At 42.3% G+C, this 141,157-nt stretch overlaps 6 protein-coding genes, 1 long non-coding RNA gene and 1 other non-coding gene across 16 annotated transcripts; 5 read left to right on the top strand and 3 right to left on the bottom strand.

The window, feature by feature from the left end:
- Positions 1–4,184: 4,184 nt before the first annotated feature.
- On the bottom strand, positions 4,185–16,824 carry PNLDC1 (PARN like ribonuclease domain containing exonuclease 1). Of its 4 annotated transcripts, none has more exons than XM_068676985.1 (19): positions 16,390–16,582; positions 16,112–16,169; positions 15,907–15,980; positions 14,977–15,010; positions 14,706–14,829; positions 13,939–14,027; positions 13,361–13,461; positions 12,237–12,316; positions 11,125–11,262; positions 10,131–10,200; positions 9,810–9,895; positions 9,555–9,610; positions 8,293–8,360; positions 7,474–7,527; positions 7,218–7,260; positions 6,598–6,670; positions 5,234–5,409; positions 4,963–5,061; positions 4,185–4,388 (listed from the first exon to the last, which is right to left on the bottom strand). In XM_068676985.1, exons 1-19 carry the CDS (start codon positions 16,487–16,489, stop codon positions 4,316–4,318), a joined length of 1,596 nt encoding a protein of 531 aa, XP_068533086.1. In that variant the 5' UTR covers positions 16,490–16,582; the 3' UTR covers positions 4,185–4,315. The 4 variants fall into 4 exon arrangements, 3 of the variants coding, with proteins under 3 accessions (XP_068533086.1, XP_068533084.1, XP_068533085.1); XM_068676983.1 differs by having other exon boundaries at positions 4,190–4,388; positions 6,565–6,670; positions 16,390–16,574; XM_068676984.1 differs by lacking the exon at positions 16,390–16,582 and adding an exon at positions 16,674–16,824 and having other exon boundaries at positions 4,193–4,388; positions 6,565–6,670.
- A 477-nt stretch (positions 16,825–17,301) lies between these two features.
- On the bottom strand, positions 17,302–19,112 carry MRPL18 (mitochondrial ribosomal protein L18). Its single transcript, XM_068676988.1, has 4 exons — positions 18,932–19,112; positions 18,531–18,711; positions 17,753–17,987; positions 17,302–17,503 (listed from the first exon to the last, which is right to left on the bottom strand). Exons 1-4 carry the CDS (start codon positions 18,993–18,995, stop codon positions 17,432–17,434), a joined length of 552 nt encoding a protein of 183 aa, XP_068533089.1. The 5' UTR covers positions 18,996–19,112; the 3' UTR covers positions 17,302–17,431.
- A 298-nt stretch (positions 19,113–19,410) lies between these two features.
- Positions 19,411–26,576, top strand: TCP1 (t-complex 1). Its single transcript, XM_068676989.1, has 12 exons — positions 19,411–19,582; positions 20,370–20,455; positions 21,060–21,188; positions 21,556–21,653; positions 21,962–22,072; positions 22,556–22,737; positions 22,937–23,063; positions 23,263–23,438; positions 24,144–24,267; positions 25,389–25,581; positions 25,880–26,043; positions 26,278–26,576. The coding sequence occupies exons 1-12, from the start codon at positions 19,510–19,512 to the stop codon at positions 26,489–26,491; spliced, it is 1,677 nt and encodes a 558-aa protein (XP_068533090.1). The 5' UTR covers positions 19,411–19,509; the 3' UTR covers positions 26,492–26,576.
- On the top strand, positions 19,870–20,005 carry LOC137855111 (small nucleolar RNA SNORA29). The gene has a single exon (XR_011095538.1). It is a non-coding gene; the product is annotated as a small nucleolar RNA SNORA29 (small nucleolar RNA).
- Positions 26,577–26,718: 142 nt separating the features above from the next.
- On the bottom strand, positions 26,719–34,020 carry ACAT2 (acetyl-CoA acetyltransferase 2). Of its 2 annotated transcripts, XM_068676986.1 has the most exons (9): positions 33,848–34,017; positions 33,604–33,738; positions 32,606–32,787; positions 31,518–31,635; positions 30,556–30,699; positions 29,782–29,904; positions 29,395–29,549; positions 27,523–27,633; positions 26,719–26,991 (listed from the first exon to the last, which is right to left on the bottom strand). In XM_068676986.1, the coding sequence occupies exons 1-9, from the start codon at positions 33,894–33,896 to the stop codon at positions 26,824–26,826; spliced, it is 1,185 nt and encodes a 394-aa protein (XP_068533087.1). In that variant the 5' UTR covers positions 33,897–34,017; the 3' UTR covers positions 26,719–26,823. The 2 variants fall into 2 exon arrangements, with proteins under 2 accessions (XP_068533087.1, XP_068533088.1); XM_068676987.1 differs by lacking the exons at positions 26,719–26,991; positions 27,523–27,633 and adding an exon at positions 27,963–28,869 and having other exon boundaries at positions 33,848–34,020.
- A 5,918-nt stretch (positions 34,021–39,938) lies between these two features.
- WTAP (WT1 associated protein) lies at positions 39,939–63,770 on the top strand. Of its 3 annotated transcripts, XM_068676990.1 has the most exons (9): positions 39,939–40,251; positions 43,720–43,757; positions 43,851–43,906; positions 48,628–48,686; positions 50,435–50,562; positions 51,796–51,846; positions 55,713–55,891; positions 60,565–60,719; positions 62,546–63,770. In XM_068676990.1, exons 2-9 carry the CDS (start codon positions 43,728–43,730, stop codon positions 63,127–63,129), a joined length of 1,242 nt encoding a protein of 413 aa, XP_068533091.1. In that variant the 5' UTR covers positions 39,939–40,251; positions 43,720–43,727; the 3' UTR covers positions 63,130–63,770. The 3 variants fall into 3 exon arrangements, with proteins under 3 accessions (XP_068533091.1, XP_068533093.1, XP_068533092.1); XM_068676991.1 differs by lacking the exon at positions 51,796–51,846 and having other exon boundaries at positions 39,942–40,251; XM_068676992.1 differs by lacking the exons at positions 51,796–51,846; positions 60,565–60,719; positions 62,546–63,770 and adding an exon at positions 56,079–56,627.
- A 3,808-nt stretch (positions 63,771–67,578) lies between these two features.
- Positions 67,579–75,451, top strand: SOD2 (superoxide dismutase 2). The gene is made up of 5 exons (XM_068676993.1): positions 67,579–67,718; positions 68,244–68,446; positions 72,750–72,866; positions 73,763–73,942; positions 74,936–75,451. The coding sequence occupies exons 1-5, from the start codon at positions 67,690–67,692 to the stop codon at positions 75,079–75,081; spliced, it is 675 nt and encodes a 224-aa protein (XP_068533094.1). The 5' UTR covers positions 67,579–67,689; the 3' UTR covers positions 75,082–75,451.
- A 4,112-nt stretch (positions 75,452–79,563) lies between these two features.
- LOC137854046 (uncharacterized) lies at positions 79,564–88,931 on the top strand. 3 transcript variants are annotated; one of them, XR_011094932.1, is made up of 4 exons: positions 79,564–79,620; positions 81,447–81,503; positions 84,053–84,145; positions 86,066–88,931. It is a non-coding gene; the product is annotated as an uncharacterized lncRNA (long non-coding RNA). The 3 variants fall into 3 exon arrangements; XR_011094933.1 differs by having other exon boundaries at positions 79,571–79,620; positions 81,447–81,549; XR_011094931.1 differs by lacking the exons at positions 79,564–79,620; positions 81,447–81,503 and adding an exon at positions 81,696–82,278.
- The last annotated feature ends 52,226 nt before the right edge of the window (positions 88,932–141,157 follow it).

The raw sequence follows: 141,157 nt of genomic DNA on the forward strand, positions 1-141,157 counted from the left end.
TGGGGTTGGGACTGCTCCACGCTCTGTACCCGAAGGTGAGCCTGAAAGTGCTCACACAGCACTTGGAGTACTGGTTTTGTTAAAACCAGTTTAAACCACAAATCAGAGCAAGGCAGGTTTTGCAGCAAGAGAAAACATGCACGAGCTCTGCGAGACACTCAGCATAAGCTCTCCCTCCTCCCCCAGGCATCTCTGCAGTATGATTCTTCACCGCTTTTCATGGCCTCCTGCCTTGAAACAAAGTCACAGCCCCCACAGAAGAAAATCTTTCTTTCTGTCACCCCTGCCTGCCTGTGCTCTCTCTCCTTCCAGGCTTCATCCTTGCTGAGGCCCCTTTCTGCCTGCCTTGGCCTGTGTCCCACAGCCACCCTCATTCACCTTCTGCCCCACTGATCCCAATGTCTCTGGGGCAGCAGGCAGCAGCCTCCCTCCCTCCTCACTGCTCACTCACAGGCATTTTGACTGAATACATAGGGCTCAGACACCCTCACCAGGACAACTCTCTGCCAGCACTCACTGGGTATGCGTGGCCTAGCCCCGGTTATGGCTCTGACGGCAGCCACATCTGCTGCCAGACACTGCAACCCACCTCAGGACACCTCCAGCTGGCTCAGCGTGACTCAGGAGTAATTATTGTTATTGCAGGGCAAACCAAGAGATACAGAGAGTCGTGCTCTTCCCAGAGTGGCTGGTCTGCTTTCTCCTTCAGACACTTGCCTTACAGGGGACCTGACCTACACATTTCCCTTCCAAGAAGGGAGCGCTCCCTTCTGTCATGCCCTTTAGTTAAGCAGAACTGATGTTGGAACAAGGATGTCCACAGCATTTGATCCACTGCCCCCTCAATGAGTCTTCTGGAGAATGGAGACTACAGGAGATGGTGGACTATCAGGAAAAAGGAGGATCAAATGAGAAAATCAGAGTCAGACCTAGCACTCCACATGGAGAACACAAACATGCTAACAGAGCAGTTGCACAGAATGGTTTTCTCATGTTGTCTGACAAGCCCAAAGGCATACAGAAATTTCCTCAGTTGTTTGATCAGCATACAAAGTTCAGACTCAGCTATGATGCTGCAGCACAGCCAGAGCACCCCTGACTTGTTGGGCTACGTAGCATCAAGAGGGTGAGTGACACTGGCACTTAGTATGGTGCTGTTCCTCTTGATTCTTTCAGTAAGGTATCTGTAACCTTGCTCTTCCAATATGCAGCAAGGTTTTCAGCTACAGCATATTTTGATTGAATGCATAACATTACTAAGAAATATTAATTCACACCCCTATGAAACAGAGGGATATATAAAGCTTTCTTCTATACAAAAACTATACATTGACTTTAACCAAGAAGTAAATTCTGCTCTCCTCCAATGCCAGTAACTGGAGTATTGCCACTGAAGCCATGAGCAGATTGCTGTTTAAAAAAAAAAAATAGTGATAATTTGGACTCTTACATTTATGGCACCATAGACTTTTTACATAATTGAACAGTGTTTTGGTGTTTGTTTCTTTTTTTTCAAAGCTAATGGCAATGATAAAATTCCTCAACAAAGGTCTGGCAGGATGGTATTTCTTTTAATGTGAGGCAGTGCTGAGCTCCTCTGCTGCAAGACTTCTGTTGTTGGTGTTCTGCGGCAGGAGATGCCCTGAGAGGTTACCTGCCAGGGGCAGAGAGGTTAACTCAGAAAATAGGCATCTAATCATGAAGATTTAAAAAAAATATATATATATATATATACATATATATATATATCAGAAATCAAATTGTTCTTAGAAGTAGATACATTCTGACCTGCAATTCTATGCTGTAGGGTAAGATATTTAAGAGGGACCTTTACCATATTTTCAGTGATGGTTGGAATTATTCTTTCCAACCTTACAGGCTGAATTCAGTGCAACTTCCTAACAGTGTTGAGAAGCAGGTGTACAACTGCCGCTGGGGACTTAGCCGTGGTTTTGTCACTGACTTCGGGAGGCAGGTTTGACTTCTGAGCTGCCAACCCTCAGAGCCACCCAGCAACTTTGGCGCGCACCTCTTCAGAGCTGGAGTTACAAGGCAGGTTGCACCACCTTGAGCTGGTTTCACAAGACTCTGAAGTTCCTCCCCCTCCTTGCAGAAGGCTTGTAGGAGTGGGTGTAACCAGAACTACTTTTGATACTTCCAACTTGGATTAGTAACAGTTCCCTAGTCTGGAGCAAAATCAACAGCTGAGGTCAGAATGGCCGTATTGGCATGTTCAGGGAGATGTCGTCTTGATCTAAAGCTGCTGAGAACTTGTAAACCTGTTCCCACAGATAAGAGCTGCTCTGATTTGTCAGACTAGCCCCCAGCTAACCCATTTCACGAGAGCACACGATTGTTATCTTTAAAATGCTCTCAGAAGCGAGTGACCCTAGGTTATTACACACTGGCAACTTGTGATTGCAAATTCTCCCGAGGAAATCAGAAACCTGCTCATATTTCTTCTTGTATACAATCTGAATGAAAACTTAACTGACTTAAAGGAATATCTAGTAGATCTAGAGCAATTTTACTTATAAGTTCTTTCTCCCAGCATTAATGCAGGAAACCCAAGTCTTGGTTCAGCACAGTATTTGGCTTTGTGAAGTGTGTCTGTGCCTTGGACAAGGAGAAGGCATAGTCAGAGCTACGGGCTGTTCCTGAAAAAGGGGTGAAAGGACCTCTGCTTTCTTCCAAAGAGAAGCATATTTCTTTAAAGGATAAACTACTACCATAGTACTGCCATGAGCCAATTCAGTATTTGTCTGTTTGTCATTTGGAAAAGAAAATAGCAGAAAGGGAGCAAAAGTTTAAAGGCAGAACAATTCATTTCTTTTTTCCTGAAATCAAAGTGCATGCTCCCTTAAAAACAGCAGTGTTCCTCAGAGGTAACAGCACCTATAATCTCGTGATCCCTAGTTTGTAAAGATTAGATGCAAGGGAGGCTGCATCTCCCCATATTTAGATAGCTAGCCAAATAGGGGGCCCATAGACCAAGGGTATTGTTTCCTAGCTCACATCCCAAAATGTGTTTTTATAGGAAAATTAATAGCACTGCATGTAATTCTTAGTGTAAACTTTCCCCAATCTACACAACACAGACTGCCTGCATGTGAGGTCTATAGGGATGAAGACAAGAAGAACCTTGCTTACACTGGCGTTTAAAGGAACATAGTGACAGAAAACAAAACCCCATCACTGAAGGGGTTACAAAAAAAAAAAAAAAAACTCTGCTCCTACACAGACAAATAACTGACTTATCTTATGAAACAAGAGGCACAAACCACAAGCTGTGCAGAACTCACAAACCACATCTGAAGACACAGTGCCCTACAGAGCAGCAACACAGCTAACTGTTAGCAGCAGGGAGCACGTGATCTTCACGCACACTGCAATCCTGTGCTGTTGCTTTAAGGTCCTCTGCAGCAATTCCCATTTTAGAGTAAAATAAAGGCAGATTCTACATATTATATGACCATGAGCTCCTTTAAATCATATGGTGACTGATGAAATCTACGGCCCATGATTTCCAAATCATGGATGGGCAGATTGCTTTTAAGAAGGACATTTGTAAGAAAGATTGCTGAAGACGGTAGTCCCTGGACTGACAAATACCCTAGCTATATTGTAGAAACTGATCTCAGTTTCTCAGAGTGCACGGCTCATCATATTTTCAGATAAAGGAGCCCTCACGTGCTGTGCACTAGAAGCAAACAAATAACATGCCAACTCACCTGACCTGTGCGTATTCTACAAACTGCAAGCTGACAAATTCCACTTATCTGCGACTATCTTCAGCTCCACTACCACTGAACTGCACAACACTCACAGCACTGCAAATTATTTTCCATTCCCCACAATCCTTCATGAGCTTCAAGAGTGGTTTCTCCATCAGCTCTGCCCATTTTTGTTTGGTAAATAGTGACATTTCCCCTGCTTTACAATTGAAGTTAAAAATAGTCTCTTTCATTTCATAACTTCCAGAACTTCAGCACAAATGTGTTTTATGCAGCAAGACAAGCACTGAGAACAAACCGAGGTTATGAATAGCTGTGAAGAACCACTAGAATATCAAAGTAAATTAGTCATCAAAAGAACCACCTCTACCTCTTCAGGAGGGGGCTATGCTTTGAACAGATTACAAAATAATACAAACCAGAAACCAACATATCCTCTTCAAAAGCTCATTTCCAAGAAATAAATTTAAAACACTTTTTTTATATATACTTTATTGAATGAAAGGAAAATGAAACAAAACAGAACAAGCATTCAAAAAAAAAAATCGGTGTTCCTCATGTCTCATCTGAAAGAGAGTCGTTTACGATGAACAGCAAGGACGTCCTCCGAGTACAAAGGCCAAGAGAGACCACAGTGCCACAATACCAGACACTCTAAAGGACAAGAATGATAAAACATTGTTAAGGCTACTTATGTTCAGGTCTGAATTTTGTTCTTATTAAAAACTGAGATTCTTTTTCTAACTGTGTCAGGCCAGAAATTCACTATTCATTAGCACTACTGCCTCTCCTTCCAGAGGGATGCATTTTGAATCTGGAATTCTCCCCTGCTACTGAGCTTTCAACTCTGCTCCAGAAAAACCCACAGTGCTCCCACACATGGGAGACTCTGCCTCTCTCTCCTCGAGCTTATTGGAGCTAGCACTGCAGCTCATTAAGGTAATCCTCTGTCTGTTATGATAGCACGTGGTTTTGTGCTCTCTGTGGGGAAATGTTCTTGGGTTAACTTAGATCTGGTTAATCGAGATCTCATTTGAAGTCCTGCTGCCCAGGGATGAAAGATCACAAGCAGCAATCCAGCAGTCAGCATGGGAACCTCCTTCTCAACTCCCTGATCTCTAGAAGGACACAGAAAGAGCAGCACACTGCTTCTGTGACAGGGCTCCGGCACTATGAACAGGATGCCCTTCCCTCCCTCCTCCCCATTCATATGATTTTCGTAACTCACTGCAACAAGCAGTTCACACGTGGAGAGTGCCTCCAGTGGCGATAGACAGAGATCTGCAGATGAGGGTGGTGTTTATAATTGCGGAGAACACGCCTGACACTGTAATGAAAGCAGATGTCATTAACCATGACTTGCAGGCTGCTTACAGCATCCTACAGATCAGGACAGAAATCTCTTTATCTAAGAGCTGTCAAAACAGAGAGAGAGGAGGATGAAAACTTGGATCAAAGAGGATCAAGGGACAGAAAGGTAGGATTTTCCAGTCACTTACTGCTTAAATTTATTGGAGAGCAAAATGAACTGGTTCTCTGATAGCCTTCTGACATCAAAGCGACAAAGAGCTTTTAACTCCTGGTAAATCTGCCTTTCATTCATCTGTGGCCAGCCTCGGACACGGACAACCAAGGGAGGGGGATGTTGGCTGGGAACATCTTCCCCAGAAAAATTCTAAAAAATATGCAATGTTGAGACATATCTGAGTTCAGGAATAGTACAGAACTATAGAACTACAACAGAATCAGAAAACATGACAAAAATAGGACAGCATACTGCACAACTGTTGGTGCAAAGTTACTTTTCTTTTGTCCCAGTATTTTTCTAAACTGGAGTCATAAAGGCAAACTATTGCCACATAGAAAAACAGAGAAACAGCAAGCTCTTCTACAGAGCACAGTGTTAGGACAGTGTAAAGTTACTAATGCCATCCTGTAAGGTAACAATATTAATACACTAAGGCAGCAAAACTGCTTGTCGGGAAGGGACCTGGGGGTATTGGTTGACAGCCATCTGAACACGAGCCAGCAGTGTGCTCAGGTAGCCAAGAAAGCCAACAGCATCCTGGCTTGTAGCTAGTGTGGGCAGCAGGACTAGGAAAGTGATTGTCCCCCTGTACTCGGCTCTGGTGAAGCCACACCTTGAGTACTGTGTTCGGTTTTGGGCCCCTCGCTACAAGAAGGACATCGAGGAGCACATCCAAAGAAGCACAACAAAGCTGATGTAGGATCCAGAGAACAAAGCTCACAAGGAGCAGCTGATGGAGTTGGGCTTATTTAGCCTACAGAAAAGGAGGCTCAGGGAAACATCACACTCTACAGCTACCTCAAAGTAGCTGTAGCAACGTGGGGGTTAGTCTCTTCTCCCAGGCAACAAGTGATAGGATGAGAGGAAGTGGCCTCAAGTTGCACCAGGGAAGATTTAGGTTTGATATTAGGAAAAATTTCTTCACTGAAAGCATTGTGAGGCACTGGGACAGGCTGCTCAGGGAAGCGGTTGAGTCAGCATCCCTGGAAGTATTTAAAAGACATATAGATGTGGTGCTTAGGGACATGGTCTAGTGGCAGACTTGGCAATGCTAGGTTAATGGTTGGACTTGATGATCTTGGAAGTCTTTTCCAACCTAAACGGTTCTATGGTTCTATTTCATGAGGCAGAATTTCAACTCATTTGCCATTTTGAAAGGTCATTTGTGTCACTTGCACGGAGACAACTTCTGCCAAGGTGGGCCCAGGCACTGGTGGATTTTTGTCCTCTAATGAAGCCATCAGCTAGGCTACGGACCTACGTACCCCACAGAGTGGTTACAGACCTGCAATTCATACGCACAATGCTTGAGGCACCACCTCGGATGAAATTCACCTTGTTCAGGTACTCAGCTAACGCAGTGAGATACTGAGAGAAAGAAGGATCAGCCTCCACTGTATCACTACATCTGAAAACAAAAAGGAACAATGTTTTGTCTCTCCAGCACTGCAGCGCCACACAAGGTTTCTGGAACACAGAGCCCCCAGACTAGTGAGGGAATAGGTATTCCACGGCTTGACTTCTGCAGAAGATACCAAAAAGCTGCAAGCAGGGGAAAGGGATTTGAACAGGAACTTAGCTGGCTGAAGTCACTGAATCACACAGTTTTCAAAAATGGAAAGTAATGGAAAATGATTTGACCCTTACCCAAGTGAACTGAACTTGAGAGAGCTTGTTCGAGGATAAAGGATTCACTATGCCATTTCCCAACCTCTGAGCCATCTCATGGCCCCTGATTACATTTTCAAAATGTCAGCTTTGACATAAATCTACTACTTTCAGATTTATAAAATAACAATCTAATTAGAACAATGACATTTTCAATAACACTTTCTCTTATCCAAAAGGAAGGTCAGACTGAAAAACAAGAAGTCAGCCAGAGCAAACTCAGGACTGTTTTCTGTAAGACTCTTCTGTGTAACAAGATTTTTGATAAACATGTAAACACCACTCACTTTGTCACTCTGCGTAGTAGCAAATGAGCTGACTTCAGAAGAACTAGAAGGAGAAACAACCATACTTTAGAACAAAGATATAGAAACATAACTAAATAAATGAAACTATGGAAAGTAAAAAACTCAAAGTGCAGGTAAGGTACTAAGAACAAGACTGTGTATAAACAAATATTACTTAGCATGCAGTAAACAGAGCAGGAAATGAATTGTGAAGCCCCGGTAAAATAGTTCAAGAAGCGTTTGAGAAACATTTTACCTGAACCACAGAGAAATGCATCATAGCCTGCCTCATGAGGGGATTTCTTCTCAGCTGTAAGTGTCCAACAAAATTAAAAAGCAGTAAAAGCCTCCAGCATACTGTGGAAACTGCTTGGCCACAGAATCCTAATTTTCCCCCCTTACCCCCCCACCATCCCTCAGCAGTTTCTCTCCTTCCCTTAAAGCCTTTACACCCAATAGCAGGTCTACAATTCTACAAAGCATTTTAAAACAGCCAACAAAAAGGCAGCAGTTATACCAACAGCTGAAGAGCTCAGTAAGATGCACATAAAAAAATAAAATGAACATTCACGAAAACCTAAAAGGAATTGTGTTTTATGCTACTGATGGCATGGGAATTGCTTCAAAACACAGAAGGCCATGGGCTGCAGGACAGCAGGAGAGGCAGGAAAGGTCTGTGAGCTACCTAGCTCAGCTGTTTTCTGGGACCTACCCGCCACTAGCTCCCTCTTCTAGGATTGCTACTTCCCACCTCCCCTTGCCCAAGGGCTGCTGACTCTTCACTGCACCAAGTTGGGCTCAGTTCAGCCCATCTGAGTGCAAATGCCATTTATGCCAGCAGCGTGGTGTAAACCTTTGTGTCCTGCCCTGCCTTACCCCCAGCAGCTACCAGGGAGGAGAGAAACATGCAACTTTCTGGAAGCCCAGGGCCTTGCGCCAGGACAGACACACATCAGAAGCCCTGTGTGAATTCAGCAGTCCTACCAACATTCACTCACACTTTCCATGTGGACATCCACACAATAAAACAAACCCCTTTAGCTACCCAACTTTGAAGATGTGCTTAAAAACATACCGTATCGTGAACAGTCACTTGCGAGAGTAATCACTGGGCCCGTTGGATCTGTGGGGTTTAGGTTGTTGCTGAAGACAAATGGATGTGTGAGATTTTTGTCCTTCCTCGGTATGTTAGAGACAAGACAAGTTATATGGCAGGCTTTCCTGTTCTCTAGTGACCTGTGGCTTCATTTCAGAAAAAACTATTGAACAGTTTAAAAGAAACTTTGGTAGTATCCTATTAAAGGGTGAGACTCTTTGCTGAACGCTAACAGTTTTCCTGAAAACTAACTCCTAAAAACTACCTCAATCTCCTCCCACAGCCAAAATTTCTAAGCAGCAACCTGCTCTGGTTGCAAATAAAAATGTGAATTAAACTAAAAATAAAAATAAAAAAAAATCAATGGACAACTTCAAGGAGAGAGGTGGTTTAGATGACTCTGTTTGAGTGCTATTTGAATGGGGGACAGATTAAATAGATACCTATGGAGTGACTGAAATAAAAGAAAAAAAAGTACCAAAACTCTGAGAATCTGCAGTCTGAAAATGCTACAAAACAAGGAACAGTACTGTTTTTATAAGCTCTAATTTGGCATCTACTTCTTGGGAGTAGGGGTGAGGAAAGAGGAAATTTTGTGCGTGTGTATCAAACAGTAGGAAAAGCAAACAATTTATCCAAAGAACAAGTGTAGAAAACCACATCATGGTTAAGCTCGTGAAACAGGGTATCTACTGAGGCTCCACTTGATCACTGTGTTTAATTAGAGCTTTGAGCTCAGTGCTAACAGCTCTTTCCTGGGAGCTTGCATTTGAAATTAGGGTATGTTTTCACTGAGAATTTAAACTTATTCATTTCATAGCATGCCATAAGCAACACACAAATGTAAAATTGCGTGTAAGGCTACTGCAAGCTAACCCTGAGACCAATAAAATGAAGGTGGAAAGCTCCTACAAAGCTCTAAAGCCCTGCTTGGTATTCAGGAACGTAGGGGTCACTATAACCACATAACGAACAGGAAACATTTCAGTTATACAGTATAGACTAGAATACATTTTATGGACTCTAGGCCCATAAAGCTCTGATGTGAGCAGTGACTTTTAGAACAAATACTTCACTCGACAATAATTTTATAAGAAATATGAGAAAATATTTTGCTCTTAAATTTAGAAAGACAAGTAACCAGCTGGAAAATATCTGAGAGAAGGGAAATAATGAATATAAAAAGTATCTTTCCCAAGAAAATGAAGTGATAGCAGAAGCTTCTATAGCCCACCACTGACCTGCACAGAACCTCATACACCTCCAAAAGAGTAGATACTCGAGGAAACCGATGATTCTGTAAAAGAAGAACATGATAGAAAACCACATGAGCTCCTGTGCTGGTACTGCTGATTCATTAAATGAGACCTCAGGTCAGAGTGTCTCTTGGCAACACTTAAGACTAGTCACAGCTCTGTAACCACTCAGGAAAGGTCTTTCACCCAGCAGAGAAAATACAAGCTCTAATGCCACACAGAAGCACCATCACATCTTACCCTCCAGATGGATTTTGTTACAGTCTTGGTGTCTATGAGGACAGGGAACAGGTTGTGAATATTCCTTTTAAACTCCTCATAGCTTTCTGAAAGCAAAACGCATGGATAAAAACGTTATGGAACTGAGGAAAAGCCAACGGTATTTCACCTGAGGAATCATGCCCTGCTCCAGCAGTCGGAGTGCAGAAGAGGTGACTGGCACCAAGCACTGCAGGGCTACCTGCTGGGGTGCCGAATGCCCACTGTGCTCAGCCCCCCATCCCTGCTGCAAAGGCAGCTGCCTGGGGCACAGACAGAGACAGCCGACACGTACAGCATTACCTGGAAGGGGTTTGTAGAACTTGTCATGAAGATGACAGAGGTCCATGAACATGTTATGTCCCACCAGTGGCTGTTGGAAGAACATAACAGCCTGTTGGAGCAGCTTTCTGCACAAGGACTCGGATGTAACCCACCGCAGACCTGCTCAACAGCTGTAATTCTTTCCCCCCATGGACAGCATCCACACGCACTCACACAGAAGTCATTCAGGTTGCAAAGGTCACTGCAGGACTAGTGCTTTCAGGAAATCAGACTTGTGGACTTTCTGAAGAGGGTATTTTTGAATAGTATCCTATTTTGTATAGATCTAAGAAACTATGAGCTAGATTCTCAGTTCAGGTGAACAATGCTAGCATCTTTCAGCGATCACATTTATAGGCCTAACCAGAAGGGGAAGGACAGCTTTCAGGCCTAAACTCTTCTGAAGCTGAAATTCATTCAATGACCTGCATACAGAACATGAGAATTGCCACATACAATCACATTGACAGCCTACATGGCCCAGTAAACAGGTCTGCCACATGCTGAAAAGCACGGTATCTTGCCCCAGAGGCAAGAATCTGCTCAGCTTTCTTAGACGGTGACTCATGCTGTGTAACGCAAGGATTTTCAGCGTTGCAGACTCTGCTTTTTCTCAAATAGTTTAAAAAACACATTGCAGAATGGCTTCTGACTCACTCTCCTCAGCCTCATTTGGTCTGCAGGATTAACAGACGCGTAACACAGGGAAATCCAGCATTTGGATCAATAATGCTGAGCATGCTTTGGGAGAGGAACCTGGTCAGTAAGATCACATTGTGTTTAACGTGCATTTTTTCTAACCATGACTGCAATTTAAGAATTCATCTCAGTTTTCCTGACAGCTAAACAGGGCGATCACACTGAATGAGCTGAGTCACTCAACACTAACTACTTCTTTATCTTTTATCTCTACACCCAGTGTAGTAAATTAAAAAAAAGATGAAAAATTAGAGTAGAGACAAGGGGGTTTTACCTTTTTAGCTTCAACAAGTATCTGGAAAAGGTTGGTGAAGCCCCGGGCAGACGTGAGAATCAGCTCCTTCCGGCAGTAGTCATAAGAAGAGTTTTCCAGAAGCCGGCGTTGTTGCGGACTCACTTTTTTCACCACTACCTGAAAAGAACAGATGTTGGATATCTCAGCCTCCCACTCCACCTGTATGTGCATTGCTTACTGGGGTTCAGTAACACTAAGGACTCGTGTTCAGCTTCCAGGCTATGAAGAACAGAGAAAAAGCACATTCCTGGGACCTCAAAACAGCCTCACTTCTCTTCCCTACTGAGATCAGTGCTCCAGTAATAATAATAAAAAAAAAAAAAAGAATCCTGTTCTAATGGTGTCTCATTAATGCTTCTCTTCTTAACGGGATGGTTCCTACCATAGATATCTTGGACCACAAATAAACATAATTCAATTTAACTTTATGCTAATACTGTAAGCTTGTGGCACTGAAAAACAGAAAAAAAAAGAGCAATCACACAAACTGAATCCTCAAAGGCTGTGCTGCAGGTGAGTGGGATGAGTAAATCTGTCACTCTGCTGACACTTGTTATCAAGCCAAAAGAGTAGTAGTATAAAAAAAATAAAAATGACTTTTGTAATCTATGCCTAACCAACTGACTGTTAAGACTCGTGCCATGTTTTGAGAAGTCCACAGCCTTAAGTTTAATTCAGAAAATACTGCACTAAATATTAAAAAAAAAAAAAAAAAAAAGATGAAGAACACCACTAAAAAAGGCTAAAAACTGCACATTCTTGTGAAAGCATTGAAAGAGCAACCTATTAAAGTCTAAGGACAGGAAGAAAGTCCCTGCAGAACCCCTCCAAGGACAAGCACTTCCACAGCTCAATGTATTTTGTGGCTACAGGTGAAACAGAAACCAAAGTTATTCAATTTTGTAATATGCCATGGAAAGGGATACAAAATCAGCGCTGCCCAGTACATTTTTTTTGTTGTTGTTTTGTTTTCTCCTACTGGACTCCTATTATGAGAAGTACAAGCAACATTTTGGTGCCTCTGTGAGAACACCAGTTCTATCTATCTAGATGGAAATTCCCTCTTCAAAAGGTCCAAGTTTCCAGCTCACCTCACCATCTTCAAGAGGCTGTGTCCAAACATTCTGGAGAGCTTGTCTCAGAACCAGCTGAACTTCAAGCATGTGAGAGCCTAAGGCAGAAAAGAAATAGTGACAATTTCAGAGGGGCAGAGAAGCCTATTTGGAAAACACTTTTTCTAGACAGAAGGACTGACCAGATTTTTCTTCTCCACTGTACAAAAAATAGGCCTGAATGTATGATTTTGGTACATTCCTATTCACATCATGACAGCAAAAAAAGTCACAGTGAGAATTTCAGTCAAATAAGCCTTTGTGAGGACATAGAGGAAAGCAAAAGACCAACTGAAAACAAGAAGAGGGAGAAAGCTAACTATGAGCACTCTGAGAAAGACTGGCTGTGTTTGTGAAAGGTGTCAGAGCAACACACTCAGAAGCCGAGCACAGATGAGAGGTGGCTGATAACAAATTAACCTGTTGTTTTATGAACAGCATGCTAAAGGACACTTTAATCAGTCTCATTGCTTAAATAAATTAAGTTTCATTATCATATCTACTACAGCAGGTGTAGTAAATAGGAAACTGAGCACACTCTCTACCCTCCGTATTTCACACTCTTGGACTGGACTGAGGGGAAGAAAAAAAAAGTATCAATAGAGTCCTTCCTAACCTTTTCCTGTGTTTCACCCCGACCTGGAGGATTAAGGTTTGGTCTCCACGAACAAACCTACAAATTAGCCCCTGCTATGATTCCATGTACTTCTTCTGCCCCAAAATAGCACAGAGACTTCTCAGCTTGCAAACAAGCCCAAAGTTCTCCTGGTTCAGATCACCTACAAATTCTCCACTTACTATTCTGAAGAAGCACAAAATAGAAGCCAATTACTACAAAACAAGCTCTCCTCATCCCAGCACCTCCACCACAGGAAAACCCAACGCCACAATAGCACAGAAAAGCAGAGCTCAGAGATGAATTCCTGACAAGAATGGAGGCACAGGCAGAGGGCTTTAAAGGCAAGATGGGCACGTGTGCTTTCATTCTTAAGAGACTTGTTTAAGAGAACAGGCAGCAAAGGACACCAGCAGCCCCAGATGTTCAGCAGTGATGAAGCCACTCAGAGCCTGTCGGTACCCAAGGGAGGCGCCCTGTTCCGTACCACTCAGATCCTTCAGAGTCATGGTCTCCCCTTCCTCTGCTGCTACTATCCACCTGGTCACTTCATCAATAGCCTTCTTCATCACATTCCTGCCCACAGCACTAAAGCAGGATCAGGGAAAAAAGAGGAAGAGAAATTATATTTGTTTGTTCATTTTATAGCTGAGACTCATGCCTTGCTGTAGGAATGCAGAAGTATTTCCCAAATATGCAGCCAACTCTCCAGATTGTACCCTGTGATATTTTGCATCTAAACATCAAGAAGCGTGTTTCTGTACTGCGTAGGTGACTTCCCTTGGAGATCCTCCAAAGCCACCTGGATGTGAGCCTGAGCAAGCAGCTCTGGGTGGCCCTGCTTGAGGAGGGGGTTGGACCAGGTGGCCTCCAGAAGCCCCTGCCGACCTCAGTGAGCCTGCGGTTCTGTGATCTCAGTCCCCCTCTGGGCAGACCACAGCATGCAGGAAGAACTGGCAGCAAGGCATCCAGAACAACATTTTACTGATTTACAAAACGTGATCTGGGTGAAGGAGAACTGTTAACAGCATCAGTACAGGAGCCACCCCTCTGAATAACACTCACCTGCAGACTCTCCAGCTGCCCTCTGAGAGACGCTGGCTCAGGCTCTCCTCCTGTACCTCGTTCATGTACGGGATTCCATCTTTCAGGAACTGAAGGGAAAAAAATGGTTAGTTACTCTCCCCTGGACTTTCTTGCACCAAATTAAAGAATAGCAGGTTAGTCAGTTCCAAAACTGACATGTATTTAGGAAGTGCTGGTGATTCTCGTTCTCAAAATATCTTCTCCAAAAACACTAACACTAGGTAATCCAAGATGTATTTGTACATAAAGGAAGACACTTTCTTTTTTTTTTTTTTTTTGCTCTGCTTTTACCTTTCCTTTACTGAGATACTTCAAATGTCAAGATACCAACATAAGATGCGACCTATCCAAAATTGCTAAACAGTGCTCTTATTTAACAACAGCCTCAGTTTATGGGAAGCATGGAAATACATAAGGTACAGGTACACTGAGACTCCCCCACCTTCATGACAAGTTAAAAACGCCCACTGGGCTCTGTTTAGCAACTTCTAAGCTCAAAAGAGTTGTGTTTTCATCTTCAGGGATAGGGGAATTTGTCTTAGGCTGACAAAGATGTGGATATTGCCTCTCAGGCCCTTCAGAAAACCAGTGCTCACTCTCCCTGCTAATGAAGCACACAATGGATTCATACATCAGGAAGAAGCTGCCTACCCCAAGAATGTATCATTTAGAGATATTAATCATAGTTTCTCCTAGAATTGCACAGACCTCCTCTGCTCTAGTTTCCTGGCATAGAGACTACATACCTTATTAAAGTCAAAGCCATAATGAGACAGGAATTGAATGCTAGATGCAGAGAGGGTGAATTCAACATCCGTAACTCCCAACGTTGACGGAAAGAGAAAAAAGTTGTATGAATGTACCACATACCTAAAATGAAAAGAAAAAATCTCTAGAAGATGACTACAAGAAATGACACAACCCTTCCCAAGAGATTCCTGAATAAAAGCTCAACCACGCTGCCTTCGTTTTAACAGAAAAGCACAAGTCTACGTGGAAAGGATGCTTTTTACTTACTTGTTTGAATTTTCTTTTGTGAATATTGCCAGCCCTGCAAGAAAGAAAGACCTGAACTGAAATAGTGATGTTGGGCTGATGTCTACAATACCATGAAAATTAAATCAGTGATGTGAGATCCCTGAAGGAGTGTGTTTCTCATTTACTAACACCACACTGCAACCTTTACACAAACTGCCAGGCCACTCCTCAGCTCCCTGACAGCCCTAAAAGCTCTTCAGTGCTCAGTTAAGCAAGAAGTCAGGTCTGGTTAAGCAGTAAATACTGAGCAAGGGGTGAGAAGAGGGGAGTCAGTGACAAAAGTCTCCAACTACACACACGTAGGCCAGTGGGTCCAACTACACTACAAAAGCACGTGTAAGGAGCTGGGTATTTAGGTCCTCATTTTCCTATTAATCCTTAAAAAGCACATTAAGATCTTACGTAGATTAAGTGTTTGAAGAATATTTAAAACACTTCCAGAGTTTCACTCCTAACCTTTAACTGGTTCTTAAGAAAATTTTCAGTAGCCCTCCACCAGTGCTCCCTTCTCTTCTTTTTTTTTTCCTCCATTTTAGAAACATCAGAAATACCACCCTTTGTTTTTCTCTCTCACAGTCCCCTTACACATACATCGCATAAACAGTCGACAGCCTTGAATTGGAGCTGCTATCACTTAGTTCTTGCTTGCACCCTTGTTTTTTATAGCTCTGTATTTGTACCTGGGATATTTAAATATGAATAGCTTTAGACCAGTAAGAAATATATGGCCCACCTGACTTTAAATTATCTACAGTATTAAAGAGCTGCTAGCGGAAACATTAGAGAACACAAACCAACCAACCTACCATTGCCAACAAATGGCTCTGTGAACAGACTCCAAAGGTAGGGCTTGAAGGGCTCAGCAGCCAGCAAGGGGCCCTGGTGGGACTGCTCCCCCGGAGCACTTACCCAGCTGGGTGACTGTGAAGCGCTGCACGCTCTGCCTGACCTTCAGGTACCGCTCGGCGGGGGAATCAAACAGGCTGCCAAAACAAAACCCAAAGCTCGGGGTGAGGGAAGGGGAAGGAAAGTGAGAACTGTGGCAATGCACAGGTTGGCTTTCACAGAGCCTGAACAGCAATTCTTCCTCATGATTCAAGTCCTGCAGCTTTACCTGGGCTGGTTATTTTGTGGGACAGCCGAGTGTAAGCCAGTGAACTCCATATCGAGGCCTGTTAGAAAGAATACCAAAACAAAGCAAAATAAACAAAATACGAGGCGTGCATTTCACCAGCACCCGGCCAAGGATCTCTGAAGGATCTCTCTTCACCACAACCTCTTTGTTAAACCCAACAGCAGGTCCAGAAGAAAAAAAGGGATGATCTGCTGCAAGAGCAAACCCTCTCACTCCCTGGCCGGTTTCTCAAGGTGAGCGAAGGGCAGCACCCTCACCGCCTGCTCGTAACACAGCGAGTGGAGCAGCATCCCGCTTTCTCCCCTTCCCTCGGGGGTCATTCCAAAGCAAGGGCTGTTTAAGTGCCTCCCTCTGCATGTCCCTGCTTTCCTTCCAACAGCCTCCAAGGCTCTCATTCCGAAAGCACAAAACCACCCCCACATGCCCGGGGGGCTCGCTCTCAGCCAGCACCAGCAGCTTGCTGCCCCGAGCAGCCTACAGCTGCGACAGGGGGGCCCCACGGGGGCCCCATGGGGGCACCCAGCCGGGCCCCGGCGCTCACCCAGGAAGGCGGCGCTGCGGACCCGGTCCCGCAGGCCGGGCAGGAGCCGCCCGAAGCCCGCAGCCCCCACGTCCATCGCCCCCAGGACCCCAAGACACGGCCCCGCTCCGCCCCCAGCGCCTGCGCGCCTGCCCCGGGGCTGAACGGGAAAGGGGAAATGGGCTGCGATATAAGGGGCGGGTCGCGACACCCGACACAGCTGGGGGACGGGGAGGGGCGAGGGGCAGCGGGAATCTTGCACCTACATCGTGCACCTCCGCACCGAGACCTGGTAAGGGTTGCAAGAAGGCTAAAAAGATGAGTTAAGGGAATGCAAACTTCTGTGGTTTTTTGTTTTTGTGTGTTTACTGAGTTTATTGTGTAACTGTGACCACCGTAAATGCTCACCTGATGGCCATCTGCTAAATTAGACTGCCAGCATACAAGGGTCAAATACCTAACAAATACCTTTCCAGTGTTCAGGTTGAAACGACACAAATGAAATACTGAAAACTTGTTAAAAGTTACTGAATTCCAAAATAAAATCTGGTATTTGAGTGACCAGCAGTAAGGCTGAACCATGAGAACAGGTTAGCCTACCCTTAGAAGAAAGGTGTTGATAGTTTTGGAATCAAGAATACGACACAAATCCATTTAAAAATGTTTTATTAGTAGATACTACAGTCCAGCTTTTTCCATTCCTGGACCTTCACTGTGCCTGTACACACCAAAAGAAGTGATTTTTTTTTCCTTGGAAAGTTTTCCAGATGATCTCCATCTTACACATAAATTCTTCGTGGCTCTTGCAGAACAACACCGCCCTCTTTCATAGCTTTTTCAAACTCTTGAATCTTGTTGAAAAGAGAGAGAGACATGAATAAATACAGAGAAAAGCAGTCAGCATCAAATACCTGTGGTGGGTCAGAGGCTAACAGCCTCACTGAAGCACAATGCCATGAATTAGAGCTCGTCAGGGTTACCATTTTGACTGTTACAAGACGGGACAGTCAAGCCACAAAAGAAAATTAATAGTGAGGAGAGTAAATCAATGCTTAAAAAGGTAAAAAAGGCAAAACAAGTATAAGGAGATGGGTACTTGCCGAGTCACAATGACGTTCCCAGGGAATAACAGCTTTAAAGTTCACAAAGTTGATTCCTGCTTCCAAGCAGCGCTGTGCCATTACACGGCCGAGGTTCTTGCACGCTGTTACCCCCTTGGGGCTGTACAGGTGTCTCTTTATAGCCCACTCTTGAGTAGAGGCAGACACTACAACATCTCCGTTACAGCGCTCAACGAAGGCCTCTACGTAATGCTGCGTCCGCTCCAGCCGTAATCTGGGTGAAGGAAAGAAGCGACATGGGAGGTGACGTCCTTTCCAGGTCTACAAAGAGAACACACTGAAATTCTTAAATTACTTGCTTTGTGAAATAAAATTGGATGCAGTGGAACTACTAATATAATAATAATTTCTTAATATCGCTTTTTTATCTATTTTTTTCTTACTTCATTAAGACATAAACCAGGAATCATGTTACCAGCTGAACTGAGGGAAATTCCAAGAGTGACTCTTGAGCAATTACGTGCACAGCCTGACACTCCTTCACACCACCGGCACTCACACTGAAACCAAGCACTGTGTGCCTGTGCAGGGTGGCATTGGTGCAGGCAAACTGCTCCAGTCAAAAAATAACGTTAGGTTTGTCATATAGTCTCTTAAAGTCTAATGCTCTGATTTTGAATCCCCAGCTGGAAGCGTAGGTATTTTCAACTGATTCAATAACCCAAAAAGTGCATTTAATAGGGATTTCACATGGTCCTTTTTTAAAATTGTTATTTCTTTTGGAGTCTTTGTTCCTGCTAGCGATCTCCGGCCTCACCTGTGCCAGAACTCCCGCCGGGGCCAGGTCGTCTTCCAGCCCCGCTCCTTCCTGGCGAGGGCCAGCTGCTCCAGGTTGCGGGGGTTCCTGTTGGTGAAGGCCGGGGCGACAACATCATTGTCGCTCGTGTCCGCCGCGGGCTCTGTTTTGAGACTCGCTGTAGTCGCTGCAGAACGAAAACCTTGGGGAAAATTAAAAAAATAATAATAAATAAATAGGTATAGCACAAATAGTAGAACAAATATGATACAAAATGATCAGAGCTCAGCCTCATTCTCTGACTTGTGAGCTGGATTGTAAACTAAAAACTACAGGTCCGTGACGTTTCAGCCGTGTTTTAAGACCCACGCATGACACAAACCCGAGCACACCCACAAGGGGCGCAGAAGGGCCGAGCTTACCCGCCCCGCGTGCCGGGAGCCTGCCGGCGGCCAGCAGCAAGCAGCAGCGGCCGCTCAGCGCCATGGGGCCGCGCTCCGCTCCTTTCCTTTCCTTTCCCTTCCCCTCCGCTCAGCGGCGCCTGGGTGCCGCCATCTTGGGTGAGGCCGGCACCTGCCCCGGAAGCCCACCGGGAGCACTTCCGCCCGCGCTTGGTGACGTCACGCGGGGCTGCACCTCCCCCCCCCCGGCGGCTGTAACCCTGCCCCTGAGGGAAGGCGCTGCGAGCAGCCAGCGCGCATGCGCCAGCGCCGCGCCCCGCCCCTCACCTTCTAGAAGGTCCTGGAAGCCCCCCCCGCCCCGCCCGCCTCCCGCCGCCTTTGTTCCACCGCGCGGCCCAATCGCGGCTCGAGGCTGCGCCGCGCCGCGCCCTGCGATTGGCCAGGCCGGGATTGGCCCCGCCCCCCTGCCTGGAGTGCCCGCCGCGGGGGGGGGGGTCCCGTGGTGCCCCGCGGCCCGGCGGCCATTCCGCGGCTGGGCGCGCCCGGTGCAGGCTGTGCCCGCTGCAGGCGGCACCGCACGGCGCGGCGCGGGGGGGGACATGGCGGCCATGGACGGGCCCCTGGCGGTCTTCGGAGAGCGCACCAGCGGCGACAGCATCCGCACGCAGAACGGTAACGGCCGCCGCACGCCCGGTGTGGGGAGCGCAGCCGCGGGGAGCCGCGGGGGGGCGGCCTGGCGCGGCCGCCATGTGCTCCGGCCGGCCCGCAGGGCCTCCATCATCGCCATAGTCATTAAACTCTAATGCCGTGCTCAGAACACTTAAAATCACGCTAATCTATAACTGGTAATGGCGATTTTGGCGATACAAGGGTGGTTCCTTTCCAAAGCCGCTGCTGCCCTAAAAGGAAAGAAATGCCTGCATCGCCTGAAGTTCAGAGTGAGGGTCTGCGTGCGAGCTCTTCCCATTATACTACCGCTTTGTCAATTTCCAGATGAAGTGGCTATGCTTGTGGGATAGAGAAAAAAATGCCACGGTCTGAAGGAAAAGGTTGATTGTATCTTTTTCCTATATGAAGTTGGCAGAACATCGTTTAAACAAGGCGCTGTCTTAGCAGGTCATACTTCGGCCACTAAAGATCGCTCATTTTTAATGTAAAATATTTAGTTAAAGAGTAACGATTTTGTTTTAGGCACGGACCTAACTGAGGCTAAAAGACTTGTTATTAGTTGTTACATGGCGGTACCATTCGTCTGTGTCTGCCTTGATGCACGCTCCTCTATTTGCATTTAGTACTTCTAACGGCAGGAAGCCATTTTGCAGCTTAGCCAGGCCAAAACAATTCTAAATAAGGTCACTTTAGTTTCAATAAAAAAAAAAGTCTCAGAAACATAGGTTCTTGGCACATCTGTAAACGTGAATCATCAGAAAGATTTTTTTGTTTTCTTTCCCTTGCACAGTTACTGCTGCATCTGCTATCGCCAACATTGTGAAAAGTTCTCTTGGGCCAGTTGGTCTGGATAAGATGCTGGTGGATGATATTGGGGTAAGCGAGCTTTCTTGAACTGTGAAGTGCCAGAATGATTTGTATTGTTAAGTGCTTCTAGCTAGTGCGTTTTACCCATCTGATTGATAATGCACATACCTGTTCAGATTTTGTGCAATGCTGAGAGGGAGTGAGAGCAGAATTTGGGGAGGATTGAGCATGCTTGCTCAGGTGTTTCATACTGTGTTGCTTTTGTCATAGCACAATTGTCTCCTTTCTCCATGTAAATTTTTGTCACCACTTAAGCATTGGTTGGAATAAGGGAAGGAATAGCACCACTAGTCAGGCCTCACGGTGGTCTTGACTTGTTTATCCTGATCTCTACATTGTAAGAAACAACATAAAAACAAATTCAAATAACTGTAGCAATTTTAAAATAATAATCCATTTTTTGCATTTACACTTACAACAGATCAAGGAAATTTTAACTACAGACTGCAGTAATCAACTATGATATTAGAAGCTATTCAGTACTGTACTATTTTTTTATAAATTATTTTATGGATGGTTGCAAAGAATAATTACTCTTCATATTTACAATGAAAGACATCAGTAAAAGCCATAGACGTGTACCTTGTATTAACGTTTGCTTTCTGAAAACTAGGATGTGACCATTACTAATGATGGTGCAACCATTCTGAAACTGCTGGAAGTGGAACATCCTGCTGCAAAAGTGCTTTGTGAGCTGGCTGACCTACAGGACAAAGAAGTTGGTGATGGGACAACCTCAGTGGTATGTAAAGAGTTTTACAGACAGATACACCAAAAGGTGACAGTGCAGCTTTTGATTTATCTGTTATGAATCTTGATGCAATGTGGATTAAGTATGCAGAATGAAGAAATCTGCAGATGTCTGAATAGTCTGAATAAGAGTTTTCTTGCAGTAGGTTACATAGTAGATAAGGTGGGGGTTGTAGATAAGGTGGAGACATACAGGTGTCCATACACGTCTGGGGCTCTGGAGTGGAAGTCACTGCAGTTTTTTCATCTTTTTTTTTTTTTTCCATTTCTTGAAAGCCAGTGATTCTGCTTTCAAATACAATGAGTAGTTGTTTTGTTAATATGGGATATCCATGTTTGATATTTGTATTTTGAAACAGGTAATCATTGCTGCAGAACTTCTAAAAAATGCAGATGAACTAGTCAAACAGAAAATTCATCCTACCTCCATTATTGGTGGATACAGACTTGCTTGCAAGTAAGAAACTGATACAATTGAAGTATTTTGCCTTTTCAAGGTATAATAACTGCATGCTTTTTGTTTATTTCTGTATTTATGAGTGCATTAATACAGATTTCTTAGGTGCCGAGTAGATATATTTATTGTTTTTGTTGTAGTTTTAATTTGGAACTCATATAGCATTACATAAAATTGTCATCTTTAATGTCCTAGAAGGTGAATTTACTTAGTTCCTATCTTCACATTTGGAAGGCTGAGAAATGTGAGACTTTTCTGTTTTGTGGGAGTGGCATTCTTTCTTCACCAGTGTTTGTCTTATTCTACAGGGAAGCAGTTCGCTACATCAATGAAAACCTTACTATTAACACGGACGAACTGGGCAGAGAATGCCTACTTAATGCTGCTAAAACATCAATGTCCTCTAAGATTATAGGAATGTATCCTTTTAACTTGATTAAGTTACTTAAGTGAGAGTGTTTTTTTCTAGATCTTGGGCAGCTAGGATGGTTTCCTTTTGCAGCAGCTCTGACAAAATGACAGATCGAATACTGTTCTCCCTTTCATAATGAGGGCGTGAAAAGCATTTCACTGGTGTTGTTACCTGGCATGTTTAGACCTTCACAAATTATCTGGACCTGGATAGGAACACCGTAACAGGTTTATCAGCATACTAGTTGATTTCTTACTGCTAATGCATGCTAGTGATACAGGTGAAGGAATGCATTACAGACTAGTACCCAGGGGAGTGAAGCTATAGGAAAGAAGGTTGCATTTTGGTAGCCAGAGGAAAAAAAAAAAAAACTTGTTCTTTTGTGCTTGTAGCACTTCTGTAGTGTGTTGTGGTTTGTTTTTTCTCCCTCCTTTCCTTAAGCATAATATTAGTTTTCATCTTCAGTTTTAACCTTAACTTAGCACTACAGTGATGGTGATTTCTTTGCCAATATGGTGGTGGATGCTGCAATGGCAGTTAAATACACAGACCAGAAGGGTCAGGCTCGGTATCCAATCAACTCAGTTAACGTGTTGAAGGCACACGGCCGCAGCCAAAAAGAGAGCATTCTCGTGAACGGCTATGCTCTGAACTGCGTGGTGGGCTCACAGGGTAAGAACGTAGTGTGTTTTATAAAGCTTTTGTGTGAACTCTCGCCTCTTAGTCTTTTTGCATGGATCCTGAGTGAGTGTGTAAGATCTAAAACTTGGGGTTGCAAAAACGAAAGCATTAAATTTTGTTCTCTAATGCTAACTTGAGGATCTGCTAACCTGGTTTGACATCCTTTTTGTTGTGTACTCCCTCTCCTCAGGTATGACCAAGAGAATAGTTAATGCAAAGATCGCGTGCCTTGACTTCAGCCTGCAGAAAGCAAAAATGAAGCTCGGTGTGCAGGTTGTTATCTCAGACCCTGAGAAGCTGGACCAGATCAGACAGAGGTTTGTGGAAGCTTGACTGACTGAGCCAGTGGGGTTTTGTAGACTTGTTTGGTCTCTTCAGTTGGGGTGGCTTGATGTAATTTTCACTGAAGGCAAGAGGCAAAAACGTTGTAAATGTTAGCATCTCCCAAATATACTGAATAGTAATTGTAAAAGTCTTTTCTAACTTCGATAACTTCTATAACTTCTCTCCTTGCAGAGAATCAGATATTACAAAAGAAAGAATCCAGAAGATTTTGGCCACTGGTGCCAATGTTATTCTCACCACTGGAGGTATTGATGACATGTGTCTGAAATACTTCGTTGATGCTGGTGCTATGGCGGTACGAAGAGTTGTAAAAAAAGATCTTAAGCGGATTGCTAAGGCATCAGGGGGTATGTGTATATGGATTTATTTTTACATAAAAACTGCTGTTAAGGTATTAGGAACTGATTTTGAAAATACAGCTTGTTAACATGCAGGTCATGCAAGTAGAGGATAAGTAGAGCTGAGGCACTCTTGTTAGTTTTTAACTTTACTGTTGCTTTTAAGTGAGCACTCTGTCAGAGTATTTGAGTACTGTAGGAGTTGATTGCTGAGAATTTACAGTGGGTGGAAAAAATGTTGCCTGACACTGAAAAAATTTTCTTCTGCAAGTGGAAACCAGAATCAGTTATTATTTGGAGGTCTTTGTTAAGCATACCTGCAAAAGTAAACTCACTGTTTAGAGTTATTTTTGTGTTACGTACTTAGCATGGGTAGGAATTCTTCATTTGTCTTAAACATTTTAAATACATACTGAAAATCTGTTCCCGCGCAGATGTTATCTGTCAAGCCTGAAATTTGCAAGAAAGCATTTTCATTGTGGTAAAGCACAGGAAATTGTACTAGTTGTGGAAAAGTGGTATGAAAATGGAGTAAAACCAGTAATATTGATTATAAGCTGGAGAATATTGAATTTGCTAACTGAGAATTAATGAATCTGCATATTCTGCTTTTTTGTTTGATTTTTTTTTTTTCTTACTGTATGTCATTTCTGGGAAGCTTGCAAAGAATGTGTTGGAACTGAATGCTAATTTCAGTTTTTTGTTTTGTTAAAGCAACTGTATGTTCAACCCTTGCAAACCTTGAAGGCGAGGAGAGTTTTGAGGCATTAATGCTGGGACAGGCGGAAGAGGTGATTCAAGAGCGAATCTGTGATGATGAGCTGATCTTAATCAAGAAGTAAGGACCCCTTTTAAAATAGTTCTGTGTATGTTTGAGATAAAAATCTCCTTTATTTGCTTCCATGCTATGTCAGTGGTATGAGTAGTTATACGCATAGGAAAGAGCATACAAGTCCACTGCAAATTGGAGGTGAAAGTACGAGTATTTGAACACGGCTGCTAGGGCTGGACAACTGTCTCATCAACCACAATGTATCAGACAGATTGCTAGATAGGCTTTACTGAAAATTCTGCTGGTAAACAAAAAAAAAACTAAAATGTGTGCTAAAATCTAATGAAATTACCGGGGACATTACAGCATTCACATTGTGTTCCTTTAGCTAACTGTTAGCAGCATAGTCACACTGGGTTCCCTTTACAGGCAGCAAAGGGCAGTAGGTACTGGCTGAGTCATTTAATCTAATTAAAGAGGTACAAGCTGAATCTCCTCCTTCATAATGGAAAGCAGTGTTTGTTTATACTGGTTTCATTGATTCAGTCATCCAGGTGGTAGTAGCAAATGGAGCACAGTTAAAAGGCTGTTAGTTAAGTTCTATTGGTAGGAGGAGCAAAAGCCGTTAAAAACCTGAGCAAAATCCTGGTCCATGGGGTATTCTCCCTGCAAGTTTTAGCACGCTGCTGCTGTCAGCTACCAGAAGACTTGAGAATTGTAGTTCCTTTCAGAAGAACATACTTGTGTAATAACTTCTCCACTGCTTCTCGTATCCCTTACGTGACTTCTCATGCTGTATCACTCCTGTGCTTTTCCTCCCATTCCACACCTGTCCTGAGACTGAACACACTAAATTGATGAAGTTTTATATTTTTCCTGGTATTTAAATATATTCTCCCCCAATATGATGTAAAAACATCTTCTCTGTCATACTTTTCTCAAGTATCTTTCTCTGAAAGGCTAAAACTCTAATTAGGCTCTTACATTTTAGAATTTAAAATAAATACTGACTTCCTCTGTCACGATGTTTGTATCCTCTGAGGAAGTGTAACATCCTTAAGATACTTCTTTCCAATGTTAGAAATTTGTGGCTCCACTGAACTTTTCTTAAAAGAGTTCTTAGCAAGAAAAGTTTTAATTCATGTTCTGTTCAACAGAACTGACTTCTGACTCCTTTTTTTCCATAGTACAAAGGCTCGTACTTCAGCATCAATTATTTTACGAGGTGCTAACGACTTCATGTGTGATGAAATGGAACGGTCTATACATGATGCTCTCTGCGTGGTTAAGAGGGTGTTGGAGTCCAAGTCTGTAGTTCCAGGTGGGGGTGCTGTAGAGGCAGCCCTTTCCATATACCTTGAAAATTACGCAACCAGTATGGTAAGTCTTGCACAGAGAAGGAACAATTTCACTGGGACAGTGTGGATTCTCAAGTGTTTTCCTTCTACCAGAAGTCAGTTTCATGATTTGTGGAAATATAATTATCTTACAGAATTGTAAGATGCTCTTTTTAAGGGGGGGAGGGGTATGAATTACTCTCTCTGATAATTAAACTATATCTTTTTTTTTTTTTGGCCTAAATATGTTTTGCTTCTGAAACCTCGTACATACTATTGAAACCAGCTTTTCTTCATCTAGTGGTGCAGCAGTTGGTTTTTAAACTTCTTTCTCTTTGTAGGGATCACGTGAACAACTTGCAATAGCAGAATTTGCAAGATCCCTCTTAATAATTCCAAATACATTGGCAGTAAATGCTGCTCAAGATGCAACAGATCTTGTGGCGAAGTTAAGAGCATTCCATAATGAGGCTCAAGTTAACCCTGATCGCAAAAACCTGAAATGGCAAGTATCAATCAGAAGGTTTCACAGTGAAATGTGTTGGTGACTTGGGTGTCAAAGTGTTGTGCTAGCTTACCGAGGCCGGATTTGCATCTGAAAAAGGTGTGGGTTAACTCTGAAACCTTCCCCCTCTGTCCTTCAGTACTATGTGTCATTAACACCTAGAATTAAACAAGATGCTCCAAACTTATTTTTACCTGTACTACCTCTCCTTCTAACAATAACTTTTCTTTCTAGGATCGGTCTTGACTTGGTCAATGGAAAACCTCGCGATAACAAACAAGCTGGTGTCTTCGAGCCAACCATGGTTAAAACTAAGAGCCTGAAGTTTGCAACAGAAGCTGCAATTACTATTCTTAGAATTGATGATCTTATCAAACTGCACCCTGAAACCAAAGAAGACAGAGGGTGCTATGAGGATGCAGTTCATTCTGGAGCACTTGAAGAATAACTTAGGTTTTATTTATGTTTGTCTAAATTACACTTCCCACTCTTGTACGTACAATGTTAATAAAACAAGTGGTTGAATGCTGCTATTTTTTTGTGAACAAATTAATTTCCAGCAATAAGAGGGATATTGGTCCTTTTGGGCTCTGTGTTTAAAAAAAACAAGAGCACCTGTAGTTGCCATTAATACTAAGTGTCAAGGCTATGACATTAATGAGCAGCAGAAAGCAGTTGAGTTAAGTTTCTTTAATTTTTCAGGAAAATTAAAAAAGTGAGCTGCAGGACACATTTATTAGTAAATTCTTTGAAAGCCAGTCAGCACACTACAGCTTATATTCATCTCTCAATGCACATAGCTATTCCCATTCCTCCTCCTATACAGAGAGCAGCAATACCACGCTTTCCACCTGTTCTTTCCAGTGCATGTAGAAGAGTAACAAGGATGCGACAACCCGAGGCACCAAGAGGGTGGCCAAGAGCAATGGCTCCACCTTGGATGTTGACCTGAGGGGGTAAGAAAAGACAATACAGAAGATCAAGTCATTTAACTTTGCTGAAATCCAGCTACTGGGTATAGTTTCTGCATGTGAATAAGCCTGAATCCTTTACAAGCATTTCAAGGAAAACTAGATCAGGGTCTGTAAAAGCTGTTAAAAGTAACAGTCTTTCCCAAAGGGGCCCATCTCATCATCCACCTTTACTCTCTAGAGCAGTTAAAAGTAAGGGCTGAGGTGAATTTAGGAACTGGAGAGTAATGTCTTTTTTTTTTTTTTGCCATCTATAGAAGAAAAGGGCAAATTCCCTTCCAGGAACAAGTTCAAATAGGCTAATAACTACGCTCAAGCAGTAACCTACATTTGCATAAAAATCTGCTGTAGTAAAGCTATGGCTTGTTCTGTTAAGAAACAATTTGCCTGCTAGCAAAGCTAGCCCACAGCTGAGTAGCTTAAGGAAATGTCTGTTGTGGTTCCCATCATTTCTGCCTACTCTGAATGCACTCCAGCTGCACAGAACTACCTTAAATACAGTCATTACCTTTTCTGGGTTCACTTTCAATTCTTTTGCTATTGCAACAGACAGTGATGCAAAGGCTTCATTGATTTCAAACAAGTCAACTTGGTCCAGAGTCCATCCAGCTTTGTCAATCTAGTAGAACAAAACAGAGGCTTTTACTACCTTTTAGGTTTTCCTCAGCACCCAAGGCAGCTGTTCACAAGACACGTCACATGATACAAACCCACCATTTCTAAGAAGTTAATGGAAAAAAGGATTTTTTCCCATAGCCATGGCTGGTAACTTCTGACAACAAACAATTTTGTGGTGTCTGCAAAAGTACAACATGCTAAAATGTGCTGGCTGCTTTTATAATATCATGGTTAATTTTTTACACCTATTGGTACTGCTAAAATTCCAGGGAGTCAAACTGCACGTGGTGCCCTTAACAAGTAAAGTTTTCAAAACTAGGTTTTAACTGATTAAAAGCAAGTACAGGAAGTAGTGAAGTGACCAGTAGTCATAGGTGGAGTGGAATTGCTCCAGCCCCTCCTGCATTCATTTGGAAGCTGTCTTCCGTAGTGTTATTTTAGAAGACAATGTGGCTAATGTTTTCACATGAGAAACTTCCACAATTGCCTGCTTAGGTACAGGCTTCAGCATGTTTGAATTCCACTTAGTTTCTGACAACAATATGAAAAAGTATCTAAGATTTATTATGTCGCAACAGTAAAATGCATGGTCTAGTCAATCTCTCTAGAAACTGTTATGAAATTCTGAAGCAATTGACTGAGGAGGGTGTGAAGTATGTGATAACACGCATACAGAGTTTGTATTAAGTGAACTTTTTCAGAGTACCTATAAAATTTTAGGTAGTGCTAGTTACTGCGTGTTTATTCCACAATTTAAACTACAAGTGTGTGTTTTATGTACAAAAATGAACGTTTATGGTACTGATTTAGAAGAGCAGTTTGAGGTTAGATTAGGAAAAGCTTCAGCTTTATGATTCCAGTTTTCACATTAAAAGCCACAGGTTGGGTGACCACGTTTGGTTTCTACATTGCCGAGACATTTCAGAGATGAACAAAGGATACAAACAAAGTCTACATGGTACAAATTAAACTATGAAGGAATACTAAAGCAAATCGATCCCTGTCATAAAAGATTTCTTTTCACACAGCTTCATAGCAGTTTCAGCAAATCACCTGGAGCTGCCATGGGCTACTTCTGTATTAGCAAGCAATGTGGCACCATAGGAGCTGCTCAAAATAGTTCCACTCCAGGTATTTTAGTTGGAAATCTTGTCATGTGGACTGGATGCAGTAGATCAGTGCATGCAGTAACAGTATGAGCACAGTGGTTGTGGTTCTGGAGTGCTCCTTGTTTCATCTGAAAGGAATTGAGCTTGTATGCGCCAACTGTTTTGCAGGGCAAACCAAAACACACAGGGCACTGCCACAGATGCTCATGCTGACCCTTCTCACTCTTACATTGCAAATACAATTAGGCAATGATATTAAACTTAACCTCGCCAGACACAGAACTGGAATCAGATGGTGGCAGGACCAAATCATCTCCAAATTTGGTTAGTACGCACTTCCACTAAGCTTGATCTTTAGGCCCCTATGTTATTTGAGGCCTTCTATAGATTTGACCAGTGTATTTTCTGAACTCTATTCTTACATCTATAAAATGTTTTTCAAAGAGTAGGTACTGGCCTGGTAGCACAAGAAATCTAATATACTCTCCATTACTTTAAGTCTTGTTTTCACTTACTTCCTTTTTTTCTACTAAGTTTTCCCTATAATCTAGAAAAAAAAAAAAAGATATGTCCAGAAAACAAAGAAAGACTACAAAAGTTTTTTTTTGTTTTTTTTTTTTAAATAATGGATACATAGAAAAACAATTACTTACAGCTTTCCTTATTGCTGAAATGGGCCCTACTCCCATTATGGATGGATCTATGCCTGTCTGAGCCCAGGACACGATCCGAGCCAAAGGCATAAGACCTCTCCTAGCAGCTTCTGATTTCTTCATTAGAATTACAACTGCAGCTCCATCATTTATACCTGTGGAATGACAAACAACTGCTATACATTTGCTGGGTAACAGCCATCAAATATTACTGTTATTGTCCAAATACTTGTATTGCTTCACAGAAAGCAAGCAAAGACAAGCAAGCTCCTCCACAGCTATATTTTGAGTTACACCTGTGTAGTCAGACATGCTGTTCCTTCCTTTAAGGTGTACTCAGTGGAAACATCCAGCTTTTCCATTCTGGTTTTAGCCTGACTGACCCACCTGAAGCATTAGCAGCTGTTACCGTCCCAGTTCCATCTGTCAGAAAACAGGGCTTTAACTTTGCCATTGTTTCCAGGTTGCTCCCATGCCGAGGGTGTTCGTCTGTTTTCACTTCTATGGGACCTGCAAAATGGAGCGTTAAACTCACCAAGTGTCTAACCACACGCTTGTCTAGAACAGAAAGCTGCCACAACCAACCAGCTGATAAGGAATTTATGCCACATTCCTTTTACCAACAAACCATTCTGACTGAGCCCAATCAGTGTGAATTAACACTCCCTCCAGCAGCTTCTAGCAGAACAGACAGCGGGGTTTTTGAAACACTAACAAATACAATACTGTCTAGTTGTACTAAAGCAGATCTTGTTCTTGCTCTCCATAAGAAAACAGCTTCTCGTCTAAGCTGAATGCTATCTTCCAAGTGGTAGTTGTAGGAATATCGTTGGAATTGGTAGTCAAGTGACATGAAACCTAAACGGGTTTTCAGGAAAGCCCTCCACTAGTTCAAAGGCCTAATGCCAGAACTTTTCCCACAGGATCTATTCAATGCGAGCACAGAACAACTGATGCGTGACTTCTTGAAAAATTCAGGTTTTGCATCCATGAGGGCTATTTAAAGAAGAACCACTGGAAACTGAAAAAGAGAGCAACAGGCTACAGACTTACAGAACAGCTTACACAACAGGCTGCATAACTGGGAAAGCACTGATTATAGGAGTCGTAGTAGCAAACAAATTTCTATTTAAAATTGGTGCATTATCCATTCACACCTACCTTTTTTAGAAGGTACAAGAACAGGAACAATTTCTTTTGTAAAATAGCCAGCTTTCTGTGCTGCCTCTGCCCTGTTTTGTGACTGTACAGCAAACTGGTCCTGTTCCCCTCTGCTAATTTGCCACTGATTGGCCACATTTTCAGCTGAAAAGAGAACACAACGCAAGTTAACATAAAAATAACTGCTAAAATTGTAAGTACAAAGGTAGTCATCATGCTGTAGCAAGCAGCTAAGCTCACTGAATAGTTTTCACTCTGATTTCTTGTTTTGTTTGCTCATGATCCTCCAGTAGATTTTGGTTTAAGGGTGAACATTTCTGTGTACGATTTCCTTCCAGATGATATATCAAATTCAATACAAACGTCAACAAGCTTTTCTATTTGCTTTTCTGAATTACGATGCTCAGACCTCCCAACATCTATTTCAGAGGAGAGAACAATTCTGAAATTACTGTTTCATAAGCAGGAACTGAAAATGCAGTTGGGTGCCTGTGTCACTGAGGATGCAATAACCTGAGGTCATGGAACCATGTGCATCCACACTACACTTTATGTAACTCCTTCCCATCATAAATCTGTGAGGCTGAATGCTTCAGTTACAGATGGAATTATTTTGGTTACTTTTCCTGAAATTAATTTAAATTGCTTAGATGCAAGAGATGCAGTGAGACGAGGTACAAAGAGGCCCAGGCCAGGGAGTTCAAAAAACTATTTTTCCAGGACAACACTTTGTTAGCTCAGTTAGAGGAAGAGGGGAAAAAAAAAAAAAGTAGTTTTACACACAAAGCAGAAAATGCTTTCCACACCTTTCAATATTAGGGTTTACTCTCTTTTTCATGACTACAACTTAAGGATGGCTTGAAACACCTTATTTAACAATTCAGATTTCTGAAATTTACTCACAGTGAGTTCTTCCTCCCTTCATAGTTAACCATATAATTTTCAGGACTGCCATCACTTACCTGTTATACCCATGTGATACTGATAAAATGCATCTGTGAGGCCATCGCGGATTATACTGTCTTGCAATGAAGCCTCTCCCATTTTCACCCCAGCTCGCATATGAATTACATGAGGAGCCTGCAAGAAGTATTTCACAAGGAGTTAAGTCTTTCATATCCGTGGTACACAATACAGCCAAGACAGCTGCACAGCTAGAGACAGGTCCCCACCCTGGGGCTGCAGGTAGCAACCCCAGATCCCAGCTCAGCTTTCTTTCTTGCAGCCCCGCTCACACACATACCCCTCCTGCCCCAAACACCCTAATTCCTTTTTTTTTTACACTGCAGTATAGAATGATCATGGTAAGGGGAAAATTAGGGTCCTCGGCCAGTCAAAACATGAGTTTCTCCATCTGCCTGATCTGTCTTTCCCTCCAGGGTCTGACAGCTGGCATGCCCTTTGGCCTCCGCATTTCCCAGGCAGCAGATCACCAAGCAGCAAACGTTTTCTCTGCACGGATCGAATCAAATGGTTCTGTGGGGCGATGCAGCCTGTGGGTCCCTCCAAACAGTTCCCACTGCACTACCAGGGAATGCCACCATCACCCTCGGCACTGACAGACAATAAGCCTTGGCAGAAGACCCCACCCTTGCCAGGCATCAGACCATTTGCTCAGTACCAACCCATGACACAGCCTTGGGCTGAAAACCCTGAAATGGAAGCGCTCTGCTTCATTTCCAAGATCTAATTACTGAACAATTAGTCTGCAAGAGAATAACATTTCCAGTTATTCATTCTTTGGGCCTCTTGCAGCACAAAAGCAACCCTCGCTATTGCCAGCTGTCTCAAGCAAATAATTCATCACTAGAGGGCTAGATGGGAATTAAAATGGAATTTTTGATGTGCGTTTGCAATGGCACCTTTTAAGTAGCTACAGTAGCATTAAAAAAAAAAAAGCTACAAAAGACTATTTTTGGATGTGTAAATTAATTTCCAAGGGCAGAAACTGCCTCCAAAGCATTAGCCTTGAAACACATGGTTTCAACATAACTTGATTGCTGTTTATTCCCTGTAAGCCAGAAAGTGAGAGTGCAATCTTTTGCTTTACCTTGCTCATACTTTCCATGCCTCCTGCGACCACAATGCTGGACTCCTCCGTCATTATGGACTGCGCACCCAGACATACCGCTTTCAGGCCGGACCCACAGATCATCTGGCAGCTCCATGCAGGCACGGAGTAAGGGATTCCTGCACCAACACTCGCCTGCCGAACAGGGTTCTGCCCAGCACCTGCAAGAACACACAACAGTTTTCCTTGTCCACTCTCCAAAAGCAAACGCAGGCCTTGTCACTTTCTGTGACAGGTACCCCAATTCCACCAACATTTAGGGCTTGTTCCTGTTTTCAGTTGGTAGGCAAGGAAGTTCCCAGCAGCTCAGTTACCTCTCTCGTTTATACAGATGGTAAGACCAGTGACTTCAGCCACTCGCTACTCGTAATTTTTTTTATTTGTAACTCTGCTTTTGACTGCTGGTGAGATGAAACGGCATTTATTCAATTTCGGATTGGCACTAACCTGTTGCACATGTATAAGATTTGAGTTCATTTAAACTGCTGCTAGCTGAAGGGTTTATTTTTGATGTCTTCTGCGCACAGTGAATAGACATCTTTCCCCTTTGGTTCCCCTGGAAACCAAAAGCACATCTGTGCAAGTGAAAGCTTCCATTCATTCTCGCTCGCAATCTGCTGCAGAGAGAGAATGGGCGCACTATATTCAAAGGCAAAGTTCTTCATCTACACCTCCCCAGGCCAGAGCCAGGCCAGCTCTTTTGTATGTAAAGGCAGAGATAAGGAGAGCACAGAGCCAGATTCACATAAATCCGAATCAGCTTTAAATATGACAGCGCTTCCTTTACTTTCTTCCTCACTGCTTAGCAGAGGGTCTGCCCTGTGGCTCTGATCAAACATGACCCTGGACGAAGCACACGGCGGTGTCAGAGCAAACAATTCCCTGCACCCACATTTCCACGAAATCCCTCCATCTGCGTGTAGCGAGCAGCGGGCAGCCCCCACAGAGCCCCCCCCCCGCCCTGCCCCCGGCCCTACCTGCGGCCAGCACCTGGCCCAGGACCACCTCCGACACCTCCTCGGGGGCCAGCCCTGCCCGCCGCAGCGCCTCGCGGATGGCGGCGGCGCCCAGCTCGTGTGCGGGCAGCGCGGACAGGGCGCCGTTGAAGGAGCCTGGAGGAGACACAGAGAGGGACGGGGGGGAGGAAGAAGGGGAGCGGTCACCGCCCGCACGCAGCCCCGGGCACACCGCGCGGGGGGCTGGGCGCTGGGGGCCGCTCACCCACGGCGGTCCTGACGGCCGACACGAACACCACGGGGTCCGCGCTCATGGCTGAGCCGAGCCGGGCTGAGCTGAGCCGAGCGAGGCCGGGAGAGGAGCCGGAGCCGGAGCCGGAGCCTGCACAGCAGCGCGGCCGGGAGAGGGACCGGGAGCGGGGCCGGGTCCGCCCCTCGCGTGGTGCCGGCGCCGCCCCTCGCGTGGTGCAGGCGGGGCCGGGCCGCGGGCGGGGCGGGAGGCGCTGAGGGGAGAAAGGGCCCCGAGGGACCCTCCCCAGCCCCGTGCGGCCCTACTTTTAGGGCTTTTAGGAAGAAGCGAGGGCGAATTGCGGCCTCGCATGGCAAGTGCTGTGTGCTGATGGGTGTGCGCCACGGGGAAACACCGAGTGTAAAACCAAGGCAGCGCCCAGGCTGGACCCGCGTCAGCCTCCAATCTTCCCTTGTAATGTAAAAACCTACGTAGGAAAGGAACACAGCTTTGGAAAGCAAGAGCATTAACCTAGGTTTCACCATTACAACAACATCACTGGCATAAGTGAAACAGAAAAAAAGACATCTCAGATGTCTTCAGGAGCAGAAATCTCTGGTTAATCCTGTGGGCAGCCAAATCCTTAGGCGGACTAATCTGGCGGTCGCCTCAGGATGCACTGAACAGCAACAGGCGTGCGCCACAGCTTGTCTTTAACAAGGCTGTGCGGCCAGGGCAGCTGGTAATGCCAACAGGGACCTCACATTAAACCTGGGTGACAAAACCACGTCTGGAGTCTTTCCACAAAACTCATCAGTAAGCAATTAGTAGATCTACCGTACAAGCAAAACCAACAGATACATGATTTTAAGCCATAAAAAGCAGTTGTTTTAGAGGAACATCATACAGTTCCTGGGCAACCCTCTGCGACTGGAAGTGCTCTGCACCACCTCAAAACTCAGCAGAGCCTGACTCACGCAGATGTACGGAGGCAGCACCAAGTAACCTGGTTTATCAGCTGTCCCGTATACCAACACGTCATTCTTAATGCAATATTTGACCGATTACAATTTGAAGTCATCAATGCAAATACAAAATCAATAATGTAAGAAGAGCCCAGAATAACATTAAATGTCAGCAGGTGCGCAAAGTCCAAAAATGATAATACCTCTAAAGAAGCTCTTACACACAGGCTTCCCTTTTATTTAAAGCTTTACAAATATCAGCATTAATCTGAGGATTCAGTCCCTTTTCTCTCCACACTTGATCTTTAATCTGCTAACAGATGGAAAGAGTTTGAATTTGAAGAGGGCCTTGTGAATTCATGACAGCTCAGGCCAATGGGCTGACTTGCTGCTATTTTGTTCTCAACCACAAGCAGCTCAACTGTTCTCCAGCTCAAGAGGAGTGAGAGACCAGGCTGTAACGTTGGGCCAGCCCGAAATGACAGAATCAAACAAGTTTTATCCAGGTACTTTTGTCTGACTTTTGTTATACTGTTTAACTCTGCTTGGACAGTGTCCAGGAGGAGATCCAAATGCATAGCAGGAACGTGTAAAGGAACAAAACAACAGCAATTGCACAAGACAAATAATGAGGAAACTTGTATGGTACAGATCAAAGTTAAGTTATTTAAACATACCAGAAAATGACTAAACATTAGTAGGCAGCTGTGCTTTGAATTCAGTGCAGTTAATGAGCAGCATAATAACCAATAGCAAACTACTGCCCAATGCTGGTACATTTTTCACATTTCTTGGAAATCTCGGCTCTGGGAAATTCAGTCAGTAAAAATTAGGACATCAGTTTGGAACAATGAACTTCACCCACTATCATTCAAAAAGTAAGGCTATGTTGCACAAAGTTTATGCGTTATCTTCCCATGATCACAATGAAATAGGCTTGTGCCTTCTGTGAAATATTCAAAGATTTGTGCATTTTCATTTGGTAATGGTAGCTCGGTTTTATTAGGAATAGCCTAAAACTTAGAGCAGTCCAGTGTTCACTGATTTACTCTTCTGCTAAAAAATGTTTTCTAACTTCAGCCTGTCCAGATATCAGTGTTGTCACCAACATATGAAACCTTTGCTCTTTCTACCATAAATCTGACATTTGGTTGGTGAATATTTATAGCAATACTTTTGTTGGGTATGTGAGTTAAAAAAAAAAAAAAAAAAGCCAGATCTTTGACAAAAAAAATAAATAAATAAATTCATAAATCTTGACAAGAAGATAGGAAAATCTCATCATACTTCGTAATTTTGGGGTCCATAGTTCTCACCTGAATGCTTTTCAGAGACATTTGCCCTTCGGATGCGTGTTTTCCATGCTTAGTCTGTATTTGAAATTACTTTTATTCTTGCTAGGGAATATGAATTGTTCTTTGGTTGATTTAAGCAAAAAGCAAGGGTTTTGTTCGTTGACAAAAGATGAAGTCATATTTTTTACTCCTTAAAAAGTTAACTCAGGTACCAAAACAAATTAGCTTGATAATTAGCATCATTTCAAGAAAATTAGAACCTTTTTCATTTGGGGGAGATCTGAGGAAGCTTTTTCTTCTCTCCACATTCTTTAACATTGCGCCAGGATAATACAGGGCATTCAGGCTTGCTGAACCCTTCAAGTCTTTCTCAGGTCTAGGAAGAGCATTCATTTTTTTCCCAGGTTTTCTCACTAGGCTACTGATGCTCAGTTGTCTACAGATAGGTTCACCAGACAAAATACACCTCAAAGAACAGGCTGTTTTCCTAATGAAGATGAGTTTTATGTTATCTAACATTCCTAAACCTCAAATTCCCCCCGGAAAAATCGGGTCCTTGGAAATCACATTCCTGATAAGTAAAAAAAAAATGTTTTTGGCTGTGTTAAGAGCCATCTGTGTTTTCCTTACAACTGTGTTTGTCAGGGAAAGCTCGTAATCTAATCAATACTTAATAATAATAACGTTCCCTTCCTCTGAGACAGAAAAAAACTTTGTGATATTAAAACCATTGTGACTTTTATATGGCTTAAACATAGGTATAGTAGATACCTAGCTTTATATCCTTAGTATCTACATAAAAATAGTGCTCTAAATGCAAGCGTGCAGTATTTACCGAGCATCACAAACCCAAATTTAATTTGAGTCACCATTTGGTTGTAATCGTAGCTTAATTGATTCATTGCCTTTTAGGGGATGTCTTCAGAAAACCATCTGCAATTTACTTACCAGTGTGGTCAGCCCTCCCCCAAATTCTGCCCCAAATCCCTGCATTGTATTTAGGATCTCACAGGTGTGCAGTGGCATCACAAGTGCTGCAGTCCTGGAGATTGTTGCTGTAAAATTGGCTCCATGGACAGTAGAGTTTTAAAATCAGCTGTATAATAATGTACATGCTTTCATGAGATCTTATATGTAAATCATAAAAAAATTAAAAAATTAATTAAAAGGGAAGGCTCTCTAAAGAAATTCTTCTTACCTCTTGCTATAGAAATGGAAGAAAAATACATTGCAATTCCAGTAAGATCCTTAGAAATCTCTTATCAGGGGACATAAAGGAAGTATTAAGGCTGCATTTTAGGATGCAGAAAGTTTTTGCAAAGGAGGGAGAGTTTGTGGAATTCAAATTTGGGGTTTTTAGCATCTAAATCTCTACCTGCTAATTACCTGAAGTACCTCTCCATATCACTTTTTTTTTTTTTTTTTTTTCACAGTGCAGCAATCCATGCGTTTTATTTTTCCACCATATCTGTAGGCTTCTGCAACATTTTCCAATGCCCCTTAAGAGCTCATACTCTGCTCCTGCAGCAGACATACCACTGTTTTGCCTTCCTCCATCTTATGTCCTTACAAGTCAAGGACAAACCCTTGAGGAGCTGATTAGCATTCCTTTCATTTGTTATTTTAAGGTTGCTTAAAATGCTAAGAAATGTGTGTAACAGCATTCCAAACTATTTTATTTCTTCCTTTTTTCCCCATCTTTTTTACCCTCCTATTTCTTAGCTTTGTTGACCTGCAGACTATCACTGCCATCTCTTGCAGTTTATTTAATGAGTCTTTTATACTCAGTGGTGCGATGCAGGAATACTGAAGTGCTCTGCCTTGGTCTCAGATGGGCCAGAGTTGCCCTGCATCTATCTATCTGTCATCCATCCATCAGTCTATCCATGCAGGGTGCAGCACTGAAGAGACACAAGCATGGGAGAGGGTGAGGAAGCCCAGATAAAGGCATGCAGAGAACAGATGGAAAACTTAGCCATGAATATGCAACAAATAGCTTCCTTCTAAGTTTAGAAGTGTCTTAATTGTTGCTTTGTTCCACCTGGTGCCATTGTCAAAGCAAAAGGTGAAAAATTCAGACCTGAGCAGGTAAAAACAATGACAAGCCTCAAGCTTTCTAGCAGGAAAATAATTAAGTGAATGAACTACATGCTGGCATTCAAGGAACCCAGAATGAAACCAGAGGAGCCAATATGAACAGATTTAAAACAAAAATGGGTTCTGCTTTTATTAATATCCACTGAGCAGGCCTGGTAGGTAAGAATGGGCCAGAAAGAAGGCAGCATGTTATGTGTCAATACAAGGGGGTCAGTTTAATGCCAAATGATGTTCTTGTGCAGTCATTTTTCCTCTTATTTCAACCAACTTTTCCACCAAAGCCAAATGTCAGCATTAATTTAAAACACAGTTCAGGTGTGTCATAGACCACAGGAAATGGTCTATTCATGTTTATGTCTATTCAAATTAACCATTCATGAAATGGTTAATTTCACCTTAAACATTTCCTGCATTTAGTTACAGAAAGCTGTACTGTACACATTGATATTGGTTCCTATTTAATCTTAACATTATCTATATTGTGCTGCTTTATGAGTTTTGCTTTCTCATTGGTGTTTTCATCTGAGGACATACAATGCTGCTAGGAGTTATCTTGGTACCATAAAAAAAAATTACTCCAGTTACCACACCGTAAATGCAAGCCAGTGCAGGTGTTAGTATGTTTATTCCAGCAGCACTGAACAAAGTCCCAATATGCTTTACATGCATTTTTAGCATTGCAGTGTTTAGATTTGTGTATGAGGACAAGTCAATTCGCTATGTTAATGTTCACGTTAAGGACTATTATAGAACTGTAAGACCTCTCCCAGGCTGCCACATCCTGTGATTGCTTTATCTGTGAATCAGTATCTTAAATGTTTAAAGCAAACACCTGCAAGGGATTTGTGGAGGAAACCGGGGGCAGAAGCAGAAAACCCCAAAGAGCAATCACGGTTTATATTTCCTCAGTTTAAACAATGAAATAAGGCTTTGAAAGAATTAACTCAAGCCTTCTGTTCTTGTGGTCACTATTCACATGATCCGTACTTTTTTTTTTTGAGTAGCTATAACAAATCTCTTTATGTGTGCCTTGGTTTTCAAGATGTTTTGGTTGTTCACTGAGAAAAATGTTTCTATAGATGTAAATGTGGGGGATATGAATGCTGGAATCTTTCTGTGGTGATTATATTGCTTTTGCTACCAGTAGCCCAGCCAAGAGGGCAGATTCTGAGAGCATTTTCACAGAAAATCAGTGAGTTATAACCAGCCACACCTGTGTGACCCAGCTGGCAGCCTCACTTCAGAGTACAGCAGCCGTGATACTTTGCTGGCAGCGAGGGAACGTGTTTACTTGGTGTAAGGGCACTGCGGATCAGAAACATGAATTCCGCTTTAAAGCAGTGGCTCCGTGCTACTAAGGGGAACAAGGTGCCTTTACTATCCCCCTGTAACCCTACAGTTTTATTTCTGTGGAGGCAGGGCCGCTCAGTTTGCTGTTTTTTGCGGCACACCGAGGACAGCAGCGAGCTGTGCGAGCAGCGCGGCGCCTCGCCTCCCGCGGCTCCCTCATCCCAGAGGGCGCCGCTCCCGCCGCCCGTATCCTTCCGCCCGGCCCATGCTGCCGGGCGGCCGTTTAACCGTCAGTTTTCAAACCAACGCCCCAACGGGCGAAGAAACGGCAGCAGCGGCCGGGGGTGCGGGGGGGCTCCCCGGTGACCGCCCCACAGCACCGAGGCCGCGGGGCCCTGGCCGTGTGGTGCGGTGCCGGGTGCGCGCGCAGCCGCCGCGCGGGGCGGTGTGGGGCGGGGCGGGGCGGGGCGGGCGGGCGCTCATTTCCTCCGCGGCCGCCATTTTGTAGCGCAGAGCCCCCGCGAAGAAAGAGCGGGCGGGAGCGGCGCGCGGGGCCGCGCGGCCGGCAGCAGCACGGGCAGGGGGGCGCGGGGCGGCGGCGACCACCACAGCCACCGGCGGCACCACCACCACCAGTACCGGCAGCAGCAGCAACGGCGGCGGCCACCCCCGGCCTCCGGAGCCCCGCTGGAGCCGGCAGCGCGGCGCGGCGGCGTTTCGCCCTCGATGTGACGGGCGCGGCCCGTGCAGCTGCCGTGCCGGGAGAGCGGCGCCTCCGCACCGCGGGCCGCAGGTGAGTGCCCGGCCCCGCCGCTCTGCTCCCCCCCCCTCCCCCCGGGGTGGGCTCCGAGCCCTACGGCTCCGTCCCTCGCCTGGCCGGGGGGAGGAGCGGCAGGGCCGTAGAGCCATCTTGTGCCAGGCCCCGCCGCCTCGCCGCGGCCTCCTCCCGCCGGACCCGGCCGCGGCCTTCCCCGGGGAGAGGGGAGCGGGGGCGGCCCGCGAGGGACCGGGACCGGGAGTGGGGCTGGGGGCGGCGGGGCCCGGCCGAGGCCTGCGGCTGCGCCTGGCGCGGGGCCGGGGCGCAGAAGGCGAAGGCGGGGCCGGGCCGGGCCGCAGCGCGGCTGCTGGGGGTGCAGTCAGCACGGGCCGGGGGGTCGGGGCGGGGTGGGGCCGCCGTGTGCGTGTGTTTTTATTTTTTTGGGAGCAGTTGGTTCAGGTGTAACTAGTAAACCAACACTTCGCATACACCTAATATTTAAATAAATTCTTACCTCTTCCTATTTGTATCCTGTGTTTCCCAAACACCCCACCGAAAGGCATACCCGCTACCAGAGCTTACAAAACTACAATGCGCTTTCTCTATTTAGTCTCCGTATTTGAATTGCAATAAAAACCCACGACTTGATGAAATTCTGCAAAAGATCTGTTAGTACCCATGACAACGTCAGGCACGGCATATAGTTTCATGTTGTTCGTTGCTAGGAGCAGATGTAGGAGTGGTGTGTAACAGCTTACATTTCTCAAAAATCAGGTGCTTAATGAGGGTAGTACGGTTAAGCTGTTCATTATATAAATCATGGAAAAGCAGGCTGTGTGGGAACAGTGTTTTCATCGGTTCCTGTTACTGTAGAAAAGAGCACTTTGTCATGTTCTTGCAAAATCTGAACTGCATAGCAGACGGATCATCTCTCTTTCAGGGGGCAGATGAATGATGAAAAGCATCTCGCTGCACAGCACTTGAAAAGTTACGATATTAAATTCAAAGAGCGAACACTTTAGTTGTCATGTTATTGTCTGTAGTTTCTAAATGTATCTGCTAAAGAACAGAAAGAGCTAAGGCAAATCACTGACGACTGAGTGATATAATCCGCCTGATGCTCGTAATGCTGCCAGAGAACACTGAGCTCAATGGTGGAAACAACCTAGAGCAATAATAAATCCCAAAGCTTTTTGTAAGTTTCTGTATGTCCTCAAACTGTTGCACAGGAGTAGGGACGTGAAATTCACACATACGGAAAGAATACTATTATTTATCCATACATGTGATCAGCCTAAATTTTCTAAAGTAACTTGTTGAATACACGTACTTACAGTAAGCTTTTTAGTGGTGGTATTTTTTTTTCTAGTTCTATTGCTACAAGGGAAAAGAAATGACAGTAAGACTAACTTCTGTAATACTGTGGCCTGTAACTTCTGTCTTCATCACTTCTGTTAAAGGATCTTATCTGAAAGCAAGAGAGAGCGTTTGTAAAGAGGTTTGTGTAGCCTGGTCTGATGCTGTTGTGGAGGATTAAGTGCTGGAGTTGTGTGCTGGGTATGGAGATGCAAGGTAGCCCAGCCTTAGATGGAGCATCAGACTTAATTTTTTTTTAGTCACAATTGTGGCAATGCTCAAGTGTTCACAGTTATATGCTGCAGCAGGGTTCATGAGCCAAGCGATTGGGCAAACTCACCTTTTTTGGTATTTGTGTGCTTCTGTTCCTTTTTGAAGGAACATGCAAATAATGACATCAGCTATGCATGATTTAATTGATGCTAACTGTAGTTCTGGGAAACATACAAAAATAATGTTTGTTGCCCTGAAGGACCTGATTCCAACTGAAGTCTTCAAGGCTGCTTCCAAACACTTAAAAAATTTTAGAATCTTTACTCCTTAAGAAAAGTATAATGGGTGAGGTAGGCAACCTAAATATAGGGGACTCCAGCATTCTCCTTCTTGAGCTATTCTGTCTTAGTGTGAATGACTGAGTTCAGCACAAGCAAGTTTGTGTTAGTAGCCTCTTGTGCGTACAGGAGGTGAAACAGGAGCTGCAGCCAGAAGTTAAAGCAAAATGACTGAGCAACTACTGTGGGAGGAGAGGACTTTTTACACTGGGGAAGCAATTCAGTGTCTGTGCTGAAGTACAGGAACAGGAAGCTGCCACTCATCAGCGAGATGCTTCTGCTGCATGCTTTTAGAAACTTCCCCACGTATTCTGATGTCAGCTTTTATTTTATGGAGGGCTTGGAATCTGTTTCAGCTGTGTACTGTATGTGGTGTGTTGTTTTTTTTTTTAACGATATTCTTACTTGGTGGAATACTGTGTATTTGACAATGGTTAGCATAGGTTGAAGGGAGTATGCTTCATTTGGCATGTATTTGTCTTATGGGCAGTGGCAGGGCTCTTAGCACTTGCACTAAGTATCTTAGGTGCACTAAAAAAGGCACCCAATGAATCGATTTAACTTTTGCAAGTCTTTGAGAAAAGTTTTTTTTTTTTTTGACTAAAGTGTTTGTTCGTTTTTTTTTCTTTTTTTTGTGAAGCTAAGTGTTGGCTACCAAGGAGTTGGCCATGCCCCTTTTCTGGTACATATCTATTGCAGCAATTTTACAAGTCTGTCAAATCCTCAATATTTGCAATTTTTTGTTGGCATATTGCAAAGGTGCATGCCTCTAGTAAGCTTGACTTCACTGTGAAATATGTGCTTGTGATGCTGTGTGTTTATGATCTTTTTGGGCTTAATATTTAATGTTATCAGTAATACAAAGTATGTATCCATTAGAGGTAAGGAAGTATGTCCAGTAAGTCAAGGAAGCGTGAACAGTTAGCATAACACAATACAATCCTGTTATAGTGCATACACACAAGAGGAGTTGAATTTGATGATGTACCCAAGTCATTTACTTGACACACTACCCTTACTGAGAAGGTAAAGGGTTTTAAGTTAACTGCTTAATGCTTCCTATTTATCAGAATCTTAAAAATGAGTGTTTAAAAAGAACTTGTTACTTTGGTATAGTCCAAATATTAGTGGTAGTGTTCTCAAATCATTAGCTTTATTCCAAAGAAGTATTAAAGTAGCAGCATAAATTGCTTTTATCACTTCTGTGTTATGCTCTGCCTTGTAAAAGGCAATGGCAAATAGTTATGGGCACATAGGAAATGCCAGTTCGTTGATCTAAACAAATATGGGCAAAGTTGGGTAGTTCACCCTAAATTAAATAGGAAAAATTGATAGGCTTTTTAGACACTAAAGAAAGTCTTCTTGGTTAACTTTTAGGGAAAAAAATAGTCTGACTTTATGTCTAGATTACAGCGGTATAGTTGTCATAGTACTGTATTGTACGCGGACTATGCATTGTGGGGAACCAGTATTTTACTAGTTTGATATCCCAAACAGATGAAATTAAGACTGGAAATGCAAATGTGTTACTTGCTGAGTATTTCACATCCAGTAGTAACTACACTAAATGAAACTCCTTTTCTTTCCCTCCCTTCAGAGTTCACAATGACGAATGAAGAACCTCTCCCGAAGAAGGTATGTTTAAAAATACTTCTGTGACACTCCTTTCCCCCCACCCCCCATTTTTATGACAGCTTGATAAATTGTGCTTCTCCTTTTGCTCCACAGGTTCGCCTTAGTGAAGCAGATTTTAAGGTTTTGCCTAGAGATGAGCTTATCCTAAGGTATAGTGACAGAGTTCTTGTTTTGCAATGCTTTAGCAAACTCTTGAAGATGTCACCTCCCACTGCCATTGCTTTTAACACTCTTGTTCTGGAGACCCATTTAGCCTTCTTGTGATACATTTTCTGTAAGATTTTCATAGTCTGAAATGTTTTCATTTATAGTTTGGGGGGAAGCACTTTCTGTAGGAAGAAAATCCTGAGCAGTATTTTCTAATCCATGAGTAGGAGTTATTTTTTTCTTTATTTGTGACTTTAAAAGACAAGGTTGCTTACATTCCTTGCTAGATAGCAAGTTACTTTTAAACATCACAAAAATGTCAACTGATTACTCCTACTGTGTTTTTGGTTATCTTGGTGCATTGAGTTGTCTTTTCAGCCTGTTCAGATGCTAACAATAAAACGTGAAAAATGAGATTTTCCCCTAGAGCTTGCTTAAAGAAGAGCCTGGTTATATTTTTTTTTTTTTACCTTACAGAAAGTCAAGGGCCACCAGGGAAAATGAAATAGGTGATTCTGTGATAAAGACCGCTTGCTTTTTTAAAAAAAAAAAACAAAAAAACAAAACAAAACAAAAAAAAAACAGTGAGAGAGACCAAAGTTTGTTTTACAGGATTTATATACCTGAATTTCCTGATTGATAAAGAAGGAACTAAGTAAAGTAGGCATCTGCAGGTCATTTGTTTATCTGCTTACAATAGTTTGTGCATTTGAGTAAACTTTAGATCTTGGCCCTTTGTACATTGTAAATTATTTGCATTTAACAGTCTCTCCAGTTGGTTAAATACTATCATCTCATAAATGAGTTAGACTTAAACTGTAGAAACGTGAGGATACAAGAAGTATAACACTTTGTTTGATCAGCTAGTCCCTCTTTTGGGGAAACTCCTAGCTACTACTGGAGTGACTTTTTTTTTCCAGTGGGATCAATATAGCCATTCTTCATATGTTTCTAACTGGCCTCAGGCTTCATCTGCTCAAATACCTGCTTTTTGGGTAGTAAAGAATAAGGTTTTCAAATAGTAGGAAAATGCTTCTTTGATGTTAGGTGATTTCGGTCTTAGGAACCTTTTACAGAAGTTTTCATACTCAGGATTGTCTTAGGGGAGTAGCAGACTTGAAAGTCTCCAAAGCTATGCTCAAAATTTCTATCAAAGCATAGCTTCTGTGTGGTTTGAATCCTGATTATATGAAGAAGAAAAAAATGTTTTCCAACTGTAACCAGTTTGTGTATTGCAATGGTTACTTTCTGCCCTAGAAGAGATTGATTTCTAGGGTTTAATAAAGGGAGAATGCGGCAGAATCTGCCCGAGGAGGTACAGTCTGACAGCAGCTAAACTGAGTTAATGAAGAGAAAGGAGGGAATTTGCTTGTGACAGCTGTGTTGCTATTGTCTTCCTCTTAGAGTAAACAAAGCAACTTCTGTTCTTAAAAAGGTCTCCTTATTGGTTTAAGGACAGTAGCTGTCTGTACTTACATGCCACTTTGGCCATGTTTCATTTGTTAGTACTCAGTGTTAAGGACACTTCTTTCTCTTTCATTTGAGTACATAACTAAAGGATGTATACTATGTTTGCTTTTCTTTATGACTTCACGTGAAACTGGTAATTAACTCTGCTAACTGCTAACTTCTTGTGTAGGTTGGAATAAGATGTTACATCATAGTGTATATTATTTTAATCAAAAGCACCTCTACTACTTTCAGACATAGAAAGAAAAACCTGTGTTGACCACCAGTATATCATCTTAAAATAAGAGTTGGAATTTGTCTTTTGGTCAGTGTGTTGGCAGGACAAATCCTTCTAAGACACTGGTGTATATCATCCATGGTTTTGGTATTATATGCATCATCACCCCTGTGCAATTTGCACTGGTAGAATACTTACATGTGCAAGGTGCTGTTTCTGTCAGTTCCTGTGCATTGAGTCAGAACTTAATTGTTCTTTTCCACAAAGCACGTAGCAAAAGTGAACAAACTTCCATTGACAAAGTGAGCAGGACAAACAGGAAACCTTTCAGTCTAGCCTTCTGGGGATTTCTTTGTCTTATTTGTGGCGATGGGCTCATCTGCTCTTTTCTCCTTCTCTTTAATGCAGTAGGTAGCTAGAAGCTACGCTGTCATTTTGTGGAGGAGGAGTCGCCAAGGACCTATAGCTAAAAAACTGTTTCAGTGTTCCCCTGATGGTTTATCCAAGTCGTTAGTATGTAAAATATTGAAGTACTTCTGTTTACACAAGCGGTTCTGATGAAATACAGTGCTTTTACTGACTTCCAACCAGCATGGACATAAAGCCAATCACTTCTGGAATGGCTGAGGTGCAATGCTGCCTTCAGAAATGTTCTCAAGAAACTGTCTTGTCAATATATTTTGTAAATATTTTGAGTTAAAAAAAAAATAAAAATAAAATAAATCTTGGTGATTACCATTACCGAGATGAATATACATCAGATATTTCTGTAGTCAAAATTACAACTACAAGTTGGGTTGAAAGGGAATCGGTCCCCCTTCACTAAGGGCCTATCTATATATCTGCTTATTTTTTGGAGCTTAAGTTACTTGTAGGAATGATCTATCTGATTTATATGGATGTTTTTAAAATTCATTTTTTGTTTTGATGCTTTTAGCTTCATAGATTGTTTTAATGGTTTTTAAAAAACGTAGCATGAAACAAGCCTACTTCTGATTTTTGTCTTTGTTGCTAGCTGTTTTGCCTGCAGTGAGTCAAAAACATTGCTAGAAGAGAAAATTATTCCTGAGATCTTTTGTAGTTGTACCAAAATTATTGAGACCATGCTTGTGTATGAAATTGAAGCTGCTGTGATAAGAAAAACTTCAATTTTTAAGATTTGTGGCTTGATTGTTGGAAGACTTCTCTGTGCCAGTATGGTGCTCAGAAGTTTGTTCTGTACAGTTTCTTAAATGTGAAAACTGTAGCAGTTCATTTCCAAGCACAAGGTTTTGTGCATTTTTACAAAACAAGATAAGTAATCTTGTCTGAGGTGTCACCTTTCTAGAGGAGTAGGTAGGCACATGACTTGTAAATCCATGACATGGTCTAATGAGCTCTGTGTTTTCTCTTCCAGGAATTCAGCCCTTGCTTAAATACTAAGGCTCACTGAGAGGTGACCTAGAGTTATTAGAGTTATTACCTCTGACTTACTTGGTCACCACAGGCCACATGTTTTCTTTCTGATGGTGGTCTGTTCCATCTGCATAACTTGTGTTTCAGTTCACTCTCTCTTTGTATAGCTTCTGTTACCAATCAAGAGGTCGCAGTTCTCAGAGAACTATTATTTTCAGGCTGGGGGACATAACTCAGAAGTTAATCGTTCAGCTATATTTGAAGACCAGCTTTTTTACTCTCTTATGTAATTCTTTCAAGACAAATACAGGTTCTTTTCAGATTTGCTATTTAGTAGACTGTTTCAGTTGCACTTTTTGAGGGTTGACATAGTTAATGTTGAACTTTTAGTGGTCAAATTATGAAACCTTTGTTTCTAACTATATTTGTTTTCAGAGCAGAGAGATGCTGAATTTAAGGATTAAGTGGGAACACTGGTGCTCTCCTACAGAGCTTTGAAGGAGTTAATTCATGCTGATTTCTTCTTCAGCTGAAGAGAGAAAATTTTCTTGTTGCCAGAAGGAAGAGACCATGTGCTTGCTTTTGTTTTTCACACTGATGTGATCTCACTTGCTGTTATAGACCAGATGTTTTGCAGGCCCTTTACTGGGCTGCTTGAGTTCACTGTAACATCAAAAATAATGTAGCTATTACAGTTTTGTTTGAGGTGGTATTGTTTTAGGTTAGGGGGGTTAAAGTAGAGTGGTTACGATGGGTCTGGCACAGAATAGGTGTGGAGGGAAAGAGTAAGTTGAGAGGGAAGGAATAGAAACCATTCCTTTCTGTAGTCTATAATAACTAAATTATTAGATCAATTTATTTCATGTTCTGGTATTGTACTGTAGCGAGGTATACACAATTAGGAGTACTTCTTGTAGAACACCATCTCCAAAACAGGAAAACCCTAATGAATACCAACCACCATCACCACCTCCCCTCCCCCCCCCCCCCCCCCCCCAGAAAAAAAAACCCACCCACAATCCATCCTGTGAACTTTGTTGGCAAGGCATGTAATGGTTAGCTTTACTCAGGACTTTATTTGCTACTGATTTGATGGTTTGTACTAAATGCAATGCTGTTTTTAAGTGTGAGGTTTTTCTGGATGGATCATTTAAATAGCATGCCTTAAAAGAGTTATTAAACGGATAGCGGGGCAATAAATATTACCAGCGTGGTCTTAGTTTAAATGAGCTGGAGTAACTAACAGACTGCAAGTTACACTGTTGTAATATGCTTCTGCTTGCATTGCTGCTCGCCTGGTAACAGATGTGTTGTCCTTGTGTTATGGTTTCTGTTAGAGTTTTGTTTTGGTCTGCTTTGAGAACGAGAGGCATCTTAGGTACTTAGCACAGATAACTAAGTCTTGGATTCTAATATTAGACATATTACAAGAATTTTTTAAGGTGTAAATTTTAGGTGGTAATGGACAGCTGTATTTTTATCCTTTTGAGTTGCAAAGTGGATTTTTTTCTGTAAAACTTTTTACCAAGTTATGTATCTCTTAATGTTTTCTGATTGTGATACAAATATACTCTGTTTAGGAATGAAATGTCTTGATTTAATAAACTAATCTTCAGGAAAATCTTTTTCTTTCTGCGATAGGTGGAAACAGTATGAAGCATACGTGCAAGCTTTGGAGGGCAAGTACACAGATCTTAATTGTAAGTTTGTAAAGTTTCAAAATGGTATTATTTACCTGAATGATTGTATAAAGCAGAGTGGTCAAGTAGTGTTTATAATTTCTGACAGTTCTAGAAAGATACTCTATTGTCACATTATTATTAAAAATAACAGTAATATTTCCTTAGGAATAGACAGTTGCGGTATTTGTCAGAAAAATCCCTGTTCCTCCTGGTGTAAGCTTTGCAGTTTTCTGAGCCATTTATTTTCTTTGCAGATCTTGCATGGCTTCTAAGTTCTTTTACTGAATCTATGGGACCATCTGTACCTGGACTGCTAGGAAAAAAAAAAGACCCAGAACACAACCCCACAAATATATGTATTTTCAGGATTTGTGCAATAGGAAGGAAAAGTTTTTGTCTACCAAAATACTTAGAATGTTTGTCCTTTCAGTATTTCCACAGGATTGTAAATCATGTGGGAGGGGAGATGGTGTTTGTAGAGTTAAAGGTGTAAAATTAATATCCAAGTGATTTTTATCTCATTTGGGAAGTTGAATTAGCTATTTGAATGTCAGTTTTAGGTAGTCTTAAAACTTTGGTCTACTTCAGTATTTCAGAAAGAGAGGATATGAGAAAACATCAGCATACTCTTAAATAAGAGTCTGAATACATTCTGGAAGTGACTGGATCACCAGTCCTAAGTCATGCAAAAGTAGCATCAGCAGCTAGAAGCTCTCCTGATTTCTATTCACCTTGTCAGTCAAAATACCCAGAGTCTTGGTGGCAGTGATAGCGCTGCTTTTGAAGGTTTTTTCTGCCAGTCCAGGCAGATGTTCCTTGTTACCTCTGTTACATCCTTCATCTATTGCCGTCTCTCATCTGAGTTTTGGAGAGACTAAAGTACAGCAAATGTAAGCAGTTGATTTCATCTCAGGGGAAAATGTTCTAATGTAGATAGATTTTTTTTTTTTAATGTTCCCAGTTTCTCAATTTTAGAAACTCAAATGCGTAACCAGCATTAGTTATCAATATTATTGAATTATCTGCAACAAAAAATAGAAGTAATTGTCCTGAAGTGAGTTGTGATGTTCTTAGTTCATACTTGAAGTACATAATTCTTGAGTAGTTGGGGGGGAAAAAAAAAACACACAAACACAACCTCACAACATAAATATTCCAACTTTCTATTTTATTTCTGATAGAGTGAATGTATTGTTTGTACCAGGCTGTTCGCATGTTCCCAGTAGAATAATTTGGCCTTCTCTAATATTTCATATATAAACTTTTATAAATGTTCATGGATCAGAACTCTTACAGCTGTGACGAAACTGCCATTTCTGAAGTTTTCCAGTGTCATTCCTACTGTTTACTCTGAGTGCTGAGATCGCTTTGAGAATTGACTGCTAATAGCACTGTTTTATGCACTGTGAATGTGTTGTAGATAACAAGACATTTCCATCTTACCTCAATTTCAGCCTGCAAGTAGTAGTGGTAAAGGACAGAGTGGTTGGTTAAATAAGCACTTTAAAAATTAATTCTTGTATAAGCATAGAAACTTTCAGAAGTTTAGTTTTAAGTCTTAAGGAAGGATTAGAAAGACATATTCAAAATCAAGCTTTGTCAAGCTTTTCTAACACTTGATCTTCTTAATCTGTGCTAATTACAGTCATACTTACTTAGCTCTCCTGTTTTTGAATTTGGTTTTTATATTTTTTTAGCTGTCTTTAGGCTTAAACTGTTCATGGGAGGATGCTATCAAATGTACTTTGTTTTATTAATTCTATTAGCTAATGATGTGACGGGATTGAGAGAATCTGAAGAGAAGTTGAAACAGCAACAGCAAGAATCTGCCCGAAGAGAAAATATTCTGGTCATGAGGCTGGCAACTAAAGAACAGGAGATGCAAGAGTGTACTGTAAGTATTTAGAGAGGATAAGGGTTAGCTTAGACTGTTACAGGAATATCTGCCCTTAAGAGTAACCATGTGCTACATTTTTCATACATCTACAGCATTCCAGTTCCTGTGCTTTAAAAATGGTAGGACACTTAAGCTTTCACTCAATCAGTGAAGATAATTTCTTAAATTTTTTTTTAATATTGGTTATTTTGTTTGATTTTTCAGCAGCAGCTGTGCTTGGAAAGGTATTGCAATGCTTGTTCATTTAGGAGCTGTGCTTCTTTACCAGAAATGTTACTTCTAACTATCACTGAGTGCAGGAACATACTGAAACCTTAGGATAAGATGTGGTATACTGAATTTTATTTAAGAGTTTTTATACTGGTCTGTATGCTGTATTTGGATAGCTAGCTTCTGCATCCTTTTGGTTAGGTAGGGGAAAAAAGCTACTGACATGATAGGAAAAGAGTTACTGACTTTTTTGGAGGGAATCCTTTGTCAGCCTGCTTTGTAGGGTTTCTGATGTTCTTTGCCCTGAATGTCTTTGTTTCTCTCTCCTTTATTTCCGTTGTTTTCTGAGGCTTTCTGTTTAGTTTTGATTCCTTGAAACAGCCTGTTGCCAATCTGGGGCTTCTAACTTTTTGGATCACCTTTTTAACATCGTTTCCACCTGCTTCTTTAACTGGCAGTTTCTGAGAGAAGATTGTAGTAAGTTTCTTACTGATGGTTTGTGAAACATATTCTTGAGAGCTTCTCTTATGAAGATTATAGGCTCTGTGCAACAGCAGTAATAAGTTTTGTTGCTTTTTGTTATTGTCCTCTTCTAGCCTTTCTTCCTTTTTTGCTGTAGGTGTCCAGAACTGTCAGGCATAGCAGTGTAAGGCTTAAATCTGTATGCATTATTTTCACTGCTCCTAAGACTACCGTAAGATGACATTAGTCCGTAGTAAGTACTGGTATGAAAAGAAAACTTGCTTTGCAGTGGTTTAAAAATAAAAATCACAACCACTGAGGTTGGAAGGGACTTGCAGATATTGTCTAGACCAAGCTACCTGCTCAGAGTGGGGTCAGCTGGAGTAGGTTACAGAGGGCTGCCCAGCCATGTTTGCAGTGTCTCCTAGAATGGAGACTACAGTCTCCCTGGGCAACCAGTGCCATTGTTCAACCACCCTCGCAGTATAAAGCGTTTTCTTATGTTTAAATGGAATTTCTTGTATTTCAATTTGTGCCCATTGCCTTCTGTCCTTTCAGTGGGCACCACTGAGAAGAGCCTGGCTCCGCCTTCTTTACCCCCCCCATCAGGTATTTATGCACATTGGTAAGATCCCCCTCAGCCTTTCCTTCTCCAGGTTGAACGGTCCCAGCTCTGTCAGCCTCTGCTGCTTTGTCAGATGCTCTAAACCCTTAATTGCTTTCATGACCCTTCTTCATTGGCCTCACCCTAATATGTCCATGTCTCTCTTGTACTGGGGAGCCCAGAATTGGACCCAGCACTCCAGGTGTGTCTCACCAATGCTGAGTAGAGAGGAAGGATCACCTCCCTCCACCTGCTATCAGCATTCTTAATGCAGCCCAGGGGTGAACATCACCCAGTTCAAAGACATTTTGGAGGACTTCTTGGCTTGTATTGTTCCAATGAAAGAACAGCAGAAAAATAAATCCTGTTGTGTGAACTGCAAAGCTAAACTAAAAGTTGTTAAATGATTTCATAAATGAACAAAAACTAGTCACCATATGATAAATCTGATATATCAAATAACATGTCCATAAGATAACGTAATTTTAGCATAGTTAACCGTGTTTTAAGATCAGTGTTTACATGTTAGATATACCAGTGACACTGAGTTATTTACATAAGCCTTGTTTTCTATCACATCTTAATTAAAAAGGCAGCTTTTATGGTGTCAAGTTGCTTAAAAATGCATATAATAAAATACATATAATACTTTAAAATACATTTTTCATTATTCTTAATGCATTAGTGGGACACGAATGTGACAAGCTTGTAAGTATAAAACAAGCCTTGTGAATTTTAAATAGATGAAAATGCAAAAATACAATACCATATTCAAATAACAGTAGTTGACAGATGCAAGTGCTTTTGCTGATTACCAGTGTGTAAAACAATTCACTATTTAAAATACACTAGTCCTGTTTTAAATAGGGTGTAATGGACTGTCTTGGTTGCTGTTCTAATTTGTGCCCTTCTTTTTAAAAGACAAAACACAGCAAAATCCACTTAACTCATAAAAGTTACCAGTCTTCTTGTTCTTAAAGATCTGAAGGTATGTATGTCAGAGTAGTTCTGGTTCTGTTCCATTCTTTTGTAGGAACAAGATGGTAGTTGAATACATACTTGCATCCTCTATTGGGCTCTGCTCGATCTAGCTGCAGAGTACCTGGGTTTCTTTTGAGCTAGGAGCTTACAGAGTCCGGTGTTGCAAACTTCCTTTGCATAGCTCATGGCTAGCTAAAGGGCTCATTTGCAGTTTGAGTTTAATAACTCGAGTACCCCATCGTCAGCAACAGCCTTATTCTACCTTCCCCATAGCAAGAACAACTTCCCCTCTGATCCTCTCCCCCAAACCCCACCCAAGAGAGGCTGCTGTCCTTAAGGATGCACAGGCAAGGTGTTGACTGCTGTCTCTACATGGAGCTTTACTTCTAGCAGGGGTGGTGGTTGCTACTTCAAGGACAGGCTTTGACCCCCCTCTGAAGCTACTGCTTAGCTACTGTAGTGGACAGGTATTTGGAAATTTGATCCTTGGAGTTTTTCCATGGAACTGGGACCAATAATGAACGGAAGCTTCCCGTGGATGCATTTGGACTGTGGTACTGAGATAGTAATTACTCTCCATAACTTCTTGTGGTTTAGGTTACAACTCTTGTTTTTCTTCATTATTGAGTTTCTTCCTTTCTACTCCTACTCCTTTCTAATCCTTTCTTATAAGAAGGATTTAAATCTGTGCTTATTTAGATTGCTTGCACTTCTTAAGCATCTGTTTTCTGTTTGAGTTCTTGATATCAGACGGTCTGTTCTGTGTCAATATCTTTGGACAACCTTGGCTGAAAGGCGTCAGCTGTTCTCAAGACCGTGAGAAGCAGAGGTGTTGAAAGCACTTGCCTGTCTTAACAACAAAAAATCCACCCAAACAAAAACCTGCACAGCGTGCTGTCCTATCTAGAATACTTCATTACTTTCTTGCCTTGGGTTTAGAGCAAACAAAGATAATACAAAGGTTACAGGCTTTTGAAAAGTATAAGGAAGTGTCTGCTTTTATGTTTGGAAACATGAACAGCCGATAGGTGTTTTGAGTGTTAGAACAAGAGTGTCTTGGAGTCTGGCAATGGTCATGACTATGCCTGTGTATGTAGCTCTAGCCCGAGGTTGAGCTGCTGGGCCTGTCTGTATGAGCGCAGATCACTGATAAACCAGGGGTTTCACTCTCTGCTAGTGCTAGCCCTCACAAAGAACAGCAGGCTGTTGAAATACTTCTGTTAGTGCAAACATCAGAAACTTCAGTGGGTATAACAGTAAATTAAATAACTTCTTACTCAATGAGTATCACTTTGTACATTTGTTGAGATGAAAGTCCTGTAGGGATAAAATGCTATCCAAGAAATGTTAGGATAATCTTACTTTGGGCTTCTGTTTTTTAAGTAATACTTGTGTGGGTGGGTTCTTGAGTGCTGTATTTCTTGAAAGCATTTTTTACATAGTGCTTTGCTCCCTTTCTGTTTCTTTCTGGACACAGACTACTATGTTTAAAGTTACATTGAAAAAATGCGATGATTGTTTCAAATATATTTCAGTAATACTAAATGAATGTGAAGTTAATTTGAAATATATTAGACATTGCAATAACTTTGAAGATCACATATTTGAAATAAAATTCAAGAATTGTTGCTATTTGTTAAATACATTAACGTGAGCTCTTCCTAAATCATTAAGTGGCTGAGATTGCTACTGCACATTTTTTAAATAAATAAAGATGTTTGTACTTATATTTTCACTATTGCTGTGTGAAAGATTTGATAAACAGTAGCTATATATACAGTGAAATGGTTAAACTGACTGCTTTTGACTGTGCTGCTTGTTTGAAGTAAAGCAAAGTGCTGGGGGAGACTTTTCCCTTAGTTTTGCTGGTGATGGCTTGTACTATTCATTGAATTTGTTGCTGTCAGTCTGGTCACAAGATTTGTTGGCAGCAGAAGGCAAAACCCTTGACCTTGAATTAATGTTTCTTTTTTCATCTTGTGTAACTTTGTTTACTTCTTGGTGACAAATGTGTAATAAAAGGAGCATAATAAATTGAATTTCAGAATGAACACTGTCAGTGCAGGCTGTTGTGATTTTTACTTATTAGCTGGATTCGAAACATGCACTAGCAGTCTAGTCTGTGCACTGCTGTGTAGTAGTCAGTTTTAAGATTGCCTGTTGTGATGAGATAAAAATTTGAGGTGCTTTCAAAAAAATTAATCCTGTTCAAGTATATTGAAAATTTTACTAATGAATGCTGATTTTAAAAGACAATCTCGTAGTTACTCCTGAAACTTCTATGACTATTTGCAAGATTTTTCTTATTGCAAGTGAATCAAATCAACTAAAATGTGGTTAATTGATGTATTAATGTTTTTAAGAAAAAAAAAGCAAACTTGCATTATAAGCAATTCCTTTTTTTTTTGGAAATGTGGTAAAAACTTTTTTTTATTGCTGCTTAAAAATGCTATCAACAGTAACTTTAATGTTTCAGAATAAATTTTCATTAAAGTTATATGGGAATTAGTCATCTGTTTTAAGCAGACAATTCTTTGTATGTTTTTTCCTCAAAAGACTGCAGGCAGTTTTAAAAGGGAGGGCAAGTTACAATGTTCCAGTCATTTTTTGGGTGAAGGTAAACTTACGTGTACAAAACAAGTCAGAAGATTTACTTAAAAGAATAATAAACTGCCTTGAAAGTAGCCTTGGCAGGGAGGTTGGGCGAACATGCATATTGATAGAGCCCAGATGGGCAAAAGTGATTTTTATCCTCCCCTTTTCAAGTTAGGACATGTTCTTACAACGTTCTTCATGTCACCTTCAGAATAAGTACTTGGAATTGTATCTGAATGACTATAAAATTGTATTGAATGATGTACAAATAAATATTTTTTCTTATTTTGTGCAGAATCAGATTCAGTACCTCAAGCAAGTCCAGCAGCCTAGTGTTGCCCAACTGCGATCAACAATGGTGGACCCAGCCATCAACTTGTTTTTCCTAAAAATGAAAGGTGAACTGGAACAGACTAAAGACAAACTGGAACAAGCCCAAAATGAACTGAGTGCCTGGAAATTTACGCCTGATAGGTAAACAAAACAAATACTCCCCAGTCAAGACTTCCCTGACAGTCCCACTACGAGAATGCTATGGTGGGACAGCCAAGTACTCGTTTCCACACCAAGACTCAGACGTTTTGAGGCAAAAGCCACATTCTTATACTGTCCAGCTTGTAATGCTTAATGTAAAACTTACCAGATGAACCTTGTGTTTCAGCTTTTTTCTCCCCCTTTGCTTCAGAGGCCTGACGGCGTCGGACTATTCTGAAGAAATGGCCATCTCCGAAAAAAAATCTTTTCTAGAACATGTAGACATTTGCAAAATTGTTCTATTTGAAGAAAATAGAGGGAAAAACAGAAGTCTTAAGTCTGTGGCACACTGTGTCTACAGACAGTTTGGAGGAGAGAGAACCTAGAGATTATAAATCATGAATTGAACATGTAAAATTCCCGTAAAATGTAGAAATGGAATATGCTTCGCTCTTAACCTTGAGCCTAGTGACTTATAGACACTGTAAGTCAGTTTTGCCAATAAGACTGTGGACTTCCTGCTTGTTCACTGAACTGCTGGGTCAAAACTCAATGAGGTGAATTTTGCATTAAAGAGTTTACTTGCTAAACAGCTCTGAATAGCCATGAGCGCTATTTGATATCACGTCAGTGGTAGTGTATACATTTGACTGTTAAGCATCTGGGCTCCGTAGCACTTGACGGAGCCTTAAGTCAATGTTGCTAAACAATAAACTGTTCTCTGGATGGTTGGTAATGCTGTGGACGCCTCAAAATTAGGACTGTACAAGAATGTACGTTCTATCTAATTGCAGGTTTAAAGTTGTTGGAAGCAGTATATATTTGATCACAACTAGCGTGTATAAGAAAAACTAGTTGTGATAAGTATTTCACTGCATGTTTTCATGCAGAAATGAGACTTTTTTCGATCTTCTATATTAAGAACTGATCTCAAGTGCTCAATACAGAAGGCACACAATGGCAACTGTTTTCAGTGTTGGTGGGGTGTTTTTATTCCTTTGTACACCTGTTTTTTTTTGTATTGCACTTCTATATAAAATGTGCCTTGAAATAGTTGTAATATATAGTTCAAGGAACACTACTGGTTATACTGTTGTATTGTGAAACTCCTGGGATGAACGAGAATCGAACAGATTGTTATTTCTGCATTGTCTCGTTCTCTGAAGAAAAAAAGACACTATTTTAACAAGCCACAAAAACTTAAATGCATGCATTTTCCTTGGTGGAATCAGTGAAGGAACCTTTGCTACTCTATTGATGCCTCTGTTCTTTTGTCCCAAGTTACTTGTAAGAGTAGCAATTGGGGACAGCTGGGAGTGCATGTCTGAGGTGTGTAAAGTGAAATGCAGATTTGGTATAGCATTTGTGTATTTTTTTTTATCTTAGCGAATTGAGTTCTAGTAAACTAAGGTTTTGGTTTTTCTAATCAGTTGGGCAATATTTTATGACTCCGTCTAATTCTAGAAAATTCAGTTTTAAATGAAAAAGATCCAGCTGTCACAGAAGGTGATGTATTCTGTTTGAATGATTTCTACTAAAATGGCACTACATATTTTTATCTTAGAAGTATCTCAACTGTTTGTGCTTTAGATGATTAACATGGGATTGAAGAGTAGTGTACTTATGCAGATTTATTTTTTTGCATGAGTAACGATTTAACAGCAAAAGAAAAGCCTTCAGAAAAACTTTCTTTTAAAAAGTGATACATCTGGAATGATTTTGCTATAGCAGTATCTAAGGTTTTAATGATCTAGCATCAAAACAGAGGTAAGACTTGCATTAATGAATTGTTAATTGTGTTGCCAAGCCATTTGTAAAGCTCACTATAATGTGCGGATAGAGGCATGCCATGCAGATTGCTTGTTTAACTTGGAGTTCAAAAATTATTTAAATATCTCTAGATAGAGGCTGGTTGGTTTCCTCAAGTTCTCAGGCTTTAATTGTGTGTGTGCAACTGAGACACAAGTTACTACCAATTTCCTTCAAGCAAAAGTATTAAAAGGACTTCGTCACTTCCATAGCTACAATATACTTCCATATGCATCATATAATTTGAAGTCACACTGGTGTGAATGTGGAGAATTCATACATGCAGTAGCTGGAGTAGAGAAAATTAAGTTTTATTTCCTGGTAAAGAATTGAGGCTATTTTCATAACTGGTTCTGATTTTTACTTTTTCTGGAAAGGTAAAGATATGATGATGTGAAGTGTTTATAGTATTTTCATTCTTTGCCCTCCTTAGCCCCACGCTGTGTTTTAATTATCCATCCTTGTATGCAACTAGTCTTGTTTCATGTCACCTGACCTAGTTCTTGAAAGAGCTGATGCTCCTATTCAAATCCCTCACTGATGTTCTTGAGGTAACATGTTGACTGCACCCTTAACCAGTGTTAATTCTGGACCTTACCCATAGGTAAGGGTGTGCAATATAATTGCCAAATGCGTGGAGGGAGAAATAAAAGGGTATATAATCAAAGGAATGGCTGTACCAAGCCATTTTAACCACTTTTATACATACGATATATGTTTGGATTAAGAATTAGTAGAAATGCCATTTGCAAAAAGTCTAGTTGTCTTCTGAAACCTAACCATTTAATTCTTACAGGTTTTGCTGCATGTATGTTCAAATGGATTTGTGAAAACTATGCCAAACTTAGTTTCAAAGTTAATAGGGATTACTTTAATAGCTACTGGATTTGATATTCTTGCATGTGTTGTATTTTATGTAAATTGCAAGGGGAGTTTATTTGGTGCAACACTAGAACATCTGGAAAAGTGATGGAAAGAAACAGCATTATAGGTAACTATGCAAATTTATATACAGGTAATAAATATTTTACATTTTGGCAGGAGCTAACGTGAAGGAATTAATGGGATTTTAAAATCGTCCCATTTCTAAGTACCTGGTACTTCATAATTCTGCAATTGACACTGTTTTTTGAAGGAGAGAAATGTTACGTGTCTTCAGCACTTTGAACTTACTTAACTTGTAGTGATGAATATAGTTACAGGAGTCTGCAAATGCCTGGAAATCATTGCATGTCTGCCTAAAAGCTTTTGGATTATGTCACATTGGTCAGTCTCCAAAGCGGTCCTGTTTTACACAGAATGAACATCTGTCAGAAAACTTGCATCTTAAGTGTGTTACTTGGATTGTATTAGATCAACACAATTTAAACTTCAAGGACCTGGCATTGGACATCACATCAAGAAAGAAAACAGGTTGCTGCCTTTAGCAGAGTTACAGGCTTCCAGGACTTTACACAGCCAGATTCCTTCTGGAGCAGCCCATCTGAAAGATTTGGGAGAGCCAATTGGAAAATGCTTACTGAGGCAGTCTTGGCAGAGCTTAAAAAATTGTTTAAGGCTTGAATGCTTAAAAGGTAGTCAATAAGGGAAATTACGATTTTAAATTCTTTACGTTGCTTGGGTGTATTGGTTGCAGGAGAGAACCATGGCTGTGAATCACAGTAGCAGAAATTTCCTACTCTACGTTCTTAATCCTCAATTTCTGTCTATTTTTTGTCACTTAAAAATTAAATGACTACCTTAAAAAAAAAAATGCAAGTCCTGCCATTGAATTCACAACAAACCTGTTTAAGTTCTTGTTTTTTTTTTTTTTTTTTGACAGAGCCTACGCTTCTGTAGAAAGACAGCTTCATTATGTTGCTCAGCCTTATAAAAGAACTGTTTGTGGTTGCTATTCTGACTTTGGCAGACAGTCATGAAGGACTTGAATTCTTAACCATATTATGGAGTCAGCCATATTGCCTATATATTAATTTGCATATTACTTCCTATAATGCTTCAAAATGCAAATTTATTCATGAAGATTAAAGATGTGATGTTACCTATATAGTAGAAAAATCTTGCCAGTTCAAAACACTTTTTTCAGCCCATTTGTTTCAGGAACTGGATATTCTAAAACATTACCTATGATCTGAATCTGTCATCCTGAATAGAGTATCACGTATTCCTTAATTTCCTGCCAATTTACTTTGTCTCCATGATGCAAGATGTGCTTAGCGAAAGCTGACTAGAGGAATCTTGAAACGAACTCTGTGCACTGCTGTCAAATACATAAATGGAGTTGAAAACTATGCATCTCATTCTTTAAACAAGAGCACCTGGACAACATTCAAATGAATGTCTTAGCCTCACAAAGAAGAAACGGATGTCACTATAAAAAATGAACGTAAGGTTTATATTTTCCCCCAAACAACCTTCTTCTATTAGTAAGTTCTGCTAGTATGATAAAGGAAGAAGGTTTTTGTTCATAATTAGATTTACAAGTTTTTATGCAGTACTTAATCTTTTCAATTACAAGGCACATCTTTAATCAAATATTTAACTCCATTAAGAAATAGCACATGCAAGATTTTGCAACTGATAATCCAGATGTTGGTATCAAAAAAAGAACATATGCTTATTCGTATTTGCAGTAATAAAACTTGCCTTCCACTTTATGGGACAGCGACAGAAGATCAACTGACATTGGAACAGCATGTGGTAACTATAGGGAGACTTTCTGCTATGACAATTATGTTGAGGCATAATGTTCCTTGAATTGTGACATGCAGAAATTGCATCTCCTTCTTGTCTGTAATTGTGATTGAGGAAGATTACTGAAGGTTTTGTATTCATTTTGTGATAGATGGCTCTTTCCTTTGCAGCCAAACAGGCAAAAAGTTAATGGCGAAGTGTCGAATGCTTATCCAGGAGAATCAAGAGCTTGGAAGGCAGCTGTCCCAAGGACGTATTGCACAGCTTGAGGCAGAGTTGGCTTTACAGAAGAAATATAGTGAGGAACTTAAAAGCAGTCAGGATGGTAAGGGATTTTTTTAAGAAAATGGAAGTTGCCTTGCACTTCTGCTAGCTTAATGTTCTAATGATATGGGTACTGTAAAATTTTTGCCAGAATTAAAGGGCAGTATCAAGTAAAATATGAGCATTGTAAGTCTTCACTGGTAGCCGTAATTTAAAAAAAAAAAAGACAATATAAACCTAACTTTGGGGTGCTGGTGGGATTTGCAGCTCCAGTAATTCAGGGTTTGAGTATGGAGCTGCTGGGTTTTGTGCTTTAGGTCTTGCTGTTTAATAGGGAATGTTAAGGTAAGCATGCAATGAAAACAATGCTTCTTTTTAACTCTGACACATTTTGGAATTATGTGAAGAAGGAAAAAAACACTTTAACAAACACTTTAATATGTGAGAATAATAGAAATGCACTTTTTGATGAGGTAACCGGATGAACTAAAATGTCCCATTGTGTTCACTGTCCAAATTCTACAGCATTATGAACTTAAATTGAAATTATCTGTAAACTCTGACCTCATGCGTAACTTAAATGGAGGGGAAAATGCAAATTAAAACTTCAGTTGAGAGTTCAGCATAGAATCAGTGTTCTTTGAGGTGCCTGATGGAAATACATGCTTTTTTGGTTGAAGGTTACACAACACGTTATCTGATTATTACACTAAATCTTTAGACAAGCTATTTAGATGTTACAGTGTTAACCTGGAGATGTTTGTTTCACGACTGATGCCTCAAATAGCATTGACTTGATTTGGCATTTGTCTGAGTAACATTCTGTATGTTTAAGGATAAATATTTTTCTGTAGATCATATTTTTGTGAGAAAATAACAGGATGAAGTGATACATAGTAAGGAAAATTTTTAAGGTAAATGATTCTGTAATTATGTTGGAGTAGTTAACCTCTTGCTTTTCAACTACTCGTTAGATAATAGTTATTTTAACGCACCAAGATGATCAAATTCATAACTGGAACAAATACAGGCATTCTTTAAGGATTTTTGCTCTTGAGTGTAGCTTAGTAAAGTAAGCTTCAGAATTGAAATATGTTCTTAGCCTCTAGTGCTTGTTCTCTATATGAATGAAGGCTATGGCAATCTTACAGTACAACTTTTCCTAGCTATTTTTTTGCCCATAGCAGTGAGAACACTTCAGGTTTCTAATTTTTTACATTAATCAATTTGCGTGTTATTTGCTCTGTTGTGTCAGTGATGCAATTGAATTCAAGACTCAGTGTTCCTTTTTCAGGACAAATTTGTTCTGCTCCAACATGCACTCCCAATTGTGGAAGATTTTTCTTTGTACATAAGAATTCCACAGGGTGTTTGCGTTTTTGTTGATAGAAGTGTCAACAGAAGTCTACCCTATTTGTGTCCCATTAAATAGAAGTGGTAAGAGTTGAAGTTCCTTTGAAATGTGACTACAATCTTTTGTTATTGTATAGGCTTTTGTCATCATTCAGACCTATTAGATAGTGATTTAGTTTGTGGTCACTTTTACAGTATTTCTGCTAAGATTTTACACTTCAGGTAAGTAGGTATGTTAGAATTCAGTTGCAAAGCATTAATTGTTGGAATTGAGCTGCTTTCCAGATATCCTCTTTTCTTGTCCAGAAATCAATTTCTTCTCATACATTCTAAGTTGTAGTATGAAAAGTATGTAGGTGCCAGTTCCGCATTTCCTCCTTCAGAGGCAGAGTATCAAAAATGGTGCATATCTGACGGCTGAAAAAGTTGAAAAACTTCAGCATAACGTGTTGTTACTGCGTTGTGATTGTCTTGATGATTCAAGCTGCATAACGGTTATTAAGTATTTGCAACAAATGTGTTTTCTTTATATAGAGTTGAATGACTTCATCATCCAGCTTGATGAGGAGGTAGAGGGTATGCAGAGTACCATTCTAGTTCTTCAGCAGCAGTTGAAGGAGACTCGCCAGCAGTTGGCGCAGTACCAGCAGCAGCAGTCCCAGGCCTCCAACCCAGGTACCAGCAGGACTCCATCTTCTGAGCCTACAGACCAGGGAGAGGCTGTGGGTAAAGACTGCAGCCGCCTGGCTAACGGACCAAGCAATGGTAGCTCCTCCCATCAGCGGACGTCTGGGCCTGGATTTTATAGGGAGGGTAGCAGCACAGAAGATGACTTCCCGGCTTCTCCAGGGAATGGTAATAAGCTGTCCAACCACTCTGAAGATAGAACTGGTAGAGGAGGTGGTAGCTACATAAACCAACTCAGTACTGGGTATGAAAGTGTAGACTCTCCCACTGGCAGTGAAAACTCTCTCACTCACCACTCAAATGACACAGACTCCAATCATGATCCTCAAGAGGAGAAAACAGTGAGCATGAAAGGTAACAGAACTGTGGGTTCTCGTCATGTCCAGAATGGTTTGGACTCCAGTGTAAATGTGCAGGGTTCAGTTTTGTAACATTTTTCTGCAACATTTTTATACAGTGTCATTTAAATTGGGAGAGGATACTGTCCAGAAGCTGTTTAAATTAGTGCATACTTGTCACAAATTTTGCCTTTTTGTGGGTTTCTTTTTGCTTCAATACCTCTGCCACTTTGGAAATTTTAACAGTTAATTACGTTGAATGTTGCTAAAAAGACGTTTGTGTAGCTCAAGTTATTTTTATATGAGTTAATGTGAAGTTGAAATGGAAATTATTTCCATAAAGTATAACATAAATGATGTCTGTACAAATCTGTGTATATCTAGAACCTGTGCTGTGTAAGGGCATTCTTACTCATACTGTTATACTCACACCACCTTCGAGATTTGTCATAATAGCTGTGGGTTTATGACTGCCAAGTTTGCCCAGTACAGTAGTTTTATCACTAAAAGATGGACTTACTGAAGGAGTCCCGTAGTAGTTTCAGTGTTAATTACAGTTTTTCCCACCATACATCTGTGCATTTTCTCCTTAGGTGACCGAATGTTTATGGATTGTGTGCATAGTTACTCAGTTTTTAAGAACTGTTGTATCCTGTTTATGCATATTGCTCTGTGACTCCAATATTATCTTACCTGTACTGACCAAACCTAAATAAAAACTTTTAATAATGTAATTTCCTCATGGTTCTGCATTGGCTTACCTGACTTATTTGTATGGAGTGTGTTTACAGTACTTGCTTCCCATTGACTCTGTTCCTGTGCCAACACCACTTGATACAGTTTATACCAAGTACCTGTGGTTATAGGTGTGTGTGCTATCGTGTTTCAGGCCAGCCTTTTAGTGCTTATTCTACAGTTTTTCTTATTTACATATTTTTTTTAAAAAAAAGTTAATAAAAGCGAATCTTGGAGTTGGAACCTGGCTCTTAAAAAAAAAAGACTAGGAGGTATCCTACAGGTAAATACACAAATTATGACACTTTAAGAAGGCAGTAATTCAGCATTTTTTAAAAAGACAACTCCTTTTTTTAAATGGCTTATGTGAGGGAAAGTTCAGTGAGCTGACTTAAGTTCAGAAATTTAAATATATACTTTTATTGTTGTTCAGTAGCAGTGAATTATGAAATGCTTGGAACCTGACCTTCAGGTGATTTTTTTTGTCTGCCAGTTTTGTGATGGTAACAATAAGAGGCAAGGGAAAAGTCCTGGCTTTTAGCACTGTTAAAGGGAAAATAGAAGTATTCAGCAGCATACTTTTTTTAGGCAGACTTAACTCAGTTTCAACATTTTCCTACCTGAGAATCTTGCCATTACGAAACGACTAATGCAATCCTTTCACATATAATCACTAGAATAATAGTAAATAGCTTATAGCTTTGCAATTCACTGTGGGAACAGCAAAACTTGACTGAAAGTAGTTTATTTTCAAAGTTATAGGAGATACTTGGAAATGTTATCACTGTAGTTTAAAGTAAAAAAATTCCTAGGTTGTAGACGGGTTCCCATGCTATATGAGAATTAGCACCAGCGATACTGCGGTCCAAGATAAATGGTTATAATTAAAATACTGTTGTTAGTCACTGTCACATGTGTTGGAAACAAATTAGTCTAGGTACTGCTGCTACTTTAAATTCATAGGGCTCAGTTAAAGATGCTGAAATAACAGTCTCACTGGAAGCATAAAGTCCATTTGCAATATGTTGTGGTTTTGGGGAACATTACTTCAGCTCTTATTGCCTGAAAAATAGTACTTATTGGGCAGTTGGGCATGTAGAAGAGAAGTGACAACATCTATCCAAAAAAAAAAAAGAAAACCAAACAAAACCTACTAGCATCTGGTGCCCAAAGTAATTTCTGGTTTAAAAAAAAATCCTAAATTTTTAGTTGCTGGTGATTTTAGTGCTTTATCACTTGAGTATCTGTAGTGCATGTGTATATATTCCAGTTACTTGTGGTGGAGTATAATTCTTAAAACTTTTTTTAACTTGAAAATGGTGGTAATGGACAATAACAATGACTTTATCTGATAATACGAATGGTAAAAAGCCTTATGGTGAAATCAGTGGTGGTGGTTCAAATCTGAAGTGTGAAAGCAACTCATTTTAAGAAGATGGCATCTAGTGTAACAGATTAGCAAGATGCAAAATGCTTGGAGTTGCACCAACTGCTATTAGTTGTGCTGTTAAGGTTTTTATTAAAAGTATGTCTTTCAGGCAAAGACAACTTGCCACTTAATGCTGTCTAAAGAGCATGTCTTAAAACCTCATGAAGATTTGAATTTTCTCAAGGGTGAGTGATTTTTAAATAGTTAAAAATGAAGTTTAGCTAAATAGCTTAAAAATACAAAACGGGTACAGACTAAAAGTTTACTTAACTTTTAGGAAAATAATTTTAAGGTAAGATAAGCTATTTGTCATTCTCTACTTAGAGAGTATCTGTTAAATAAGTAGGCTGGGGTGTTTGAATTTTTTTCTAAATGAAAGCAACCCAGCAATTACTTCAGTTAATAACAAAATGCATCTTATAATTGGCTTGCTTTCTTGCAGTACTTGCTGCAAAGCAGTAGTGAAATACAGTATAATAATGCACATAGAAATGCTAAACCACAGTAATGTTCATGTTCTCAGTTCTCATGTTCTCATGCTGTCAGTAAATTCATACAGCCTCTATTAAGGCATTTAATCATCTTGGAGGTGATAGTTCATGGATTTACTTCAATATTCAGGAAAGTTTTGTTTACAAATCTGTAGACTTCAAACAATTCATCTTTTATCTGTTGATAGTTATTTTTTCTGCTCAGATATCCAGAGTACAGCTGGCTGATAGGTTAAAAAGAGGAAACTTGCATGGTTTTCTTAAGGTCCTTTAAAAGGGTGTGGAGGGGCAACTACTGTACTTTGCGTCACAATATTTGGATTCACAATATGTATCTCTGTGGATTTACTGGCTAATTCCAAGATGAGGTAAGTTACTTTAACCAAGGTTGTTCACGCTTAACCCCACTGATTTTTTTTTTATGCCAGTAAATTTGGTTTCTTTAAGATCTTCGGATATGTGCACTTTTTTAAAAAGACAAAACTCAAAAGACTGAGGGCTTTGTGGTAGCAAAGATATTTTCCCATATAGTTTACATTTAATCTAGTATTTGTCTTTATCTTGTAGAATGCTTCATAATGAAGAGCTTTTCTCACTGGCCTTATAGGAGAACTAATTTTTCATGTTTCTTTGAACTCTTTAACTATTCAGTACTGATTATTTTATCTGATGGAGTTAAGGTACACAAATGAAGCATTCTGATGTGTGTTAAGAGCTGCTGAACTGACGCTGGGAGAAACAGGTGTTGGGAAACAAGAAACTCAGAAAAGTGAGAAAAAAATGGAACAGATCAAAAAAGTAAGTAGATGAAATAGTTGAAAAGGTGTTTTTAAGTGCCCTCCTCGTTCCCAGAGGTTGGGATGGGTAGATCCTAATGGCAACCAGCCTTTCATGGGAGTGTGGTGCTGCTTGCAAACTCTGGTACAGGCTGTTGCCCTGCCTCTGCTTGCAGTACTGAGGCCTGGGATTTTAAGGTGTTAATGTCCTCCACTGTACACATAGACATAGCTGGGATCAAGTGACAAATGAAGAAAAATACTTTAAATAAATACTTTGAGGAAATACTTTGTCTCACCTCCATGGGTTTCCTTTAAAAGCACAGAGGGCATGTCTGTTTAACAGGTACTTCTTTAGCCCGCCTTCGCTGAATTACACGGCACTAAGAATACCTGAGTCTGTATGTGTCAAATTGTCAGAGATTTATGCAGTTTGCAAGGTGGACAAAATGTGATTATAAATGGGGAAAATGCATGTAGACTCCTGAGGTCAGAAGGAACTGCAGTGTAGTCTGATCCCATGTATTCAGTGGGCCTGTTGTGCTGCTGAGCCGTATCCCAGATGGTTCGTCGAGGCTTGTTGGTTTCTCCCAGACAGTACTGCGTGCATCACAGCTCTTCTCCACAAGTAAGGGTTACACACAGTCAGTGTTCAGGCTCTTTTTTTAAAGAGGAGGAGGTCAGCTCTCTAGACATATTTTATGGAACCTTTTTTCACCCATTTCTAGAATTTCTGCTTCTTAGTGGAGCACTGCGCTGAGTGGTCTCACCAGTGTTGTTTGGAAAGGTGATCTTGCTTTCCTATTCCTGCTTAAAATTAACCTTTGAAACTTCTAGTGACTGATCTACTTATTTTACTGTGTTCACATTAACATATTACATAAATGTCTTTCCCCCCCTCTGTGAATCAGTTTGAAGCACGCTGTGCATAAAAGGTAATATGCGAACAATTTATCTCGATCAGTCTTAATGGTTTTCAACTGATCACCAGTGCAATTCAGAAGTATTGTTTTTAATGTCCTGTTAGTCTTCGTTAACCGCTAGACTTCAGAAATAAAAACCCTAATGTTATGGCTACCAATTTTTAACTGCAAAAACCAGAGGGCGGGTTTGCCTAGGACCAGGTGCTGCTGAGCCCTCAGGCCCAGCCCCTCCGCCGCCTCCCCGGGCGCCTCCCCCGGCCGTGAGGCGGTGCCAGTCGCGCTGCTGCCCGCCCGCCGCCATGTTGTGCCGCCTCGCCTGGCCGGGCCGGTGAGAGCCGGGGGGGGGGGAGGCAGCGCCGTGCCGGCCGCTGGGCTGCGGCGCTGGGGGCGGCCGGGCAGCCCCCGGCTGCCGTGGCCGAGCCGCGGGAGGGCGGGGAGGAGGCGGCGGAGGGCTCGTCCCCTGCGCTCCGCTCTCCCCCCGCCATTTCGGGGGGCTGCTGGCGGTGGTGCCGCCCTGCCGGGGGCTGCGTCGCCCGGCTCGGGGCTGCCGGCTCGGCGCGGCGCTGCCCCTGGCCGCGGCCTCGAGGTTTTGTCCCTTCTGCACGCCAAGGTCAAGGCGGAGGGGCCCCGCGGCCGCCCTGCCTCCCGGCCCTGCGCGGTGCCTGCCGCGGGGGCAGCGTTTCCCCGTGTCTCGTTACAGCGCGGGGTGCTTTAATCTGCAAAACGGGAGCTCAGCGTCTTTATCGAAGGCAGCACCTTGCGTGTTACAGCAGCTGATCATAACGGTCACTTCAGCCGGCTGAAGCGCTAAAACACCGAGTAACGCTGCTTCCTTCTGCCTTTTCTCTTCCAGAAGCGGGGCCAAGCTGGTAGCCCCCCTGGGGTGCCTGGTGCCCAGGCAGAAGCACACCCTCCCGGACCTGCCCTACGACTATGGCGCTCTGGAGCCCCACATCAACGCCGAGATCATGCAGCTGCACCACAGCAAGCACCACGCCGCATATGTCAACAACCTCAACGTGGCAGAGGAGAAGTACAAGGAGGCGCTGGCAAAAGGTTTGTGTATCCACAGCCAGCAGATGAGATGGGAGCTAGCTTAAGTTGATGATATGAGGAAAAAAAAAGACAACTTTCTTCTACAGGAAATAGTTTCTTTACGTTTTTTTGGATTGTGTATTTCAACCTTGCCTTTTTCCTTTTATTTTGTAATAAAGTAAAATGTTACTAAGAGCAGGTTTGTGGTAGGCTTCAGTGTTGCTAGGGTTAGCCAAAAGCCCAAGTTCTGCCTTCTGTACTACTGTAAAATATGGGGATTCTGTGATTCTGTAATTGGATTTAGTCCATGTTTACACTAGTAATTGGAACCAAAGCGCCAATAGGAAGTTGCAGTCATTTTACTGAATAAATACTTTACAATGAAAGGTTAGCAATAAAATTATATAAAATATATAGAACGTGTGCACTTTGATGGTTCTCACATCAGATGCTTTGCTGATTGTTGTGAAGTAATCTTAGTCCCATACAAATGGATGTAAGGCAAATGTCCATGTGATACCCAGTGAGGAGAGATGAAATTTGTTGTCAGTATGCCACTGGGCCAAATTAAGGGGTCATGTAGCTCATGCCAGTGTGAGGAACTGAAATACATAGCATGATGTAATGAATTTTTGTGTGTTAATGTTTTAAATTGAATCTTGAGATACACTGGGTTTTCTGAAAACTTTACAGTTGTTTTAGCCAAACTACAGTGAAAACGTATGAATTGATTTTTAAAGACTCATTTCAGTCTTTAAGTTGGACTGATGAGAACGTGTGAAATACATGTATATATCTTTTTAAGGAGGCGGAATATATTTTTTTTCTGTAGTAATGATCTTTCTAAAAAGCTTCAGTTTATGTCTAAAAGGTGATTAATTTACACTCACTTATGCCTTGTTGCTGAGTGGCTCTACAGTGTAATTTTGTTTGGGCTTGGATGAAAATGTGAAAATTGTCCATGTCTGAGTAATCTTGAGCCCTGTACCCCTGAGAAGTACCAGTGTGCTTGAATATAGGATGTTAATTACTTGTGAAAGTTTATAGAGATTTTCAAGTGGCTACGTAAGACTTGTGCCATTTACATTCTAATGATATTTGATTAAGAATCATGCAATCAAGATTGCTGCTTTGTCCTGCCAGTGATGGATCCAGGAAAATTGTCTACCAGAAATTAATTAGTGCAACTGAGGAGGGAAACAAAACTACAAGAAATCAGTATATCTACTGCTGATGTTGCTTGTGCTGTATAATGACTAAGGCTTCAGCCACTAGTGAAGGCAGAATTTCTGGTTGGCAGAAACATCTGCAGTGTCCTGGATCCTCTAAGGTATTTAAAAAAAAAAAAAAGTAAAATACTATCAGTTGATAGGCTCTCATCACTTGGTCTTGGTGATGGTGTTTCTAGAGGTAGAATTTAATCTTTCTGTAATGATTTTGCTGCCTGTACTTTGCAGTGTATTATGGTTGTCATGAACATCAAAGCCAGGCAAATATTTGCTTACACTGTTTTTGTGTGTGTGTTTTGGGTTGGCTTTTTTACTTCAGTGATAGCACAGTATGCAGTGTGTGGGATTTTGACCCTCGTTAGAAAGACTCTGAAGACCAGGCTTTAGGAAAGGGCAGAGTCTGAACTGCCACCTAATTCTGTCAGTACTCTCCTTCTTTCCCCATACTTAAAAATTGAGCCTGGCCAAAACTTCCTGCACAGCATTTCACTGTTAGGTTAGACGTAACACATTTATCCACTATATCACATCTATCTCTGTCACGTCTATTTGCTATCTCTTCTGGATAACAGAACCTTGGCAATGGCTTCTGTTCAGCAATAGGAGATGAAGTAATCTTTTTAGATCATCTTTAACATGTTGTTAACCTACCTATATCTGTTTAGACAACTCAAAAGCTTTCTTGAGTGTATTCCATTTGCTTGTGTTGTCAGTTCTTCTGAAAATGAGTATGCACCTCTGTGACAGGATCCAGCACGGGAAGTAATAACTTTATTCCAGAAAACTTTCAGCATAATCTGGTTCTGATTACTGGTCCATCAAAACATGCAGGATTTTGCCAATTGAAGGATATAACCTTGAAACTTATTTTCATTGAAAACTTATGCCTACCAGAATTTCCCATTCTTTTCTGATGGTTGACCTATGGTGCTTTACTTGGCTTCGGTATGAAGGAAAGGAGTGACTCTTAGCAGACTGAGAAACTGAGCTGACAAGTCTCTTGAGCACCACCTCTGAGCTGTCTTGCTTTACTGAATTGTCCTGTGGTTTATTGAGTTGTCCTCAACAACTTCTGGGTTGAGGAGTGCAATAGGCTGGAGAGGGCCCTGTATACAAGTAGGTTTCAAGATAAGTTGCAGTAACATACAGGCAAGTTACTTTTGTCCATCATCTTCTCCAGTGCCAAGTTCAGCAGGGCGGTTTTGACAGCACCCTAAACACTGTGTTTTAGGGGCAGCAATCAAATGCTGTCTCAGCTTCATAGTGGTCATGCTTCTGCTAGGGCATGGTATCATAAACAATAATGGTGTTTAAAATGTCCTCGGTTATTTTTGGATTCCTGGCTTGTGATATTGTGGATATGTTTCTGAATTAACTTAAAGGCATGCAGATTTCAAGGAAAATGTCTTGAAGATGCTGTTTGACAGGATATGAGAGACGCCGCATCCTTCATTTGATACCTGAATGCAGAAATAGTGTTTGTACTGGCTGCGTTGGATGCTTTATTCCATTCCTGCCCCTGTCTGGTTTTGTTGCTCTGAGTATGGTTATAACTGGAGATGCAGATGCCACGTGTTAGTTACACTTTTTTTTTTTTTAACTTGCAGATATTTTTCTGAATAAGAGAAAAATCTATATTGCACTTGAAAGTGAATTCCTGCAGGAATAAATTATTCTTAAGAAAAGTTTATAGGAAACTGTTTAGTTTTTTGCATCTTAAGGAAAGTCTTTACAATAACAGTGATCATTTCCAGCAAAAATTAAGCCGAAGGTGTGTGGTTGAGCATTACTGTAATCTATTGTAACAGATTGAATTCTGTATTTTGGGGATATTTGTGAGACATCATGGAACTGAGCAGCTTCATCCAGATACTTTATTTGTATGAGACTTACCAAGGTCATTGTGGTTTCTTAAGGGTATGGAACTTGGAATCCTAAATTCAAACCTTAGTGACAGGTGTGCTCCTGCTTTGTGATTTGCCTTCACGTCTGTCCTAGGATGACTCAGGAGGATTTATACCACTTGTTCTTGAAAGTGAGGGGGGGAAACAGCTGCCTGCACTGGTGCCTGCTTTGAGAATGTACTGGAATGGTGGAAAAAGCTTCAAAAACTTTTTGCAATGTTTCAGTTATTTTAAAAGGCAAAATAACATTCAAAACACTCATGTTAAAGTGATGCAACACGATTCTAAAACGTAAGGCACTAGTGAATGCTTTAAGGAATATGACATGTTTTGGAGGGGGAGGAGGGATGGACAAGGTTGCCTGACCTTGGGTGGTATGAGCGTTATGTGCAGGGCTGGAAACGAGGGTTAGCATTACATGGGCACTGCTTAGATGTGCTGTGGATGCTTCTAGATGGACTTCCGTTTTTTGTTTTTCTCTTGAAATTAAAGCCTGCCTGGACTGGGGAGTTCACCTATATTAGACAGTGGTATTTGGAGGACAGGTTTCAGATTAACAATTCTTCATGTTGAATAAAATGTCCTGGGTCATCACATCTCTTCCAAAAACAATCAATCAAAACAGCCTCCACCCCCCAAAAAAAAGAAATGAAAAATTGGAGGGAGAGGAACATTTTGGTTTATGTGCTGACTGTACTCATCAGCTTTTTCTGGAGCACAAACTGTTCACCCTGTTCAAGGTGTTTAAGAAGTTTAAAAATTCAGTGTGCAAATCAATGACTTAAAGGGTGAATAGTGTTCTTTTCTAGAACTGGTGGTACTGAGCAATTTACAAGTGTGAAGTCCTTAACACATTCTGGCTCTACTGGTTGCTTTATTTAGCAGTAGAATGGCAGTAGATACTTCAGTACTGTACGTGTAACATGAGCTGCCTGAGAGGTGCAATATTGGCAGGTCACACGTAGTTACAGGACAAGCAAAAGATGAGAAATACTTAATGCAGTTTGTCGGTGGCTATCTAAAATATGAGTAGCAGTCACAACCCCCCTTATTTTTTTGTAGATGTGCTACAGGCTAGTAAGAGTTGAAAGATGTTGGGTATCAGTGGAGGCCTAGTGGCAATTTAGTGTTTACTGTGGTGGTGATGTTTTTATTTGTCTACTTACTTACTTTTATCTTCTGCATCCTTAGGTGATGTTACAGCTCAGGTGTCGCTTCAGCCTGCACTGAAGTTCAATGGTGGGGGTCATATCAATCACACCATCTTCTGGACAAATCTTTCGCCTAATGGAGGAGGAGAGCCTAAAGGTTAGTGCTTGTTGTGATCGTTTATTGAGTCAGTTTTAAATGACCAGCAGAACAGATGATCTTTTGTCTCTTTGGAATAGTCTATATCTTTATTTTTTTCTGAATTTGCCTTTTTATGCAACAATTACCACAGTTCTGAGGAAGTCAGGGCCTTTTCAAAGCAAGGTAAAAATTTAAAAAGCTAGTTCTGTGCTAAGTGTATTTAATTTCTAAAACTGATTACATGTACATTGCAAAATACTTGGCTATTGCTGTATATGTCCTTTCTATCTTCATAAGAGAAAATAGCTATCCAGACCTGTGGTAATTAAGTTCATGTACATGTACTCAGCTTTCACAGAAAGAGAAGAAATGTGCTACAGACCATCCAGCCTAGTGACTGGATTTATGCTCCATTTTCAAGTAGGGATAGTTTAACAGTTAAAACCTCAGGGAAGAAATCCCTTTGGGAGGATAGAGGAATGATAATCTCCAAGTGACCTGCAATTAAAGGTAACGGCCCTATAATAAAGATCTCACAAAAGGTGTTGTGGTAGACGTGAAAGTTTTTGAATGAAGTGTTTATGCCCGTCTGTAGACGGGTGGGATTCAGGTGCATAAGATTTTGAAGCTGAAATTTCTGCTAGTAGCTCAGCAGTTCTGTCCGTTTCTGATGGAGCTTTTTTCAGGTGGCATTCTCAGGAAAAATGCTTTAAAGCTTTGCCTTTGTCTATTTCTGTCTGCTTGCTCTCTTAAGCAGGTTGGGACAGAATTGTTAACTAACAATGCATCTATTTTGTCTAGACAGTTCCTTTCCTCAGAGCCGAACTGCTTCTGCCTCTTTCCTTCTGTTTTCAGGCAATACATGGAAGTTAAGAAGTACCTGACATACTGTGACTTTTTTTTTTTTTTTAAAGGAGAACTGATGGAAGCCATCAAGCGTGACTTTGGTTCCTTCGCAAACTTCAAGGAGAAGCTAACAGCTGTATCAGTTGGTGTTCAAGGATCAGGCTGGGGGTGGCTTGGCTATAACAAAGAGCAAGGGCGCCTGCAGATAGCAGCTTGTGCAAATCAAGACCCTTTGCAAGGAACAACAGGTCAGGTTTCTTTCCTTCCCCACTTTTTGTAGATTTCAGAGGCAAGTGTGTGAGATGGGAGAGGGATTTTTTGGACATGAAGAAAAATAGCTGGGTAAATCAGTTCACTTCTAGCAGAAGTGAAAAACAGTTGCAGTTTATAAAACAGCATTTGTAAACTAGGACTTAGAAATTCTGTGGAGAGCAATAGGGCTTACAGTCTGTCTAATCAAAAGGGAAATAGATGGCACATATTGTGAAAGTGCTGTCTCACGCAGTAATTTCAGTTCAGGCTCTTTTGGACTGTTTCTGACTAATTGGAGTCGCTTGCCTGTAAGAGTATTGGGAAAAATAATTCTGTTACGTTTAGATTGTTTTCTTTGACAGGAACTATTTACAGAACCCTGGGTATAGGCCAAGCAGCAGGAGAGGGGAAGATGCATGTAACACCTCTTGTCTTGAAACAGGCTGCTAGGTTTAAGATGGAAGGCTTATAGTGTGCTTCCTTACTATTGGTAGATAGTGATGAATGTCAATTAAATAAGTTGTTATTATAGTAATAATAATTATTATAATAAAATAACACTTAAAATGGTCTGTGCACTGCTTATCAGTGGTAAAAAAAAAAAAAAGTATTAGTGTTGAGACAAACAGCGGTAAAGGGGGTAAATATCACCCCTCCCCTCAGTGAGAACTCCCCACTAAAAACCTCAACTAGAAAAATGTTTTACTACAAAAGCAAGGAAAGTAATGAAACAGTAACTTGTGATTAAAACAGTGGAAACAAATGTTGGTATGGCAAGAGATTTCTTTTGTGGTGGTGTATTTCAGGAAGATACTTGTGTTCTTATACATGTAACAAAAAACCTGTAAACTTCTTAAAAAAAAAAAATGACCTCAGCTGGTTTCAGTTCTGTCTTTCTACAGTTGAAGAACTTGGGTAACAGCAAAATAAAACTTCACATGTGAAGCGTTTTTTCATAGACTTAAAGTTTTTATCCTTCTTTTCTACAGGTCTTATTCCTTTGCTAGGAATTGATGTATGGGAACATGCCTATTACCTTCAGTATAAAAATGTTCGACCTGATTATTTGAAAGCCATCTGGAATGTGATCAACTGGGAGAATGTATCTTCAAGATATGCATCATGCAAAAAGTAGAGTGGAATTCTTGCACAGACTACTGAAATGGCACCACTTCTACTTCGGTATCACTCTTGTACTAGTGTCTGTGGCTTACAAATGAATAGCTCTACTGCAGAAAACACTTAGCTCATCTGACAAAAACATTTCATAATCAAGCAAAGTGTCTGCTTGTCTAATCCTGTGGAAGGTATTCCTTAGATTTTTGAAGCTTTAAATTGTTGTGCAACAAAGGGAGACACTTGAAATAATCTTTTCCATTGCATATAAAAACATAGCTCGCCTTGCTGAAGCTTAATGAAGTAATGGATTTCTTTGTTGCACTTAAATACCTAAGTGGAAGCACACACTTTATGTTACTATGAACAAATAAAAGAATCTTCTGTAATTGTGTGTAACAGACTCATTTTTGGTAGCAGCTGGTCCAGTTACTTGCTTTGAAAAGGGCTGGGGAAGAGAAGCGCCTTCTGTAATTTATTGTATTAGAGGCTCTGCAACTTTCTGAGAGATCAGGAAGACAGGTGAAACAAAACAGGCATCGCTGTGCCTGCCTGACTTGACAGTCTTCAGTTATCCCTGCCTTTCCTGTATTTTTTGTCTGAGATCTTCATGTGTTGTAGCAATGTATTTGCTTTTGAAGTGTTACCTTGGGCAGAAGATGGCAGTACTGGGACAGACTCAATTGTAGTTCTTACAGGCATGTGGTACTCATTTCATACTGGTTAAGTATATTCTATATATTCATCCTTTAGCTTTAGGGCTTGATTATGTGCCTCTGTCAAGTCTAAACTGCCCACAGCTGTGTTCCTGAAGCAGTAGTAACAGGTTGAACTTCAGGCTTGAGACAGGAATGAAGTGCTGCCTGGTACACGGGAGCATGCCCGAGAGGTCCTGAGAGGCATGAGGAAGGGTTAGTGGGTTTTGGTTGCTCTGCTAGTTCTGTTGCACGTCCTTCAGACAGGATGCTGCTGGATGTATGAAGTACCTTGTGTGTAAGTTTTCTTTGAGGGTTCCCAGAGAGCTCTTTTAAGTTCAGGATGGATTCTCAGAGAAACAAGGAAGAGGCTTGCATTGCCATGCTGCTAGGCTGCTATTTGGAAGTATCAAGTGGGATTAAGGGGAGAAGTGTTTTTAAAAAAGAAATGCCTTTTATTAGGTGATGGAGGGGGGATAAATTACCACTACCATAGGAACAGTCTTTAACCAAAACTGTGACAAGTCAGATACTGTGTGTTGCACAGGATGGCTTATTTTACATTTAAAATATTTTTTTTTTCCTTTCATACTTGGGGATCTTCTGTAGACCTAATTCTCATCTCAGATATGCAGCTTGAGCTGCTGCTGCTTAACTCTGGGTTGCCTTATATCTTGTTTAAAACATACACTGACATAGCTCTTGTTATCTTGCTATCATGGTTTACTTTTGATAATGTGTGAGGAGTGATGAAGAAAAGTACCTCTACTGATAATCAGTCTGGCAGCTTTGACTTCAGTTAAAAGAGAAAAAAAAAAAAAAAAGTCTACCAAAGGGTTCATGCTCTTGCTGTCCCAAATCCGAAAGTCTGGATAGCCGGTGTGGAAGGTCTATCATGAGGTACGCTCAGCTTTTCCTATGAAACCTTGGTCTTCAGGAGTAAAGACTAGCATCAAATGCATTTTTCCTCCAGTAGGCCTTTCTGGCAGAAGGAATTGTACTTCTCAGGGGACACTTCTAATTAAGCAAAGCAAAATCTTTGCTGTAATTATTTACTGGGTTGGGAAGTTTATTTTGAGATCCATCTTGCTACCTTAATGGTGCAGCTTCTTTGTTTCCTTCTAAGCATTTCAGAATGCTTAAAATCTTGATAAAATGCATCATGTAGCCCATAGTATTCCTGATGTAAGACCACTGAAGCAAATCCTTTTTAAGGACTTAATTAGTTATGGAATTGACTAATATTGCTGACAATTATTAGGGGGAGAAAGGAATGGTATTTACAGTACCTTTTAAGTCCTGTGTAGGCGTAAATCAGTAGCTAGCTACAGATACGAAGCTTAATTAGGCAAGTTCATTGCTGAATGCATTGGTACATAAAATTTATACTCATGCTGTTCTATTTGTGGTTGTATTTTTTTTATTATGCTGTTGGGTTGGCATCTGGATTAGTAAAGGCTAATACTTCGATTTCAGTCGTTGGGTTCAGTTTATTGAGGCCCAGCTTCACAGAATTTGTCGGGTCAAGCTTATTGATAAGGTGGATTGAGTGGGGTAGAGAGAGAAGCAGGGGCATTTAGATTTCTAGAGGAGGAACAGGGACTTAGATAAGAAGAGAATCCTTTCTTTCTCACTTCCCAGAAGTACCTTCAAAGTATATAGGAGGCATATTGTGTTTGCCATGGAGTCTGCCTGAAGATGGCAGAAACAGCAGATTATTTTCTTCTTTCCTTATATGAGACTACACGATGTGCTGAAACACCACGTAGCAAAGAGATCCTCTTTAAAGACAAGTGAATGCTGAGGCAAGGCTTTGTTGAGTGCTGTAGCGCGTGTCTTGGGCATCATCTCAGTACTGCTTGCTCTTAAAAAACAGAGATGGATGCGGTCTGGGAGGGAATGTTTAAGCCGAGGAGGAAGTCTACGTTAACTTCAGACCATGAGGAGGCAAACCATGGAGATCTCAAGCAGGCCCAGCTCTTGCTCAAGCTTTGAAGCCCAGCGCAAGGCTTGGTTTCTGCTGTGCAACAAGTTAAGAAGCTTTGCTAGCTTTCAGTCAGCTGGTGAGCTTGTCCTGATGCCTTCAAGTCTGAAAGTAGAAAGTCCAAATGGAAGATGAAAGTTTACAAAACGTTGAGGCAAATGTTAAAAACACTGAAGCAATGAAAATGATTCAATGCATATTTCACTAGACAGTTAAGAAGTACTTTTTTTTTGTTCATTTGGGGTGTGTGTGTCTTTTGAAAGAGGAAAGGGCTTGGTTAAGCTATCTTAACTCCAAGCTTCTGTGAAATCTGGAAAAAGTGTTTCTTGTGACACTACACCTGGAGTACATGCTTGTAATTTCTGAGTCTGCTGGCAAGGCTGGTGACTGTCAGGGCAGTAGAAGTGCATAAACCTCGTACTGATCTGTCGGTGTTCAGACCCAGCAGTTTGCATTGCAGAAATTGCTTCGGAGGTGGGCAGGTCTGTCTCTCCCCACATGGGCTAAGAAGCAGGTAAACGATTACAGCTGACCTCAAATGCCGTGTCTGAGCGGACAAGTCCAAGACACGTTACCCAAAATGTAACCTACTTGCAGTTTGTTCTACCTGGAGCTTTCTGGCCCTAACCATGAAAACAGTGTCTGTGTGTAAAGTTAGCTCTCGCATGAACTCTGCAGGATCTCTCTCACCAGTGAGCATGACATACATTATTTACAGACTTTATCTGTAGTTCAGTTAGCACTGAAATCAGGAGTCTTTACCTGGGCAAAGTTTTGCAGAGGAATGCAAAACTGCATGCCTACAGTCCCTCTGAGCCTCGCTTTTGTTGGTCCTTGTTTAACTGTGCTCCTTATGAAGGTGCTGCGTATGTATACACAGTGAAATTGTGTTTAGGTCACAGTATGTTAAAAGAACTTGGAAATGTAAAGCAGGAAAAATATTGCAGCACCTAGCCCAAACCCTCTTGGAAATGCTCATGTAGTATGAGTAGAAGGACAAAATGCGTCAGGGTGATGTGACAGAAAGTGCTTATAGGTGGCAAAGCTGCTGCGCTGGAAGCTTGGTTTGCAGACTAGGAATGGATTTCAGTGACTGAACTTTCCAGCAATGGGTGCAATGGGGTCTCAAAGGGCAGTACACTGCTGGGACATGCAAGTGAACACTTCATATTTTTTTTTAAAAGAAAAAACTTATAAAAAATTAATATATATTTATTTTCTTTTATATTTTTTTTCTTGTAAGAAGGCACCTAATGCTGGTTGCAAAGCACGTGCTTATCCCTGAACTAGAAAAGGCTGGGGCAGGTTAAGGCCAGCCGAACCAGGTTCTTGCAGTCCCTTTGCTGCCTCTCCCCGAGGCGGGCAGTGCGCGCTGATGCTGTTGGCAGTCCTGGAGATCCTGGCGGGTGGGGTGGTGCCTTCATCCTGCCCTTGGGACAGGAGGGATCTGCACCTGCACGTTGCTGAGCAGTACAGCATGAGAATAGATAAAAGGTGTTTTATTTTTTTCTCCCCCAGATTCTACTTTCCACCTCACGTTTATTTCACCTTCATCTAGAGCAATTATTTTTTTTCAAAAAAAAGAAAGGCAAATGCCAATCCGCTCCAGAAAATGCCACCTGTGACTCAGCCTGCGAGCTGGTAGGCTCCTGCAATAGACATAGTAAAAACTACGTACAGAAGACTCAGTAGTCTTTTTGTTTTGCATTCAAGATTTTTTTCTCTATTATAGCAAAACAGGGTTAAAATGCGGCCATGCCTTCCTGCTAACATTTTACATTCCTACTGCTGTGACCTCTCAGAAGTTAATCATTACGCTAGCACAAAGCAGAAGACTTCTGGTTGTATTCATGCCTAATGCTCAGCAGACAAAATACTAGTAAGTTTATAGGCTTAGTCTGCCTTTTCCTAGAAATGCTTTCTACTTAATGTTGAAAAGTAATGCCTTTAGATTTCACCATAGCTTCTATTGCCCCTTTGGTTTGAAAAACCAAGCTGCTTTGGGCATCCGTGGTAGGTGTGTGTGTTTGCAGGGCTGGAGCCACTCCTGTCCCAGAGAACCAGAGCTGTACTTTTCCCACTAGAGGGGGGTATGTATCTGCTCTATTGTCAGTAGGATTTCTGAGCTGAATTTCCAAGAGGCAGGTGAAGAAGCAGTTCGTGTGCTCAGGCTGCGCAGGAAGGTAACTATTTGGGCTACTGCTTCCACTTTCTAAATAATTGGGGTAACCTCTGTCACTGAAGCTACCTGTCAGCAGTATGTGGGAGGAGACAATGCTGTAGAGAAGACAACTTATTTTGATAAATATAGGCAGATATGTGTCTTGCTGTAAGTAAGGCATCCAGAGGCTAGAGGAAGGTACTCCTAGTTAAAATAAAGATGTTCTGGCAGCCTCATCAGGCTCTAGCTATGTCTGTGTAGGGACATGCATTGTCCACGGCATCCCAAATAGTCTAAAACCCAGACATTTAGCAGCAGGTGACAAAGTCTTTTACATTGCTATAATTAAGACGAGGCTGCAAAGAGTACCCCACAGACTACCTGAGGCACTGAGGTTAGAGTTGTGCTGCCTTGTAGGGCAATTGCTGGCCTGAAGAAACTCCAGATTTTCACTGGATCATCTTACCTGAAGAGATGGATGAACAAATTAGCACAGGGGCAAGTGAGCACACCTGCTGCCTAGGTGTCTTGGGACCTGCCAGAGCTGCTGGTGTCCCCACGTAGCCTTGCAGTAGCATTGGAGCAGGGCTCGGACAGACCTGTCCTGCTGCAGCATTTTCAAGCATCCCTCTGGATTGGTAGCAAGTCCCTGCCAGGCAGAGCTCCCTGCAGCACAGCACTTGGGAGCCTTGTCACAGGGGCCATGTGAAATGACGGTGAAATGACTTAGTGGTGGACTCCTCTTGCACATAAACTTCCAGAAGAAATGACAGCTTCCTCAGGTTGGATCTGAAGGCTTTAATTTCTCTAAAATTCCAGGGAAACCAGCAAAAATTACTGGTTATTGCACTAGGCAATTGCAGACAGGTTGGAGGCTGCCAGGAACTGACTTCCTCTGAGTGGATTAGGAAAAGTGGACACTTTGAAAAGCCCAGGTCTGTTTCTGTTGAACTACAGTTCCTTTTTTTTTTTTTTTTTTAATGTTAATTAATTAATTAATTTGTGGGGAGGAGCCAAGCCTCTACCTTCCTGGCTTCTCCTGACCTCAGCTGAGCCCTTGTTGAGCACTGTCTCCTTTAGGGTGAGCTCTGTGGTGCTTCTGTGCCTCATAGCCGTGCTCATTCCCACCTGCTGCTCCATAGCACGTGTGTTAAAGGCTTGTCCCTTAAGGCCACTGGAAACAGGCTGTAGCTATAAAGAGTCTGAGCTAGAAGCAAGTAGCATGGTAACTGAGTTCACAGAATTCACAGTATTTAACAGAAATCATAGGATTCATAGGATCCTGGAAGCACAGAATGGTTTGGGTTGGAAGAGACCTTAAAGACCGCCTGATTTCAACCCCACTGCCATGGGCAGGGACACCTCCCGCTTGACCAGGTTGCTCAAAGCCCCATCCAGCCTGGCCAGTTACTTTTATCAGTAAGTTTGCAACACTGGCAGTTGTGGAAGACAGTATTGCACAGGAATTCCAGTTTTCTGTTTGTATGTTTGATTGGTTTGTTTGTTTTTAGAGAAAGTTAAAAGTTTTCACATTATGACCACAGAGCTTGTCATTGGGACTGTGGAACGCAGACATGTCTTGGAGGTCTGGAAACCAGAAGGTACGGAGAAGAACCAGCTGTTAATTTCAGTGTCGTGGTTCTGAAGGTAATCCCGCAGTTCTGAGAAAGGCTAATTTGTCCCATCCCAGCACTTGGCCTTGGCGGGAACGGGTAACCCTGCAACCTCTGCTACGCCTGTAGAAATTCTGACCTGAGGCAGGGAAAAGTAAGGGCTTCCAGTCTGCAGGAATTTTGAGATTTGGCTGTGGTCAGTACTGGCCAGAACCAGAAAGTTGTCAGTGTTTCCAGGAACCCAGGAGCTCCCCAGGCCCCGCAGCTGCAGAGGAAGGCTGCCGTTCCTGCCTGTCGCAGCAGCTGGGGTGGGCTTCGAGCCTCAGCCTTCTCCAAGGGTCATCCAAGCAGAACAAAGTGTCTGGGGCTCACCAAGGCGGCGACTAGGAAAGCTCTCCCTCTCCCACCGTATCTATGTGCATCTGTGTTTGACTAAATGCTTCACTGGGGTATTTCCAGCCACGCTCAGCCCTCATGCAGAATTCTGTCGAGTGAGAGCTGTAGGGAGGAGGGGAAATGCAGCCTTTCAAAGGGTGCATCACTGGGCTTCATCCTCCCATAAGAGACGCACACAGATGGCCAGCCTGCCCCTATGGTTAAGCAGTGCGTGCTACTTGGGTCCTGTGAGTGTTTTAGTTCATTTCCCAAGCTGCTGAGAGGAACTTGAGGTACATCAGAAACAGCATAGTCTTCTTCCATCTGGGTTCCCCTGCCTCTACTTCAGGATTTCAGACTATTCCAAAAGACCTTGGATTTGACTGCAGTAAGTCATGTCGTTGTTTTCAAGGAAGAAATGCTTGTGAGTTCATGCCTATTTACTGTTCTGATGAAAGAATAAGGATCACAAAACTGAAACTCTCACCTGGATTGTTTGGGGGGATGGAGGAGTATTATTCTGGAGAGCTAAGTGTGGGCTTGGTGTCTGTTTGCATAACTAAATGAGATAGGAACCGTAAACTGGAATTAGCCTGTCTGAGTGTAAAAAGCTCCAGCAGGAATTTTTCCCTTGTCTTCATGGGATCCAGGTCAGTTAAAAACAGTTCAAAGCCAGAAGTGCTGCTTTTCTGTATTAGCTAGCTGGGAATTGGAGTTCTTCCTGGATTTTATCTTCAGTGTAAGTTGCAGCAGTTCAGTGATTGTTGTTGTCCATCTGCTGGTACTCGCTGCTGGTCCAACTGCGTTCTCTCCAACTGTTGTGAGACTGTGGATGTACAGTGTGTGTGGCTGGCGAAGCCATGCTTTTCATGGGACAAAGTACAGATTATTAATTGGAATTAAATGTTTTTGTTCCAAATATGGTTGTCTGGCATAGGCACTGTGGGACAGATAGAGGCGTGGGCTGGTGATGAGGCTTCGGTCCCGAATCTGGTCCATGAAAGTAACATCTGCATCTACTCGTCCTGGGGCTGACTTGTCCCAGTGAGCTGGATTTTGATCCAGTGAGCTCTGATGTCAGCCTTGCTAGAAAGAAGTGTGCTTCCGTGGCCGTGGTGAGGTATCCCAGGAGCTAGCTCGTGTTGGGATGTGGGAGCATCCCATCATAGCCCGCCTTCCTTTGCCTGAGCCCTTTGCATCAGCAGCTGGCGTGTCACAACAGTGCAGTGATCTCCCTGCTGTATGTGTTATTCCAAACCACGCGGGGCTCACTGTAGGTTTTGAGAGCAAGGCTCTCCTTGGCCAGCTGGGAATCTGACCCCGAGTCCTTGGAGCCAGCTGCAGGGAGATGCTGTGGGCTGGATTCCAGCGCAGGTCCCAGCGTGGAGGCAACGATGCAGAGAAGTGCTCGTCTGGCTGCTGCTTGCCTGGAACTTCTTCCAGGCTCTGATCTGGACCCGACATCCAAAAATCCCAGCCATCCCGTCCAATTATGGATCCTCAGGGATTACAGATTTGAAGGGGCTGACATGTGTTTGTGCCTAAATATGCAAATGTGATCATGAGCTTATCTCTGTGTGTGCTGTTCTGTTAACCTCTTTTGGGTGTTTGGGGGAAAAATGGCAGAAATATCAGCTGATTACACTCAGTCGGGGAACCCAACATCTGGCTGCCAGGCTCAGGAGGCTATGTAATCCCTGCTCATGCGCTTTCCATGCTTTGGTTCCCTGCTGTGACTGAGCGCTGGAGTGGATCTCACCCCTTGTGGCAGAGCGTGAGCTGATGTTTTGGAAGGACAGAAGGTGTCCACCGCTGGGCCTTGTTTACATGTAAGTGCTGCCAGATTAATCCAAATGGCAGTGTGTGTGTACAGTTCTTGTATTGCTTCATCGCTCAAGCCTTGGCCTTAGGAAGCTGTTGCTTGGGCTGGAACTGCTCTGAGAATTACCCATGTGTGTTGTGTATTGCTGGGCCTGCACTGTCAATATCACAAAAAACAAAGGCCAGTGGGTATATTACAGGGCAGGACAAGCAAGATCTCCACCCTCGACTTGAGACATTTTCAGCTGGTGCTCTGGTTATAAATAATTTTCTGTTAGCCACTAAACTGATTTCAGAAAAAAAAAAAAAAAAAAAAGTGTTTTGTTTTCCTCCTTCCTCAGCGAAATGAGACTTTGTGCCTTCTCCCCATGAGTTATTCTGGGATGAATGAAGAAGGGTGAGATGACAGAACCATTCATGCAAGAAGGGAGGAGGTGGGTGCTGCAGCTTCGTCTCTGTTCTTTGGGTAGGCAGTTAGGATGGTCCTCAAAAAATGCAGGAGAGCAGCACTGAATTCTTCCTCTGCTGAAGTGGGTCTGAACGTCCATCTCCCACCAGAGACTCCTGCCTGGCCATTCCAAGAACATTTTGAAGGTGATGAATTCTTAGTTTCCATGGACAAAAATATTGCAATGTGCATTAACAGAGGCAGTCACACAGATGTGACCCTCTCCAGCCCATGCCTGATCTACTCACTGAAAAAGGAGGCTCTGGATTTCCAAAAAACATGGCAGGCAGTATCCTGACTGCTTGAGGGGAGCCACCTGCCCACACACACCATGGTTTCATTCCACTATTGTAACTTCGTGTCTCCTTTCTAGCTCCAATCGCTTGGTGACACTGGATGAATTGGCAAGACGTTTTGAATCAGTCAACACCCAGTATTCAGTAAATAAGTTATTTGCTTCCCCAAGTCTTGCCCAGAGCATTTTCCAGCTCCATGAAACTATTTTCTATTGGCTTGAAAGAGGAGCAGGAATCAAGTTCGTTTGTTGATTCAGTCAGAGAATGTTTAGCAGCAGCTAAACAAGAACTCTGGTTTACTGATTTTCATCATGATCAAATTTAGACTTCATCTACAGATATTTAGGCTTCAGAGTGGATTTTTTTTCTTTCCTCCCTCCCAAATAATTTACAATGAATTAATTCATCTCATGTCAGAATGACCTATATTGGTGGCAGTTGGCAGTGACATTAGGTTTATGCTAACTTGAGCGCAAAGTTATACATAGCACTGAGTAGGAATCAGCAATGTGAAAAATAAGAGAAAAAGAAGAAGAAATTCCCTGTAACACTTCAGATCAAAAAAGAAAGAACTATTGGAAGGTCACAGTATCCGTATTCGGTGTTAATTTTTGCGGGGAAAAACAAGGACTATAGGGCAAAAATTGAAATAAGTTTTTGTTTGTTTGTTTGCTTTTTTTTCTTTAAAGCAACATAAACTCATCTTCTCTTGGAGAAATGACTGAGGTTTGTCTTTCACCTGGACCAGGAAAACAAATGCAGTGGAAGAGGCAGAGAGAGGAGAGATCTTTTTTTTTTTTTTTTGCCTATTGTACTAATTGTACTAATATGTTATTCTTGACAGCGATGAAAAACTTGTAGAAATTTACTGGAAAAAAACAACAACAACAATTCAAGAAATCAGATAAAAAGGATATTACTGGGAAACTACAAAAGAAAATAAGTGCTTATAGAAAGACAACTGTTTGGTCATCTATTGGTAATAATTTTTGGCGGTAGATTCAAAGCTGCCCACAGAAGTTAGTATCGCCATCATCCACCCAAAACAATCCATCCACCTCCACCACCAACCATCCCCTTGACATCGTATCAGTCAACTTTTCAGCTTACAGTCAAGAATTATCCAGAATGCCTCAGCCTTACTACTGGCATTAATCTCCAAGAAAGACACAGCAAATAAAAAGTCACACCAATGCCTTCCCATAGGAAGGGTGCAGGATGGCTGCAACCATTTTGGTGAAGCCTTGCAGATACAGCAGAGCTGCCCTTCCATGGCAGCTTTCAGGGTTGAAGGGTTGAGTTCATCGCATGGTGATTCGTCACCATGAATCAGGTGGAGCAAAGCAGCTGGATGGCTCTACTAAGCCAATGGCTATTAAGAAATTATCTACATAGGCAGAAGCACTTGCAGCAGAAGATAGTATTTATTTCCATAAGAACAAAATCATCCTTTTTATGTCGATTTCTTGGCCATGTGGCAGAACAGAGAAGGGAACAGACAGTGGTAATCCCTGGGTACTTCTTGCACTCTCTAGAACTGTGTGGATGATGCTGTGCAAGTTCAAAAATCAAGTTTTGAACAAAAATTTTTTTTTCATCTTTTTCCCCAGGAACTCATTATTATTGTTCATGGTGTGCTGTCAACTCAAATACATGGAAAAAGCAAGTGCTGTCAAGCTTAGGGTTGCCTAGAAAGGTTGTATAACCCTTGGAGATCTTCAGAAGCCATCTGGACATGGTTCTGGGCAGCCTGCTCCAGGTGTCCCTGCTTGAGCACCAGATGACCTCCAGAGGCCCTTGCAACCTCAGCCACTCTGCAATTTCACAATACCATGCTTCATCCATCATTCAAGGTGGCCAAAAATAGAGACAAAGTTGACTGTAAAAGTGTTCTTGACAGACAAGGTCTGTCACTGGAAGTATCCCAACCTGGTACAGAACGGAAGTGGTGCCTGATACAGCTGACAAATGATCACATGGTACAGGTGAAGAAACAGTGTGATGTAGGAAACAATGAGAATATTGCCCTAAAATGTATATTCTGCTATATGAAACCATTGCTTCATATGTTGTCTTTTCTTTGCAAAATTTTTTGTTTTGCTGAGGGCCATGTGATATTTTTCTTCAAGTTTGTCATGTCACCTTTGTTCTCTGAACTTGGTTTTGAGTTTCAAGCTTTGTGTGGATCCCGTTTATAATGAACAATCAATAAACTTTGGTTTCGAACTAATCCAAGCAACACATTTCTAGTTTTGCCTGCTTACAGTTCAAAAATAAGCTGGCCAAGAAAATTTCCTGAAGCAAGAGGAGTTTTTGATGAAACATTCAGGAAACAAGTGAATTTGGGATGTCAGTTTGTAGGGATCTAAATTCTGAATGAGTACTTTTGAAAAATATGTCTGATCTATATATAGTTGGAAAAAGCATAAACATCTTGAGAAATGTTTTGTATTTTTGCATTGGGATTTGAAAGAGACCTTGGGGGCCCCAACCAACATGACTCCAGTCCATGAATGTCTGATGGGTAATGCTGGATTAGAACAGCTATGAGCAGATGGGCTACGTGCTCTTCTTGCACTAGAATTTAACAGATTTAAGAAAGTTAATCTGGAAAAAAATCTGGAAAAAAAAAAAAAGCCTAAGCAATTACTGCTGGGACTATGGTGGTATCTAGGCCAGAACCTTTGGCCTAAGATGAAATTTATATCAAAATAAGACTCTGTATAAGTAGGGCCCAGAGACCATTGGCTTTGCGTAGGACAGACAAGTCTGTCTGCTTGCGTTCCCTAAGGCGCAGCCATAAATATCACTGTAGTAATGAGAGCTCACAGAAAAATCTGAGACAGTTCTTGCTCCGAGGGATGTTGCTGCAGAAGAAGTTTGAATAGCGCTGTGTTCGCTGTTAATGAGATGTTGTGCATCTTACTCTTTTGAGATTGCCTAGCTAATATATTGGGTACGTCTGAGATATTTTTGCACATATGGACAAAAATTCAGAGCCAGTGCCTAGAAAGTTGTGTATGAATATATTCCCAAGAGGTGAATGGATGATGCTGGCAAAATACTGCTATACTGCATGCAAGTAAATACTCTTATTCTGAAGATATCTGTAATTACAGCTGTAGAAAAACTAACCGTGTGTTTGGATGTAATCAATCATGCCATGGCCAGGTTTATGCAGGAATTAATATGAAATGGATGATCACCATGTCTCTTTGTGTTTAAAACCAGTAAATTTCATATATTTTCATTTCCTTTCTCAATTCCCACTTCATTGGCTTTACACTTTTTGTCTTTTTTCCCTGATGAGAATTTTTCTCTCTCCCTTCTGAAGCTGAGGGCTTTGATCCAGTCCTTGCCTTCCTCTTATTAATTTGTGTAATCCCGCAGAGCAGTAGGATGCCTGTGGCTTGTCAGAGCCTCTGTACCGAGGTGGATGGAACAACTGGATTTTGCAAGATCAGCTAATCCCATATGATACACGACCTCCTCAAAGAGTAGACACAAGCTCTGTTCTCAAAACAGCAAAAACTAATCCTCATTTAAATCACACTGATGTAATATATATATTTTTTCCAGTTGGATAAGACATTTGGACATGAAACTCATGGGAAAACGAAAGAGCTGTGGTATAATGTGGGCAGGGGATTCAGGTTGCCAAGAAGATTGTGTATATTTGGTGAGCAGTGATTTTTTCTGGGAAAAAAAATAATTCAGGTGTTCCACATGCCAGTTTCATGTTCCCATGCTTTAGTTTATTTAACTGAGCTGCCAAAGGCATGTCCTGTATGGTCTCTTACACATTGCATGGACATGAACACCAACCAAGGATGAGATTTTTCTTGATGCTGATCTATGAACCCACTCCAGTTTTCAGATATGTCTTTGTGGTCATCAGCCCAGTACTTTGGGCTCTCCTTGTCCTGCCTTCCCTGGTACTCTGTGCAGAGGGTGAAAGCATCCACTAGTGTTGCTTCATACTCCCCTGTTTACCTACCACAGCATCCCATCAGCTCTCCAGAGAATCTCAGGCTGTTTTCTGGAGAAAGGAGGTTAAGAATAGGGAGAGAATGGAAGTGGTTCTTTGTGATCATGGCATAACTTCAGAAAAGTCTGCAATGAGAAGCCTGATGTGGAAAGCTGACCGTTTGAAACTACAGACATAACACCTAGGAAAAAAAAAAACACAGCAGCAGAGGGACGGGCGGCGTGTTTTTTCTTCTCTTTGGTGAGTTAAGTGCATTGCTGCTCAGAGAGGAGGCGTATCCCATGAAAACACGGCCCTCCTTTCACTGCAGAGCATGGAGCCTGCTCTGCAAGGAGGCAGGATGGGGCTCTTGTCGTGTGCTGTACAGGTCTTAAGCCAAGCCTTTTCTTTGGGCCTATAGGGAAGTCAGAGGTGCTGCTGTTCCAGCTGATGACTGAATATAAGTCTGTGGAGGAGAAGCGTCCTGTTCTTGTGCAAGGTGAGCTCCCTCCTGAGAGACCTTCTGCAGACCTGAGAGGGCGTCCTTGCACCAGGTGACTTTTCTCACTGGTCCCTGGGAGTAAATCTGCCCTCTTACATGTGGCCATGCCATCCATTTTATAGCCTTTCAGGCTACTTTCTCCCCCATCTTCTGTTGACTTGGTAATCATTCAATCAGGATAGCCCTGGCCAACTATGTCCTTTGAGGACAATACTTGTCGTTAAATTGTCTTTTTGGCCAACATTTTCTCAGGGACTACACATCTTTTCTTTGATAAACAGAAAAAAAATGCAAAAATCAAAGAAATGAATCAAAATGGAAAGCCAGCAAGTGTAAACCTAAATCTCTGCAAAGACATGGTTTTCACTAACAAGCATTGTGTGAAGAGCTGAAATTCCTTTTTTTTTTTTTTTTTTATAGTAACAAGAAAGTCAACTGATGAATCCAAACTGAAAAGGAAATAAAATCACACTCCCATCCGAATTGCCAAGTGAGTGCACAATAGCTGCATTTATTTTATTAGCCTTCTGACCTTTCTCTTCTCTGGTGAGGTTTCTTTTTCCTATTAGCATTATTAGGATGTCTACTGAGATGGCAACAAAACAAACACTGTTATTGTTGGCTAATTCCCCTCCTCTCGTCGTGCAGGGAGCGCAGACACAGCGGCCGTGAGCAGACACTGGCCTTGCACCTCCCGCTCGCACCCCACGTCCGTGACACCAGGTACCAGCAGGAGCACCACCACGTGGAGGACACCACATCTGTTCTCTCAAGGCACCTCAAGTCATGCCTGACTTGGAGCCTGGGACTCAACTTCTTTGCCTCCAGCAGAGGAGTGTTATTTGGTTTGATACCCTTCATGTATTTTTTGCACAGATAAGGTCTTTTTTTTTGCAGCTGCCCCACAACACCGCTTTCTCTGGAGATGATTAACTCTAGACCTTGTGGGGATGGCTTGATATTTCCTGTTCCCATTATTCCTGGGGAAGGCTGGTCTGCTACAAAGCGCTGCGGCTACTGGAGAGATGGTGTGATGATTGTGGCAGCACTTGCCCAAAGCCCTGTGCGGGTTGCGTGTCCTTAATTTACCGATCAGCGTAACAGACTGCTCAGCATCAGTGGAGCTGGGTGTTTCTAAGCTCTTTACCAAGAAGCAGGGGCCGGCTGTCACACTGCCATGGAGCAGGACTAGGGAATTTTTGGACTTATATGGAAGTCTGAGGAAACTTCAGAAATAATTCTGGAATGTGCCCAGCAGACTGCATGGTAACAGAGGAGCTGGCTGAGGAATTTATAGCTGTGGAGAGAAAATAATCATATTTTTCTAAAGAAATTTTGATCCAGGGAAGGGAAAAAACAACTCAGAAGGCTAGCAGAGAATCTGTTGATTATTTTTGCCTTGGTGGGTAACTTATCTGAGACCTATGTCCATAAATCACAGTAATAACACAGGCACAGATGAAACTACCAACAGCATTTAAGCTGAATTTGGGGTGAGGATCTCACCAGCTTTCCAGAATGCCAGGGCTGCAGTGCCATGTTGTTCTAATATCAATTACTTCCAGGAGATAAGCTTGCATATAACCCGCAATCTGCGGTTTCAGGAGGGCCAAGCCATTTAGGAATGGCTAAATTGCTAGTTTTCGAGCTTAAGTGGCAAGACGATAAATATGACCTGTTTGCTGTTAACTTTGGGAAAGTGCAGCCAATTTTTCTTCAGTTTAAACTAAGGGAAAAACACATTAAATCTTCTCATGCTGGCATTCCAAGTCTTTGCAGAACAGTGACACACCATTTCAGAATTTAAGGGGGTGGCTGAATCAGTTGCTCCTATACATTTACTCTGTGTAATTACTTTGTTCTATTAATTAATTTGCCTATATTATTTTACCACTCAGAAACCTCAGTTACTTGCCATGATCCACAGTATTAGACACTCTTAAACTCATACCACCATCAAAGAAACACACCTAACTCTCTTTCTGTGGTTAGCTGGGTGCTGGGAAAATTGTTTGCAGCAGCTGTGCATGTTGCAGCACAGGAGGTGCCTTTCAGGTGTTGTGTCCACCTGGCAAAGAGGTGGCTGAAAGCACCCATGACACCCAGGTGTGTGCTGTACTTGTCTTTAGAAAGGCAGTGGGAAGTTACTCTCTTAGGGGAATTGATGCTCTGCCCACCTTCTGCTTGAGATGTGCAGAACTGCAGAGACCACATTGCTCCTATGGACCCGTGGCACAAAGGGTTAAGCCAGGACTCAGGTGGGAATGAACTTCTTGGAGTTTGTGTTGAGAGGTGCTTTAGGATTGCCTCTCCAGAACTATTGCTCAGAGGGGCACAATGGTTAAGAAATGATGAAGAACATGTTCAGCTGTTCTTCCTTTCTTTTTCATACCCCTGAAGGAGGTGCTCAGTGCAGCCTGCCGAGGGGGTGGTTTCCAGGCTCTGCATTTGTCCCACATCTGTGTAGTGCCAGCAGGGCTGGAGTCCTGGCTCATTATCGAGGCACACCTCAGTACAAAAATATAGGTGTGAACAAGTAAATATCATCTTCTACTTAAGCCTCCTAAGTGTTACTTCCACAATACTAGGAGCTGTGCTTTTCCATGCACAGATGTTCTTGCAACATCCCAGTTAAAAGACAGAGAAGATTAATGGGACAGATGTTGACCTGTTTCCAACGCCTAGGTTAGACCCAGGCAATAACTTTAGTTACATTGATTTCATCAATTTTATCCACGGAGCATGCCAAGAATGTATGTATTATTATGCATTGAGGAGATGCATGCTCCATAAGCTCTGAAGCCTTGATTGGCTGCCCTAGAAATATTTCTAAATGAGTGTTGCAAAACATTGTGTGATTTTTAAAGTGGTCATTGGCCTCTTACTATTTTTTGAGCAGGAAGAGTCAGGAGAATAACAGAGTCAAAGAAATTCCAACCCGATGGATTCATGGCAGCACGTTTAATAACAGTGAAGCAAATAGTGCAAATTATCCTAATGAACCCTTCCAGTTTAATAGCTGGGCTACCTCTGTATTTTTCAAATAACTGAGGTTATAAAGTTTTCTGCTGCTTAACAAGATTGTTTTTTGTTGTCAGTTTTTGTTACGTTTTATTGAGTCAATGTGGTGGTTTCCTGCCAGTTGCATTTCATGTTTTACAGACAAGTCATCTCTATAGGGTACTGTTATAAAATATTTTATAATGTCTCATGTCTATTTGCAAACCACAAACAGCCTCTCTGGTAAAACAAAATGCATTCAATTATCTTAGTTTTTACTAATTTCACTTTTCCCTGAAAAGCCCCTTCAGTTGTGGAGAGCGCAGCTGCAGAGGAGGAAGCCAAGAGCAGCCCAGAGAGAAAACATTGGTGCTGGCGGGGGCTGATGGAGAGAGCCATGCTGGTCCCAAAATCTCTGCCTGTGGGGCAGGAGGAGAACGGGACTCGTGGCCCTGGGAGAGCTCTGGCTGTGGCCAAGCCTGTCCCACAGCACTGGGGGTCCAGGGTGGGCAAAGCTGTCCCACCCTCAGGTGACAAGGGCACGTGTGGAGGGTGACAGTAGCACCTTGGCTTGCTCTTTGGGATCTGCCCAGAAGGCTTTTAGAGATCTCCTTTCTTGAGGACAAGGGTGGAAGGCAGGGGGTGGCTTTGTCCTCGGGGTATGTAGTGCTTGTAGGGTTGGGAGGCTGCTGAATGTCAAACAATGGATAGGGTTGTCTTCAGTCTGGAGCTCCATTTGGGATACCATCGGTCTTTACCAACTTCTGCACTCTTCTTTAATAGAAGCCAGCTGCTCTAATAATGTGTTTTGAAGGTTCGAAATCCCCAGTATGTTCTTCGCAATATGTTTTCCATATGATTTTGTTTTAAATCCTGACTACAGCCTTGTGGCCAAAAGGCTTTCTCATCTCTGCAAGCATGTGGATGTAAAATAAACCCTGCAAGGTAAAAGCTCTGAGTTGTGCACAAGGTTGAATCATTATGTTGGAAGCAGGGACAGACAAATGGAAAGAACAATTTTGAGCACATTCTGTCACTGAAAGGTGCAAAGTATGTGCTGGGTACAGTTCCTATTTATACTTGTATCCCAAAACAGTCCAAAATCCAAGCTGAAGCTTGCTCTTCTCAGTGCAGTGGAACAAAGTGGTCATCCCACACTGGGCCCGGGTGCCTCGAAGGCTTCTATTTACTCCAGCAGACTTTCCAGGGATGAGCTGACTCTTCCCCTTCTCTGAAGTGTGGATCTGAGGCATTGGTGCTGAGTGTCAATGCTACAGTATTTGGCCCCCAAAGACAAGAGAGGTGCTTGCTGTCACCCTGGTGGCACATAGGGTCTAGCAATACATTGCCTCTGTATATTTTTCTCAAAAAATAATTGTAATTGCTGTCCACAGCAGCAGCAGCTTCATGGTGATGAGTAAAACATCTCCAAGGAGCTGCAAGGAAGGCCTGTTTTGCATGCCAAATGCCAGGGATTGCTTAACACCCTGTATTTTAGCTGGCGTAACTGGAGATTGCAGGTGTAGGCTGCTGTGGGTTGAGCACTGATTTTTTTAAATCTGTTGAAAAGAAAAATTGATTTAAGCAAAGCTAAAATAAAGTATTTCAATTTTTTTTTTTTTTTTTTTTGTGTGTGTGTGTGTGTGTAAAAACTCCAGTTGGCTCCACTTTTTTTTTGTCTTTTTCTTTTGTTTTTTCTTCCCCTAGAGGCTGTACCACTCACTCTTTCATTCCTGACTCCTCTATGTCTGCTGCAATGAACTGGGTCGTGTTTATTCCCTGGGCCCTGGCTGTGTTTAACGCCGATGGCTGCGGATGCTGAACAAGGGGGCAGGGTACCGGGAAGTCCTGGTAGGCTGGAGGCAGCCTGTGTGGTTGTTGCTCCTCCTTTCTCTCTCCTTTCAGATGGTGGGGTGGCTTTGTGCAGCCTGAACTCCCTGTTAGCTTTGTTGGTGTGTTTTGCTTTGGCTGAGTGCTGCTGTATTTTGAAAAGACACATAAATGGAAAACAGAAAAGGCAGTGATTGGTGAGATGATACCAACAAATAGCCACACTGGCTGAGCTTGCTACAAAATTCACCTACAGGAATATAGGAGCCACTGAGCGGGGCAGAAGAGAGGTTCACCCAGCCCAGCTGATACTGGAAGCTGGGGAATGCTGCAAGACCGGGGCACATGTGAAGGGATGCTTTCCCCTCCTCCTGCAACTGTGTCTGGGCCAGGAGTGCCTTTGTTTTTATTAGCTCTTGATGTGTTTCTGGTTCATGATCTTGTAGAGTTGTCCCTCAAACCCAAGTAGACTTTCACACCTGCAGCATCTTGTGCCAAGCATATATGGGGTGCAAAGATGCTAATGCTGGGTTCCTCATGACATGAACAGCAATAGAGCAGTGAAACCCTGAGAGCCATTCAGTCTTCTTGCAGAGATTTTTTATAACAAGATGTTCCAAATGACTTGAGATGAAATATTTAGTATTCTAGATATAATATATGCCAGGCCTCTGAAACACTGTGTCTGCAGCTATGTCTACCTCCTAAGGTCCAAATATACCCAAAGAGCCAAAGCTCCTGTTGTACCGATTCACAGCGTGTTTCTGTGTGGTGATTTTCCCATCTGGCCTCCTTTATTCGCAGCAGCAGCTCTTCTCTTCCAAGATTCTGTTTCTTTTTGCTTTGTTCTTTTTCCTTTGAGGTTTCTCACCACTTTGGGGAAGATGAATGGACACGTAGATGGTGTTGCACAGCGTGAGAGTGAGCGCACACCTTCAGAGCAAGCAATCACTGTCATCAACTTTTCTGATTTCACCAGGGCTCCAGTACGTGTCCTTAGCTGCCTTCAGGCAGCAAAAAACCCGAGGAAGGGTAGGACCCAGTGCTCACCACTCGTGGGGCAGGTGCCATGCCAGCAGCGATGCTGGGCCGTGCTGTCATGCTGTTACTCAGGATAGGAAGTGCCCAGGCACTGGAGGCAAAAAAACTTAGTCTGCTTTTGTAAGTAGACTTCAGCTAGCTGCTGCCACTGTCTGCCTACAGCTCGTAAATTAAGGACAATTAAATGCACAAGTGATAAATTAAGGACAATTAAATGCACACGACACTGTGAGTCATTGCTTCTTGCTGGCCTGCCTTTTCCCTCTTGCCTTATGCACTGGAGCTGTGAGGTAGCAGTTTCTATGGGGAAAAACACAGAAGGACAAAAACCCAAACTCCAGCTCCCCAAAAGAGAAAGAATAAAACAAAGCAGAAGGAAGCTGAAACACAGGAATAAGGGTGTTGTGACCCATTAAGTCTTTTGTTTGCAATAAAAATCACTCTGTTATAAATTGAGGATATGATTGGACTCTGTTTATGAGAGAGGAGAGGAGAGGCAAAAATAGTGAAGATGCTCACAGTGCAATGAAGGAAAGAGAGACAAGCTAGAGGATGCTGTTGGACTTCAGAATCTTGGAAATTAAAAAGCCATCATCGTTTTTTGAAGGGAGCTTTTGAAGAATTATGACTAATTTCACAGCAGGTGTAAGAACGTGCAAACAAATATAGAGCTTTAAAAGCCAAGATGGAGCATGTGCCAGCAGATGGGGCACAACTGATGCCTCTCAAAAGGGAGGCTGTCTCCTGACTCCCATCATCACTCTAGAAGCATGCCATAAGTCCTCTCTGGGTAGAGTGGACAGAACCATCCACTGAGAATCCACTGCTGGTGAGGGTGCTGTCCAACACCCAAGTTGGAGGGGACCTTTGCAGGTCACCTATTCCAGCCCCACTCTTAATGCAGTGTTAACATTAATTGAAATCTCCCAAATCACCGTGTGCAGTTGCTCACTTTTATATCACCCGGCACCACTGGGATCAGCATCACCTTCTGCATAGCTCCATACTTCTTCTTAGCCCTCCGCTTTCTGCTGATGCTTTCTGTGGTTTAGGTCAGCACCCAGGATCACCCCGTGGTCATAAAGGTAATGCTGGGGTGCTGGTGGGGCCACACAGCCACCTGGATTTGTCATTCTCCCCACTGCTGGGCCAGGTGACCTGCTTGAGCTAGATGTCTAAGTTACAGGCAGTAAAACTGGATGAAATGGCACCCACGCCTTGCCAGGCTTTTAAAACCATGTGGGTTAGAATCACAAGGCTTTTATATGAAATGAAAGTTGAGATTTTTCATCTAATCCAGATGCTTTCAGGAGTGGGGACTACATTAAAAACGTTAGTATCAGCAACTCATGATACAATTGCAAAAGTTGGCAGTGCTAAATTTCTGTTTGCCAGCATTTTTAGAAGCCAGATTGTACAGTGAACAGTGGCAACAATTGCAAAATTTTCCCCATTTTAGAAATGGTTGTAACTCCCTGTAATATCCATGGGACCCACCTGCTGACATCCTTTGGTAACGTTTTCTGTCGGATTATTTTATACAAGCACTTAACAGCTCTCTCTGGGTGAGTTCTATTTTACTAATGACAAATTCAGAGCAGAAAACAGATACCAGTGCCCACAAAAGAAAAACAAAAGCCAAATTGTATGCAATTTACAATAAGATGATATATTTAGCTCTGTTTAACATATGTTAGTGATGAGGGCAGTGGTGCTATATTTAATTGGATCCAGAAAAATGATGAGTATTAGTCCCTCTGGAGTTATTCCTGGTGAATCTCCAGGAAGATTCACAACTGTTTTAATAAATTAAAGACAAATGGGAGGGGGAAAAATGAAGAAAAAAATAAATTTCTTCTTTTTATCACACAGATTCCAGTTTCAGCCCTTATTGCCCCACAGGTAATTCTCTCTGATGCTGCATTCAAACAGCATCTCCTGTGCCCCACACCAGCTCTGCCCAGCCCACAGCCTCCTTCTGAGGTTGATGAAGGGAAGCAAGACACCCTGCTTCTCATTCAAAGCCAAAAAGCTGCTTGAAGCCAGGGGCTGGGGGGACGACAGCCATGGCTCTGGGGCTGGGGGGAGCCACGTGGAAGGGCTGTGTGCAGGGAGCTAGAGGAGGGCCTGGGAGATATGCTCTGCCATGGCAAGTCCAGCTTCTGCACAGAATTTTGGAAAGGAGGTTGTGTTTCTATATATTAGCAGCCTGCAGCCAGAATATTAACATAGCAGTGGTATATGCAGAGGCTCTGGTTGACATGGCAGGAGCTCAGGGATGCTGGGTCACCACCTGCAAAGTGCCCTGAGAGTGTGCAGTGCTAGAAACAAACTATCTCCTGTGCTTACCTTTCATAGTTAAAGGACCTGCACAGAAGTGCAGAAGAAAGCAAAGAAGTAAAATCCATTGCAAAGTAACTCTGGAGGAACTCTGGAGGCATATACTACATCATCCACACGCTGGCTTTAAACATGACCGCTGTGCCATGTACCACAGACAGCTGACCTCCACTTACAACTGTTTCAGTTCTGCCTTCCAGTCAAACGGACCTGACAAAAGACAAATTTTGTCTGAAAATGTGTTATACAGAAGGAGAAAGAAATCTCCATACAAGAATCTCATGAAGGTTTTAGAGAGCAGAGGTGCATTGGGAGTCTAACTGGAAAAGGCAGTAGGGAAAGAAAAGCTTCTTGTAGATCCTGCTCTTGGTGAAAAGAGGCACTTTCGGCTTGGACTGATTGAGCCGAAGGATGTTGAAAAGAGGCAAAATAAGTGGAGACAGCACATGGGGAGGTGTCATTCAAAAGGATCAGCAAAATAGTGTGGCATATGCCCTGTGGAAAAGGAGTTAAAGAAAGGTGACAAAAGGGAGGAGCGACCAGTGAAGGTTCAATAGGGGATATTTCTGGGTGTTTGGTGCAGGCAGGCTTTGGGGCAGAGGAGAAAATGGCTTGTTAGGATTCAAGAACCTAGAGACCATAAGCCTGGAGATGGGCTGGTGCAGGGAGAGGTGGGGTGGGGTTCTGCTTTTGGACACTCTACAAATGCCAAGAAGTAGAGTGCCTTCAGCATCCCAGGGAAGAGGCATTTCTCTGTTAAAGCAGAGGTGTTTCTCTGCTACAGACTGAATAAACCACTGGATCAAAACATGATACACAATGCTGTGTTATGAGGAGCAAAGGAACAAACGTCCCTCCTCAAGCTCCTTGCTAAGAAAGGGGAGGTCACTGGGGGGCCAGGCAGTGGTGATGGGATCAAGGAAGAGGTTTTAAGAAGGAGCAGATGGTGACATATTTTAAAGAGGTTATAAAAGGGGGAATCCTTGGGGCAGATGTTTTCTCAAAAACACCGGAACAAAACACTGGCAATGACAAGAAACTATGCAGAAAATGTGTGTCTGTTAGGAGATGGCAGCAGCCACATGGTTCGGATTAACTTGGCAATGGCTGCAAGATGAAGTGCAGCAGCAGGTGGGTCAGGCCTCAGCAGAGCTGCAGCTGTGCAGCAAGCTCTGGGCCTTCCGTCCTCTTTACAACCGTGGAAACATCTGGAAAGGGGAGGTCAGACCTCACACTCTTCACTTTATGTGTTAAATACTACACTAAGCTCTGCTTTGATCCCTTAAGATAAACTCCAGCCTGTCTGCAAGAGGACCTGGCTCTGGCTGCAGGAGAAAGAGAAGAGGAACTTGCAGTTGACTTGGCTCATGGCAGCAGATGCACCTCGGCAGCTTTGACATTTGCCACCCTGTAGAAAGAGCAGGAAGATGTAAGCTTGCCAGAGGCCAGACAAGGGCTGGGACATACACAATGAAGTGTTTCAGTGGAGCATCTGAGACCGGGCAGATGACTGAGATCATTCAGCCACCGGGAGAGCAGACGTGGGCTCTGCGGAGGAAGCCAGCAGGGAGGGTGCAGACTCGCTGGAGGGGTTGGGAAGAGGCTAAGCTTGAGGATGTATTTTTTGTTTGAAGGGACATGAAGGCACAGAAAGACAATAGACAAGGGAAGAAACTGGCCAGAGAATGTACATTAGCGATTTTAGAAACAAAGGATATCGGCCTGTAGATGTGTAGATGTGGTGTTCTGCAGAAAAAGCTGTGCAGTGGGGATAGCCCCTCCCGTCACAGAAAAGACAGTGGTGCTGGTTACCAAGAGTTTCTGAAGGGGTGAAGCCCTTGGGATCACCAGGCTGTCCATGTAAGCATTTGGGTTTTGCTGAGCCCAGCACCGCCCTGTGGTTTGGGCAGCAGGAGATGGAGCAGGTTCCCGAAGAGTGTTAGACACGTTTAGCTTGGCTCTTCTCAGCAAAATCTGTTTTATTAGTTTTCCTCTTGGTACAGTGCAATTTTATGGTTCGTTTTTACTGTATAGGAACTATCTGCACATTTTGGAGAGAATGCTTGCCAAAAAAAATTATGTCTGTTACTTAAAAACATAAGAGCCTTAAAAAAGCCTAAGAAGTTTCTTAGCTCTAATGCTGAAAACGTGGCACTTCTGAATAGATGATGTCCTCTCCAGAGACACAGTAGTGGTGTGGGGATATGAACACTTCAACAAGCAACTTTCAGGGCTTTCTCATTGCAATGCAGTGAGCAGGTCCTGCTTTGTCTGAAACATTCTCTATTAACAGAATGTGATTTGCCATTAACATTTGGCCAGTAACTTTTTTTTTTTTTTTTTTTTTTTTTTTTTATAGGGTTGTCAGAAGCCTGGCTAAAAGTTCAGGCAATCACTGGACTTATGAATGTGTTTCTAGGAAAATATATTATTACAGATCTTTAAAAGTGGTCACACGTCAACCTTGGTTTGAGGGTTAAAAAAAAAAATGTAAAAAGAATTGTAAATAAAACATTTGAAAACAAATGTATATCAGTTGCACAACAAACTTGTTTATAGCTTGGTGCCAAAATGTTGGGATGAGACATATTTTTTGACTTACAACTAACCTCAGTGGCTGAAGTGGGAATTCAAAAGCATCAGCATGAACACCAAGAAATCCTGACACAGAAACTCTGAGGCCCTGTTATGAGCCTGTTCCACCTGCCTCCCCTCAGAAAAAAGTGCCCATGTGGCTCTTCAAAGTGTAGGCTTTTCAACCACTGCCCACCCTGCAATTTTACTGTATTCAACACATGCCTTTATTGTACATCTGCTGAATCCAAAGTATGTTCTCTATATTTGTCTGTATTTATGGCCATGCCTACTAGTGCTTTATAAGGCCCTTTCAGGTAAAATCTCACAGGGAGTTCATTGGTTCTCAGCAAGTTTTTTCAACTTATTTTTCCTCTACCTTCTTAGCTGCTTAGAGATTTATGCTGCAGTGACCACCAGGCTGTTTTCATGTCTCCATCCAGCATCTGCAGATACCATGTTGATAAATGTTTTATAGAGGGAATTTTGTTCCCACCTTTTACCAGAGTGATGTCTGAAGATTTGGAATATAAAGTATGGAACAGGTTAAAACCATTGCTGGTGAACTGGTCTGTACCTTCACCAATTACCTAAGACAGCATGTGAGTTTGTTTTGTTTCACTGTTACCAACAACAACCTTTTCCCTGGCTCTCAGAGAAAGCACAAAAGGAGAGAAAGCATTCTGCTGGTTGGTTAGCTGCAGGGAATGGATAACTTAATCAGAAAAACTGAGGTCAGTGCACAGCAATTGGGGCATTCGGGACCATGGCTGGAAGTCTCTGCCTGTTGTATAATTCAAAGAGTTGGCTGCCATCTAATACCCACTGAGCATATGGTAGCCTGCAAGAAGAGGCAAAAGCTCTGTTAGTGTGACACGGAGGAGCTGAGACCCCGGGGAAGGGAAAACATGAACTCAAAGTGATGGCTTCCAAAATGTTTCTCCATTTTTACCTCTGGCAGGTTTGTGCTCGCTGAAAGTAAACCAAAACAGCTATCAGCTTTTGGCTGGGTTTTGTGCTTGTCACTTGGGCTCCTTTGAGGACACATCAAACTCCTGCCCTTGCTGGGCTCTCCAAGCAGCCCTTCCACAGGAGGAGGTAGAGGAACGACACCTCTTACAGATATTTCTGTTTATTCCATTAGGGAAAAATTCACCTCGAGACAAATGTGTTTTCAGGCTGAAGCTATGGTAATGACTAAGGAAGTTAATGGAATTGGCATATTTATACTGCATGTGGGACCTCTGGATAGTTCAGTATTCTTCCACTGAAGGAGGGAAACCCAGCCAGTCACCTCAACCTACAGGCTGGAAAAATAACATTCAACGTCTTTATAGATAATGTGATCCCAGCCAAGGTCTTTGCATGCTCATCCTTAAACAGCATCCCACGGGAGGCAGCAAGTGCTTTAAGAATAAGGACTGCTCACTGATGGGTTTGCCATATAGAGATGTTTTCTGTATACATGTGGATATGGTTCTGTTTGTGTTTTCATATATGCATACAATTCCTGCGTAATGAAAGGTATTTGCCCCAAAAGACCACGCTCTAAAAGCACATGGCCACAGTTTTGGGTCTATGACAAAGGTTTCCAGTTGCTCACCTCCATGGCAGTCACACATCTGTGATGTTCTTGAAGGCTGTGGGCAGGTGCTGGTCATTTGCTGTGGCTTTCCACCAGCCACCAGATGGCAAAGCTGATGGCTGGGTCCCTGAGCAGGACGGTGCTTGTGTGGTGATTGCACAGGGGGACACATTGCTGACCCGTGAAGGAAACCAGCTCATTTTCTGGGCTGTTGGGACAGAATTAACTTCCTAATGACAGAGGTTTGTGTCATCAGTAGTGATTGCCTCAGCCAAGGCATTTGCCCCACTGTCCACATGCATCAGAGCCACTGGTTGTCTTGCTCTTTGTTAGTGATTGCATGTCCTCTACCACATCCACAAGCACTTCAACCCTGGGTCACGCTTTACTGAGGGGGGATTTCTTGTCTACCCAGGTGCTCAGGCCTAGGGAGAGGAGTCTGGTTACAGCCACGGGAATTGCTATTGCCATTTGTGAGCTGCCTCCATTTGTGCACAGGCTACAGGGTCCATCACTCATGGACAGGTCCTGCAGACACCCACCTCATCCACTCCCCTTGAGAGAATCAAAGCAAAAGCAGAACCACCACAGAGAAAATGTTTGAAAATGCCATTTTAGGACACTGTCAGGTGGTGTTACAGCTAAGGACATGCTTCCTACTGCAAGCGAAACTATTTAGTCCATCTTGACAGCATCACTTGAAAAATGATGTTGCTAGCAGTCTTGTGGCACAGTACGTTTTTCAGACATCTTATAGCACCACCAGCAAGCTCTTATTGCTTTGCAAGATTTAACATAAGGTTTTACCTTGTACCAAAATTTGACCCACTAGTGTATTAATTGAATTACCACCTAGAAATTCCCTCCAGAAATTGAAAGCAGTCTTCTGGGTTAGTGGGAGGTAAAGCTGGAAGAGACATTATGGCTTGAACTGCAGAACAATGGCCATTAATGTTAAATGTGAAACAGCTCTAGGCACCACTGCCTGAACAAAGCTGGTTAGTTCAGGGAATGGTATTTCCTTGTGCTAGTATCCAATACTCACATCCTCAGAGCACGGTGGCAAAGGTTTGTTTAGAGGGACCTGCAAAGGAGACGAGACTAGGTTCAGAAGGAAGAAAAGAGCATTTACAACCATCAGATAGGCAGTCTGGAGGGTTGCTGGCCATTAGAAAAGCAGTTTTCCTGAGCAAGCAGTCTGAAACAAGCGAAGATCAAGAAATGAACCCACTACCCCAGCCTATTTCCAAATGCCAGACACACAAACCAAGAGGAAGGAGTTTTTCCTCAGTAATTCTGATGATTGCAAAGATGACACAGTTGCCCAGGAGGTCTTTGTAGTAACCATAGTGCAAAACTTGGTAGATCTCAACGGATGCCCTGAACATCACCCAAAATCTTCCAGGCAGCCAGGCCAGGCCAGCAGGAGAACCTGCTCTCAGCAGCCTCACCCCCATATTCTGCATTTCTGTTTTATGACCATGTTTTTTTTTTTTTTTTCTGAGTTTCAGTCGTGTTTTGGGGAACCTATGGCAGCCAATAGCCAAGGCCCACCAGCCTCCAAACAGTCCCTGAAGACCAGAACAGTAGAGACAGATCATTCATCTTGGCATCTCTAAACCTCCCAGTACCTGTAATCTAACCAGCTGAGAAATACCTCCACCTAGCCCAGATATGCTTGGAAGCAGTCCAGAAGAGGTAATGGGAATTACAGTTTCAGTGGCTTAAATTCCAAATTGGCCTGCCTTTTTTCTTTTCATTTTGTTTGGGTGCTATAGCACTGTCATGTTCAGCTTGTAACATCCAGGGTTATTTATTTAGTTATTTGATTGGTTAGTTGGTCAGTTGCTGTTGTTTATTGGGTGTTTGTGGGGCTTTTGTTTTGTTGGTTGATTTTTGCACAGCTTGGCTATTTATCTTGTTTAATGAAAACTGGTCCCAAATGGATACAGCACAGGAGATCATGAGGAGTTTGGGACACATACAGCTGAATAGCAGTGCTATGTGTTCCTGTGAGATGTAGACTCTTCCTTCACCACTGCATCAGGCAAACATCCTCTTAGTTAGACATTGCTATCTTCCAACTGTATGAGGAAAAGCAGTCTGTTGATGAGGTTAAATGCCAAGCTCTGAGGTGTATAAACCTTAGATGCAGGATGTCTATTGAGATGTAGGAAACTTAACAACTACTAGCAAGATCCTCCTCATTTTAGGCAGCAGATCAGTTCTGTCTTGATCTGTGGCACATCTGGAAAGAGACCGTCTTGCAAGTTGTTCCTCCAGATCTGTTTCCTCCTCATTGTCTCATCCCAGGTGCCCTTAAAATGGCTGACACAATACAAACCTTTGTCCTTGAAGTAAAGATGAGAATCCCATCTAGTTCAAGACAAGGAGCATTTGGAACAGCACTTGGCATAGGTATGGGCACCAGAACAGACTGAGTCCACTCTTGTCTAGTGGGCACCAGCGGTGGTGCCTCAACTGCTGCTGGCTGGCTGTGCTTCACTTGGTTCTTCATATGGCTGTGTCAAGCCTTATCATTTAAACAGCTAGGTGAGGGGAAAAAGCTGGTTGGCTTTGGATTGAATTAAAAAGGTAAAAAGAAAGAGGCTTAACTTCTCTTTCAGTGCAGAAGAACCAAACTAAGTCCGCTCAGGAAGCATTCTTTATGACTCTAGATTAAATTTTTCATTTCAGGCACTTAGAAGAAAAGTGAGGGAAACAAGTAGCAGAAAACAAAACACTGGAGAGGAAGGCAATGAACACCCACTTTTTCCCAGTCTTTGGGGTGTGAGAGATCCAGATTCATGACCATGTCTGTCCCCAGAGCCATCCAGGTTCATCTTCTAAGAGAGTGCCCAGGTGAGAGACATTTTGCACCTGGAATGCTGCTACGCTCTTCTCTGGCAGTGTTCACTGTATATAAATGTCTTCGTTAAAACCCATCAGCTCCAGCTGCCTCCAGAAATACTGCAGAAAGGAGAATTTGGCCTCAGATGTCCAGATTGATGATCTTACAGTATGTTTAAATATTACTCATAGCTGTAGGTGAGTGGAAAGATTTTTCAAATAAATCATTACTGTGAGTATCATTTTTTCCTGATTTTAGGAAGAGGGAACAATGTCATCATTTTGAAGAAGCTCTATTAACATTTGAGACCCTTTGGGAGGGGAAGCAATAATAATGGAAAACTAAGACAGAATAGAAGTTAGATTTTTACTCTGAAAGAGCAGCTAATGTGTACACATGGACAGAAATGCACATTTACATCTCTGTACTCATGGATGAGGGATGAGGGTTGGGTTGTTTCCTTTTTTTTTTTTTTTTAAGTGAAGAAATGTTATAGGTATTGTGTTCCTTCTAGTACATTTAGCTTTCTTGATTAAAATGAATGAGCTGAAAAGTGGGTGCAAGATACCTTATTCATCCCAGTTTAGGAAGGAAGGAAGGAAGGAAGGAAGGAAGGAAGGAAGGCAGGCAGGCTTCATTTTTCAGAGCATCTACATTAATAAGTAACACGACTACATTCCTCTGAGAGTTTTGCATGCCAAAGTCATCCCAGTGTGGCATGCTGTTTATATAAAATATGCTAGGTCAAACTCTGTCTCTGGTGCAGGCCAGGAGCAATTCCCAAGTGCTGGGGTTGGGATCTGTGTGTGGATCTGAGCTTTCCCTGGTGTTGGTGTCTGAGACATGGCACACTTTTTCTGAGCATGGAGTTCTAGCCAGGAAAGAAAGATGAGAATGTGCTGTCACTCTTGCATAGGCAGAAATTGCCATGCAGATGTCCTGCAAAGGCATCCAAGTGGGCATTCACCCTGGACCTGGAAAAGTGAGGAGGTTGTTCATGATGGTGAGGTGGGGACCAAGGACAAGTTTAGCAGCCTGTTCTGACCCAACACAATGATTCTTTGGTTTAACTCTGCTGTTGCTTTGTTCAAAATTATCTTCACAACCTCTAGTGAATCAAACCCAGCAACTCTCACAGCAAAATTTTGTGATACAGAGAGGTTGTTTTGTTATGCTCCATATGTGTCTGTTCTTCTCTTTTGCTTTGATCATGGACTTGAAAGGGGATGGAGAACCATTCTATGTTTGTATAACACCTTACCAAGCTGAGCATTGGTCTGTGCCTAGAATTTCTAGGCACTTCTTTGATATAAATAAATACTAGTAATCTATATTTCTGAAAAAGGCCACAAGCCAGTAAGTTTGACACTCGTATAAACAACCTAAGAAACAACAGAGCTCCAGTCCTCACATCTGCGGGAATATCAGATGTACTAATCAAGAATCACCAACAATGACAGCAAAAGCAATTACAGATTCTGCGACCCAGATTTTGAACACTCCACTGCTTACTAAGAACATTGTTTTGGAAATCCGCTGACACCAGGTTGGATAAGGGGTGATATACAGGGGAAGACGCTGCAGTAACAAAATGTGGACAGCTAAGCAACATCAGCATCTTGCTCTGCACTGACCCGTGCTCACATGCAGCCCTTACATTGGTGCTGCGTTTACTCCAGCATGACCTGGTGGTGGCTCCTCAGCACAAGGAGAGGCTTTCTCTTATTCCACATCCACAAGACCTTTGTATCATACTCCCCGAGATCTAAACAGCTTCACTGTACATGTATGTTCACGGTGGCACAGTGTTGTGGCTCTTCCTCCACAGAACAGCCTCCTTTAAAAACACTTTACACATACTGGTGGCTAAAACCTCTGCAGGTTCCACTTTTTTTTTTTTTCTTAGAACCAGGTACTCTGGGATGCAGATGACTAAATGAATGTGCTGAGCTACATAATGCAAGCTGAGATCTACATAAGGTAAATTCCACCCAAGCAGAAAGGCTCAGGTGTCTCTGAGGAGGCTTGGAGGGCACCCTGAGGGGCTGAGCAGGAACTTGCCAAGGACTGGTTGCTGGCAGGAAACACAAGGCAGGAAGACTCCAGTTGATCACAGGATGCTTGGATTTGGTCTTCAGTGTTTTCCCTGTAGCAGAGAGCTGGAGTGTGTCTTATCACATGATACAGGCAGTTCCTGCTCTGTCCTTGCTACCAGAGAAGGATGGTTGATACCCATTTGATGTTGAAGATTCAGTTGTCTATGCTATGTTGCTTTCCAAAGGTAAGCCTACTTTTAGTATTCAGGAGACAGAACTGCCACAATCACATGGGGAACTGGAGAATGATCTTTTCCTTCAATATACTGAAAAAAATGTTCAGCGGCTTTCCAGAAAACAAACAAACAATCAAAAACACCAAATTCCTTTCCTGCAAAACCTGGATGTGTACTGTAGATTTTCATGCTTATTTTAAAAATAATGGATGGGAAGGAAGACCCCTTTCCTAAGCAGAACTGAGGAGATGAAGGAAATGTAGTTTTGCTAATGCACTTCACATCTTGTTGCTAGTCTATACCAATGTACAGGTCTCTTTGTTCAAGGCACAGTCTTTCACGTGTATAAGAGTCCAGTTCAGCATGGATGTGTTCAAGCCAGCAAAAGCAAAATGATAAATCTGTTCTTTCTTCTTGTCTCTCCAGTGCTCCTGTCACTTTGCCAGTTTTGCAGGAGATGGAAAACAGGTTATCCACTGAGCCTGGTGAGGGTAACAGGCCAGGATGAAGCTACAGAATGAGGTGGACAATGCTCAGAGGATTTAGCTCTGGCAGCCAGTTCTGCTGCAAAGTCACCTTTCTTTCATGCAAGTGTAATTTATCTTGTTGGTAAGCACATAAGCCATAGCTCTGGCAGCACCTTAGAAGAAATAGTTTTGTAAGGATGAGGAGTTATTCAACAACTTCTTAAACACAAGTACATCTTCAGGCTCAGGTACTTTGTATGGTATCTTTATCCATGGCTCAGTTAGCACACATTGTGAATAAGGACAGTAAAACAGAATTTATTTTGCTGGAGAGTGCAGGCATGGAAGTGACGGGGTGAGCTCAGTCCCACAGGGCCAGCAGCAGGGACTGGGCTTATGTCCAGAAAGGGCTGCGGGACATTTGTTCCTCTTGCCCCACACTTGACATTCATTGACACTACATTGGCCTCATGCCCACCACTACCTCCTGGACTCCCCAGTGGCTCCTAGCAAACTCCAGACACGTGGTAGATGTCCAACAGTCACCACCACAAGGTACCAAGGCAGGGAGGTAGGGCACTGGCAGTGGGTCCCCAAAGTGGGGGGTGGCTCCAGTTACAAGTCCCACATTGTGCTAGGTGATTTTTCTTTCAGACTCTCTTGTTGCTGGTCTTGAAGCGTTCCTGTCTCAAAAGGTGTTTGAAAGATGGCTTCTCCCCATGTTGATATAAGTAAATGTTTTCCTCAAACCATCCCCATAAATGTTACAGCCTGAGTCCCGCCAGGGCCAAAACTGTGACCCAGTGGGAGCTCCTGTCCTCTTAAGTTAAATGCCAGTTGCATTTTTTGGTTTTATCTAAGTATAAATGCACACTCAACATCATACACAACAAAAAGCCATGCTTCCTTCCCTGAGAATTCATTATCTCTTAGGCTCACACAAAGTCTGTAAGGCTTCTTGGGATTTCATTCTTGGCTGAGCATACTGTCCATATTTTAATATATGGTGATCTCAGGACCTTTTGAGATGTTTACATGGAAGGTTGATTTATACATTAACCTCTCCAAGACTGTTACAGTTCTCTGCCAAATCAGAGAAATGGCTGTTGCATGAAGTCCACACTGTCGGTCACAGAAGAGAGTAACAGTGTGCACCATGTGCACGCAGACTCTAAGTGGAGGTCTGACCTTGAGCACACACAAGGCTGGAGAAAAAATTAATGCTTCACTTCATTTAATACCTGTATGAGCTCCAACAAGCACGGATCTCTAGCTGTAGTTACTGACTACAGACTCGTTTCTCACACCCCATTGGTACCCTCTCAAAATCCTACTATCACCATTGCTTTCCAGTGTAGGATTACGAGGCACTTGGCTCCTCTGTGCTTTTCCATGTTGAAAATCCTGAAGCTTCCAGAGGGTGCGGGACCCGGCCAGTCCTTCCTGATTAAAACACAGCTGTGCTTCTGACTGTACTCCTCACCTCGGGCTCCCCTTCCGCTGCATTTTCCCTGGGGGAGACAAAGATGCTGCGTGTCCCTGCCCCAGTGCCTGTGGTCCTGGTTGCACCACAACATGGAGAAGTTGTCACATGGCTTGTGTGCTGCCTTGCACACCACAGCCTGTGGAGCTAGAAATGAATTTGCCTCTGGACAGGCATTTCTCTAGCATGGCCTGAGTGTACCAGGAAGGATTTGTCAATTTAGCTGAAGTTTGGGCTTACAAAGCAGCTTTTGAGGCTGCTTAATGAACACTTGTGACAGCGAGGACAGTGAGCAGTGTTAGCAGCTCTGCCTTGCAGGCACCGTTATCTCTTCCTAAGCTGACAAAGACCCACAGGAGATATCATATCCTGTAGGAGGGAACGATAGAGGGCTGTCCTGTTCGTCCCTTTAATATTACCATAAGCCAGGATCTATGAATACTGGGCCATTTCCAAATCATATGGAGGCTGGAATCTTGTAATATATTGTATCAGAGAACCTGAGAGCAAGCCAAGAAGTACCTCAGCAAGCTACAAGGAGCTGTGCGCACACTGGAAGGCTTGGGAGCCCTGGCATTTCCTGGAGAAGTTTTCTATGATGAGTACATTGGGCAGGAGATTAAGCAGGGCTCCTTGGCTGGTTTGCTTCAGACCCTCCAGAGACTCCTCTTTGGCGCTTGGCAGGGATCCGCAGACAGTAGAGATGGATTTGGGCATGGCTCTGCTATCAATTCCAAGTCTGAAAGCACCCATTGATTTTTTTTTTTCCTGCAGAAAGGTATTTGTGGAATGCTAGAGCCTGTAGGTCCGGGCTGTGCCTTGGATAAGTGCTCGTCTCTCCCTGGGACAGTGCTTTTGACAGGGTGGGTGGTTCATGACAGGAACTTTCAGGCCTCTAAACTCACCATTTTTGCAGTTATGTTAGAAGTAGTAGATTTAATATAACTCTCTAGTCAAAATGAGTGAATGCATTGCAAGAGAGAAGAATGTGGTTTTGAGTGTACTTTTCAAAGCAGTGGTCAAATGGTCTTTGACTTTGTCCAGACTTGGATTTTTCTGTCCTGTAGAATTTAGGTACTTAAATACAAGCTACCTACTTTTAGACACATCTTATCTTTTTTCTCCTACATGTCTCCTGCATCATTCTGTCCTGATTTGCTCTGTAATGCTGTATTTTTGTGAAACCAGCCCTAAAATTCAAGGCCGGCACAGTGGATACTTGCTTGTCTGCTGAATTTAGCAGAGCTAAAGCTCAGTTCTTCAGTGACCTTATTTATATGAAGGAAAAGAGATGTTCCATGGCACGGGTTTCTCACAACTTGCAAGTGCTGTCCCTTCAGGGCAAAGTTATTTTTCTTAGAGCAAATGTAATGGAGCTGCAGGGAAGGTATATTCCAAACCCCATGTTAAGTCTTACAAGTTTTATAGATTTAGATAAACAATGTTTAATATCCTTTATGGTGACCTGCAGGTTACTTCATACGAAATAACAGAGGGCTCCCATTCTTTCTCTAGCAAAGTTTGATCCAGCTTATCATAGAGTTGGCTGGGAGTACGGAAAGCTGGAGATTTACGGATGATAAAAAAAGTGACATCATGTATCTGGCCCTAATCTCTCACTTGTTGCTGCCTGCAAAAGAAGTGTGTTTTAGGCAGGGCTGAGCTTCTGCACATTTCAGCGCCCTTGCCTGCATGCAAGGAGAGGTTGGATCATGACCAAGCCATAGCCCTGGGCCACCCTATTCCCCTCGTGTGTGACTCTTCCCTCTGTGCTGGCAGGGGAAGATCACAGAGGAGATGCTGGGGATGCCCCCTCCTCCAACTGTAAGGTAGCACTGTGTTTGGGAAGGGATCGGATGTCAAAGCTTACCTGAGACAGCTGTTGCACAGCACTTGACAAGTTCAGGTGAACCTTCCTACAGCTGGGCGTTGCCTTCCTGCCTTGCTGGTGTGATCAGTGAGATAAGGAAGAGTACTTATGGATGTGTTGGGTGGCACTGGTCTGGAATGCGGGACATGTCTGAACGGGATTGCATGTTTGCCTTTGTCCAGCTGAGGGGCCTGAGGTGACTGAGGTGGAAGTAGAAGACCCTTCTGCTTCTCTTGGACCACAAAGCTTCATAGGCAGAATCTCCACCGCAATGCAAGCAAGGCAGGATAAGACCTATTGTCCCCAAGGGGAGCACCAGCTTAGTGGCCCACATTGTGCAGGAAACAAGACACTGACTTACACTGTTATGTTCATTTAGCAGTTTTTTGCTGGTAAATCTCACTAACTCTTCCATTAACCACAGGTACCTGGGTACTAAGTTTTACAAAATGACCAGTTTTAAAAAATGATTCAGGAGCACAAGTCAAGCAAAAAGTCACTTCAGAGTGCCACTGTTCAGTACCAGGCCTGCTGGTATGTAAGACAGGGAAGGTCCAAGAGTTGTTTTTGATCTAAATAACTCCAAGTGCTGGACTTACAACAGGGGGCACTCACTGGTTTTGGTCATGGAAAACTCCTTCTGTGGTTGTTGGTATTGTCAGAAATTGTCAAAATTGTCAGTACCATCAGAAACACCATGTCTGTTCCTCTGACACAGAGAATTTTTTGGGTGTAAGTAGGAGTGTTATGCCTTATGAAGCCTTGAAGTCAAGGGTAGCTGATGGTCTCTAGAGTTTTCAGGTTCCAACAAAAAATTGGCACTTCACTCCCACGAACCCTCTCTTCTAAATGAATGACTTATTTGTGTAGACTCCTTGAGTATCTCAGCCTTTGGGAAATTATGACACCATTACCTCACCCTTCTATAGTCCATTCTGATACTTCTCCTCTCCTAGTGTTTTTTTCCTACTGTAATGCTTGCTTTAAAAAATTTATGGTAGCAAAAAAATAAAATCTCTCATGGGAAACACATTTAGAAGCTGAGATTTCACATATATCAAATTCAGACAATTAAACCCTTGGAATGCAGGACTCCCTAGGAAAAAATGCAGCCTGAGCTATGGAAAATGAGTTTTCTTCCAGCTTTCATAAGGTCTGCAGCAACCTCTGGAAATCTGCAGGCAGCTCAGTGGATGACCAGCTAACTGCAGAAAGTCCCAGGAAGACTTGCAGTAGAAATTCCAGGCATTTCTGAAAGAACTGAAAAAAAAGCATCTGTCTGAGCTAGTGCATAATCTCTTTTGATCTGAGTTCAGATATGAGGTTTTATAGCAGTTTATGTCAATTGGGGTATGAGACTATCATAAAATGTGACAGCAGATAATGCTAAATTTATTACATCAAAGTCAATAGCACATAATGACTTTACTCCATGGGACTGCATCAAGAGCTACCCAAATATTTTTAGCACATATTAGGGAAACAGACTTCAGGGTGGATCCTTCCTTTGCTATGTATTTATGTCTGCTTTTATATTTTTGAGGCAAAAGTGATGAACTTTGTCCTCTTGCAGAACAATTATAATACCAATAGGACTATACAAGAAGGCTTAAGTTGGATATCATTGTAACAGTGTGAGATAAATAGCCTCAAATATCAACACCAGTCTTGAAAAGCACATGCAGATTTTGTCTTGTAAATTTTTTGTTCTCTCTGCATCTGAGCTGCTCTGGAGATGAAACAAGGGTGCTGGTCTCTCAGGAGCTACAAATTAGCATTGCTCTACCAGCTTCACAGAGTCCTTGGTGCCCTACAGGGATGTCAGGTGGTGAGCTGTACCATAGCTCTGATGGCAGTTGGTCTTTCTCCTAGAAAGAGCCGACCAATAACTCATCTGAGTTATTGACATTTTTTTTGCTGGGAATTAACTGTCATACACAAATCCTGCCTCGGTTCCTGTCTCTGTCCCTGTGGTGGTGCTACTTGCACAGAACTCCCCACAGGGGTGGCTGTGCTCCTAGCCCCATGGGGGCGTTCCCACCCAGTCAGCATCCCAGGAAATGGTCTGAGTTCATTAGAGATGAAGTTGGTTGAAGTCAGTGTGAGAGGGTAAGACCAGGACAAAACGCCTCCCACCCCACCCGTGTTACAGCCTTCTCTGTAGAGGAAGGCTGGCCTGGACTGGCTCCAGGTCTCAGTGAGCTCAGACTTGCTGAGAAATAGGGCATAATGTGTGGAGAATGGCCCTGTCCAAACAGTGTCACCCACCTCGATGTGGAGGCTTGGTCACAGGCAAGAGCAAAGGAAAATAGCAGCTGGTGGATGTCTAAAGGTTCAGTGGCTTCATCCCACGTATTAATTTTGTCCACAGAACAGAAGCTGCTGTGTAATCTGGTATCCTTCCTTTAGGCAGACCCAAAGCAGAACAGGCAGAGCTGTTTATTGATGTGTCCATCTGTAAAGTGGGTTATGCTTAAACTACGCTGATGCACATTGCAGAAGGGCCTTGAAACAGCTTACGCAGCTGCAGCTTCTTTCCATAGCGTTAGCTCAGGGCAAAAATTGAAGAGTCAATGCTATCAATTGTATTTCAGGGTAAACAACTTACAACATTTCCTTCAGGAGGTACAAATTTTTAGCCTAATTTATCTGGTACTTGTAAAAATTTAATTTGTTTTTCTATTGTTTACAAGATTTCTTGTTAAGAAGGAAAAGGTTGTTATACACACATTCACTTATTTGATTGAATGCCAAGGGAATGCACAAGGAATTTATAAGCAACTGTGATACAGTATAATTTTAATGAGCTGCAGGTCTTTCCAACAGACAATAAAGACCTCTGTGAAGACCAGCAAATTAAATAGATATTGGATGCAAAGCTGTATGCTTCAGGGGGGTAGGAAAAGAAGAAGCAAGTTGCAGTATAGAAAGTTAATTTTCTGAGGGGTCCTGAAGTTATTTTACATTTTAGGAAAGGGCATGTAATTATCCATTTCCAAAGATTATATAAAATTCAGGTTTTCAAATGATGCAGCACGTGGGCTGGGAAATATGTTTTCTGGGAACACTGCTTTGTGTGTGACTCCTTTGGCAGCCGAATCCTTTTCTTCCTCCAGCAGGAGCCTCCCTTGCAGGTGACTGTAGCAGCAATGTTTTCTGACTGCAGATATGCATGAAAGGTATTGCACTTGGCTAGATGTGATCATAGCATGGTTGTGGTGGTAGATTCAGAGGTGTCCAACAGAGACTGCCCTTTATTGACCTGGCTGCAAATGAATATCTGATCACTTGAACAGAGGGCTAATTGAGATAGGTACACAGATTGTTTTGTTTGATTGATTGCTTTTTCTCTCTCTGTCTCTCTGCATACACACTAGGTATTACTTGCAGATACTTCTGTAAATTTGTTTTGAAAGAAATGCCCCAGGGCTTTGAACCAATTCCCTCTGCCTAAAATCCTGTTCTGACTGGTACGGAGAATGTGACAAGACTAAATGTGAAGCTTGGGCTTCTTTGACACTGAGGACCTTTGCCAACATAGCCACGTCGGGGGATTTTGACGAAGGAGCATGCCCTGTAGCAATAATTTTAGGCAGTCAGAGCCCCATTGCAGACTGCACCAGCAGAGCACCCACCTGGCAGCACAGCACTCCATTCTAGGAACAAGGTCCTGCTGTCCCAGCAACACGGCTCCTTTGCTGTGTCTCTATGGAAGGACCTGCTGGGATTGCTCAGCCCCAGTGGGGAAGTCTTCGAGACCAAGAATTGGCTCCACTACCTCTTGTCTGTATTTGGGGACCAAAGTCTGATGAAGCTTGTAAGGGTGGGATTCCCCTCCACCTAGTGTTGGCCTTTCAAAATGTATATACTTTACCTGAGTGATTTATGACTCATTTTTTTTTTCTGTTCTTCAGACTGTTGTCTCAGCCAAATGAGCCCCAGCTACCTGAGCAAAAGGCAGTTTCCACACAGACTGCTGCTTGCCCTCACCCCAGGGCAGCACAGCCACTGAGGGGGCTGTCACCCTGCTAAGGGCACTTGCAAGGTATGTCATGGTCTCTGAGACTGGTCACCGATCTCCTTCATTGCTTCTGAGGAGGAGGTGTGACACACCTGGCAGCTGATGGCCAGGCCTTCACTTGCCCATGCGCTGAGAGAATCTAAAATGGCTGCGTCGATGTGACAGCTTTGGCCAGCTTTGGAGGATCTGTAGAATGCAGTTTTTTTTTTTTTTTTTTTTTTTTTTTTTTTTTTTTTTAACACTGGGTGTGCCAGTTTTATTGGTATGGCTATATTTGTTCAAACATCACTTCATATCCTTATATTGGTGAGTGTTCCCAGAGGAAGCCTGTTCTGAACTGGCATTTCTTCATGCTGCTGGAATCACCTGGGACTGGATGGCTGGTAAACTCTCACGAGGACAAGTACATGCCTCCTCTGCATGTTCTCCTCTTTCCATTTGCTGTACTTCCATTGCTGAATAAGACCTAGACAAACTAGAAGAAACACATCTCTATGATGAAGATGCCAACAAAATGCAGAGGGCAGTTACCATGGCCAGTGTGAATTGAGACCCACTTAGAGACTAACACATCCAGGAGCAGCTTCCATTATCAATGTGTACAGTTCGTGCTGGTGTTGTGGTGTTACATAAAATCTAGAACTTCTCATATACATGGTGTTTATTTTACATTCTTCTTCCTCTGCAACACTGTGGGGAATAGATTATTCCTGTTTTGATTTTGGCTTGTTCTGAACAAGCAGAATATTTTAGGTTTGGAAGGAATACTTTATCTTCTGTTTTCTTTAATCGTGAACATTAAAATTAAGTCTCCAAGCAGGCTGTTCTTCATTAACCCCAGCCCTTCCTTCCTTGTCTTTCATGTGTGCTGGTGACTCACCCAGAGCAGAGGCACAGTGAAGGTGAGTTGCAGGGTTATTTGTGAAGCGAATTGGAGGATTCCTAAACCCATCCAAACTTTTCCTTCCATTTGCAAATGATCAGCTGAAATGTAAAGCTATTCCTAATGAAATGAAATGAAATGAAATGAAATGAAATGAAATAAAATAAAATATAAAATAAATCCCAGATGAGTTTTCAACTTCATTTCTCTCCAAGAAAATCCTTTGAAGAGATACGGTATTCAGGGCTGCCTACACTATTTGTGTCAGGCATAGTTACAGCTTGACTTTTTGATGCACGTTGGCTTGCCTCACATTTTCGCCGTTGATTTTCAGGTATGACTAGACATTTCTGTATCTTTCTTATGCCATCCCTTAGATGCCCTTTTACCTCCCCTCCAACCAGCCAGGCATGTACATCGCTCTTCTCCCACCCTCCCTGTTCCTTCCAAGCATTCTTTTCAGGCAGTCTTCTGATCTTTGCTCCAGCCAAAAACAAAGTCACAAGTTTTGGGCTTGGTTTGCAAAACTCCAACACAGCTGTCTTGGGTGGGGTTGGAAGCCAATGACCTTCACAGTGAAATAAGAGCTGCAGTTCAGAGGTAACATTTTCTGCTGCATGTTAATTGTTCAACCCAAGCAACTCTGTGCTTAAGTTCAAACAGTACAGGCAGGATATTTCTCTCCCCTCTCCTCTCCTTTTTATTTTTATTTTTATTTTTATTTTTATTTTTATTTTTATTTTTATTTTTATTTTTATTTTATTTTTTATTTTTATTTTTATTTTTATTTTTATTTTTATTTTTATTTATTTTTATTTATTTTTTATTTTTTTAATTTTTTTAAAGGTGACCAGAATTGTGCACAGCATTGCAAATGAGGTGCCAGAAGAATTTTATGTAATCTCCTTTGTTCATTACTTCTTGTATGTGAAAAATTTGATTCATCTTATTATATCATACCTACCTTTCTTATAGATGTACCACATTTGTGGCTTGATAAATAATACATTCAAGTCTTTATTCTCAGCTGTTTCACACGAATGACCACCTGTGCTATAACTCTTAGCCTTCTTTTTAAGCCCCAAATATATGTCCCTGTACTTCTAGTTTGTTCCATTTCTACTGCTTCAGATTTCTAGGTCATCCAGGTTTCCTCAAATTATATTGCATTCCTCCTCTCCTGGCAGTTCCTTTCTGTGCTGTGTCAGTAGCAAATTTCATTAACATATGAAAAACTGTAGTAAGTCATACAGGTCATTCCTAGAAGTGTTACCATTAGATCCAATACTTTCCACTGGATGAGCACCACTAATAACCTACCTTCAGCACAAACATGCCCTTTTTGTGCAGCCTGTTCTCTGCTTTTAGCCAGTGTGATGTCACTTGTAATAATTTCTCTAAGTATTACAGTAGAAAATGCTCTACTCAAGGCCAAAGGAATAGGTCTACCACGCTTTCCTCTTGCAAAAATCTCAAATCCCAAAATCATATCAACACTCCTATATGTATTTTAGGTTTTATTGTCTTTTCCTCTTGTCATATGTCCTTGTTTCATCTAAGACAGAGTTAATTTTCTTCCTAGTGGCTGGTATGGTGCTGTGTTTTAGATTTTGGATGAGAATAATGCTGACAACACACGGATGTTTCAGCTGTTGCAGAGCCGTGCTCACACAGAGCCCAGGACTCTTCTGCTCCTGGCACTGCCCAGCAAGCGAGGAGGCTGGGGGTGCACCAGGAGCTGTGGGGACACAGTCAGGACAGTCCAGGCTGGTCAGAAGGATGTCCCTCACCACAGGGCACTGTGCTGAACAATAAATACGTGGGAAGTTAGCCGGAGGGGTGCCACTGCTTGAGGTCTGGCTGGGCATCAGTCAGTGGGTGTTGAGTAATTGCATCGTGCATAATTTGCTTTGTGTATTCTATTATTATTATTTTATCAATTCTTTGTCTGTTCTATTGAACTGTTTTTATCTCTACCCATGAGTTTTTTATTCTTTTTTTTTTTTTTTTTTAATTATTATTTTTTTAAATTCTCTCCCCCATCCTAATGGCTGGGGGGAGTGAGCGAAGGGCTGTGTGTGCTTAGCTGCTGGCCGGGTTAAACCAGAACACACAGTACCTTTATTTGAGTTCATCACTTTCCAGGTCCAAATGCTAGTTTTTCCAGAATTCTGGGAGAAGAAATGTATGTTCCATCTATATTTCATGCATTATCTTCTTTCAAATTTCCCTACACTGTGGTTTAAGGCAACAGCTCTTTCCATCTAACACTCTTATTAGCCATTGCAACTTTGTTCCTACGTTCAAGATAACCATCTTTATTTAAAGCTCAGATTTTGGTACTTGTCTAGATTACTCTTCATTTCAACCTTCTCCACACAGCCCATCAGGCTCACATTTCAGTCCTTCTGCTTTTTCTATATGTGATAGAAAACCTTTCTTCTTTTCTTTCTAAATCCTTGCCTTTTTAATTTCTATACCCATATATCCTGAAATCTTAATCAGAAGCTTCTTTATTGACCAGTTCTTCTCTCCCATTCCCTCCATACTCTGCTTGCTCATAATGCCTTTTTTGGGGGAGGAACACTACCTTTTGTGCTAGCATTTCATTCAGTTAAATAGATATGCAGTCCTTGTGTGTAAGATTTTTTCCTTATTTGAAACACAGGCTGCAGATAGCTGTTCTACCTCTTACAAAATCTCTTTAAACAAATGCCTATAGTAATTTGCATTTGACTTAATTTTGCAAAAGCAAAGCTTCAGCCCCTTTTTGGTTCCTGTTCGTGCTGGACTTGTTTCTTAGAGTAACATTGATAAGAAAGTGCAATAAATACCAGTTAAGTATAGCTTATTTGAACTGATCTGCTGGCCATGGATAAATAAGGTAACAAGATAAATTTGATTTTATAGAAGGCAATAAGGGTGCTGTAAGCATGCAGGTTTCAGCTCACAGTCCTTTGCTAGAGAGAGGCTTAACAGTGCAAGTATTTTGGCAAACACTGTTATTTTTGCTTATTAAAATGATCTAATCCTGAAGTCAGACTGTCTTTGCAAAGTGTTTCATGTGTCTGTTCAGTTTCTGCACAGCTTCTTTCTTAGTGCAGTATTTTTTTCTTCTCCTAGGGAAAGCTTATTAAAAATAAAGTCGTTCTGGACTGCACGGCCATGCCAGGTCTGGCAGCCACCTTTGGTGTCCAGCATGAATGGAGGCAGAGCCCTCTTTGGCATGTCCCCAGGATGTTATCAGAGCTGGCAGCTTCCTCATCCCCAGGGGGTTTGCCAAGAGCTGGGCTGGCACCAGGAGCGTGCAGTGGGAACACCTGGATGGGACCTCCGCCAGCAGATGGCATTCAGGGTGGCTGAGTGCCTCACTGAAGTCACAGGACATCTGGGGACACAGAGGACCCCTCCTTGTCTCTGGGGGGCTGCAGCAGCTTTCCTGGTGGTTGCTTTTGTGTGTATCTCCCATCACTGTGTTTCAGTCTCTGATTTATTCTGCACATGACAAGGGAAAAGCAGAAATGTCTGCCAGGCAACTGTGTTACCACAAGGATGGGAGTTCTGTAAGGAAAAAGCTCAAAATGATCTTGATTTCAGCATATTTACTTCAGGTAATGTATGCACACTTTTTCTTTTAAGTCCTCTAACATATGGTACCTTTTAATTTACTTTAGGTCACACAGGGGACAGCGTGCTTTGAAATACAGGCTGAGTAATACAAAAATAAAGCAATGGGCTCAGAATAAGAGAACTGCAGGATCCAAAGGCCACAGGAGTGTTTTCATTGAGCTGCAGGATGCCCCGTCAGCTTCTACTGCTGTGGCTCTCAAAGACTTAAAGGTGTAAAAGTGCACCTGAAAGACACTGCAGAGCCAAGCAGATGTTTGATATAAATACATGTACATTGATACCAGCCCATAAGACTAAACCTATGCACAAATTTCCCCTTCCAGGCAGAAGAAGCCCATGAAAGGAGAGAGAGATCCAGTGAAATTCTGGCCCTGTTGAAGTGGATGGGAATTTTGCCACTGATTGTTCAACACAGGAGCCTTCCCTACAGACCTGTAAGGAATTTAGTAACCGGATTGTAATTTATGCTGGGGAAGATGATAATACAACAGGGAAAATTTGGTGCTTGGATAAATGAACCATTGATACTGCATCTGCTTACATATTTTCCATCAAAGCCACATCAGGTCATCTCTCCTGCAAGGACAGAGAAGCCTGTGAAAGAAAGGAGCAGAAAGAGCCCTTTTTCTGCCCATATGCTCATATGCTCATATGTGTCATATGCTGAGCAGGTCTGAACCCTGCATGAGTGTTTATGGTTATTCTTCAAAGGCTCTGCTTCAGTTCGGACAATCACAGATGATGAGGACTGCCACTGACGTGCACTTTTGTTTTCTAACATAGCCTCTTTGGAAACTATGATGTTACAATACTGGCTAGTCAGTCAGTCTGTAATTCTTGGTTGGCCTCTCCTGTTGTAACACAATTATACTTTTTTTTTTTTTTTTTTTTTTAATTTTCCCTCAGCTCTCAGAGAGATCAGGCTACAAAATACTGACTTCCTCCTGAACCTTTGGATCCCATTGGTATGTCCTCTCTGCTGGGCCTATCTATCCCACATTTCAAGTCTCTTTCCAGGCAGTTATCAGCATCCTCTTCAGAGCTGCATCCTTGGTTTATTGATAAGCTTTACAGACTGGGAGAAGAACTCACTGAGGACTTATTGAACCCGTTGATAGAGGAGTGGCCAGCAGGCAAAGGTGGTGATGGTACCCCTCTGCTCTGCCCTTGTGAGGCCCCACCTGGAGTGCTGCATCCAGGGCTGCGGCCCCCAGCACAAGAAGGATGTGGGGCTGTTAGAGCAGGTCCAGAGGAGGACCACAGTGAAGATCAGAGGCTGGAGCACCTCTCTTGTGAAGAAAGGCTGAGAGAGCTGGGCGTGTTCAGCCTGGAGAAGAGAAGGCTCTGAGGAGATGTCATTGAGGCCTTTCAATACTTAGAGAGATCTTATAAAAAAGATGGAGAAGGACCCTTTACTCAGGTAGATAGCAATAGGACAAGGGAGAATGGTCTTAAACTAAAAGAGGATAGATTTATAGTAGACAGTAGGAGGAAATAAATTCTTCATTCAGAAGGTGGTGAGGCACTGGCACAGGTTGCCCTCAGAAGCTGTAGATGCCTCATCCCTGGAGGTGTTCAAGGCCAGGCTGGATGGGGCTTTGGCCAACCTGGTCTGGTGGGAGGTGTCCCTGCCCATGGCAGGGGTGTGGAACTAGATGATCTTTGAGGTTCTTTCCAACCTGAGCCATTCTCTGATTCTATGATTTCAGCCTTTGCTGAATATCTGACTTCCTCACAGATATAAACAGAGTCATTTCACAATAACCCTGTTAGGCGAGGAAGACTGATCACCTTGACTTAGACCAGAAACAAGGGGGCTTTCACAGTGATCACAAACATGCGGTAGCCAAAGACCAAATGATTTTTAAGTGGAGAATACATTGTGTTCTCACGCAGAGGAGCTGAATCTTTTCTGAGTGGGGTGAAGATTTCTCCACTGACACAGGGTGCGGCTGAGGGGTGTTGAGGAGCCATCCCTGGAGAAGTGCAGTCACTAATTATGGTGATTGACTAGAAAGGACATTCCCCAAGTTTTGGCCAGCAAGCGTAGGGTTAGTTTAATACATTGCAAGGATTTTTATTTATTTATTTTCTTTTAATTAAAAGAAGGAAGGGGTGTGCTCAGTTTGTAAACACAAATGCAAACACATTTGGTAACTAAGCAGTTTGGCTGGTGTTCTGCTTATAAAGGATGAAGTTTGCTGTTAGGCTTTGGAATAATAGCATATGGCAGTACACTGAATATTTGTCATGAAGTGATTTCATCTTCTACATTAAAGTAGTCTACAAAGTGTGGAGACTGATGTTTTTAAAAGTCAGATGTGACAGAGGAAAAAGTTAATCCCTTAGAGAAAGAATAACATACTGATTGGATTCGTTATTTAGGGCTATATAGATATGCATTTAGATCATGCTGGTTTTAATATTTCAAGACCTGGATGCAGTTCTTCATGAATATCAGCTCCTAAGAATGTTAAAAATGCTTTTATTTTTAAAGAAAATAAACATTTTCAGTGCTTTTATGACTAACTGCTTTTAATATTATAATTCAAAGATAAAAAACACTGAAATAATTTATGGAAGTTGATACTGTAAGTTTACATGCTACATTCTTTTTTAGTTTAGATACTGATAATAGATTAGGTGATTATTGACTTTATTTCTAGAAAATGTCAGCATCAGATTCCTATTAACACATTGCTACAGCATTGGACAGCTGTGTCTAAAATCAGCCTATCCCTCTGAGTTGTAGAACTGAAGGGACACCATCACAGTTTAAAGTATGAAATTGCCTCACAGATGTAGAGTGAGGACACCCTGAAACAGGAGGAAGAAACCCAGAAATAAGAGAAAGCTCTTTGTATTTTTTTTCTTAACACAACGCTGTTACACTGACATTGTGCTTCTTTTAGTTGCCTATGCGTCAAAGTAAGAGGATGTTTTTGCATCTGATGCAATTAAAATATTTTTCCCTCGCCTTTTCATACCTTCAAATCCTCCCTTTACTACTCTAAAAAAATGAATCCCATTGATTGCTAAATGTTTAAAAGAATTTAATTAAGAAGCTACTTTGGTTACCAAATGTCTTTACTTTGTCAAGTCTAATTCGTATGCTATTTACACTTCCCTGTGTTTCTGTTTCTGGGAAAGATTCAAATGGTGCTTTAAACCAAGACTCTCAAAAGGACTTAATGGTTCAGAAACATTCTTTATATAGTAAATCTCTTAATTGCTTGATACTGTGTCTTTTCATTAATGGCATATCCTGAAGAGCCTGACTTTGTGGTTCCTGCATAGCACTTAACAATGACATTTCCACAGACTAGGCATGCAAAGAGAGGGCACCAGGGTCAAAGCCTCATATTGTGTAAATGCCCTTAGCTCTTATAAGGCTTCTTCAAAAGTGGCTATACTTGATATCTGCATGGGCATATTGGCTCACAGCAGCTGCAAGTCTTTCCTATATACTAGAACTTGAGGCTGAACAACTGCTAACATAATGGCCACAGAATTTCCATCAAGGGTGTTTCTAATGCTTATGTCAGGCCCAAACATTTTTGCTATGCAGCAACTGACTCCTTGGCATTTTCTGGAGGCATCAAGGAACTAGCTTCTGCTCCCAGTTAAGTTTCCACAGTGCTGCACCAGTGATGCTGAATCCAGGGTCCCATCTCATATCTCCTCTCTTGGGTCTTCACTGCCTGCTTACCAAGTACAGGTGAGTGTAATTTGGTGAGCATTTTTTGATCTGTGGTGGCATTTTAGGACACATCCAAGCAACACAAGAGCCCATACTTTACTAGAAGCAAGAAGCACTTCTAAATCACTTGGGAATTTTGGGAAAATCTTACCCTTGGTCTTGAAGATTTATCAAATCTCCTTCCAAAAACCTATGTATTTAGCTACTCCAAACACAGAGAACAGAAGCTTCAAAAGCAATAGAAGAGCTCCAGCATTTTCTAATCTAGTGAGTCTCATATGTGCCAGCAATCATGTGCTTCAGCAGAGTAATTGACCTCACAGGGACAAATACACCATTGCTGTGAACTCCCTTAGAAAACTTCCCTGCAACCTCCTCCCACATGTGGTATTGCATGGAGGTAACTCAGTCAGAATTAGCTTGGTTGCATGTGTGCTCAGAAGATTATAAAGAGGACAAAGTGGGTTTTACTCATTTCCTCTAATTTAACATTTACTGTATCGGCATTGCTTTCATTTAGTATTGCTTAAATTGGTAAAATGTGGGCTTTCATTGAAGGATTTACTTCTCCGCAATGAAAAAACTGATATAAACCAGAGTTCAAGTAGTCTTTTATTTTGCAACAGACTAGCTTTAAATCTAGTTTAATAAGCACACTGGAAGAGAACACTGATTATTTCTGTATGTAGCATAGATTTGGCCCCATTTTCACAGGGAGCATGAGGGCAGAAAGCTTTACTGTTGTTGTGTTGTAAACTCCCTTTTATCCTCATCTGCCCACCCTGTGCACGTGCAGTGATGTGGACATGGGCACATGAGCACACAACCACTGAACAAGCTGAGTATGAACATGCAACAGATCAGCTTTCTGATAAGGGATTTAATGATTCTTTCAAGCTTAACAAGTGATTTTCTCTCTGATTCTGTTGGGTTAACTCCCTCAGAGGCTATTCTGGTGCCTTTACTCCTGCCTATGACACGACTGCCCCAGTCCCACAGAAAGGGCAGCATCTGCTACCTCATGTCCAAGCTATCTACAGTGTCAAAGGGCTTTCTGTTGTAATGTGTATCTTGAGGGTAGGGACCGTCTCTGCTATTGTTGCTTCATTCAATATTTTTTCCCTCATTTTTTTTGTTGTTTTACACCTTTTATCCACTCTTTTTTTCCCCCCTTCTTCTATCTGCTCATAATCTCATTTTCTCTCTCTATTTTTTTTTCTGCCTGTTTTCACTATTGTATTTTTTTTTTTTTTCTCCACCTTTCTCCTCCAGTGCCTTCTCTCTGATTTTTTTTCTTTGGTCTCTATTCTGTTCTTTCTGCCTAGCTCTTCCTACTCATCAATCACATTACGACAGCAGGGAGCAGGGAGCAGAAGCAGGACCAGCTGGGATACATCCCAGTAAGAGCACATGCTGTTGAGGACAGGACCCAGAACACAGAGCAGAGATGCCTTGAGACTGTTTTGGTTTTGAGCACATGATACAGATAGGGAGAGACAGGGGTATTTTTCACTATCCCTGTTCAATTTGCGCACCCCTGTGCAAATGGGCACAGCCAGGGAACGTAGCAGCAGGAGGACAAGCTTTGAATGCATGGAAAAAGGAAATCCAGAGAGGAGGTATGGCTCTTCAGTGACAGGCAGCAAGCCAAGTAGAAATCTTTGAAAGGAAGACAGAGCTCTGTGATGTGCACGTCAGGTCCAGCATGATGAGGCTTTTATATAGGGGAAGAAAGCAGATGCTGAGCATGGCTCCACTCCCAACCAAACCCTCCATGCTGGTTGTGTTTTCCAGGAGAAGGGTTCCTGGCTTGCTCCTCACCGTGCTTCTGTCAGGGACCTCTCAGGTTGGACAGGGATCAGACATCCACTGGACGCATGCAGAAGCACTGAGCCACGTGCATGAGTTTCAGCGAAGAATCACAAGTAAAGAAAAATGCATAGAGGTGGAGCTGGGGGCTGAGTTAAAGGACGGTGTTAATGGAGTCGTTCACCAGTGCAAGGCTTGTCTGAATTAGTGTCAACATCAACAGCACTTGTGATAGGCACTGCTGACTTTGGCTGTTTCTGGGTGTCCGCAAGCCAACAGCAATATGATGTATTTTGTGTGCTGCTGGGGTACTTGTATCTGTTCGGAAACTCCTGCTCTGACTTTCTTCTTCGTCTTATAGATCAGTGATGTGGAAGAGCCTGTAACATCTTGGGGTGAAGAGGGGCAGCCTGAGGTGTTTGCATGTTAGGTTACTTGGTGTGGGAAGGGGACAAGGGATGCCGGGACTTGGCTCCTGGCTGCTATTGAGCAGGATGGAGCAGTGCAGGGAGGCTGCTGGCAGGAGGCCACTGACAATGCTGCACTCCAGGGAGAGTTTTAGTATGTGTGAGTAAGGGAGAGCGTGGAGATGTCCAGAGATCTGCTGTGCAATGGCATGTTTAAGCTAATCCCACGTTGCTAAGAAGCCCTACACATGTTTGGCATTGGCTCTGGTTGCTCTGCAGTCCTTCCTCAGGTGGCCTCCCCCTCCTCTCAGCTAAGTCCATCTGTTTGGCCACGAACCCTACGACTTTTGGCTCTGAAGGACACGGCATGTCACGAAACCCCTAAATATGCCTTTTGCAGCCTCGGAGCCCAGCACTCCAGTACTGCTGAGCGTCTCCAGCTGTTCCTTGACAGGCGGCTCATGTGTGAGTCAGAGCCCTTTGCCGGCTCTGCCCCACGGGGCACACTGCCCATGGGCAGGGAGATGTCTCGGGCTGTGAGCTTGTTCTCTGGGGAAGAGCTTTCTGAGATGGCTATAACAGCTCTCTAGGAGGTAACAAGGAGCTTTGTGCTGAGGAGACGCCGGACTGGTGAACGCCACAAAGTCAGCCAGCACTAGTGAGTACCCTTAGTGAGTAGCCAGCACTACTGAGTACCCCTATGCCATGGGCTGTGAGGCTGCTCCGGCCTGGGGAAAACCCTCTGGGAGTCTGGGCTGAGGGACAACACGGCTTTGCCCCCAGGGAGGCTCAGAGGAAGGAGTGCGGGTGCAGCACCCAGGGCCCGAGCCTAGCTGTGGGCTGTGCACGTGGCACAGTGCAGAGACATGGTTTCCTTTCTTCATGAGCAGGCTCGGAGCACTCCTGGCCAGGCACTTGTGTTTCCTCATCAGAGCCAGGATAAACTGCAACACCTCCCAGGGACATGGCCTGCAGAGGTGGCAGACCGTGTGCCTCCATGCAGCTGTTAGCTCCCAGGTACAGCAGCTGCAGGTCCTGCACCTCCTCTTCAGCCTTGAAACAGCAGTGCCCAGCAAGGATGGGTCCCAGGCTCACAGGCACAAGTGTCTGTGAGCGGAGCATCTCAGCCTCTCAGCTCCATTTCCTTTCATTATGCAAGAGTTATCCTAGTTACTTGCCGAAATTTCAGATGAGACCAACTGTCTTCACAGCATGTAAATCTCAGCTGAAGGCTTTAAAGATTGGGAAGCCTCCGAGTAGCTGTAAGAGGCTCTTACAATGGAGATTGTCAAGGAAATATGGTACATGTATGGCACAGCTACTGGCTTAGTTGGCGATAACTCAATGCAAAGACTTCTTTAGATCACAAGGGCTGTTAATGAGGGTCTCAGAAAAGTGAAGGTATTTCTTACTTTATTCAATGTTTTAATTATTCCTTTCTGGGGATATGAACTCACAGGATGTCACAGCAACAGGTCTGTGATTTTCATGAGGCAGAATTGCTTTCCAGGTTTTTACCTCTTGCTGGCACAGTAAGTTTTTGTGGACATGCCACAAGATGTGTAATGCTGCAGTGTTTTCAGGTGAAGTCACAGACAGCAAATAGAAAGCACCGGGTAATGATCATACCATGCCACAGCCTGCCCTCCATGGCGAGGGAGATTGGTTGGTCAGAAGTTGCACAGACGACTTTAAAATATTGCAGAATGAGTATTATTTGGAACAACACTGAACACCTCTTCTGGCTTTTTGAACAACTGGAAATCTTGGCTCCGAGCTTCATTTATCAGCCAAGAAGATGTAATAAGAACACAGGAGAGGCTGGAACTTCAGGCAACATTTAGAAACCATGTTTATAATCTTAACTCGACCAAATAAGCAAAGCTACTTTTTATGATTGTATGCCATCCCTTTATACTGATGAAGGAAGAAACAAGCTGTGAGGCAGCTCCCTTATATACTTTCAACTCAGTTTTCTGAAGTTCTTATAATCACAATTCCTGTGTAGTTGTGATGACATCTTTGATCTGAGTAAGCAAGTTTTATCCAGTATGTGTAGTACTGACTGAAAACAAAGAAAAAGAAAATTCAGTATTACTTTGGCCAGAGTGATGCAAAATTAATTTGGTGAGACATGCCAGCTCAGGAGATTAATTGTTGTTTGGACAGATTCATTATTGGTAGGGATGACTTTCCTTTGATTGGCAGAATGACCATCTCCACTTATGAGAATTATTATAGATGTGGAGGAGAGCTGAAGAGATAACATTCTTCATACCTGGCTAGCAGCTTGGTGACATGAGTGGGATGCTCAGACAAGCCATTACATAAAAAACAGCAGGCTTTAGTTTCTAGCAAAACTTATCATTTCTGAGGGAAATGCTCAGAGAAAGCAGATACTGTCTTCCAGGCATATTCAGATCTGGGCCAGCTTAGGGTAAAATCTTGTTGAGATCTTCCAGGTTTCCTGCTTTCTGAGCCAAACCTTACCACAGCAGATATGACTGTAGGTTAGACAGACCCACTGAGTTTTAATGATTCAGTTCAGAACCAAAACCTGAGGGAAATCTGGGGTTTAAACCTGAATCTGCATCCCAGAGAAACAGGTATTTTTTGTTTGGTTTTGGCTCAGCATCTATGCTGCTGGCATTTTGGAAGACCACATATGAAGCAGACCAAATCAGTCAGATTAATCACCATGCTGTTTTTTGTTGTTGTTGACATATCAGCAGAGGAAAGCACTGATCGTGTTTCATGTACTTGTCTTTTGAATGTTTCCCACAATACAGGTAAGTGTTTTATACTTCATATCCTGTATTGTTTAGCAACAGCCTCAGGAGATGTCTTTTCAGGAGTACATGTCTTTGGTCTACCTCGGAGGTCTCTCACGTGGGTCTTCAGCATTTTCTGCCTCCATTCTTTTCAGCTACTTAAAGCTTTCCTGACAGGAGCTTGGAGGAAGAAACACGCAACAGGAAACACTCAGGACATGATGGTTCAAAGGAAAACAATCCCCTGCTGTTTATCTCTAGTTTCTCGAGTCTCTGATATACCTGCCTGTACCTTCTTCCTTGCACACCCTCTCTGCCTGTGGTCCTTGATCACCTCCTAGCCACTCTTCTCGTTCCCACCAGTCAGAGCTCTCTCCTGCTTCTCCTCCACCAGCTTCCCATCACCTGCTGAAAAGACTGAGGCTTCCTTCAAATTTGCTATGCATTTTTGAAGCTAATTTTATCTCTTGGGATTATGCCAAGTCCTTTGGGAGAAAAGCCCCCATGTACCTAGCAAAGACAAGTTTTTCTCCCACATGACAGCTCTTCTTTGTCTCCTGTGAGCACCAGAGAGCTGCTTGCACCTCCTTCTCTCTCCTGATCACACCGACTCTCCCTCCCACAGCCCAGTCCAAAAGCAAACTCCCTGGCAGCATGTGAGGGACTGAGCTGGCCACCGAGGCATCTCTGAACCGTTCCTAGTGCTGGAACAGCTCAGGCTCTGTTGGCCTGTCGGTAGCGGTCCTCGCATGTGTCATTACACAACCCGTATAATGTTGCTCGTTAAATCATTTGTTGACATGAATTTGATTTTCAGCTCATTTAGGTTACTAGCAGTGTTGAAAGAAGATTTGATTTAATTATTACTGTAAGTTCTTACCACAAAATATTATGCATTATTTTGAAATGCCTGGCTGTAGATGTTACTTTAACATTTTGGTAAGTCTTCAGTGAAACAGTGTTAGATGTTCCTTATCCTTAGTTTCCATTGTCAAACAAGTCAAATGAACACGTCTCTGTAAATTTTAAAGAACTTTCCCATCAAACTTTTGTATAAAGTTTATAATACCCTTACAGTAAGACTAAGTTGATTTATTTTTTGAGTTCATAGGCACAACATGTTTTTATTGTACATCAGGATGTGCCAAAAGTGATGAGAGTCAAATGGCTCGGGCAGGTCCCATTTCATTCCTACTCTTGCTGCAGTGTTGGAATCTGGGACCTGTTATCAAACACATCTACAAAATCTGGCAAACATGGGACGTCTTCCCAGGGGGATGCAGCTGGACACACGCTCCTCATCAGCTTGTGTTCCCAGCTGAGAGGATCTGGAAGTTGTCTGACCACACGAGCACCGTGCCCGAGGCTGTATCCCAAAACACAGCAGAAACAGGGCTCCTTGGTCAGCTTCTGACCATGCAGCCATTGCTCTAGGGGCAAATTTCTTAGACCAGCATAGTAAAATGTGAGAGAAGTGGGTTCCTTGCCTGTCTCTCCCTGGCTGTGCAAACACGAGCAGGTTCACACAGCTCCTGTGCATGCCTGTTTCTCAGTTCTATGTCTGAACGGCTGGGTTGTTCAACTTCACCTGCACTGTAAGCACAGGAGAATAAGCAGGAACAGGTGATGGATGCTGCCTGTGCTGTGTGTCCCCAGGCAGAGCTCAGGCTCTGCCCTGGGCAAGTCAGTACCGCCTGTGCTCACCACAGCCACCCCAGAGGGGCTCTGCCTGCAACAAGAGGAGAGGGAAGGCCGGTGCCCCCGCATCACATACTCTGCATTTTGGCAATACAATAATCTCACACCTCCACAGCACTGTTACACCTTGAATTAATGATCTCAAGTTCCTGTATGGCAGACCCATTGCTGCAGACCCTAAGCACCTGTGGTCATTATTTTTTTTTTAACCATGCTACTATGGTTGGGAGATCTGTTCCTGTTTCTTCATTTTCATTAAAACAGAGGAGATGGGCTTTCTGTGGTAGAAATTGTTCTTCCTAGATACCTTGGTTATTGCTACATCTGTAAAAGAGAAATGCAAGGTCCCCCACTTCTCTAGAAGGCTCCATCACTACTTCTATGGGAGGGGTAGTGGCAGAGCAGATTAACCCCTGTATCTGTATGGGCTTTCTACATCAGCAGTGAATAAAACCTTGTTCTGTGCCTGCTCTGGGTTGAGAAAAAGCTGTGCAAATACCATCCTTACTAACAGACAATTGTTAAAGAGCTACTAACCTTTTTGAAATGACAATTTGCTCTTTGTTTTTTATGTTTTCCAGATGTTACCTGCTGGCTGCAGGCAGAGAGGAAAAAATAATGTGAAGAAACAATTTCAGTAATTTGCCTGGAAAGCCAGGTGCCTCTCCAAGCATCTTGAATCACTTTTAAAAACTTGAGTAGAAAGGGAGCTGGGATTTCACCATGGGCAATTGTAAAACAGAGCAACCAGCTACCAGGCTGTTGTGGGAGGAGGGACTTTGCCCTCAGGGAGAAGCCGAAGCAAGCTGCTCTCCTCTCTGCCCATCAGCTGCCTGCAAGACCAAAGCTTTCCAGCTCAGGTCAGCCCTCCTTGTTTGTGGCAGTAGGTGCGTGCAGGAGGCCACCAAGCAGGCTTCTTTCTGTCCTTGCTTTTGCATCATACTCAGGTGACCCCAATTTCCTGCTGAGCAGGAATAATATGGTGCAAACTGGATATTGTGGTTGGGTGATAAGGCACTGTTCTCTGCGTATTAACTGCCCTCTGGTTTAAGCCCTCTAGAGAAAGCAGAGGCTGCTGGTTCATCCCTTAAGGGCTGATGACTTTAAGACGGCATCTGTGACCTCTGAGTTCACTTTAATGCAACATCTTAGAGCCTGTCTATATTACTTCTTCCCTGTGTTTGATCTCTGTCTCTCTTCGCCCAAGCCAAACCAGTTTTGCCATAATCTAGGAGCTCATTGTCAATGAAGCTGAGTGGGAAAAATACAATATATTTTAATACAGTCAATGTAACAAGCTTTTTATGAGGATGTAACAGATAAAAGGCTTATTGAGTAGAAGAGGGAAAAGCACTTAATTAACATTAAATAAAAATATACCTTTAAATAGCCTGAAACCTTTATAAAACATTGAAATAACACATCCAAATAATGTGCAGTAGTGTCATGATTTCCTCTATTAACACATTAAAACAGAACAAAATGATTGCACTACATTTTTGTGTCTGCTTTTAGGAAGGTGAGCCTCATGCTGCCTGATGAGAGGTTGCTAAGCAGCCTCTTATATTCATTAGCTAAGTAAACAAGGATGTAAAATAGCCCCTTTCTTGCTGATGCCTAAAGAAACAGAGCTTGGTTCCTGGCAACTATAAATTAATCCCACTGCTTTCTGGAAGTCTCTCAGACTGATGGGATTTTTTTTTCTCTCTTTTGAGTGGGGAAATATGCTATTTTCAGAGAAGAATATCCTTGAGTTCTTGGCTCCCTTTTCATCTGGCCTGGAGCGCAGAGATTCAAGGCAGGTTTAGGTATTTTTGAGTAAATGCAAAAAAGATTGAAGGGGATATTTTCCTCCTGGGATTAAGGTACATTCACTCCCATCCTGTCCCCAGGCACTACTGTATTAAACCGTCTTACAGTGGTGCATGAGTTTTAGTGAGAAACCACTGTAAATATGAACTACTAATGCATGCGTTTTTACATCTCTTTGGTTACCTCTTCAAGAAGTACTGCATGAAGCCAATTAATTTTTTAAATGGAAAAAAATACTCTGTTTTCTCAGTGTAAATTAGTCCTTTTCTTGAAATCTGTGTTCAATTCTTCCAAAGAAACAGCCGTATGAAAAACGTAGTTTTAGTTCATTTGAATTTGATCAGACAAGGCCTTTTCTTCTGGTTTTGCCCTTTCTCTCCACCATCCCCTCCAGAACTTTTTTTTTCTTTTTTTTTTTTTTTTCCTCCTTGCCAACAGAGAGAGAAAGAAAAGGTGGAAAAACAGCAAAATGGGAACCGTTCTGAAAATTAAAATGTACGGACACAGGTTTTAGGTCACAGTACATGTTAAACAATCTGCAGGACTTCAGAAAACAAAGAGCAACAACTGGCCCTCCAGGACAGCCAGTCCTATTCTTTTCCAAGACCACATACAAATAAATAAATAAATAAATAAATAAATAAATAAATAAATAAATAAATAAATAAAAACTTCACTATTTTGGATGATTCGTTCCACCTATTTTTCATTTGATCTCATAGCTGTCCCCGCTCCTCACTCCTTGGTATCTGGCACTGCTGCTGAGGTATTTGGTGCAGGCAGCACATTGCATGACAAACCACAGGCAGGTAGTTATGGCTCATTATATGGGGTGTTACAGTGCAGCTGGCACAACATTTGTCAAAAGGTGGGTAAAACCCTGCTTCCTTTCCAGCACAGGGGCATCAAAAGCCATCAATAGGAACCTGATATAGGAACCAGTAACATGTAGGAGCCAGTAGCATGTAGGAACCTGATCTTTTATCCAGGGGAAAATCCCAGCAAAGTAAGGCTGGATAACACTGGCAGAGCCAAGGGCAGTTCAGACTCCACTCGAGCATGCATTTCTCTGTGCAGTTTTGCCACCATGGCCAATTCTCAGCACACAGTTAGAGCTGATGAAGAAATTAGACTGAGTTTGGGCTTAGATGTTGTGCATAACCAGCCCAGGAACACAAACTGATCATCTGCTACTAAACCTACTAAATTCACTGCATGCATGACTATTTTCAGTTTCAGACCTAGACTATGATCTAGTTCTGTACATAAGCCCTGGAAAAAAATCACAGTCCTTGGCAATTTAACCTTTTGTTTCAGTTCAATAAATATCTCCTTTCAGCACACTGTAGATTTGCAAACACTGATTCACATCCTCTTGCCAGCAATGAGTAATCTGGCAGGCAGCTCTGCTCCTGCCCTTCCTCCCTGACAAAGCAGACCTTAAGCAAAACACTGAAGTGCTGGGCAGAGATCATTTAGAGATTCTTTATCAACCAGTGATTGCTTTTTCCTGTGAAGTCAAAGCTACATTCTGAGCTATTTTGTAGGGTTTTCAGGAAGCTTGTTATCCAAGTGGAACAAATTCAGTCTGACCCATTATGTTTTCCTGGAGATTTTTGAAATTTTTGTAAACTGAAAAAAAAAAAAAAAAGAAAAGAAAAAAGGTCAAGTTTAATAAATTCAGTATTGTTTCTTTTATACTTTTTCTGGAATTTATTTCCTTTGCAATTTGTAGTCACTCTCTGGTCCTTTGCACAAGACGCTTAGGGACATTTTGTAACTTAGTGTAGCATAATGCTTTGTTTCCTCCTCACAGAGATAATGAACTGCAGCTGAGTGTGCTGAGGGACGATTGCTACCTCCAGGAAGGAGGTGATGCTGGGCTCTGGTACTGCCACAAAGGCTCTGCACTACACAGCAAGGAGAGGGCAGAGCACACACTTGCCACGATGTGAACTGGCACAGGCAGGGTCACTTGGTCACTTCTATTCCCATGTCATTAAGGGAGCCAGAAGGAAGTGGTACCTTCAGTTGTCTTATTAGATATCAGAGAAGCAGGGAGACTTCTTGTTCTCACTGCACCTCTATGAAGAGCCCTTCACCACAGGGCTCCTCTAGCACTGAGAAACAAGCTTGTGATTCCCAAAGTAAGGGTAGCCATGGCCAGTTTACAATTTGAACGCTGTACTTTGGCTCAAGCTGTTCTTTTCCCCTCTCTGTTTTTTACCCTACTACATTTACAGACAAGAGTCATATTTATTCTCAGCCTTGCTTTGTTTTTTTTTTTTTTTTTTTTTTTTTTTTTTTGTTTGTTTTGTTTTGTTTGTTTTTTTTTTTTTTTTTTTTTTTTTGTTTGGAAAGCCAAATTTACCTAATCCAATGTCTTTAGATGGCCTCCCCATAACCCTGGGATCAGTACTTGCTACGCTTCCACTTAGTGTATCTATCAATGCAAATATGGCCAAGGAAAGCTGTATGCCACAAACCTGTGAGGTCACCCCAGGGATGTCTGTGCAGTGGGAGCTCTCCTTTCTGTGTCTTTATTGCAAAGCCCTCTCCTTGCACGTCCTGGGGTTGCCTTTTCCCCTCTCTTCTCCTTCCCAAGAGTTCTGGATCATCCCCTGACCTGCACTGACAGGTCTTTTCCCAGTCACATTTTCAGACAGCAGGATTCCTGACAGTTGTGAAAGTTTGGGTAACTTATCACCATGCACAAGAGGTTGGATTTTGTACGTTATTAATCTTTGTTCTGACCTCTTGGTCATTGGGCTTAACCCATATTGCATCACAGCATGCTGGTAATGCCCGCAGCTTTTTGACATCAATAAATCATACTAGGCATTCCCATTTTCTCTGACAGTGATCACACTGAACTGATATTTAACCTCATTCCTGAGAAAACTGCCCCAGCTCATTAGACTTCTTTGCAGGAGAACTCCTTGTCATCAACTCAGGCATGTCCTCATCTCCTAACCATTTCTGTGCTGATTTCCATTTTCACAGTTTCAGTTAATAATTCCCATGTGACACTATACAGATGTCCAGACAGATTTGGCTGACTGTTATTACTCTGTCTGAAAGATAACCATCTTATCAGAATGATATCATGCTATTCACACACATCCCTGCTGCTTTTTATCCCACTTTCCAGTTATCTTCCTAGCTGAAATAGTCCTCTCTTTTACAAAGACTTTCACAAATCACTTCCCCACTCTCCCCCATCACACTGTAAACTTGCTTGCTATTTCAGATGCCTGTTTCTGGGGTTCTGTGTTTAACAGGAGTCTTTGCAGTGCCACTTCCCTATTCCCTCGTAGGGTTGCTTGATTCCCCCAAATATGAATCTCTGAGTTGTGTCTTTCTATGCCAACCCCTTCCTTTCAGCAAGGCCATGAAAGACTGCTGCTGTGTGGAAGAGCCTCCTCTCTTGCAAAGGCTGTGCTGGCATTGCCAGGCTGGCATGCAAAGGTTGTGCAAGGCTGGGCCTCCTTGCACACCAGTGTGATGCTGAAAGAAGCCACGTTGAGGGACTGGACTCAGAAGAACAGCCACTGCAGACAGCATTTGTGTAGCTCTTAGGGTGCCTAAGAGGATGTTAGGTGAAATAAAAGCAGCAGTCCTTCACTGCATCGAGACGCTTAGCTATGGTGTTTCCTAAGTTGGTGAGAGGTTTCCCTGTGACTATTCTGAACTTTGGGTGAGGTCTCTTATAGCATTCTTGCAAGAGTAAAGAAGATACAGATCTCCACTGAGGGACATGTATCTAAATATCTGAAGTGTAAACATGAAACATCTTAGAGTTGCATTGAAAGAGGCTGTCTGAGCTATTGGACTCAGTATTTGCTTTCCTGGGAAACTCTTTTGCAGGTTTTTGGTCTGCTGAATCTTCTCACAATTAATCTATACATCTTCAAGCTACAACCTGAGTAAGTATAGTGATATAAATGCCAGAATTCATTGACAAGCCTGTAAAAGCAATCTAACATGTTATACAGACAACACACTGAGGTAAACATGTCAGCGTGAGAGTGTCACTTATATGATACGTGCTTTGAGGAGTAACATAAAACAGGCTTTACAGAGTGATAGCCAGACATATAAGATGTCATTAGGCTGTTTTCTTTTATATTAAAACTTTACAGTAAAGTAAGACTTTAAACATAGTTTTGACCTCTGTTTTAGTGGAGCTATGCTTACTTCTGACCATGGTGTCCTACCTCATCTGTTCATGTTTCAGGGGTGATGACTTTCAGTTAAGGGCTGAGTTCAAAAGAGAATTTCAGAGCTTAAAGCACAAGTCTTGTTGCACATCCTGACTGCTGAAAAGTGAAGTTAGAGCTCAGCTTAGGTTTGGGGGGATTTGTTTTGGAGTCAGCTACACTCCCTGATGCAATACATGCAAACAGTCCCAGGCTGAGCAAGAGCTGATTCTTGGTCTCCCATTTCCCAATTTAACCATGAGGTCTATTAGTGCTCCTTTGGCTGCCTCTGAAAAGGAAGCAGCAGCTGCAGGTGTGTGCTACAGGAACGTAGGCCAGCTGGGGTGTATTTGGGAACCTCTTGGAGAATGGTGGAATTGGACTGAGCGCCTTGAAGAAACAGAGCAGGGAAGTACCTGAGGTCTGAGATGTTCTGGAGTGAGATGATACTACCATCACGGGGGTGATGAGTGCATTGGGTTTCACATTGCAAACACTCTTCACGATAAGGTTGGAAAGAAGCCATCTTCCTGGTCAATTCACAAGGGCCATTGAGTAGGAATGAAAGAAACCAGTGACAGAGCAGCTGCGTAGGGACAGTAGCCTGAATGAACTATCTAGAAGCATGGAAGGAAAACATTAATTTTTTCACCTGAAGTTTCCTAATTTCACAAAGTTTTCTGATGCATAGAGGTTTCATGAAAATTATTTTTCTGTGACCTTCTACACAAGAAAACATTGGAATGGAAGAACTATATTTAACAGAAAGCATATGTTTTGGCATCTTTTGATTGCAACAATGTGTAGTGGGAAAATGCAGTTTGAAAACAGTAATCTGACATGTAAATGGGTCAAACCTGAATATTTTTACTTTTAATTTTTGCCTTACTGTTTGTAGAAGGTCCATAAGTCAAAATACTCTTTGCCTTTCCCAGTTGTCAATTTAATTGCAAGTAGGGATAAAAAGCTGACAGGAATGGAAAAATGTTAACAAACAACATCTATGGTGAACACACCCTTTCAAATATGTACTCAGAGAAATATGCTCTTCATAAACTATACAAAACAGAAAGCTAGATTGTGCAGATTAAATAAAGTATTTAATGCTGGGGTGACTAGGTTAAACTTGTACATGACCCCAAAACTTCTCTACCTGGGAGAAATTCAGTAGCTAAACAGGCTGATCACAGCATTATTTCTTTCTTAAGGATAATCAATATAATCACAGAATCCTTAAGGCTGGAAGAGACCTCCAAGACCATCTGGTCCAATCAGCCCCTAACCGCCAAGGTCACCCACCAAACCATGTCCCAAAGCACCACGTCCAATCTCTCCTTGAACACCCCCAGGGACGGTGACTCCACCACCTCCCTGGGCAACCCGTCCCAGTGCCTGGCTGCTCTTTCTGAGAAGCAATGTCTCCTCATTCCCAATATGAACCTCCCCTGGCGCAACTTGAGGCCATTCCCTCTGGTCCTATCACTGGTTACCTGTGAGAAGAGGCTGACCCCCAGCTCCCCACACCTCCTTTCAGGCAGTTGCAGAGAGCAATGAGGTCTCCCCTGAGCCTCCTCTTCTCCAGACCAAACACCCCCAGCTCCCTCAGCCACTCCTCACAGGACTTGTGCTCCAGGACCTTCACCAGCTTCGTAGCCCTTCTCTGGACATGCCACAGAGCCTCGATGTCCTTCTTGTACTGAGGGGCCCAAAGCTGAACACAGTAGTTGAGGTACAGTCTCACTAGAGCTGAGTACAGGGGGATGATCACCTTCCTGCTCCTGCTGGCAAATGAACTGGCACTGAGTCCAATTGGTCTGTTATTATCGATGACAGATCTCCCTGGATGAAAAATGAAGTTCAGATGAACTTATTTCTCTGGATATTGCTTCAGTCTTTCACTATACTGGTGCCAGATGAAGGCTTCACAACATCACCAGGTACCATAAAACTCTTAAAGATTTTGGACAAGGGATCAACAGCACCCAAGAGCCTGATAGAAGCCAGTGGGATGGTGTCTCTCCATTAACCCCTGATTTCCAAATCTGACCTGATTATGGACCTGGGACAGCTTGTGGAGGATGCTGAGGGCAGGGATACTTCTTCTCAAACCTCCTAGTCTTCAACCTCCTCATCCAGTAAAATCCCCTTCCTGGGATCCTCATGTACAACAACCTCACTGAGGAAGAGCAGCCACACATTTAGCACTATCCTAGCTCTAGTAAAAGGGAGATGAGATAGACGTGGGGGTACCATGAGAACAGATGTTGCAAAGTACAAAAAAACTGAATTGCAAAAGGTGGTATCAACACTGTGCAGATTAATCTTATTATCATAGATACCATGTAAGTACCAAGAGCAATCAATTTCAGTACTGTGTGTGTGTAGGATCACTGTTCTGTGGTGGCACAAATAGATTGCCCTATATGACTACAGCTGTAACAACACTTCCTTGTGAGAATAGGCTTGTAAATGACTATTGCTCTCTTGCCTAGCATTCCCCTGGAAACTAACAAATTCCACAAACAAACTAAAAGTAAATAAAATGCAAGGGGATGGATTTGTGTCTTCAGCCAAAAAAAAAAAAAAAAAAAGTAAAAAAAAGTGAGGAAACACTGACTCTTCGTCTCTTTTTAATAGAGAACAAAGCCAAACTCCCACTAGCTCCAAGGGAATTAGATGTCTTTCATGTAAGTCACAGTAATAAATGAGGGAGTGTATTAGATTCAATATGCGGTGAAGCTTCATGACGTGGTCTTTAGACTGATAGGGTCAAGGTTTTCCATGGCTAGAGGGAAGGCAGCTGTAAGTGACTTAATGAGACAGACACAGTAAAAGGCAGCACTTAGCAGAGACTCCAGCTGTGTGTGGAGCAGGGTGAGGACTATATACTGCAGAAGTCCTGAAAGCCTACCATTGACTTCTCTGTGTCTTAAATCAGAGCTTACCTGCATCATTCATCCTATTTCCCAGAGATACTGCATCTACACCTTTTCCAGCACAAGCAAATGATATTACTGATGTGCTCACATTTATTTATTTTTTACACACACACATATATATTTAATTTTAAAGAAAATAACCCTTGTCTGGGTTAGTCTACTTTCATGACCTCTTTCAGTACTTCCTCTTGGTAGGTAGTTGCAGACTTCTGCTATGGTAGTGAGCAAATCTAATAGACATTATAAATTATTTTGTTTGGATTTTTACAAAGTGTCTTAGTGTTGATCAGTAGTTACTTGGGGAGGAATATTGTATCAGTAGAGGTGAACCATTCTGCAGTGGCTTTGCTATCAGAGAAACTCCCCGAATACTTGTGTCTCTGCTATGATTTATGATGCTGAACTTTCCAGCCCACAAATAGCAGGTGAGAAAGGTTATCCCAGCTACTAGAAACAAATCCACCCTGCAACAGATGTGAGGTGTTTGCTTAGCAATCACACGGGTTTTCAGATTAAATCCACATTCTGCACAGGAACAAGAATGCCAGCTTTTGTTCTCTGGATGGAATTTCATGAGTGAATTTCATGAATATCTGTGATGTGATTGCCAAGGCTGTCTCTGAACAAAGAAAGAATTTGACAAAGAATCCAAAGCCAAAATTTGTCAAAAAAGAAAAAAGGCATCCATTTCTGCCTTTTACTATCAGTGTGTTGGAGCTATCCAAATGTGTCTTCCAACTTGCATTACTTGTAAGCAGGGATTCAGACCAGCCGCCTACTTCTATTCACATCTCATCTCAGCAAGCAAGGGTTCATCTGATATAACCCAACCTGGATAATAACAGCTGTGGCTTTTTTTGTGTAGCAGGGCAAGCTGTCCTGCAAAAGGAAGCAGATGAGAAATGATAAATCTGTATGTTTCGCTGTCTGAAATCCCTTCCAGCTTTGCAGCAGTGAAAGGCTGGAAGAGGCAAGACCCTCAGCCAAAGGCACGAACTGTATTTAGTATTTGTGGATGCCAAGACAATACTGCCACATTAGCCATATGGAGGATGCAGAATAGTGGATGGGTCCAGGTGAAACCTGCAGCCTGTGTGAGTCTACTGAGATATTTAACACTCTTAAACTGGAGAGCCTCTTCTAGTCCTCTGACCCTTGGTATTGGTCACATCTACTAGTCCTGTAGTTTGATGCTTCTGAGCCAACTACATGCTTGCTGTGGGGAGTGCAAATATCATACTTTGGGGGGGCTTATGAAGAGAACAGTTTAAAAATAGGTTAGTCCCAAGTTTTTTAGCACTTGCTAGAATGGTGAAACACTAAAGAGAATACCATACCCCTCTTTCAATGCCCAGGACCCCCTTTTAATATATGCTACTGTAAACAGAAGATATGCTTCCTCCCAGTTCAAGTCTGATTCTTTACTGTATATTAACAGAAGAATTAAATCAGAGGGAAAAAAAAATAACCACACCACTGCAGGCCTTTTTTTTGGCCAGGGCAGAAAGAGAAAAGAGAGAGGCCAACAGATGATTAATCTTTTGTTTCTTGATGGTTCAAGTATCCATTTATCTATGAGTCATATGTCTAAATATTCAAGGTCACCAGTGACCTCCTCTTGGCCAGCTTTACAAAACGTCTCCCTAGCTGAAGTGTCTAGATGCATTTATTCCTCTTATCTTTCTGGGCTTTCCCAGATCTATGATTTACATTTGATCTTTGGGGACAAGTGATTTGAATGGTGTAACAAAGACAAAGCATTTTTTTCCCCCTGTTTATTTTCCATCATCCTTACAATGACCTACCTGTGTATTTCCTAGGTGTTTTTGCTGGGTAGCATATACAATGTATTTTGTGTGGAAAAAAAAATGTACAAAATATTTTCAAGTGCACTCCCAACATTACCAAGTTTTACAGAGAAAATATTTTGAGGTAAACTGACTGAAATGAAAGCAGTTACAAAACAATATTTATAGAACCATTAGATGGCCAAATGTTACTCCATAAAACAGGAATAAGCAACTATTCACTGGTGAAGGGAAAGAAATCCTTACAGAGTTTAATTGGGCAGGAGTCATCTCAGGCAGTACCCACCCAGTGTTCCACATCTCTGGCCTCTGTATATCCAATATCTAGAACACTAATTATGACTACAAGATGGAAAAACTGTAAATCTAAAAAGGGCCTTTCAAAACTCTGCTAAGTAATTTTTTAGATTGTCACTATCTGTACATCCACACCCTTAATGGATCAGAGCACATGTATGTGCTCTAAACTCTATTTATGCAAGATGGGGGCAAGATTTAGGATCTAGTTCCTACCGATGTTAATGGGGTTATGTGAGGGAACTACTCATGAATAAAGATATGAATACTAGGGATAAGCCCAGGAACCAATTTTTTCCAAACATTTGCTAATCTTACTTTTCATAAAACAAGTGAAAGATATGAGGAATGAGAGATGTAAGAACTATGTATCTGATTCCATGGAGGAATATGAAGAATTATATACATTTCTGCAAACAGCAACATTAACACATAGGGGGTATATTAGCTCTCGGCAGTCTAAGTACACTGGTACTCAGCCTAGGCCTTGGTCCTGACTTGCTGCTTTTATTACACCATTCCTGCTGCCACACTTATACCATTCATTTCCATGGATTTATATCCAACTTAGGTCTTGATTTAGTAACAGGTTTAATTAGTACTACAGAACAGGAGAAGAAGAACAAGAGGTGAATAAAAAACAAACAAACACACAAACAACAATGAGATGTTGTAAAGAAAGAAGAAAAAAACACAGCCGGTTTTGTACTGGCATCTAATAATATGAGTCTTGTGTAATCCACAGGAGGTAATTTTTTAGCTTTGCTCAGTGTGGGTGAGGTCTTTACTGGAGTACTGTGTCTGCTCTGAGGCTGTGCACTTGATGAGAGATGGAGACTAATTGGAGAAGAGCCAGAACAGACCAACAAGGAGAAATTTGGAAAATATGACCTATGAGAAAAGGATCAAGTGACTGCTTTTTTCTTTCTTTCTCTCTTTTAATCTA

The sequence above is a fragment of the Anas acuta genome, chromosome 3, assembly GCF_963932015.1.
Source record: "Anas acuta chromosome 3, bAnaAcu1.1, whole genome shotgun sequence".
Classification (NCBI taxonomy): Eukaryota; Metazoa; Chordata; class Aves; order Anseriformes; family Anatidae; genus Anas; species Anas acuta.

Coding starts and splice junctions, on each gene's coding strand:
- TCP1 (XM_068676989.1), top strand. CDS start 19,510: ATGGCGGCCATGGACGGGCCCCTGGCGGTCTTCGGAGAGCGCACCAGC. Junction 20,456..21,059: donor TGCTGGTGGATGATATTGGG/GTAAGCGAGCTT, acceptor TCTGAAAACTAG/GATGTGACCATTACTAATGA. Junction 23,064..23,262: donor CTGGACCAGATCAGACAGAG/GTTTGTGGAAGC, acceptor CTCTCCTTGCAG/AGAATCAGATATTACAAAAG.
- ACAT2 (XM_068676986.1), bottom strand. CDS start 33,896: ATGAGCGCGGACCCCGTGGTGTTCGTGTCGGCCGTCAGGACCGCCGTG. Junction 31,636..32,605: donor GCATGGAAAGTATGAGCAAG/GTAAAGCAAAAG, acceptor TACTTCTTGCAG/GCTCCTCATGTAATTCATAT. Junction 26,992..27,522: donor TGAAAGTGAACCCAGAAAAG/GTAATGACTGTA, acceptor TTACCCCCTCAG/GTCAACATCCAAGGTGGAGC.
- MRPL18 (XM_068676988.1), bottom strand. CDS start 18,995: ATGGCGCTGAGCGGCCGCTGCTGCTTGCTGCTGGCCGCCGGCAGGCTC. Junction 18,712..18,931: donor GCTCCCGGCACGCGGGGCGG/GTAAGCTCGGCC, acceptor ATTTTCCCCAAG/GTTTTCGTTCTGCAGCGACT. Junction 17,504..17,752: donor GGGAACGTCATTGTGACTCG/GCAAGTACCCAT, acceptor CTTTTCAACAAG/ATTCAAGAGTTTGAAAAAGC.
- PNLDC1 (XM_068676983.1), bottom strand. CDS start 16,489: ATGCAGAGGGAGGCACTTAAACAGCCCTTGCTTTGGAATGACCCCCGA. Junction 10,201..11,124: donor TACTTGTTGAAGCTAAAAAG/GTAAAACCCCCT, acceptor TTCTTCCAACAG/CCACTGGTGGGACATAACAT. Junction 7,261..7,473: donor TGCATTTCTCTGTGGTTCAG/GTAAAATGTTTC, acceptor TTCTCCTTCTAG/TTCTTCTGAAGTCAGCTCAT.
- SOD2 (XM_068676993.1), top strand. CDS start 67,690: ATGTTGTGCCGCCTCGCCTGGCCGGGCCG. Junction 72,867..73,762: donor TGGAGGAGGAGAGCCTAAAG/GTTAGTGCTTGT, acceptor TTTTTTTTAAAG/GAGAACTGATGGAAGCCATC. Junction 73,943..74,935: donor CCCTTTGCAAGGAACAACAG/GTCAGGTTTCTT, acceptor TCTTTTCTACAG/GTCTTATTCCTTTGCTAGGA.
- WTAP (XM_068676990.1), top strand. CDS start 43,728: ATGACGAATGAAGAACCTCTCCCGAAGAAG. Junction 43,758..43,850: donor AAGAACCTCTCCCGAAGAAG/GTATGTTTAAAA, acceptor TTTGCTCCACAG/GTTCGCCTTAGTGAAGCAGA. Junction 51,847..55,712: donor TTCTTTACCCCCCCCATCAG/GTATTTATGCAC, acceptor TATTTTGTGCAG/AATCAGATTCAGTACCTCAA.